Raw genomic sequence first — 144179 nt, forward strand, 5'->3', positions numbered from 1 at the left:
TATAATTAAGACTACGGTAAAATATAATGTCAAGTATAAAGTAGAACATGACAAATTTGTAATGTCAAGTATAAAATAGAGCAATGCAAAATGTAATGTCAAGAGATAAGGGATTACATACGAAGGGGGAAAAATAACTAAAAACGTGGAGATCTGATTCATTGATTTGTGGCTTATGTAACACAAAAGTTAGAAATTATAACTAGATGGCACTGCAACATTAAATGCACAGTATTGTAGAAATTCTTTCAATCACTGTAATCTCTTTTTTTTTTTCTCAATCTATTGAAGACCATATTGACCGTAGATGTGTGATTATCCTTTAGGAGTTCTTAGATTTGTACACTGTTCTTTTCATAACCTATCGCAAATCTCTACGTTACACTCTCAACATTAGCAAGCGCTTTCTTCTAATTACACGTCACTTCCGCATACATATCAAGGGTGGGTCATAACTGCTCAACATTTGTGCGTGTCGTATTTTTAGATGCCATTATTAAAAGTTTATAATCACAACCGTTATATGTGATGGCGATTAACAAATAAGTTTCAACAGAAACATACACGATTGACTTTTACGATTCTGATTAAGTCAAGCTACAGAGAGAGAGTCATTAGGAAAACAACTAATTAAATAAACGAAAAGGTGCGTTTTTAAAGAAATACATCCATAACATGATAATTTAAAATCAAACGCTTTTCTTAGATCGAAAATAAGAATGTACCTGTAAAATCCATATCGCAGTGCATTGGCGTTTCCGATGTCCTTGTCTAGCGTGGCGCGATAATCGCCCCTTGCGAAGCTGGCTATGCTCTGGGGCACAATACACCAAAGGTAGGTGGATCTGGACAGGTTTCCGTTATTACAAGACCCTGTAAAAGTATAATAATCGTTAGATGGCAGAGAGGTATTACCAAATATTCATACGATTCCAACGAGCATTATGCTTTGCCTGGTAACCGCGCCCTTGCAACAAATGTGCCTCTGCTTATAACATTCAAACAATCTTGTACGTAATCTTGACAGTTAAGTCGCCTTAGCCGCTGAATAAATTTTATATTTGGCCCATCAGCTGGTAAAACAATATCAGTAACATTTGGACATTTACTTTTCGACTGCGACTGCAATATCCGCATCTTGCCGGATACTTAACCACGCTACCAGGATAGATGTGCGCCATGTTTGATAACAATCCATGCTACAAATTGAAATGGGGACCACAGTCGACAATGGACGAAGAAGCAAATAAGTAATCAAAGGAATGTAAGCGTGAAAAAAAAAAATTAAAGAAATGACCGAGCATAAATGGCGCAAACTGGACATTATGGTAACCATGTCGCATCTTTTGTCCTATACGTCGCAGACAAGACGCAGATGAAATATGAAGTAGGGATTTTAGTGTCTTAAGCTGTAAACTTCTTCACAGGGTATAGGTACTTAATCTGCGTCTTTTTGCTTTTGTTTATAATTTGATTGTTTTTCTTTTCTTTCTTTTTGCTTCTTATCCAGATTATTGTGTTTGTTGTTGTTGTTGTTGTTGGGTTTAACGCCATTTTTCAGCACACGATAGGCTATACATGGCGGCCAGTATTAATGGTGGAGGAAGAACCCGGGAAAGCCCCGGAAAGAACCACCGACCCACGAGAAGCTACTGGCAAGCTTTCTCACATACCCACATTAGCCGAATCCGAGACTCGAACCCACGCAGACAGGTGAGATGGCAGTGATCCGTAACGGAGAGCGCGTTAGACCACTCGGCCACTGATTATTGTGTTTGTAATTTGTAGTGATTAACATATATGTAAGAACCAGAATGATTCATATTTTGACGCAAACGTCTATTTTTTTTTTAAATTCCTACAACTGCGTGTTCATTTTCAAAGCTAATAAGTTTGGATAATGCAAAATCAGTCAAGCTTCTCATTCAGTGATATGTATGCTTATTTATCTTCATGCTTTTTTAATACGTATGTGTGTACTGACCGTTGGTAAATACGTGCAAAAGTACATGTATTCCTGCGTATGTATTTGTAATGTTACATCACACATCGCACGATATTCAAGATAGGCGCTTTTAACCTTGTCATTAAAAGGAATAGGTCTGTATACGTGCATTTTAGAATCTTGCTTTATTCTCTGTAGAAAGAGACTTCGGTCAGAATACATTTTTTACACCCTCGATTTCTAATACGTTTTGATGCGACAAGAATCTTTCGCAGTGTGCTGCAAAAAAAACATCAAAGAAAACAATAAAAAAGAACTTATTTTAAAACTGAATTATTGTCCAGTAGAACAACATCCACATTTCTGTCATATAGATTATTTATACTGGATACGACAGTTTACAGGCAACTGATGCTTAATATTCGTCCATTCTTAATATATGCTATATATATATATATATATATATATATATATATATATATATATATATATATATATAGATATATATAGATATATATAGATATACGCACGCACAAATTGGTAACGCCGCACGCAATGTCTAAGAACTGTTGCACAACATTAAGAGATAGCCAAGCTCTTCGCCAGATTAAGACGACCGCTAACGTCCACAAGGCAAAAATTAAAAAAAATAACCAGTCTGGAATATTGCCATTCTGGATGTCATGTTGACGGAGATCTACCAGTAAGTTACAAAAATGGAATAAGAAAAGAAAGAAAGAATTAGGGAAAAACGAACTTTAACGAGTAAACTGCATATCTATTTTGTGTTGATGTCGAAGTTAACATAATTTCATTAGGTTCATAACACAGATTAAAGATGGGTTAACAGTGTTTATTATATAGACAATGAAATTGTTTCCATATACTTCCATGTTGGGAAGAAAACACGCTCATTGAGAGAAAAAAGGCATTTTACAGCAGATGCTATAATATGTCTCAAAGATTTAACATCCTGGTAAGGTTATGCGTGGAGGACGTTGCAAAGGGGATGATATGTTTATGGTGTACAATAATAATGATAATAATAATTCGTGTAATGAGTTGGATAATATTTACTGGATAAATTATTATCGCAAAAGCTGCAAACGTGACAAAATGATGCCTAGCTCAAACTTTGATATGACCGCATTTAGGCTACAGTATCCAGTATCATTTTTTATGTGTGCGATCTTCATTGGTCCGCCCGGTTTTGATTCCATCCCTACCATCTCTAGAAAGACGATTGAGTTTCGCGTTGATTTTGTTGCTAATGTGGCACTTGTGATTACTGTTCTTCTTCTGAAATCACTGGATTAGTCAACGTAGTGAGTGACGCAGATTTCGCCTGTCAGGAGATAGATGACATAATTGGTTTGATATCGTAACTTCTGATTGACAGGAAACCTAATTCATGTCGATGAAATTAGAACGATTGAGCACGTGCATGTGCTGGCAATATGCAGCTCTTCTCGGTGATAAAATTACCTTGGCCCATTAAAATGTTAGGTCTGCCATATATTTATATTGAGAAAGACAGAGAGACTCTTTCAACCATATAACACATATTTCAATTGCTCACAACGCAAACTGAAGTCCCCAAACCAGGAGAGAAAAGGAATCTTACTGGATATACCGCCTTAGAACATTGAAACCAAGCGGTATAAACAAGATTTTAAAAAGAAAAAAAAAATAACAAAAAAAACAACCATGTTTAATAAAATTATCTTTTGCAGCCGACACGTTTTCTTTTAAATAATTCTCTAAATTTGCTTAATAGCCTATGACTACTACAACAATGAAATATCCGGGATATAATTTGCGCTTACATGAATTTACATAAAATAGCAGATGTCGTTATGGCTCATCAATTTGTAGGTCAATACACATTTTCCAGTATCAGCAACAAGCTGAAATAAACTAGTTCAAACTTAACACAGTTAAAAAGTTGAATTCCTGTAGAAACAGCCATGTAAAGTTTTGCAAACATAGTCGTTTTTCTGTTTCATTTGTTTGTACTGTCTATGTTTTGTATTTGCCTTGGAAAAAGACTCGTAATTGAGTCGAAAGCGCTCAGGCTAGCTAGATACTAGTTTCGCACTATTCGTTGTCAGTTTATTATATTTATCTTAATCAATCACTGACACACGTGATCCATTGCTGGATCCAGTGCACTTGAAAGGATTGTTATTCGCCATATAATTTCTACTCTTTATATATATATATATATATATATATATATATATATATATATATATATATATATATATATATATATATATCCATCCTATATTAATTATTTACATTATTCCATTACACACACACACACACACACACACACACACACCAAAACCGAGGAAAGCCCTACATCCCATAAATACACTGGATACTCTGTCTGGATACATGATAATATCAAAGAAATGTATATAGGACCACATCAAAATATATAATCAAAGAGGTTGAGTCATAAATGTACCCAAAAGCAGAATCAAAACTTTCCTAAGAATAACCGTATTAAAAACACAATTGGTAACACCGATTTTGTATCAGATACATGAAACTTAAATGATATACTGAGAGAGAAAGGTATACATCACAGGCATAAAGTTAACCGTGACAATTTGGGACAATTAAGCGTTGTCCGGTGATCTATGCAGCTGATCAGCTTGAATCATCAGTGATAATTTTCTTCTGAGTCACATTTTGTTGAATGTTAGCGATTTTAAGGAGTACTATAAAAAGAAATATTTAGCTGCATTAAAATCCACTTATTAGTACAAACTTTAAAAGTAATCAAATCAGCTGAACTTGACGAATATGATTACGCACATGCAATCCACCCAGATCCAAATTTACATTCCGGCAACTTTTTATTCTGAGCGCTATTGCGCGATGTTGTCAGTATCGTAACTTTAGCTAAGTTCATTGATGTGATATTTGCACGAATGCTAATTCTCATAAAAATGCGCACTGCCCGACAATTCGTTTGCATTATGTACTCTTGTAAGCCCAATAAAATGTAATTTTGACATTACCAGATTTATTGCTTACGGACAAGTGAACTGGAAATATATGCATTTAAATTTATGATGATTTATCTGTACTCAGTATTTTCGGCATCTTTGATCATGAACAGTTAATTGTCACGGTAACCTAGTTGTGTATGCATGATGTCAGTATCATAACTTGCGCACGTATATTGCATTAATCTTTGCGGGAAAGCTAATTAAAAACATTTTAGTGTTAGGTCTTTGCGGAAAAGATAATTAAAAACATTTTGGTTTTAGGTATATAGAAAGACATATATAGTAAGACGTTGAAGGGTTAAATGACTCTTGCGTTCTGGAAGCTACATGATGAGGCATCTTATGTGAATATCCAGCTGTGACTGGTGTCTGAAAAGCAAACTTAGGACCTAAACGTACCCAAATCAACACGTTTCCCCAAAAGTAACTTGACTCACACTCGCTTTTAATAATGATATAATTGGTGTGTATTGTGTTTCATATGACAGTGACCGATCTGATGAGCAATGGCAATCGGCAGACGCAATGGAACTATCTTATTTATGATCTAGCTCCAACGCACATTAAGAAATATATCTTTAAGATGTATCGTTCATCAGGCCGGTCAATATATAAAACTTAGATGGTATACGTCAGAACCTCAACGTGTTGGGTCTTTCTTTAATCTGGATACGTCTTGACTTCGGTACATTTCGGCTTGGGTGCGTTTTGATCTGCTTCCTGTAGGGTCGCTTTCTTTTGTAAATATAAGTAAGTTACATAACATATAACATTCTTAACTGTCAAGTTGTTTTGTGTTCAGTGCTTTTAATGAGTTATTGTTTCTTGTATAACTGTTTGCCTTTGACAGCGGGAAGACACCAGGCTAGTAGGAAACTTATGATGCCCTTTTTGAGATTTTCGAAAAGTTTTCTTTCTAACAAATGCGACCTCCAGGGATCGTGTGTAACTAGCAAGACAATTGTATGTTATATTATTTGTATTAAAAACTTGACTCAATACGCCAAGTAGTATGGTCATATGTATTTAAGCGAGCACAGCTACATATATTGTTTTAAACATATTTTATTGTCACAGTATGATACAACGTGATTGGCGACAAGTTCTAACAACTTAAATTAGCCCTCTCCCCTGCACGATGCAAGTATATACAACCTTCTTTACCAATTTGATCAGAGTATATGACCACAGCAAATGTGTACATGCGCTTACCTGTGTAATATATTGGTGTTGTTTCAAAGAATCTTACAAAATCTGTGACTTAGTTTTTGAGTGGAGTGATAAAGATAACTATAGAAGTTAACGTTAATTATATTGTATAATTTTACTCTTTTTTTCTTCTTTTTTTGTGGGGAGGGTTATTGCAGCAAAGTTTGAAGTCAATTGGCCCAAATACATTGTTTAGCGACCATCTTTTTTGTTTACACGACTTCGACCTTTAGCTATGATAAGATAATTGCATCGGGCGTGTTTTCCAAATCCATGGCTTTTCAGAAATGTTTACAATCTTTTATATTTTCTTGTATCACCCACCAATGGTATGTTGTTTTCCATTAAAATATATCAAAATTAATTTTGAGATAAAAAAAATTAATTTACATAGTTGCAGTGGTTTCTCTATATTGATATTATATTTTTGGGGTGGCTCTAAGCAGGTCCCCTTGTTTCCTCCCCATACCAATACTTAATAAAATGTAATGTTTAGTGATCATAGCTGCATGATGAAACGTAATAGTTATCCAGGTATGCAATAAGTATTGTGTAGTCAACTTGACTAATTTTTTCACTTTTATTTTCGTGTTCAATGTGCCGGTTCAGTTGATCAAGTAGTTCTTTTGAGAAAGCACATACATTATAGAGTATTCAATTAATCACAAACATTCTGGCCCCACAAAAAAAGACTGTATCGCTTTTTTCAAACCGCAATTTTTCTATGCATTCAAAAATCAAGAAGTAAAAAATATAAAATAAATTTTTATTTGCGGGGTTTAGTTATCTTCATTTTTTTAATGACTTGTCGATTTTCACACGTAGAGGCAAGCAGATCGTATCAGCATATTAAATTTTTTACAAACATTCATTCTGGTAGAAGAGATACATTTTCCAAAATGATGCGATCACTTTCTTTCATTTTTTTTTGGGGGGGGGGAATCATCTGAATCAATATGGACAGGTAATGATTTTATTGGGGGGGGGACCAAATTTGAACAAAACTGAAATTGCTTAGAATATGTAGGTTTTCATTTCTTGTTTTACTTCAAAGGAACCTCTGAAATTAAATAAGTGTATTATTTAGATGTAAATTGGTAGCTATTACCTTGTGCAATCGCTTATTTAGATGCATACACCTGAATGTAGTTCTGACCTGCTGTCGAATAATGCCTTGTCGAATTTGGCTGTGTTTTTTTGTATGGATTACTCCTAATAAACTGTATAAATCATGCTGGTAGATTTAGGGTTAAATCGGATACGACCCTTAACGAGGATATAAGATTATTCTATTATTTACTTACCTCGTCCAACTCCAATCTTCGTGAAACATTTAGTTTTTGACAGACTGTGTCGGGCAGCATTTTTCCAGTGCTCCCGTGTAGAATTTTTGAAGAATAAAAATCTGCCTTCAATGTATCTGTAAATTTCTGTAATTGGCAGACAAAAATTGGGAGACCTCATCATCGCTAGATACACAAGTTCCGTGTAGGAATAGTTCGGCTTTGTATTCACGTCATTGCAAGTGTCTAAATTTTCGTACAAATTAACAAAATTATCCACGACTCTCCTCAAATCTGCATCTGCATCTGAATGGGATGCTGTATACATGGAGCCGCCACAGAATCTTGGGTTCGTTTGAGAATATGACATTTTAAGAATTTTCTTACAAGAACCAGAATTTAGATCTTCATCCCTTGGTTTCCGTTTCATCGCTTGTCCGCTTGGCATTCGCGTCCAAATTCAGACGGTTTAAAATATTTTTTTTTGACGGGACAAATATTCTACTTCCAATTTGGCCGTTCACTCAGCGTTTCATTAACCCTTTGGTTCAACATCACCTTTAGCTTGTTCCTGCAAACTGCTCAAGATAAGTCAACAATGTCTAATGGTGCCATCCGGGTGCTGACATTACGTATCGGCGTGCTTTACGTCTTGACAGACTGAACTCATTTCATCTGGCGAGTAGGGGAAAAGTAGCACGCGCGAACCGTGAGTATGTGCGCAAATTAAACGGGTGGTTGATTGCGACTAATTAGAACTGCTCAGCAGGTGTCACGGTTCTTTGATTGTTTTATACTGCCAGTTCACTTTGATAAGAGAACCTATTAGATGATTGGTTTTAAATTAAACTAGTATTACCTACTCAACAAATAGTTGTACATTAATTCCAACATTTTTTCTGATAGCGTGTTTTCAGCTTCTCCCGCGACACGATTAACTCTTTAAAATAGCAGTTACTACAGTGGCAGGAATATGTTCACCTAATTCTTGGTAAATTCTTGGTTCTAAGTGAAAGAAAATTAAACGAAATTTTATTTCAATGCGGCTTAATTAGATACGACTACGTACAAATAGTTTTGCTGGACTTCAGAAGGAAATTATAGTAAGGGAAATTATAGTAAGGGAAATTATAGTAAGCGAAATTAAAGTAAGGGAAATTATAGCAAGGCAAAATAGATTTATATTAATAGCATTTAAAATAATCATAGAAAGAGAATTTGAAGATATGGAAACTTACATAATTCAATATCTAAAAGTACTGCTATATGATCATCTCTCTCTCTCTCTCTCTCTCTCTCTCTCTCTCTCTCTCTCTATATATATATATATATATATATATATATATATATATATATATATATATATATATATATATATATATGATCATCTCTCTCTCTCTCTCGGCCTATATATATATATATATATATATATATATATATATATATATATATATATATATATATATATATGATCATCTCTCTCTCTCTCTCTCTCTCTCTATATATATATATATATACACACACACACACACAGAAACAGAAACAGAGACACGGACAGAGAGACGACTCTTGCTAGATTTTTTTTTTTTTTAAATAGACCAGATGATCTAGTCACAATTAATGTACAGTTTGGTTAGATCGTGTGAGTTATATATATATATATATGTCAGTATGGCTTGATCTTGTAAGATATTTTCATCTAGCTTTTATTCTACTTATTGCATTGCTCAAAAGATGTCAGCTAAAACATATTTCAACATCTCATGAAACCATTATCGGATAGTAGTGTCCAGTTATACTTGTACTACTTTACGTTGACTACATACAGTATTTCTGGATAATGCGGAGACTTAGTTTAATCTAAAATTATACATATACGAACAGATATTTAAAAATGATGATTTTCATAAGATAGAAATTACAATGGTATAAATAATATCTTATTGATAATGTAGAAGATACACATAAAATTATATATATATATATATATATATATATATATATATATATATATATATATATATATATATATATATATATATATATATTACGTTTTGTAAAATAATTGAAATGGGCAATTGTTATACCACACAAGTAACCGATCTAGCAATATATTCAAATGTAAAAGCTTACCTGGATTGGGATACACCTGTGAATATTTTGTATTGTAACATTGGTGATCAGGTGATTGAGAACCAGATGTAAAATTTTTAATTATGATTTCCTTTGAGATCACTTTTCCAGCAGTATTATGATTGCAAAAGGAGAGCTCTTAACAGTTTCTGTTAGAATGTTATGTATGTATGTATGTATGTATGTATGTATGTATCTATGTATCTATGTATGTATCTATGTATGTATGTATGTTTGTATGTATGTATGTATGTACAAGACACTAAGTACTTTTACAGTGCCTTGTCAACTTTCAATGTTGACATTATTATTCTCAATTTCATTTGAAAATTAATATAGGTATTTTTGGGCAGTGCAAACCTTCATAACGTTATTACATTACACTAATACATCGATCACAATCACACCTATAGTTTTTTTATTATGTAGCTTATTAAAATTGTTACATGAAATGGTTATGTGTTATGTATATATCTTATAGAGGTATAGATTTTATGCCAAATCAATATATTGTTATTAGTATTTGTTAGTAATAGAGATAATGTGTTTGCAATAGACATTCACCTTTAAATCGAGTTCCCAGATATTGCGATGTTTTTAATTATATGCCAATATGTTTTCTTTAATAAATATTGTTTAACCAAAAGCCATAGACGATTATAAAGAAATCACTTTATTATTTTGTGATATTAGCATTATTGTGTAGTTAAGAAACCTAGAAAAATACCGTCATTTCTGACACACTGTTCAAATGGCTTCAATATTATCTCAACCATTGGACACACAGAGTAATTACAGAATGTCTGATTTTATCAAAACAGAGTCAGAGCTGGTGTTCCCCAAGGATCTATGCTCAGAAAAGCTATTGTTTTAAATTTATATCAGAAATATTAGTTTAAACTATATTTAATTGAGAAACTGTGTCAAATACAATTACAAACAAATGATTTGGGGGATTCGGAAGAAAGCATAAATAAACAATATTATATGAGGTATACGAAACATAATACTGTATAAAACTGTTTTCTGGTGTCATCGCCTAATAAATATATATTGGAAATCCCTGCGTTCGCTGTTGATGTCCTCGGTGAAGATCTGCTAAAAATATATAGTCATTGGATATCCAGTATCTTGTGGATTTCAAGCCCAGTTAAATAATATTTATTATTATTATTATTGTTATTATTATTATTATTATTATTATGCAGCTATAATCTAACTACTCTTCATTAACAACATTTGTATGAAACTCGTCACTTTCCACAAGTATTCGAAATGGAATCTGGTATTCACATATTTAGGAAATAATTCTGAAACAAATGGAATACAAAATTGATGCGGGGGACAAAGAACACTTCGTAGTATAAATACGGGAAAACACTAATTGCGACCAGTTAGTATAAGCATAATTGAAATAACAAAGTAGATTAGCATAAAATATAACATATATGCCAAGATTACGGAAAGGAGTATAATGGGATGACCATGAGTTTATGTATATGAATGTATCATACTGTTATAGCAAATATCACAATTTAGCATTCCTTTCTAAGACAATTATGAAGTAGGAGGATTGCCTCTGTATAAAGACATCATTTTACTTTTTCATTAAGCAACTTTTAAACATAATGAGAGAAAGACAAAGTCTAATTTGGTATGGGAGAAGCTTTCGCCGTCTCAAAGCTGTCTGAATGAAACGTTTGTGGGTACCAATCTGTTCTGCAAGTTCAAACCTGCCATTTACTGCTACTACTTAATTGATTTAACTTAGCTGTTTGGTTTACACAGAAAACAGCACTGATATAAAATAAATTTGAACCTTAGAAAACGTCTTCTCATTTGAATTTAAAATTAAAACGTGGTTACCCATTAATAGCGACAGTACGATTATTGAATTCATTTATTAACTTTATACTTTCTTATATTAGTTTTGGTAACCATTTTCTAAAAGCATTAAAATCATTAATAACGGCTTTATTTGGTTAGAGCATCCGCCTCTGATGCGGGAGGTCGCGGGTTTGAACCCTAGCCGAGTCATACCAAAGATTTATCAAAATGATACTAACATTAGCCACCCTTGGCGCTAAGAATGAAGATAGTGTTAGGACTGGTCGACCTGGTGTCAGCATAATGTGACTGGATAAAACATGATGCTAAATGTCTGCTGCATGATGCCCCAGTGCTTGACATCACTATAATCGGCCGTACTGCAGACATAATAGTGATATGACTGAATTGTTTTAAAAAGCTAAGTTAAAAATCTAAATCACACACACACACACACACACACACACACACACACACAACTTGTAGCCTGATGTAGTGTACGACAGAATTTGGTGAATGTAAATAGTTTCAAAGTTTTCAGCGGTTCGCCATTTATGGTCATCGTTTGATTATGCGCATATAAAAAGTGTGGTAGAAGTGAGTTGTGGGTCTGAGCAACTTGCTTACTATTTCTCTTGTTCGAATTTGAAACTCGATAAGTCCAAATAAAAGTGTCCGTGTTAATTTAACAAAACACATGTTCTGCATGATTTGTGATCCCTCGCATATAAGAAATTTCATCATCGTTTCGGAGTCCGTTTCCTGCCTGTTAGCCTTACGAAAGCATGAACATGACAACCCATTAATATCAGGGAACTCACAGAAATGTAACTTTTTCATTAAATCTTTGTAAATAAATTATATAACGGTCGCTTCTTAGTCATATTAGTATTGAGGATAATGAAAGCGTAGCTATAGCAACCAAAGCTACCACGCAGTTTACCCCTCCTGATAATAATAACTTTATGTATTTAAACAAAAAACGGTATACCCCGTATACAGGTACTTGCAAAAATACCTGTCCCATGCGTACATGCTGAAGGGTGGACATCCACCTTGCTGACACATTATTGTCGTTATTGTTAGAATTCCCAACAGTGTGATATACCGCAAAACGTTATATCCAAATTCGTTTATTTTTCAAAATGTATAGACCTATGTACTTATTCATGTCCATATATACATGTTATAAACAATTTATGCTAGTATCATTACTGTCTTAACTCGTAAGAAATTGTAATACAAGGCCCATAAAACGATATATATTTGTTTACGTAGATGTTATTAAGAAGCAAAAAAGTAATACATCAGTAAATTTTACCATCTAATGAATGTATCAAAATACATTACATGGACATCTATCGGCCGTTGAATGAAGCAAGAGTCAAGTCAATTATTATTATTAAACTTGAAACATCTTGAACAACGCAACAGCAATTAAACAAGACTACATCAAAACAAATGAATTACTTACTCAAGTGTTTCTGCCGAAATCATTTTTTTTATCGGTCTTTACCTTTTATCTCACTTCCACTAAAGTAGTACCGATTTTTAATCAAAGACTCAAAAACCACCGTGGACCAAATCGGATCCCTTTCTTCCTTGTAATACCTCCAAAAACACGCAGCATTTGCCATAACACACCTGCTTACAACAATAAGGTAATCAATTAACAGTTTGTTGTGTACCTGTGATCTATAATCTCTTAACTTAGCCACGCATCATTGCACCGGTTGAACCTTTCTTAGCTTTTTGATGACAAAATATTATACATTGTTAAAAAAAATGCAATTTAGATAATAATGGTTGACCCAATATTTTAAGAAATTTTTTATTGTAATAGTTCTAGAGGCTCTGTATCACCGTGTTCATATGTATGTCTCTTCTTATACGGCCACTCGTTTGACGCAACCGATCCCAGTTTTTCATAAACTGCCACCAAAACTAGCGAATGTTTCAGGTATCATCTGAAGGTGCGCTTTAAAAAAAAAATCACGTTGTTCCCACAACGTTTCTTAGTTATTACCCTTTTTGTTACGTAACAGTGCATGACAAAATCTCTTTGGCGTAACTAGTCCCACATCATTTGGTTAATTCCCCTATAACCTGGAAATATTACTTTTTCCACATGAAGATGCACATAATTGTTAATCACTTTGTTCTCAAATATTTGGTTAAATTTTTTTCTCCCTGCTGGATTATAAGGGAAACAGTCTGGAAATCTTTTATTGATTGCAGTGAAACGTGGTCAATAGAATGTGCATCGCTTGAAGATCGCCTGTCGATAAATCACTTTGATCCTACAATTATTGCTACAGAGTTATTGGCTTTTTTATTCTAGCTTACTGCAGTGATTGATATAATCTCGTTAGCGCAGCTAGTTCCACAGATTTTGATAGTTTGTTATGAAATAATGTAAATAGTATGGGTATCAGTTCTAGTTTCCTCTGATCCTTGACACCCCATTATTGATATTTGGACATTTATTTTGGGGAATATGCTGATACACCCCAACATAAATGTCCAAATATCAAAAATGGGGTGTCAAGGGACAGAGGAAATTATGACTATGTGGGTATGGACAAATCCATTTCCTTCGGCAGTTTTTGTTTCAGTTATTGCCGTTTGTATTTTGTGACTTATTACAATATGTGACACAGTCTCTTCAAAACAACGTGTCTGGCAGTGATTGATGTATTGTGGTGAAATTTTGTAAATATTATCGTTATCACATGGACATGAGCGTATAGACAAATTATTAGTTTGGTTTCGTAACTCTTGTAACCTTTTTCTTCATGGGTTATTGCAGTTTGCGACACAGCAACGTCAGCGCATATATATATATATATATATATATATATATATACATATATATATATATATATATATATATATATATATATATATATATATATATATATATATATATATATATATATATATAAATTTATCCTGCAGTTTTTGATAAACTGCCAGGAAGAGTGACAAATAATGTATTCGTCGCCAAATAATGCATATATCGAAAATTTATTTTGCACAAGCAAATCTTCTCAGAATATTTGCCATTTGTCTGTCTTTTTAAATGCAAGTGCTTGGTAGTCTAGTTAGCTAAACTAGTCTGGCAGTTTTGGATGATTTCCATTATGGTTGCCAGATATTACGATCATCGCCTGAAGATAAACATATCAGTAAATGACTTTTCCTGTAATTTGTACTACCTGTAAACAAACTTCATCTGCACCGTCTTTAGTTAGCATTCTACTTATACTTGCATTTCAATGACAGCAACAAATACCACCCAAAGAGAAATTTGCCTACAATGTATATTGTCTAAAAATGTATATAATCAGCATTTGAATATAAACATATGTACAGTAAGCAATTTTGGTTAATAATAATAATAATAATAATAATAGTAATAATGGTGGCAATAATGGAAATTATCCAGCTGATATATTTGACTTTTTCCAGATGTTATCTTAAACACTGTTACTTGATTACCGAATAGCTTGACTTCAGTGTATTATTTGTGTTTTTGTAAAAGGAAATTCTTGTATTTATTTATTAATTTTAGTTCGTATATTTTATTTTTCATCATCTCATATGTAGTGCCCAAATAACATTACATCAGCTATATACTTCCTTTATATTTATTACATATGTCCTTTGTTGTCAATGGCTGCCTTGACGTACATAGTTATAATAAATGAATAATTTCAGTTTGAAGCAATCATAGGATAGCCCAATCATTAGCCATGGACGTGAAATGATATTGGCGCATTCTACCAATTCTAAACCGTTTGTTTAAAAATACATTAAAACAATAAATAGTGCCTCCTATTTTAATTTGTTAATGACCCTGTTGGCTAATTTGAGAATTATGTGCCCCGCTAATATAAGCATGTAGGGTTGGCTATAAATTTTGCAGTGGTATGCACTATGAAGTTTGCAGCGGTATGGACAAAACCCTTATGCTACAGCTGGGGCAAAAACTTTTTGTCTTGATGGGGAAAACTAATAATACTTGTTGGCCAAATAAACAGTATTGGCATTGTCAAAGAGTGGGTTCACTGGTTAAAAAGAAACTGCAATTACTTCACTCTTGTAATGGTTGCAATATTTAATTGTAACGCTATTTTATTAATTTATGTACACAAAGCATGTTATTTTTAGTTCCATAGTGATTTTGCACACACATTATAACATAGTGCGAGAATATAGATTTCACCCTTGTTCATTCAATTGTCTATACATTCATAAGAATCGACAACAATTGTAAATGTTGTTGTTGTTGTGGGGTTTAACGCCATTTTTTAGCACACGATAGGCTATGGATGGCGGCCAGTATTAATGGTGGAAGAAGAACCCGGGAAAACCCCGTGAAGAACTACTGACCCACGAGAAGCTACTGGCAAGCTTTCTCAAATACCCACATTGGCCGAATCTTAGACTCGAACCCACGCAGACAGAGGTGAGATGGCAGTGATCCGTAACGGAAAGCGCTTTAGACCACTCGGCCAAAGTTGTATATGCTTTTCAAACATGGAGTCAAATGATCTGAAGAAAGAGTTTGGTCAATAATAATATCTTGAAATCCTGATGCTTTTCTCGTTTGGCTGGGGGACTTCACCAGTAGAACTGTTATCCCTAATGATTTTTTTTTAGAAAGTGATACTTCCGATTTTATGTTAGGAGAAAATGCTTTCTATGAACGAGATGATTTTAATATGGAAAGAAATCGAAAGATTTTGTTTGTAATGCATTCGGTATCTCACTGCTGTATGAAAACATACTCTCTACATATCCTAAATGGTAGAATGCATCATGATCGAGAGGGAAATTTTACATTTATCGTTAATGATGAGACTAGCGGTGTGTCACATTTTCTTGATCTACATCTGCCATCGTAATTGATTGAACTATCCGGAAATGAGTTGCACCATGATGCCCTCTGGTGTTTTCAAGTGGAGATACTAACCGTGAAACCCCCTATATGGTTGCTTCAACCGGCATTTCTAAATGCTGTTCAGATTTCGAAAATAGCTCTAACAGTGAATTTATACCCTTCTCTATAATAAGTGAGTTAAAAACGTTTCCACTTGCCAGCGTTAGAAATTCTTTATGCCGTGGGAACGAAGCTGTCCAATATATACAGGTCAGCCCGATGTTTGTTGTTTCATTGTAACAAAGATAAGAAAACACAACCTCTTTAGTGGGATACGCACTGTGATCTCTCCAAAAAAATATCTCCATAGAATTTGATTCCATTCAAAATCTGACAAATTATAAAATTGGTAGAAATATGTCCAAAAATTTTATTCCCATGAAAATAGAGAATTATAAGTATAAAAGGAAAAAGGGAATTAATAAAATCAAGGTCAGATGTCTCCAAATTTTGGAAGCTGATCAAACAAGCACGTGTGCGCAATGCATGCAGTAACGGCACGATCTCGTGTCATCAATGGTATGAGTACTTCAGATCATTAGTGTATCGTAATGACTCAGAAATGAATCAAAGCTTCAATTTTATGACTGAAACTTCAGACGATACTTTTAAAACTACTATTTCTGATGCTAAAGTTCTCAAAGGTTTCATAATCCAAAAATCACGAAAGTCTAGTGGACCGGATGGAACATTAGCCGGAAATATAAAAGAACACAAACCCAAATATATCTCCATATTTAGTCAAATAAAGTAACACAATTGTTGATAACTGGCACTTCCCATGGAGCAAAAAAAAAACTTATCTTCCCATTGCCTAAAAAGGCTCTTTAGATGACCTTAACAATTAGAGGGGTATCTCACTCATTGAAATTTTGAGTAAAATTGTTACCAGTATTTTAAATCAACGCCTCATTCAGTGGTTTGACGTTAATAACAAAATTGATAAAGGGCAGGCGGGAATCCCGCAAAGGCAAACTAACTCTGTGTTTTTAGTAATTTTGCAAATGTGTTAAGTATTGGATTATGTTAATTAGAATGTGTGACAACCTCTACCCTGATTAGAATGTGAAATAATCGATATCCAAGACAATGTTATAATATGTTGACAAAAAATGGAAGGGTCGGGCAAAGTTACATGGGATTCGAAAGTGTGTGTGTGTGTGTGTGTGATTACAAAAATATGCAGTGTTGCAGTGTATAGTGATGTCTGGCACTGGGGCATTATGCCGCAGACATGTAGCACCAGGTCCCACCCGGTCACATTATTCCGACACCAGGTCGACCAGTCTTAACACTAACATTTTAATAATGAGCGCCTAGCGAAGCAGCTGTTCGTAATATTTCTTTAAAATAAGTCTTTGGTATGATTTGGCTGAGGTTTTAAATTGCAACCTCCTACATCTGATGCGAATGCTCTAACCACAAGGCCTCCGAAGCGGTCGGGTTACGAAAGTTAAAGACATACTATTCAGGTATGGATTTGGCTATTGTTGGTTCGCATAGGATTTAGGAGATGAAACAATACTTTTGTTGAATTTCGACAAAGTCTTAAAGGCGGTTTAATTCAGGATTAGAATTCATCCTTACATAAATAATACAAGGCCTATCTTCAGCCTTAAATAAATCACACAAGCAATATCACCATAGTAATTTTATGATACTTTATCCGTTCTGTTTTATACAAAAATTAATAAACTACCCATCCACAAAATGCATTAAGCAGACTCCGCTGTTCCTTCCGTCCATAAGTTAGCTATAGAAGAATGACGTCATAATAGTACCCCTATCCCAGATCAACGTACATTTATGTTGTGTCATGAATGACAAATAGAAGATGAATATCAGTTTGTTTTACAATGTCTTTTATATGCAGATCTTAGAAACAGATTCATATCATACACTTGTAGCAAAATTCGCTCATTTGAAGAAATCTTATATTCTCTGATGAAGTCGAAGACCCATGCCATCGATATCTCAGTTTGCACAATACGTCTTTTCCGCATTCCACAGAAGAGATCAAATGTACATTTGACTATATTATTATTTTCTTTTTTTTATATTGTTTTCGCTACCTATATGGAAGATCACAACTATGTATTTATATTATGCTAGTTCTGTTTGTCACCTTCTACATATTTTTTTTCTTCTTCATTTTATATTTATTTTTTCTTTCCATTTTCACCCACTTTGTTAAATCTATTTGTAATTTGTGTGCTTCATATCATTGCACCATTCTTGTGTAACCGTAGTATTATGGGCCTATGACCTACATTACCAGTATTTTCCATATAATATATGCTATTTAAAAAATAATTAGATGGTTATTGAATATCTGGGTTAAAATTAAACTAATTTGACTAACACTATGTAGATACTGTTCAGTTGACGCATGCCTAGGATGGTAAGGGCCAGAAAAAGCAAATTAGCAAGCAGCCTAAAAACCAAAGTTTATATCATAACAATAATACAATTTTCATTTAAATTCCAAATATTCTAGTTCCTTTGGTCAGGGACCAGTAAAACGCATTAAATTGTCAGCTGTCCATTATGAATGTTACTGCTACTTCAGGTATAGCTGGATGTAAATGAAATGAGTTCAATTTAGATGTCAAACTTGGTCATTTCATAACTTTAGAGCCACTGAGTTGTCACCGGTGGCTGACGCAAGCTAATGTTACAAAAATCATAGTAAGTGACAAAAGTTACTCAGATTACTCGGAGTAACCCCTATGATCCTTTCTAACACTGGATCATGTCTATCATACTATATATACTTTTTATCCCCGATATATCTGTATATTTACCAAGCCGTTGTTGACGTTTCTGAGTATCACCAAACTAAAGTGATAGGCCCTACAACGTAAGAATTGCGCGAATTGTGTCTGCTGTGACCAAGTTACGCTATCCTACAATTTGTCGGTATGTAGAAATGCGAATCTTAAGACTTCTTTCGTTAACTTGAAAAAGGTGGTAGATGTAGAATCTTGTTCCGTGAAAGAATTACACGTTTGCAAACAGCCACTTAATATTTAATATATCAGTACAAAATTCGCTACCTCTTGAGTGAAGAGGGTGAGTGAACGGATAAGGGTCTGTGTTTGTTGAATCTGGATTGGGCTTATAATGAATCAAATACGGTACGACCTAACGCTATGCACGAGTGGTTGATACAGGTGTCTAACTGGAAGAGTATTATGTCCAGTTACCTGGAAGAAAATGTGAAGATGAAAGTTCAGTTTTCTTTACGCGTTTTCTCAACGAAAATTAATTTTTATTTAGTATATTATGTTTTTGGCTGATTTTAGCTTGATATCGATAAGTGCCTAGTCCTCGACGTGCTGATGAATCTAATAATATTTATGTTAATGATATCTAATAACGATATCTGATAATGAGATCTGATAAATAGATCTAATTTGTATGATATATCTGATAAAAATGCCATGGTGATTTTTGGTTGCCATTTACTCATGATATTCGTAATTTAAGATACAGCCGCATTTAATAATAATAATAATAATAATAATAATACTATATTACTATGAGCGCGGGTGTGCCTCTGTGTGTGTGTGAGATATAGTTGTTGTTGTTATAGGGTTTAACGTCATTTTTCAGCACAATATAGGCTATAAAGGGCGGTCAGTATTAATGGTGGGGGAAGAACCCGGGAAAACCCCGGAACGAACCACCGACGCACGAGAAGCTACCGGCAAGCTTTCTCACGTATCCACATTGACCAAGCCCAAGACTCGAACCCACGCAGGCAGAGGTGAGATGGCAGTGATCCGTGAGGGAGAGCGCTTTAGACCACTCGGCCACTCGGGGGCCCCTGTGTGTGTGTGTGTGTGTGTGTGTGTGTGTGTGAGAGAGAGAGAGAGAGAGAGAGAGAGAGAGAGAGATTGGTGGTAGTGAAACTTTGTTCTATCGATGCTTTGTTGAATTAGTATTGTCTCTATCAGTATTATGTTTGGTACCGTAGGGTGAGAATACGTACGCGCATGAATACATGCATTGGTGATGTCGCACTATGTTCTCTATACTGATTAAGATATGCTGCGGAAACTTGATTTAAGGATTGATTTTAATACGTCACAACGGTCTTTAAATGCTCTTACACACCGTGTTTAATAGATTGGTGTGGGACTGGAAAAGAAGGATAGTAAGGGGAAAATGTGGGTGGTACATGCTCAACAGTAATGGCCTTAGCAAACAGGGGCCCGCTTTGGATAATTTTGGCGGGCCCCCCTGCTCCTCACGCGCGGATTCCCCTGTAAAGACGGCATTGAGAGAAAAGCTTTTAACTAAGCGTTGTATGATATTAAAGTGAAAAGTTTCTTCCATGACTATAAAATTACTTTCTCTCTTTAGATATATATTTAAAAACTACTAACGGGGCTCCATTGAACGTGAGGCCGGATTGGTCAAATCGGTCTAAGGCCGGCCCTGATACTGAGAAAGTAGGGGTGGGGTTAGATTAAATGGATGGGGCGGGCAATATGGTGATGCACCACATTTCGAGTCGGTATGGATTGGTGGGGTGGTGGGGTAGGATTAGAGGGATTGGAATAGGATTAGGATATACTGTTACACGCCATGCTGAGTAAGTGGGGTGGGTCGAGAGTAAATGGATTGGAAAGGAGACGTGATGATACACACGATGATGCAAGTGGGTTGGGTCGGAAGCGGATTGATGGAAGGGAATATCAACCAAAAATGGACGTATGTACTAGTTGCATCGTGAAGAAATTATAAACTGAACAAATAAACTACAACAACAATTCAACATAAGCTCAAGTGAGTATTTTACCGACATTACATAAAACAACAAAAAAGCCATCATGACAGGCATGATTTGCAAGATATACAAACACAGCATAACACCATAATACAATTGGACAAAACGAACACCGCAAACTTGAAATACGTGCATGCAAAGCATTTTAATAGGCAGCGATTAAAAGTGAATTTAGTATCAGGATAAACTAAAACAACAATGTATGATAATTTCACCCAAAAATCAATTGGTAAAAACAATCAGTTTCAATTAAAGGAGGAAGCACCAAATTAGGACTACAGAAGCATGCTGCGATGCAGCTTACACCTTACTTAAAATAAAGGAGATAAGAGTAGGGCACTTGATACTTTGTAAGACAAGGACATATAAACAAAAACGTTAACACCACAAAAAGGCTTAGTTTTGTGACTTTGTATATATCCTTGACGCACTTTAATTAAATTTTAAAACATCGGTTTGGGGGATACAAATAAGATAGAGGAAGTTCATGTGCTATTGTGCAATACAAATCAGTCCTCTATAAAATGATCGTAGCTGTAAAATTGAAACAATGTCGATTTAGTTTAAACCATATTTATTTGAAAAACATTCTCAGATGCAATTACAAACGTATGATTTGGGGGATTCAGTAGAAAGCATAAGCTTATTAGCAATGTCTCCCCTACAAGAAAGAAATTATAAGATCAAAGATCTTGATGTCGGTACCAATCGTTTTACAGAAAATATACATGTACTTACAAACAAAGCATAACAATTAATAAAAACTAAGTGCAATTCAAGTTCATCCAATTAATCCAATCTCTTCGTCATCCTAATGGAATTTTGCACAGGTAGAGATACTTTTGTGTTGTTTTCTGCATTTAACATAGGGTTTCCAAAACTTGTTTTAATTGTAAGAGCGAAAGTGAGTGTGGATTCGATCTAAAATAATTGAATATTTGGAACAACCTAGAAAAAATAAATGTTTTGCATTTTCAATTTCACCCCATGAGGATTACTTATTATTCGATACATGATTTGTATATAAATCAGAATTCACATTATTGTCGATTTATGTAGGGTTCTGTGCATATATTTATCATTAAGGACACGTTTCAATTTGACCTTGCCTTTAGCCATTAGTAGGTACAGAAGATATCTTTTGTCTGCAATAGTTCGTGGATGGCTACACAAAACGAGAAGTACCTTGCTATAGATCGGGCTAAAATATAAACTGTCTGATCTTCTATTGTCTTAATTTTTTACAGAAAATACCACATGCCAAAATAAACATTTATGGGTAATGAAATAAAATATACCAAACCTGTAGTAACGGCATTATTATATGATGACGAGAAACTATCCTATTAAGACTGTGTCTACCAGATTACATAACGTGGGTTACTAGGAATGCGGGGGTAAAGTAACATTTTACATATCACGAGTCTGTCCATATATACGTTTTCAAGCAAAAGTATAGTGTTTTTAATCTTGGGAATAGCTGTTATTCATCTATAGTGTTGTAATATTGTAAATACGTATGGAATTACTTCGTAACTTGACGTTCGTTATACACGCTCTGGTATCATTTCTATATATGGTATGGGGAGAGCAATCTCAGACTGGTTTAAGTAAGGTTCTTTAGTATGTGGTTCATATCTAAACAATAGTACACAACCAGTCATAAACAGGAACTGCTATAGTCTAGGTTAGTGAATCACATTTGTAATAGGCGAATTTAGCACACCCTGTGTATTAGATCAATAGAATTTATTTAAAGTCTTTGAAAAGTAAAACTTTACAATTCGCACAAAAGCCAAGAAAATAACTAGTGTTTACAGCTCAAGAGATAGTACAACAATGCAGGTAATGTTCACTATCTCTCATCTTTGGGGTTTATATTGTTTATTACCGTACTGTACAGTAGTCTATAACACGTAGTCTGTCACTGTATAATGGAGAGCTGCGGTATTGCGGGTCTTAAAGCTAGGCATCGGCAAATAAGTCAATAAAGACACAGACCTTCATAATATTTTATAGGTCTATTAGATATTCTTTGCTCTGTATTAACATTATTTTCAGTTTAAAATAAATCGGATGATCGTGGGAAGCGATCGATAAACAGACGTCATATTTTTTTTTAACGATGGCGTATACATGTCCTCATGTTAGGGTCTTGATGTATATGCTGTACATATTATAAATAAAAGTGAAAATTGATACTAATTCAATTGGTCTCATTCTCTCATCTGTATCCTCCAACAACATAAACTTATTATTTTGGCTATTATTTGCTACCTTTAATTCGACCTCTTGTTTGTTGACATTTATGGTAATCGTGTCATCTGACTCTTGCATAAAATAATTAGATATTATCAGACAACAAACTGGTTAACCGGTCTGCTACAGTTATAGATTTTAAGAAGATATAGATTTTATTTGACAACATGGGGTATGGCCATATTTTGAAAAAGCAAATTTCATGGGTGCGTTTTTAAAATAATGTACTATTGGGCAGTTCCAACAGTTACATGTACTTGGAATAAAATTGGTAATGCAGAACTAGTAACTTATCGTCATCCAGTGTAAATGAGATAAGTACACAATAGCTGGAAAATTACAGAAAACCTTGAATACCACGAGACCAGACAACCCAGATATTGTAGGAATCTGCTATGAATACAAATACAAGGTGTTATTATATAGTTTATTTATTATTTATCGGTAAATTGTGAGCAACAGCATAGCCTCTGCACTATCACTGGCCCAAAAATACAAAATGTGTCAAAAACAAAATTATTTGTTGGTCTGCATGTCAATTCCATCTGGTTTGTATTTTAGTAAAAGTCATAATGGTCATGTATATGCATTTACCCATCTTAATTAAATATAAATTATTCTTTTAAAATATAAAATTATTTTTTTGCATAACCAAAGTTTATTAAATTCTGACTATTGGATAATCCGCATTTTAACTATTATCAGGAAACTTCTAGATGAAAATTATTGGACTTTTACAAGGGTGGTCATGTACTCAATTGGGTCAAGAAAAGATCAATGTCTAGTCATCACAACATAGAGTAGTATAAATTTGTTTATTAATATGAGAAGCTTTCATTGTGACATAATGACAAGCAACATTCAACCCCAATCATATTGGTTGATCTCATCCAAAAAGTGACGACATACTTTAACGTTGATTTTGATATACATATTGGTGCATGTAAATAATGACCATTTAAAGGATACGGACGATTAAGGATCAAAATAAAGTGAATATCTGCCATTTAAATGTATATAGATTCAGATTCTAAAATATGACACCCATTACAGAAATAATAAGTGTTGAATGCCTAACACAACCTCTATGACTTTTACTATAGCATGTTCACATAACAAAAATGTCATTTTTCGGAATATAATTATAAAACGTCACCTTCATGTTGTGCGTGTGTTTTTATAGGCCAACACATTTATCTTACCAGCACGAGTTCAGAATTTGTATATGTCATCCATTTTTCAGGATCCTAATGCTGATACAGAATGGAATGACATCTTACGTGCCAAAGGTATCCTTGCTCCGAAGGAGAAAGAAGTCTCTGAGGAAGATGTTATAGATATTCTTGACAGTACCATTCAGGAGAAATCTAGAGGTAAATTTGTGCCATGTATTCTTGACAAACTAAATACACAACTCTACATAAATACCATGTGAACGTATTTATGTAAACAAATGCAAAAAATGAATTAAAATGCTTAAAGAAATAATTTCTCAATACATTCCAATAATGCAAACTGATTTAGTTTTAAGTGTTTATTCAAAAGTTATCTGCATGTTTCTTCAGCTGTAAGTACAGACCATGTTTAATAATGGAGCATTTGCTGAAGTTAAGCCATGCTGTAGAGTAAGGTTCCAGATATGTTTTACATGGTTGAAATGATAATACTTGATAACTATCAGAACACTCAAGTAGAACCAAATAATCAAATATGTTTTGGATTAAAGTATTTTCCAACCCCCAGGCAGTTGTTACTCCCATCTGATTCTAAAAACCTAGTATGTACTGAAGAATATAGTAAATGCACAAAACAAAGTCATTTCAATCATTCATTTATAATTCTAACCCAAATTTGCTGCTATTCATGATTTTGGTTTCCAAAGAATAATTTTACCAAGGTTTGTTTGATTTGAATCAATTTGGGTATGCAGTTTCTTATTTCCAGCCCTCTTTTTTCTCATTTAGAGGAGTTATGTCCCTTGACTGCCTATCTGTAGTCTCAACTTTCATTTCCTCATTTAAATTTTCCTAAGGATTGTTGGATTAAAACCAAACATGACATGCAGCTCTATATTGGAGAGACCTTGAACAACTTTGGATTTCAGCATTTCATGATGTAATTTACAAGAATTGTTTCCCTTAATGGACAATGTATTAAGTTAGGTTTCAACCTTGTAACTTTGCCAAGGCTTATTGGATTTGGTATGCAACTTTACACTGATGATCTGTTGAATAATTTGTTTCCATCATTGTACAAGATCAAATACATGAGTAATGCCTAACTGCAGTGTGTCCCAGATTCAGAAATACTGCATCTGACACAAGATACAAGTTAATGTGCCCCAAAACAAAAGCCTTTGCTTCCATGTGGATATAAATTGACCATTACCCTTTGTCTGAGGTTTAGTGTGTCCTTGATCTTGATGCCTACTATGTTTGACTTTTAGCATTCCTAGAAATTTGCTGAATTTCATGAAATCGTGTACAATGAGTAATAGCATTGACTTTGGTTTCCACAACAAAACGGTCCCAGGGTTTGCCAGATTTCAGTCAAATTTAGTATGGGATGTTATATTAGCCAGTGACTTAGATAAATTTCACCTGCTTAGCAATGAGTTTTATTTTTCTGACTGGTTTTTCTTGTAAATTGTCTTTCCTTGATCTAAGTATGGTTTTACCAAGGTTTGTTTGATTTGAATCAATTTGGGTATGCAGTTTCATATTTCCAGCCCTCTTTGTCCTCGTTTAGAGGAGTTATGTCCCTTGACTGCTTATCTGTACTAGTAACTCAATTATTTTACATGAAAGGGAATAAAATGAACTTTGCGATATTATTTCTGCCATATCATCTATACTATATGTCAATCATAAATTGTCTCCCCTTTAGCTTTTCACATAGACTGGGTGTTTCCTACATACATGTACATCTTCATATGTTTTAAGCAGGGGTCACGCTACCAGTTAAAGTGGGTGACTCAGTCGCCTAAAAAATGTAAACTTTGCCTTCTTCTGTTATGAAAGTGAAAACAACTTTGCCCTGTGATACTTACGTTGACTGGTCATAGTTTTTGCGATTCCCCCTCACCTTAGCCAGGTTAGCTCTAGTGTTGTTGTGTAGCGAAATGTATTCATCAAGTCGTCAGGTAGCTAGTGTTGACATCAGTTACGCTGACAAAAAAAAACAATTGGACAATCACCGGCATGTATTGTGTTAGGTGATTGACCATTAACAGTTTCCCAAATAAGTTAGCCACAGCACTTACTGCCCAATTTCCGCATGTTATCCATTGATGATAAAAACACACAAACCTGTGTTTCGAAACTTTAACAATAGTATGTATATAGCAACTTGTGTTATATGAACAGAAATGGTGATATGGTTATTTTTAAAAACCTCTTTTACACTATTTCATCATAAAATTAGCTTGAAACTTAACCAGTAACAGGGAATTACTGGCAAACATCACTGTCTGGGAAATACCAGTTTATTAGATTGTTTTCAAAACCATTGGGCAAATATATTCAGAAAAATGTACACTACATGGAAAGCAAAACCTAGGTTATTGAAGATTTAGTCTTAAAATGCAATTATGTAGGCCAGAAATGTAAAGGACAATGCTATGTCATGGAATTCATGAGAAGAGCTGTAAGGTCATGGTTGTTTTCTGATTTGACTCATATTTGTGAATATACAGAAAAAAGCAGCAAAGCAAATACTATTTAACCAATGCCTGAAATTAGTACAAGTATGTAGACAAATAATAAAACTATAAATTTGCAATCCTATCAGTGGACTGTTGTATTGAACCTATATACAGTGGTTACATTACGAAAACCCGTCCATCAAAAAATAGATGCATTTACATATCTGTGTTGATTCGGCTGGAAAGAAGGGTTCATATACTGACTATAAAGGAGCAACATCTGTAAGTTTATGCATTTCAGTCTGTTATGTATGAATAGTAATGTAATGTTTTATCTGCAACAAAGAAATTAGGATGAACAGTATGATCGGAAGACACGTGTGCATTTGCCCTCATGTACAGGGTTGTTTCAAAGGTATTTAGAAATCTTTCGTGTGCCATTATTATAAACTTTCTAGAAAGTTTTTTTAAATAAACCACCTTGATTAAGAGTAGTTGATGAAGCATTTTTAATAACTTGCAATTACCATAATATAATCTGGTTACTCAGTTCAAATTAGTTGTAATTTAGTTTGTATTTTTATCTTTTAAAGTGTTATGGACAAAATAGCTCAGAAAATTTTCTACTTGAAAATAAAATATTGTTCAAATCCAATGTTAAATGCAAATATGAATACTGAGAATTAGAGGGCATAATTCAGATAAGAGAAAGCATACTATATATATATACCATATTTTATGTATTTTTTCTTACCCTTCAATTTTTCGTACACAAGCCAGTTATCAAAATAATTATTTAAATATCATAATTTTTCATACATATCACTTTTGTATTTTTTTTTTAAATCCATAAAATTATCGGACATAAAATTTCTAAGAGGAAGATTTACATTTGCAAAAAAAAAATAAAAATATCGCATTGTCATTTTCTTGTTACAAAATTTATTTACTAATTGTTGGTGAGAAAATAACAATGATTGGTGCATTAGCATGGGCGCCAGCAGCATCTGTCAATGTACATATATATATATATATATATATATATATATATATATATATATATATATATATATATATATATATATATATTCCGACAATTTTAAGCTGAAAATATATCACAAGATTCAGTTCAAAATGCTTAATAAATAAGAGCTTTAGTTTCAGACTGCTTACTATGCTAACTCTCCTGGATGTGACTGACTGACCCCAGTGCAAAAAATCCTGACTCCCCCTCCCCCGTAAAAAAATATCCTGCAGGCTCCCATGTGCATAAGTTCTGTTATTGTCATTACAATATCTACTGGTGTTTATTAACAAATGGGTAAAGGACTTCACAGACCATACCTTTAAGTATTATCGCTAATTAGTTCTTCTTATTAAGCCCGTCCCTGTAACAAAATACTGTGCATTTTAAAATGAGTTTGGAAGCCCTTTGATGTTTTCTTATCCAACAAAAATTACATGTTAGTACATGCTAAAGTGAAAAGCACAGACCATTGGTCAACTAGTCTTATTGTTTCATTATAGTGATACAAACATAAAACATAAAAGCCTTGTCATTTTCCATCGTAAATTTGAAAGTCACAGACTCCGTTAAATCGATTCGTATATATACATATGCTATCTTTTAATTGCTTGTTCTGTTTTGACTTTGGATATAATTAACATTTTATTGTAAATCTATTCTACAATATGCCACACTTATCTTTATTGGCGAGTTCGAATAACAAGTAATGCTTATGATTGCTTGTCCTTATAACATCTGCTTTAAGGACAGTGGCTTCAGTAGCACATTGGCAGATTTTCATTTCCCTAAAGAGAGTCTCATTTCAATACTGGCAGCCTCGCTGATTTGACTTCTTATGTCCATTCTTGCCCTGTCTCTGGTATCTACTGGATAACTAAAGCATTAAGCGTTTAATTACCGTGTAACTAACACTGCATAGCCATGTTGATTTAGCGATGTTTATTGATAATGGAATATAATAGGGTCGTAATACTTGAGGATTATCACAATTGTCAGGTAACTGAAAATAGTCTTTTTTTTCCTCTTTATAAAGGCTACAAATAAAAAACACCCAGAACAAATACAGCCTTGTACACCGACAAAATTTTGTTTCATCTCTCTCTCTCTCTCTCTCACACACACACACACACACACAAGCGTGCTCATGTGCATTAACTAAAACATAATTTCAAGTTCTTTATTTTTTATTGCAATTTGATAATGAGATTATTGTTACATTAAAAATACAAATTGCATTTAATATCTTGACAATGTGGACTCGTATCATTGCGTACAATTTGCCAATAAATAATAGCCATAACTAATACATGTTCAAACCATCTTAATCATTTTGCCAACATTACACAACATAACAGCTACAAATGCTCTAAATGCAGATGAGCTTGCGCACTGAGACATAATCCATCCCCCCCCTCGTTCACTAATAACAACAAAATCTTTTTGAGTACTTTTATTTTTATTGTAATTAGATTCTTGAGTTGAGAGTAGAATGAGACAGAAAATATATGTTTACTTTTGTACGTTTGTACCATTAGGTTGTCGACTGGTGTGTTCCGTAAAACTTGTTCAGGTATGATCCCTTTATTTTTTGTACACTGTCAGTACCAACAAATGATCATTCATTTTGCATATAATTTTTCGTACACTGAAATTAATAGCAATTTTTTTATGCATGACAGATTACATGAAATACAGTATATATATTGTGTTTCTTACTTTGCTTCCACTTCTCCCTGTTGAGCTCTCGCTTCTTCCTGTTTTGTCCCTAAGGCGTAGTCGCTTCTCCCTATATTCAAGTCAAATTTGACACCTGTTTAAGAATAAATTTTGCTGAAATTCTGTCCTTAACAGCTTTCAGTGGTTCCAAACTGTTTTGACCACAACCCTCAAATATATTTTTTTTCTGAGCTTCTTGACCTTGTTTCCATAGTTTTGCCACTCTGTAAGAAAAAAATCCTGGTGACTCTCTAGATTGCTCTTCTGACCACGATTTGGGTTCTGACCTGGGGGAACGACTGCTTTGGATCATTTTACAGTTTTCAAACATGACAATGTATAATAAATTTCAAAGAGCAGTTTTGATGAAGAATGTTTTTTTAAAATTATTTTAGAAGAAATATATATCACAGAATAAACTGCTGCTTATATCTTATTTTACTTCAAATTAGTCAATAAAACTCAAATAATTGATGCTTTTAAATTCATTTAATCTTTCTCTTGAAGGAAAGCAGTTAGAAGATTTGACACTAGATGAATTGAATGAAAACGAAGATGAAATTGATGAAGAGGATGAACGAATTTTTGAAGCATACAGGTAATAGTAATTGTTGTTTTCTATTTATTGGTCACTGAATTCACGGCTCAAAACAATCCATTAGCCCAATGCCATGGGCCCTCTCATTTGTTGTAAGACTAGTAAATTATTCATATTTATTCCATATGAAGATTGCCAAGTTATCATATTTCTATGGAAATCTGTAAACTTTGAGTACAGAGTGAACCATGTGATCGCTGAATAGGGAACAGATTGCCTGTATTACTATAACTAGTGTTCACATTGCTTTAATTATATGTTATTCTAAAATACTGTTTTTGATAACCAGTCTAGTGTGTACTCGCAACTATTCCAGCAATTGTTGCAACTGGTGCAATGATGCATGACCACCAGATGGAATTAAAGCTAGCATGTATACACAATGAGCAGTTAATTGGATTACTTTAGTGTTATAGTCTGGAGAGTTGATGCCAAATGCAGGATGTTTTTTTAAAGTATTATAAGTAAAAAGAGATCACAAGTTTGTTATCGCTACTTCTACTAAACTACTTGGAAGATTGCCATTAAACTTTCCACCAGGACACCCAGGATGACTGTCAGACTGGCTGTCTTGGAAGATTGCCATGAAACTCTATGCCAGGACACCCAGGATGACTGCCAGAATGGCTGTCTTGGAATATTGCCATGAAACTCTGTGGCAGGACACCTAGGATGACTGCCAGAATGGCTGTTTTGGAAGATTGCCATTAAACTCTCCACCAGGACACCCAGGATGACTGCCAGACTGGCTGTCTTGGAATATTGCCATTAAACTCTATGCCAGAACACCCAGGATGACTGCCAGAATGGCTGTCTTGGAATATTGCCATGAAACTCTATGCCAGGACACCCAGGATGACTGCCAATCTGGCTGTCTTGGAAGATTGCCATGAAACTCTGTGATGGAACACCCAGGATGACTGCCAATCTGGCTGTCTTGCTATTGGTATTCCTTTTGAATGGATGGTTATATCATGGATTATTACTAAAGCACTTGTTATGGTGTCTGATTGAATCAAACTGTGTCAATCTGACATCAAACATGGCATTGAAGTTGAAAATCTTTTCACTCCTTCTAGATGGATGGTCATATAATATGGGGTTTTCACCAAAAGACTTCATATAATATTTTGTTGGTCTTGAATGAAAATGGTGCCAACCTGCCTTTCAGTATGGTCATCATAGCTTGAACACCTTGATCATGGCCTACTACCAGAAAGTCCGTGTGGTTTCAGAAAGGAGAGAGGCACTATCGACATGATCTTTGCTGCCAGGCAGATGCAAGAAAAGTGTCTCATCGACACCAATGGACAAACTACTCTATGGATAGGTGGTCATATCAACATGGGGTTTCCACATTACGACTTTTGATGATGTGTAGTTGATCCTATGGTGCTGATCTGACATCTGATATTGCCACCATGTCTGCCATCTTGAGAATGTTGTTACTCGTCGTAGAGGGATAGTCATATGAAAATGGGGTTTTCATCAAAAGTCTTCTTTTGATGTTTTTGTTGGTTCTAAATAAAAAATATTGCTGATCTGAGATCCAATATGACCATGTATTATTACTAGTTTCTATACAGAAAGCCATATTGATTGTTTACAAGAAGTAGACAAAGTTCCCTATACCATATGCTGCTAAACCCACAAATTGTGGCCATTTTAAAGGTGTGCTTAACACATGGAGGTTCTATTTGAATGGAACAAGAATATCAGGCCAATCTGCAGTATATGCCTGGTTACAGGTAGATAATATTTAGAAATGTATCTTTGTGCTTGTGAATCGGTTGTTGTTGTGGGTATAAAGTCAGATGGTTTTGCACATGTCCTTTTCCTTGTCATTTAAATTCACATATTATTATAAAGTCCATTTCAACATATTCTAATAGGTACATCCTTCGTTTTCTGAAATAATACTTGACCAAATTAAAAGTGATAACTGAAAATCATGAGAACGTAAAAGCTCCATTATGATGAGTTGGTAAAAGAATGTCATTTTCACTTTGTAGTATAATTTATAGCAGACAATGGTAGACATGGAAATTCCTGTACAAGTCTGGCATTTTTGCACTTCATTGTGAGGAAATTTAAGCAAAGCATTGTGTGTGATCCATGTAATACTGGTTCTATCATCTGGAACAAAACGTTTTTTGCAAAGATGAATCTAATATCAGTCATTTGGCATCAGGCATCTGTTAGCACAAGATTGCTGTCACTGCTTCATTGAAACTGCCAGAAGGCCTGCCATGAAACTTTACAAACATATTCATCTGAAGGTCTTCTTGATTCAGTATGAAAATATTGCCCCTCAGTCATTCAGTATACATATATCAGACAGCAGCCATTTTGAGAACCTTGTTAATGCCACTACTTTTGAATAGACAGTTGTAATAGCATGGAGTTTTCATTGAAATACTTATTATGATGTCAGGTTATTTCAAGATTTAATCTGCAGCAGTTTGACATTCACTGACTGCCATGGTGGCTGTCATGACAATTTTGTTGTTACTAATGCTGAACTGATGATTTCTTTGAATGGTCTTTTTGACATAAGGTTTTCCCTGAAAGACTTATTATGATGTCTGTCTGGGCCTAAATGAAAATGGTTCCACTTAGACATCCAATGTGGCCACCATGGTGGTTTATCCTAAATGAAACAGGCGTCAATCTGACCTCCGGTTTGGCCATTATTTCTTTTGACTTGATATTACATTGACTTGGGATTTTGCTGCAATACTTATTAGAACATGTAGTTGGTCCTAAAGGAAAATGGTGCCGATCTGACAACTAATCTGGCCACCATAGTGAAAAACTGATCTCAGCTCTTGTATGAATGGTGGCAGCACCATCGGATTTTGATTAAAATATTTTTTTCTTTTCCGAACACCAACATATTTGTACTTTTGTGAATGAGGTTTGAAAACGAGACTTAATTAGCATTGGGGTCAAGTCAAAAGTCATTGTTTTCATTGTAGTATTTTATTGACTTGATGAAAATGATGAATTGTAAAAGTCATTGGTATTTATTTGCATTCAAGTGAACAAGTTTGTAGTCAGCACTCTGACATTTATTTTAAGATCAGTAGTAGTGACTTTTAGCTCTCAAGGCTTGTAAGCATAACACAGAAATTTGAATGTGTTTATCATTTAAGAAAGTTTGTGGATATATCTGACTCTTGGTAATTTCAGAAACATTGAAGGGTACACCTTTTAGATAATACTAAAATTGAGTATATAAAAAGCATTGTTGCTTCTTTTTAAATTTATCCTTGGTATAGTCAAAAAGTTTTTTGAAAATTGCCACATCTACTGAAAATGGTAAATTTCATATTAATTTGGTTATAAATTGTAATTCTGCAGGATGCAGAGATTGTCAGAAATGCGGGCAGCTAGTCTGAGAGCAAAGTTTGGAGAAGTCCGTGAAATCACTCGAGAAGATTATGTCAGAGAAGTTAACAAGGCTGGAGATGGAGTATGGATTGTTCTTCATGTATATAAGCAAGGGTAAGTGTCATTTGAAGTTTAATGGACTTGATACTTTGTTATAGTTGTTACATTAAAATTAAATAGGAATATAACAGAAATTACAACAGTTATTTTCAGATTGTATTGTAAATGGTAATTGGTGCTGAATCAGAACATGTATTTCAGTGAACTTTCTTTTTACATGGCTTAGATTATGTTAAACAGTTTTTTTCCCCAAAATTGCAGACATGATTCATTACATACACCCTTGCAAGTGACATTTGTAATGTAAATTTTCGAAACAGGAAGTATGATCAGAAGTTGGTATATCTTGCAACAGTGATAATGTTCTACCGTCATCTGTATTGTTTGCTATAATAATGTTTTTGGTAAAAATAATTAAAAGACCCATTGAGAATAAAGAAAACTTTTTAGAAAACTGAAGAAAACTTTACAGGTTACTGATATAGTCATTGACTAGAAATCAGCTGAGAGGTTGCAGCCCTAGAATGAAAAACCATTTAACATGACAGTATTTGAAACATTATACAGGTCTTGAGAGCCTCTCAGTTAGAGTTTAATGTATGCTGTAAACATTAGTGGCAGAAAGAGAGGCATGAAATTGATAAGGTTTGTGTTAAAGGAAGTATCTTTGTCAACAGAAACAATTAGCATGAATACATAGATGCATAACCAGGTACATGTACCATGCTTTAAAACCTGGAAATTCAGAGTGGAACAGTTTCAGACAGAAAGTTTTGGCTAATAATGGTGTCAGACAGCAAGACCAATATAACAGTTACTGTAAAAAGTGAATATCTATTAAAAACAGGAATGTTATCTCAGATGCCTACAAAATCTGCCTTGAATGCAACATATCACTTTAGGATATTTTCTTACTGGCAAAAGTTCCATAGTATTAATGTTGGGTTCATAATATTTAGGTTAGCTTAGACTTTTCCAAGTACTTGCCATATTTTCCCAAGATTAATCCAGCCAGGTCTGATTATCCTTTGCACTATTCAAGGGATACTCGATCAATTTTGTTTTGTTCTGGATTTAGCTTTTGTTTAATTTTTGTTGTTACCTATTAACTGTTATTTTTTGGGGGATAATTCCCTACTTTCTGTTAAGTTTTTTTTCTCCCTTCAAACTAATACAAGTCTTAATTTATTTCTAAATTATGTACTGCTGTATCTTCCTGTGTTATGAATTTTAGTCCATTCATTTATACGGTATTGAATATGAAATGAAAAGATCTGTAGATGGCTTTACAAACCCATACATTTTGAATTGCTAGTTATGGTATTAGCTCTACTAGTTATGGTATTAGCTCAGCTAGTTATGGTATTAGCTCTACTAGATATGGTATTAGCTCTACTAGTTATGGCATTAGATCTACTAGTTATGGCATTAGCTCTACTAGTTATGGTATTAGCTCTACTAGTTATGGTATTAGCTCTACTAGTTATGGTATTAGCTCAGCTAGTTATGGTATTAGCTCTACTAGTTATGGCATTAAATCTACTGGACATAGAACAGAAAATCTTACGGGTTGGTCTGTTGTTCATCCATCCATTAGCGCAAGTTTGTTATCACTACTCCTCCTAACCTACTTGTGGATTGCCTTGAAACTTGACACAAACATTCATCCTTAGACCTAGTTGGGCCTTAATAAAAACAGTGCCAGTAAGAGATCCAAATGGGCCACTATGGTAGCCATCTTGAAAATCTCATCACTACACCTACTCCACAGAAAGTCTTGATAGAATTTTAACCAGAATAGTTCTTATGGTGCCTGGTTAGTCCTAAATGAGAATGATGCCAAACTGACATCTGATATGCTATGGGTTTGGAAATCTTGTTTCTACTATTTTATGGATCGACATAACAGCATAGAGTTATGATGTCTAGTTGGTCCTAAATAAAATTGATGTCGATGTTACATCCATTATGGCTTACACATTGGTCATCTTGAAAATCTTGTTCTTGCTCAAGAATATCAGATATGGTTTCAACACTCAGCAGTTAATAAAATGAAATGGTTGGTCTTGGATTTCTAGAAATTCATTTTGGCCAGTAGAGCCTTTGGTTTTATTGAAATAAATTGCCATTTGAAAACATTTGATCAACATCTGTGATTTTGACAAACACATTATTGTTATAGGTTTGTATTCTTGTTGTACTAATACCTTTCCACTGCCATAATAAACTTTTGTTGGTACATTTTTTTTACTGTAAACTAATATTTGTTATGGCAATATTCTGGCAGTTTTTCATAAACAAGCTCCTTGATTGAATTTCTTCCTTGTGTCACCTGGAATGAAACATTGAATTGGATCTGTATAATGCAGACTGATTGACACTGCAACATTTCTTTTTATTTCAGAATCCCACTGTGTACATTAATCAATCAACACATGACAAGATTAGCACAAAAATGTCCAGAGACAAAGTTCCTCAAGAGCATATCATCAGTGTGCATTCCTAATTATCCAGACAAAAACCTACCAACAATATTTATCTATTTTGAGGGAGAATTAAAGAAACAGTTTGTTGGGCCACATGAATTTGGAGGAATGAATCTTACATTCAATGGTAAGTGTAACTTTGATTTTAATTTTTCCCAAGCTCTTATTTTCACACTTTTATATATTTATTGTGATAGGACAAGTGTTTATCTTTCTCTCCACCTGTCCATCACATTTTTTCTGGTAGCCTCAGGGCTATCAACACAGTTTCAAGATGATGTGTTCCAGACTCTTTTTGCATGGAATGTGGGAGTTCCCAGTCTGTTTCAGATTATTCTCATTATTAAAGCCTTCAAGTAAATGATGCTCCTTCATTCTAATTAATTTGTTTACTGTTTTATTTTGTGGAACAGTGTTGCTTTGCCATCATAGGTTTTTACACTGATTGCGACTTTACTCATCAGCATACATGAGTTTCTTTAGCACAACAATCCTCAATAACAATGAAATCACCTTGGTAATCATGAGGGCTAAATGCCAATACCTGCAAGCTAATACTACTATTTTGAGAAAAAGGATTTTGCTATCCAGCAGTCATACAGCACACACATATTGCTTTACTTGTACCATCTGATTTCACTTTTGTCAACTATTAGAACTGCTTCTCCCACTGAGATCTCAGTTCTCACATTTGTAATTCTGCTGTCATTGTTGTAAGCATAATTAAATGTAGTGCAGGATCAGCATTAAGTATAAATTTCACATTCTCCTTATTGTCTTTATTTGTACATTCACTTTTTTCAATTTTGTTATTTATTAGCACTTATGTTCTTTTCATCTGTTTCTCCAAACAATAATAAAAAACATTTCTTTACTCTTTTGTACGGTTTAGAGTACTTTTCTGCACTCCTTTAAAATCTGTCTACTGATACTGTAATGCCGCATGTCTACATCACAATTCATTATTGTAACTATAATTTTTATTGTTATTATTATTAGTGATGATGAATTGATGGTATTGCCCAACTAGAACTATGAGAAAACTTTGATTACTTGCATGATTTAGATGTGCAATGTCACCAGTTTAAATTACATTAAACAACAAAACGTTGCAGGTACTTACACATACATTCAGTAGAACTTTGGTTTCTTTCATCACACTAGAGAAGGATTAACTGTTAATTAGTCACATAGGCTTCATGCCTCGTTGCCTTATTCTGGCCATTAGCTATTCCACAGAATGTTCATGGCTGACCACAAATTAAAAAAAGGGGAACCTCATGGGGAAAATTGAGGTGTGTCATGAGGATGCATTACATGGAACTTGGGTCCCTGATAGACAGTGCCTAATTTCATCAACACCTAGTTAGAGAACAGTCATATTTGGTTTAACATTTTAAGAAGAGCAGGTGACCATAATTTTCAAGATCTTGGATGAATATTCCCCTTACCCTTCTTTGGTGGAATTCTTTGGTTGTAGAAATTTGCATTTTTACAGGTGATATGGAGTTGGTAGTGTAAACTCTGTCTACATATATTGAGGGAGGGTGATCAGGTTTGATATGATTTAACATTTTGATGATTTACTAATGTAACCAGGTGTGGGGTTCTCTTCTCCTCAGCTTTAGTATAGACAAGACTTAAGGGTCACCCATTCTGATGGTGTCTATATCAGTGTTGTCAACATTGAGAAGCCTCTGGTTAAAGTTGCTTTCTGCAGTCATTAAGTCCCTAATTCCTTGGGACTTTGGCCATATAATCAGTTTGCATTGGTCATTCAACTTATACCCTGACCCATCCTGCATGTGTCCATGCAGACAAGGTTAGGGTTATTTGGAAAGAATAGGTTTAGGGTTTGGCTAAAGATTTTCTTTTATGTTCACAAGTCTGAAACCATTAGGAGGACTGCTGCCATATTTGGACTGAAGTACAATCAGTAAGGGATCCCAGCCTCTTTCCCTGCAACAGGCATAATGTTATTTGAAAATAATACACCAATCACACCAATCCTCTCTCTGACCCTCATTAGTCCTGATCACTGTAATAGATAGTAATATTACATGAAACTAATCCGTAAGCATTGACCTATCACATTAATGCACTCCTGCCCTCCATTTGTCCATTTGGCAAGGTCAAAGTCAAGATATTTTATAGAGATAACACTCATGTCGCTGAATGGGACCAAGTAAGTTGTACATTACTAGGAAGTCCTTCTTTTTTAAAAAACATCCAGGTTAATGCCTTGATGGTACCATTCATTCACACATATTTCCCCTATTAGCTTCTCTCAGAACAGATATTATTGTAATCATGGCATGGAGGATGACCATTTTAGGTGACCGCTTGTCCTTTAAGATCTTGGTGCACATATCAGTCATGCATAATGAAAGATGACCTGTCTTGAGAGACCATATTTCATTGGCAGAAAGACAGGTCTCTCAACACACTTGACTGTATCATTAAAGAGAATTAAGGCATGTTTGCATTTAATTGTAATTTTATATACAAAACAAGGAAGGAAAAAATATTGTCTCTCAGCATGTAACAAGGTTGTCAGTCAAGTAAAAATGTATTCCACCTGTGAGCATTCAAGTGCAATAGGAAAAGAATACAGATCAACATGAAAATCTCATTTAAGGGCTAATCGATCACTATGAATTTTCCAGCTACTAAAAATGTAATGCATTCTGCTTCCAGAGTTTGAGTGGATGATATCCCAGACTGGAGCGGTCAAGACAGAAATGGAAGAATCACCAAAGAGACAAATCAAGGATGTCATGAACATTGCCATCAGAGAAAGTGCAATAGATAGAAATGATAGTGACGATGATGATTACTAATGTATTTTGTACATTGACATTTTTAAAAATATATTTAATTTTTCTTCTCTATTTATCATTTTATAATTAAAAAAATAAATGACATATACATAAATAGATAAAGTTTGTTTTTTGTGCTCAATCTGCAGAAGATAAGATATTTGTAAGTTTAAATCAAACTGATGCCAAGGTTGTCTTGACAAAAACCATTAATTGGTCTACATTGTTGCACAGCATGGGACCTGTTGTGGAAAAAGAAATGTTAAAAATTCTAGGTATCATGTTGAATGGCTTCTCACCATATGATGTGGCAGTAAATGGAAATGTCAGTTTGAACAAATTTCTTCACTGACTTGTAGTCAGTCTTGAATAAACCCCAAAATATAGGTGACTGTGACCTTATTATGTGAATGGCAACATTCACCAATGCTTCGTGTTTGTGGGCAGTTGGTCACAAGGAATATATCCAATTTTAAATTGGCTGCTCCAGTGGCCTAGTGGTTAGAGCATCCACCTCAGATACGGGAGGTCATGGGTTCGATCCCCGGCCAAGTCATACCAAAGATTTGAAAAAATGGTACTAACAGCTGCCTCGCTAGGCACTCAGCATGAAGAGGTTAGTGTTAGGACTGGTCGGCCTGGTGTCAGGATAATGGGACTGGGTGGGACAGCATGGTACATGTCTCTAGCATGATGCCCCACTACTACACATCACTATAACATAGCTGCCATGTGTCCCGTTTTTTCCGTATTTGTCCCGTATTTTGGACCTGAATATGGGTGTACGTTTTGTTTGCAAAAAATACGTTTTTTATTTTTAAAAAAATATTTAAAAAATTCCTTGCAATTTTCAGTTTAAAACAGGCAATCGGTTCCATTCTGATAGAAATGTATAGCATGTATATAGGAATACTGTTTTACAATATAATTGGTTCATTCAAAATCGAGGCTACAATGCCTGTTTTTATCCGCCATATTGGATTTCGCAAACAGTTACCGCTGTCACTGTATCTCATTTTCGTAATATTCAGCTTCTAATCATGTTGAATAGGAAAGCAGAATATTCAGAATTTTCTCCAGGAAAGACAAGAAAACAGAACTAGAAGGACAATTGTGCCGTCTTGTTTAGATTTGTGAAACCATCTAGTAGAGGAGAAAACTCTACGTTTTGCAAATTGTGTAACGTGATTTCGCTATTGGGGCGCCTATGAAATAAAGAGCACGAAAAAGCTAATAAACATCAGCTTGCTGCTTCATCATACACAACTCAACCTGAACTTACGATGTATATAAATACCAGAGAGAACCTTGATGTAATTCGATAGAAATTCGGTTTATTAAATTTCTTTTGGAAATTAACCTTCCTCTTTCAGTTACTAGTGTTGCTGGCGATTTATTTCGCACACGTTTTCCAGACAGTAAAATCGCAAAGGATTACTCATATGCTAGAACAAAAACAGTTCAATAACAAAATCACGCAAATCTTCATGAAAGTTGATACATTCAAATTGATAATGATTGGAAAAAAATAAGGTGTGGAAAAGGCTACTATAAAAAGTTTGTGTCTGAGTGTGTTGCACTCTTGCACCTTCTGAATGGGCACCCGAATGGAATATGGTACAACATATGCATATTTGACATTAAATAATTATGTAAAGCACTGTCCTACTTTACTGATGGTTGTATATGTTGTAAATAGTTACATATGCATTAAAATTGTAAAAAATCAGTATTTGTTCCTGAAAATCAGTATTTTTGTCACAAGAAGTCAGTATTTTTGTATTTGGGGGTTGGCAGCAATGCTATAAACTACCACACTGCAGATATCTTAGCGATATGACTGATTTTTTTTTTAAAGCTATGTTAAAAATCCAAATCACACACATAATATTTTAAACTCTTTCTTGTTTCTGAACCTAATTCATAATTTCTTTGAGAACATATATGAATAAGTTGGGTGAGTTATACTTATTTCATAATGCAGAACAGATGAAATAAAAAAGTAACGATTCATGTCATTATCAATGGACTGCTCCTGTGGCCAAGTGGTTAGAGTGTTTGCCTGTGATGCAGGATGTTGTGGGTTTGAACCCCAGCCAAGTCATACCAGAGACATACAAAAATGGTACTAACACCTGCCTTGCTAGGTGCTCAGCATTAAAAGATTAGTGTTAGGACTGGTGTCAGGATAATGTGGCTGGGTGGGACATCATGGTACATGTCTGTAGAAAGATGGCCCTGTGCTAGACATCATTATAAACTGCCAGAATGCAGTGATCTGACTGAAATTTTGTTAAAGTTACGTTAAAAATCCAAATCAGACACTCATTATCAATGATGTATAATACTTAATGATGTGTAGCTAGGGTTCAATAAAATCTGTGTGTAATTTATGCACTTTGAAATCAGTGTGCAAGTAGATACTGGAGCAATTGCTAACCAACATGCAACCACATCAGTCTAGAGCAAGAGATGCAAAATCATATTTAATGACTCTTTTGTAAGACTTGTTAAATAAAAAACATGTTTTATCTTGGGAAAAAACTTTTATAAGCTGATAAAAGTTTCTTAGTTAACTTTGATATCAGTTTTGCCATTCCAGTTAGAAAAATCTAAATATGCACATTTGCATTGAAAACTTTATTATAGACATCATTGAATTGAACCTTACACAATTTAAGATTCTGGTCCAAAAATTCAGAGATGTGGTGGAAAGAAATTCTGGTGATTTGATGGCAGCTACATTATTTTATTATGTATATTATGTTAAAAAAGTAGAGTTGAAAATATGCTTCAAAGTGACATATTCAAGACTGAGCAATTGTTTTTTCATGGCTCAACTCTCCCCCAGCATATGGCATCCATTCCCTTTTACTAAGTATAGTTTGTATTACAGTAAAACTTACCTTGAGAGACCAGGATCTCCATGCACATATTTATTGATTATATAGAAGTATTACCTGTTATGAGAGACCGCCTGTCTTGAGAGACCAATATTTTTTTACACAAGAGGTGGACTTTCAAGACAGGTTCTATCATACTGATAATAGTAACCTACTAAAACTAATAATGCATAAATTAAATGACCATTAACCCTTTACCTCATAGAGCATAGTGACAAAGTGCAATGCGCTATAAATAGAACTGTTACCTAGTTGACAGCATACGCATAGGCATGCCTGTGAACTGTTAAGCACTGTAGTGTATGTTAAGTTTAACAGCAGTTTTAACCATTTTACATTTTTGGTGCACATCTATTATATGCGGAAAAATTTAAGAGTAAAGTCCGATTGTTATAGCTGTGTAATTATTTTTCATGGAATAATTTTTTATGTGCTTTAAAATCGAGAGAACTCGTTCATTATCCTGTCAGTGAGGCTGCGTGACCAACCATAGCTGCCATTTCCCATACTCGAAAATTTACGTTTTTCATCTGTGTCTACATCACCAAGTCATCTGAATTTGATAATCAATAAAAACTAACTGCTGCCTACATAAATATTAGAGCCTTTACCTAAGTTAATGAATCTTTCATAGTTGTGATTCTAATCGTGAAAACTGCGTTAAGTACTGAATAAAATGCTGCCTGTGAACTGCTAAGCAATGTAGTGTATGTTACGTTTAACAGCAATTTTAACCATTTTACATTTTTGGCACACATCTATTATATGTGGAAAAATTTAAGAGTAAAGTCCGATTGTTATAACTGTATAATTATTTTTCATGGAAGAATTTTTTATATACTTTAAAATCGAGAGAGAACTCGTTCACTGTCATGTCAGTGAGGCCATGTGACCAATCGTAGCTGCCATTTCCCATACTCAAAATTTACAAGGTTTTCGTCTGCATCTACATCACTAAGTCATCTGAATTTGATAATTTATAAAAATTGCTGCCTACATCTATATCAGAGCCTTTACCTAAGTTATCGAATCTTTCATGGTTGTGATTCTAATTGTGAAAACTTCGTACGTACTGAATGAAATCTGCGACTACCATTTTGGAGAGTGGAGATTACGACCCAGTTACTTTAAATATCAAATATCGACCAGTGCATAAATAGCGACCACGTGATCTGACATAATTGTCACTCGCCGAAATGAATGTAGTATCTAATGGGCGGTTTTCCCCGAAGGTGGTGCTACAAAAACCAACTCAAAATGGCTGATGTTTACAGCAGGCATCAAAAGGCGCTTCCATGCAAATCTTGTAGAGGCATCAAAAGGCGCTTCATGTGAATGGAGTAGAGGTGTCCAAAGACACTTGCGTGAGGTAAAGGGTTAAGATCTGTTTGTGGCAAGATAGACAACTTAACTGTTATACAATCTATTAATCTGCCTTGGATACTGATACTGCTGGAAATGCAACATTAGTGGAATAAACTTTTTAGGCGAGATTATCAATTAATGTTTCAAATGTTAATATGAACTCATTAGTGACTTTCACACAATACAATTTATAATGATATAAAAGTTATATATAACAGACTGCTTATAAAACTATAAGAACCATGAAAAGCAATATTTTTGGAGTACATGTTTCAGTAGATGTGCAGCATTCTTAAAATTGATAAAGGGCCATAACTCTAATTAAAATGCTGCTTACTAAACTCGTTTTGGGATATTAATTGGATATATCCACATACTCCAGCTGGGAATGATATCTGATGAAAAATATGAATGGCAGTTTTAATAGGAAAACAAAGAAACTGATGTTGACAGCAAATGCTTGTCATCAAACTTGTAAGTATAAAATCTGATTTTACTCCAATATGAAATGTGGATTTAGAGCATTAAGAATATTCTGTGCGTTTTACACAAAATGAGTAACAACTGTAAAAAAAAAAAAAACGTTCATGGGAATTGTTTACTGGGCTTGCACAAGATTTTGTTTATGTAGTATGAATTAATTTATTTTTTTGATTATCAATTTTGAATTTTGTGGCTGAATGAAAAACAGACCCATTGATCTTGAGGATTCTAAGGCAGTCGTTATTGTCTCATTTGCCACACCATGAAATGCTGCTATAACCAGATTCTGTCTCTTGCCACCTCTCAGACACTGATAATGACGGGGGTTATAGTCCTGCTTCTGCCAGTGCTCACTCAGAACTGAATATCGACTAGTATTATGTACCTGACTCGTCCTCAGCTGCCACTATTTGCTGTACTACCATGCCCTAATTCTGACCATCTCATGTCAGTGCTCATTCTAGACACTGATAACTTGTGTTATGGATCTGCCTTTGCCTCAGCTGCAACTCTAATGGTGTACTGCTCTACCAAGGTTCTGTCTAAGTCTTGTGCCAATACTCACTTAGAAACTGATAACAACTAGCTTTATGCACCTTCCTCGGCTGCAGCTGTCACCTAATGTTCTACAACCATACACTGGTTCTGACAATCGTGCCAGTTGTCACAGTAAGGCATATATTTTGGTAACTTAGACCAATTTTCCTTGAGGTTTAATTAAATACGCACAACCATGTTGATGTGGACAATGTTTATAAATTTAGAAATGGCATTCATTGTGAAGACAACATTATGTTTAGCCTGAAAGGTTGTCAAGTCCACTTTGACTTCAATGACCTCCAGATCAGTTTCAACCCCCATACAGGTCAATTAATTATTGCTAGATCTCTCAAAATTTTCTTTTCATTTTTGTGGCAATAACAATCATCTCTCCCACCATGTGCAATACTCGAGTCAACATGACATGTCCAATAGCAATCATCTCTCCCACCATTAGTAATAACTGAGAAAATATTACATGTCCAACAGCAATTATCTATCCCGCCATAATCAATATGACATGTCCAATATCCAATAGCAATCTCTCCCACCATGAACAATACTTGAGTCGACATGACATGTCCAACAGCTGTCATCACTTATACAGTGAGCAATATTTGATTCAACATGACTTGTCCAATAAATGAAACTTTCCTATATATTGTTTTTATGCACGGTTAAGTTTTTTCTTCTTCTTGGTGCTGAGTTTTGGAGTTTCATTAAAATCTTTCCACATTGCATCATTTCAAGACCATGATATAATCTAAATTCAAAACCTCCATTGTCATGGCATTTTGCAAGAACATTGATTCAAGTGCCTGTGGTACACTCTCTATAGTTGGCCTTGTTTCTGACTAATTCCACCGAGTCTAACGTGAAAACCCCAATCTAGACCAAACCCAGTCAAGGTGATATCTACAGCTGACTGCAACAATTGTACTTTCATAGTTTGTGCTATTGCACAAGTCCATAACTTAACATCTTTGTCAGCAAGTGTTACAGTGCAATTGAAAGGGTCATTTTTGTGTTGATAAAAGAGTGCTTTTGTTTATATTAATAATAATAATAATAATAATAATAATAATAACAATGAGGACTTTGTATAGCACCTAATCTTTAGAAGCTATAAGTGCTTTACAACATTAGACAACACCTTTAAGATAAAAAACATAATGACATGATTACAAAAACAAACACCATGAAACTAGAAAACATTAAAAAAACATGTCAAGAATATTTGAGGTAGGAAACATAATTAGGTCTTTATGTTTGTTCTTGTAGTCAAAATAAGTGAGTTTTGAGAGCCCTCTTGAATGTGATCACTGTCTTTGTGTCTAAGTTCAGTGGGCAATTCATTCTACGTTGCTGGGCCCTGCTATGCAAAAAGAACGCTGTCCGTATAACTATAAAAGATTAATGCTATGGGTTAATGCCATGTTTTTAGCACAAGATAAGCCACTGGCAGAAGAATTTGTATCCCATGAAATGTAGTGTATGCACACATAAGTCATATGTTACATGGCAGCCAGTATAACTGGTGAAGAAGAACCTGGGAAATCACAGCAAAAACCACCGACACATGGGAAACTACTGGCAATCTTTCTTACATACCAGCATTGACTCAAGTGCAGACAGAGGTGAGATGGCAGTGATCAGTAAAGGTGAAGGCTTTAAGTTATATATAAAAGGCATATTTCTATTATTTTTGTTTGTGGTTTTAAAGGAAACGGAATACATTTTTGGCACTATCATGCTGAATAAATAGGAGTTAAGTGCCTTTCCTGAAGATGCACACAAAGGTAGCCAACCTGGGTTGGCTTTCATATAAACGGTTCATAGTTAAATACATACTTCAATTGTTAATTTGTAGCAACAATGAAATCCCAAACATATTTGTATCCCAAGAAATGGAGGGAACTCGAGTATACAGTCATATGATTTTGAAATTTACTGTCCATCCATCATCAAACCAAAAAGCCAGTTCCAACCTTACTAAAATAACAAAGACAACCAATACTATCTTGTTAATACTGTCTTTATTCTAAAGACTCAAAACAAGCCAATACATGTAAACATAGCACATATCAATTTTCTGATTCAAGATAAAGTTGATGTTGTACAGAATATGACTTGGAAAAGAAACTTAGAACAAGCATAATAGACAAACAAGTTACAACATTCATCAATGTCCTTAACTTTGATTCTACCAATAACTGGAACAAAAAGACAGGTTACTTAAGTTTGCTTCTTCTTCATTGTAACGTATATAGACACTATATACCTTTGGTTTTGGTTCAGTGATAATCAAAACTGGACATAATCCAAAGCTTAAAGAATCTGAAGTCTTGAAAACTAAGATTCACTACTCCTATCACATGAATCAGAAAGCAATTCTTTTATGTAAAGATATTAATTTTTTTAAGAAGCTGCATGTCTGTATGTATGAAAAACTTGTCCATAAGTACACGAGATGAAAAATTGTTCCTAAGTATACATGAAAAACTTCCCTAAGTACACATGAAACAAACACCTGTCCATACATGAAAAATATGCCCCAAAGCATACATGAAATATTATCTTCAAAAACTTGTAGACAGAATATCTAATATATAGAAAATAAGAAAATTAGGTGTATGAAAGTAAATAAAAATCATTCTTTATGAGACACAATACTGTTTACTGTAGTTGTTATAAAAATACTCTAGCAAACGTTTCTTGTCTTGCCTGGAAAAAGAGAAAATACATAGCATTTCTTTTTTGACAACTGCATAATAACCTCCAATTCACAGCTTAAAGTACATATGAAATTATATTTGCAAAGTCCCAAAACACTGGTACTCACAAAAATTTAACAATAGTGTATGAGAAATACAAGAATATTTAAATGTATAACTGCCATCATTCATCATGGAAAAGTTAGAAATAAGAGAGTAAATGGGGATGGGATAGGTGCTCACATGAAAAAATGGGGTGGGGGGCACTTAAGGTTTTTGGACCTTACCCCATTTCAGGCATGTTCTTATACCCCATTACAAACTGATTTAGAATAACTCATGACAGCATTGTCCAAGTCAAGAACACCAAGAACTATTAATACTAATGTTATACCATAAGTTTTATCTCCCTTTATCTTGTATATTCCTGTCTTGCTTAAATCTACCAGTGAAAGGATGCTTAACTTTTAATTTTTACCCGGTATCAGACATATAAAATGAAGCCAATATCCAGAATTTGTGTTGTAAAATGTGACTAATGTCTATGCCCCCTCCCTCACCGATTAAGCATTATCTTAATTAGGAAACTGTAGAGTGTAATAATACTATATAAAGATTTACGTCTATCAAATTATTCTGATGGCTGACCGAGTCTTCTTCCTATGGAAAACTAATAAATGAAAATGAGAACAATCTGAATATAATATCCAAATCATGCTGACAAAACTGGAAAGGTTGGCATGTATGTTGTGAAGTAATAAGGATACAATAAAATAAATGCAGTATAAGCCAAAAAATTCTGGCTGTACTTTCATATACAGCATACATGTATACCACATACATTACATGTACATGAAATACTTATTGCAATCATAAATGTACAATGCAATTATATTATCAAGTTTAGTAATAAACATTTTGACTGATGATTTTTCTTTTTGTGTTAGCAAACATCTTTTCTAAACTTGAAAATGAGTAGACCTCACTTCAATACACTAACAAGAATGTTTAAGAATGTAAATCGGCATTCTGAATTAAAAGAAGAAAAAAAAAACAATAGGCAAAATTGCATCTATTTTTCCCTTAATGATCTGGCCTTATCATTTTACACTTATTTCTGGACCATTCAGAATAAATCCTGTAAACAATACAACTTCTGTTTAAATAAAATCCATCATACATATCAATTATGCATGAAGAACTGGGAACATAAATTAATGTAAAGGTAAGAAAACTATCAAATAACTAAATTAATTTCAAGTCAGTTTATTCAGTCTATGCTTAAACTGTTAAGTGCACACAAAGTATTAAATATATTTTTTGATGCATCATTTACAGAATATAATTCTTGTACCCTTCACCTAGACTGCCTTTCACCCTTCATGGTTAAAAAACTTGTTTTTGAAAGTGGTTGGTTGTACTTGCACAAGTATGGATTCACGTTTGTTGATCAAAACAATGAGGCAGATGCCTATTTCAAGAACTGTTTGCTACCACAGCCAATAAGAAGATGATGCAGCGGAGTAAAACTTCCTTTTATACCCATGTCCTGTCTTTAAATGTGGACTTAAGTCACAAGTCCATATATTTATGTAATGTGACTGACTGAATTCTGTGTTCACGTTGTGTTGAATCATTCAAATGTCCTAAGTCTACAACTTTTACGTACAATATATTGAAAAAGGAAGCCTGGGATGTAAAGAGTAAGGTCACTGAAAAGTCAGATCTTTAAGCATTATAGGTGTAAGGATGCATTTTTTGCCCACTCTATGATGACATATGAAAACAACCACAACATTAACGACATCAGATATTTGCAAAACGAAGCAAAGGTGAAACAAATTATGCTAAAAAAGAAACCAAAGCAGCATCAAAAGTCTCAAATATTTCTTCACTGATGTTACAAGCATTAAGTGTTCTAATATCTGTTGTTAATTTATTTGCTTACAACAAAATAAGAACGTGAACAAAAGCTTTCAATGCAAAATCTGGACACTGAGAAATATCTTAGTCTACATGTACTTTTCACATAATGTGCTCAATATGCATTAAAAAAAGTGAAAATAGTTCAAACAACCCACATATATACAACTTCAAAAAGCATAGCCTAGAATAATACATATATCTATACTTCAAAACAAATTTAAGAGAATATTTCTGTAAAAGACATGCTGGCTCCTACTTCTTAAGGGTAATTTAATATAGAAGAAACCAGCTCTACTTCTTTTAAATTGTGAACAATCTAAAATGTAGTGGAAAATCAAAGGTTAAAGGTTGATTTCAATGTACTGAGACTGAAGAAAATTTCAACTTCAAAGAAATATTCAAGACTTTGTTAGTGCCACAAGACAAGAATGAGATAAAGCATAATATTCCATTAAAAAATGTTGTCTTCACATGTGATCACTTTACAAAAGGGTAAAATTCAACTTCACTTTTCTTTAAAGTCATTAAGTCATATTTTGGAAAAATGTATATCTAGCTTTGTAAGAAAGGATTGTACATGTATGTACTTGTAACAGAGATCTAAATAAGATTTTAATTAATGGAGTATTTCACTTCCTGGTCTGGAAAGGAGTTTTCAGAATAAAAATTGGATATTAAATGTTGTGAATACTGAAGCATACAGTATCAGACTGAGTCTTTGAGCATGTGTATATTTCCTTTAAGAATGCATTAAATGCCACTGAGATTAAGAGCGTATCCATTTACATAGCACCATTTTTATGAATGTTCTCAATGTGATAAATTATTATTCCAAACATGCAAGGAACATCCCAAACATGTCCGGACACATTATTTGTATCAATTTAACATGCTTAAACAAACAAATATTGAATGTGCTATCAAAGTAGAGTAAATGTTTGGAATTAAATTGATTTGCATACTCCGTACACATTTACAAAACTTTGTATGCAGCTTTCATCATCTTATTTGTAAATAATCCATGAACATGTAACTTATTAAGACCTCTGTTTACTTTTAACAATTTTCAAGTTATGTTTTCTTGCAGTCCATATCGATTTATATAATTTGCATTATCTGAATGGAACAGCCACAGCTGGTTCTGTTTTCATTGCTCCCCCTCCAGTTCCCAGCCACTGCAAGAAAACTACAATTGCAGAAGAACCTTTGCAAACAAAACTGCCACCTCTGACCCATATTATTGCATACAGTTGGTGGGTAAAAGATTGGAACATTTTTACAATAGTTCACAATTTCTGGAACACAAATCAAAATTATGAGAATGACTGAAAAAAATCATCAACTTAATGAGGAGAAACAAAAGGCTCGTGTCACAACTACAGCATGTTTAGAAGCCAGAACTGTATCTAGTTTTACAGAAATATTGAATAACCTAAAGCTCAATAAAGGATACAAAACCTGTTCCACGTTTTTTTCTTAAAAGTTTTAAGTTATGTATTCAATTAGTCACTCGAGTTATGACACAACCCCTATGTCCTAATCCCACTTCACAATGACTTTATTATGTACACTTGTATGTATAATAAATCTGATGAAAACAATCACACACAATAATACAGTAATCAAAGTATACATTAAAACTAGATTTACATTTTAATACATGTATGCCCCCATTGCAAACCAATACATCCAAGTCTAACAAGTTCACAAATGTTGAAATATTTTGAGGATTTCCCATAATGAACTGAAATTCTAAATGAGGATATCTTCGAACAAATACAAATATGCATACAAAATCTTATTTGTCCACTCAAGCGGTTTTCGGTTAAGTTGGCTAACAAGGCTTTTGTCACAAAGTTTAAAAAACATGATTTTTTTTAAAAAAGTGTTTAACAGTATCAAAAGTATTTATAAATAACAAATACACCAAACAAATTTATTTGTCTACCTCAGGTGGTTTTGGCTTAAGTACGCAAAAACGTTTATGCTAACAATATTTTATTTGACTAGATTGAGTGACTTTTTGTATAGTTTCACTAATATGGCTCTTGGGAAGGATGAATTGATGCATTACAGTATGATATCTATGTAGACGTTACTAAATCAAGATCACACTGTTACATACAGCACAGATGAAATAACAAGCAGTGGAGGCATGCAAATTTGACTGTACCTATGGTATTGATTTACATACAAGTGTACAAACTATCTGTATAAATTAATGGATAAAGCAAGATGAACATTTCCCTTTTACTCTTCTCAATTTGTCCTTTTCGCTGAGTTAGCCAGCTGGTCTTTCTCTTTCTTTAATTGTGTCCTGAAAATATAGACATACATATCACAAATACATTAAAAATAACATGGCTTTTAAAGTGTTGGCATAAAGCAATTTGATATATTGATATACCAACACAGTCAGGATATCAATTTGTGATCCAAACCTGACATGTTAATATACATGTTGTTTCAAAAGTACGCTTTCTATATTACAGATCAATGATGAATTTCCACTGATTAATCATTAACAATGCAAACAAATATTGTGTTTTCTAATGAATTAAACATGGTACACAATTTAATTGAAATCCTTGCTGCTTTTACCCATCATTCTCATGCATATGGGACAAAATACACAGAAATCTGTGGAGCAAGAAAGAAAATATTGGGCTTGAAAAAACACACACACATCAGTGTAAAAAGTATAATGACATATTATCCATTAATAAAAGAATTTTATACAATGCTAACAACTCTTAAATGAGAATTTTATGAAATATAGATCTATAGACCTAGTGGTTTTCAATGTAGGGGTCACAACCCAGTACTGGGTCAAACAAGGTTAGGTACTGGATCACATTTCTGATTCAAGTGTATTGCAATAGTACAATTTTATGAACAATCGAGTTAAATCATATAACTGCACTTTTAGTTTCTGAGTACTTCATCAACAAGAAAATTGGAAAAATTAATTTTTTTTTTAATAAATGTGTTGCAGTAGACAAATAGTGGATACAGCATAACCTAATAATCTAGGATATATTTTCACTGGCATGTAGAGCTCTTAGTATTCTCTTTCAATGGCTTTTCAAAGAGTTATCACAGACATAAATGTTTTTATGGCACATATTTTCATACAGAAATTGAATTTTCTGCATATAATTCTTTCATTATCCAAAAATAGGTACAAAAGAATAAAAAAAAAACACAAAAAAAACAATGAGAACAAGACAACTAATTACCACACCACTACAGCAAAGGGGTACTATTCCATCTGGTAACTACTGGCTATATGTGTAATTTCCTCAGACAAACTGAAAGAGCTTTTGGAAAAATTCAAGATTTTCAACAAATTCAAGAACTTCTGAAGGCAACTTTTCAAATGTAAGGACATTTCAAAGTTGTAAAGACCATGTATAAACTAAAAAAATCTCTAACCGTAACAGACTGTTTATGCCGCTGCTGCTGTTGATGCCGTAGGAAAAGTTATTGTTATATCTTGCTTTACTATTGGTATTGACAAACATGGGAATACGCCTTAAAATGCTTACCAGAAAACACATAACGAAAACATAACCAATTGCAGACAATGCTGCCATTGTCATCATCAAGGCTGATGCTATGACCCATTTTCCACTAATGTGGGCTCGACAGTAAATGAAGATAATGCTCAGAATTCTGTTTAGACAGACTCCATTTTAACATGATACAATATTAGGTCATTTCGTTATGATATAGAAAGACTGTGGAAATGATATGTAAACAAAAGTCATTGAAAGAGAGAAGGATAAGCTGATTCCAGTTACTTTGGGTACTGTAAGTTCTGACTTCTGGGAAATGTTAATTTTACCTCTGGAATTTCATCAAGGTCAAGTCATCTAGACCTAATTGACTGATTATAAAAAACATGCATGATGCTTTAAGAATTTTTGTATCCCCAAATCAGGACTAAATCTTTGTCCCAGGCTTTCAGAAATATGTGTAAACTACACAAAAATACACTCAAGATGCAATAATGTATTCTGATAGATGCCAACAATGTGAAAGAACTTGGCACATCACAGTTACTCAAAACTGTAAATGCTTATATTAAAAGATAATGGTATCAGATCCAGCTTCCAATCACAATTTGATTAAGATGACATTTACACTGCAATATTTAATATTGTTATACATTCCGTAAATGGAGATCACAACTCTGCCATTTAATACAATCCTCCAAAATGTGCTGACACTAATATATATCTGTAATCCTGTTAGTACTAAATTATTTCAAAATGAAACAAACAATCTTGTGGAATTTTGTTAGACTGATATTTATATTTCATTTTTATCTCTTATGATGAATTTGCCCTTGAAAATTTGCATGGGGGTTCTGTGGTGGTGGTATTCAAGCATGGTTTTTGCACCCCTTGGCACCACTCTTATTTTCAGTTCTAGCTGAAAAATTGCAGTCTGTTCCAAATTTTTATTACTTTAAACTGTATGTAGGAATTGAAACTCTCTCACTTTTCTCTGAAGTCAGTTCCTGAATTAAAAAGTAAAAATAAAATGAACACTGGTGTGGCACATCAGCACAATCATGGTTATAGAGTGCCATTTAAAACATGTTACACCAGTGTAAAGGAAACAAAATGCAAAACAGTTTAGGAAGAAAAACTCTTCAAAATCAGTGTAAATATCATCAAAAGACTATTTAAAAAAATTATAGGAATAACTTATGGTTCTTTTATCACTTTACAAATCCTTTTGCGATATCCTTTGGTATAAATTTGTTTGCCAATGGCATGGGGCATATAAAGATAATAACAGTTTAATACAAAAGAAGACTTTTCAGTTCAGATTTCTTGAGGGTCCATCAATCGGCCATCGCTTGATAATTTACAATAATGATAATGCTTGAGAACATAAATTTTGAAATTTGAAGCCATGCTGTTACTTACAATGCTGTCAAACATTTTTCGGTAATTATTTCATGTTGCAGTAGAACTATATGATATCTGAGACTAAGTAACTCAAGTATTTTATTTTTCCTTTATTTTGTGTGCCTTTTTTTATTGATACTTGGACTTAGATGGGTTTCATAAAGATATTTAATTAGGAACTTCAAACACTTTTCACAGACAGCATATAAACTTTTAATGTTTTGATTTATACGTCAAGTCCATAAAATATTAGAATGAAGTGTTTCATTTTTAAACACGATCTCCAAAATATATAAACTAGGCCATGAGGAAGACATCGTGGGTATATATGGGTATCATTTACATCAGCTGGGGAGTTGGTACTCTTACTTGCCAATATTTATAACTCGTGTACAAGCAAAATGTGTTATAAATTAATTCCTACTGCTGATATTTCATTTTTTTCTGTTTTTCACATGTGCCATGAGATTTCAAAGTTCCTTTACTCAATGACCTAGCTCAATTTTCTTTAGCTTTAAAGTCCCTGCTTAGCTAATAGTGGGGACTTTAAAGATAAAGTCAAATGCACATATGGTATTTAGTCATCAAATAAATTCCAGCGTTTCCCTTTACCATCATTTGCGCTTCTGAGACCTCCAAATTTTTAATTTAACCCCTCGTTTTGATACCAAAGTCTGTTTTTTACTCAGTCTGACACAGAGTTTTGACAACAAGGAGATTTTTTACTGTCTTGCACCCCTAATGGATACGCTAAGTTTCCTACAAGCAAAGTTCTACTGTTTCATGCAGCTGTAGGTGCAACTAGACTGAAAATGTACCATTTTGAGACTTTTTAGGTAAGTCGATGGTAATGGTCTATCTGTATGACACAAAGTGACAGCAGCAACCACTGTTTGAGTGTCTTCTCACAAACATGGCACATGGCTCATTTACTGCATGTATAGTGCTTATGGCAATGCAGTTTACAAATATGGTTCCCAATGCAGTGCACCTGATAAACCTTTTATCAGTCTCAATGGTCCAGTTAACACAGATTCCATCCATTTACTTTAGGCATGTGCAAACTATGACCGTAACCTAGTTTTATTCTCTTTTTACTTACACTGTAAGGTGTGGCTTTATGAAACACTTATCTGGCCGTCTCCCTGAGGGAAGCTGGACATGCCTGATTAACAACATGTGGTACATACCATTTCAAATGAGGCTGAGTGCCAATAAACATATAAGCAACCCATCCAGAAATCTTGTTGTTGTTGTAAGGTTTAACGCCATTTTTCAGCACACGATAGGCTATACATGGCGGCCAGTATTAATGGTGGAGGAAGAACACGGGAAATCCCTGGAAAGAACCACTGACACTCGAGAAGCTACTGGCAAGCTTTCTCACATAACCACAATGGCTGAATCCGAGACTTGAACCTACACAGACAGTGGTGAGATGGCAGTGATCCGTAACGGAGAGCACTTTAGACCACTTGGCCACTTGGGGTCCCCCAGAAATCTTAATGAATACTTAAGTTAAACAACACTGAAATAAAATTTCAAAATTATCTGTTTTTTTATATTTCTTTCTTGAAAAAAACATGATTGTGCTGCTATGCTATTAAATCATATAGACATACACAAAATTTCTTTTGACAAATTTTTCTCTTTCCACTTTTTTTTCCATATGTTAAAATTCATTTTTAACATGGTGTTCTACACTGTTGCAACATTGTTGAGTATCTTTAGTATTATGGGCCTATATTACCAATAAATTATTGTCACTGTCTTAAATAATTTCAAGTACTCTCACATTCATGTACACTTAGTTTCTTTTGACAATGAAAACAGTTTTTCTCTTTCCAACTGTTTTCCATGTCACCTCAATATGATATATTTTTAAAATGTTTTTCTACATTGTTGCAACACTGTTGAGTGTCTGTAGTATTATTGGCCTATATTACCAATAAACTATTGTCACTGTCTTAAACAGTTTCACGTACTCTCACAAAAACTTTACTAGATGTACCAGGTCCACGAATCTCCTATTCTACATATATCCTGAAAATTATCTCCCAAGAACTTACGCATCTCCAGCTGCAGTGACCTTCTCCTCCGACAGAATGATGATCCCTTTCTCTGACAGAGCTTTTAATGCATTGAAGGAAGCTGCTTCCCTTGCCACATCAGGAGTGGGCCCAGAGCCATGCATAACAACTGGTGGATTTGTCAGCATGGAGACTCGACTCAAATACTCCGAGTTACTCTGTGGAGGAGACAACAAAACTGTAAGCAAGTTCTGCTGCAAAACAAGGAAACAATACTTTAATACCTAGCTTTAATGAGAATCAATTGAATTGCAAATTACTGAATAACAGTTGATATGATTTTATGTCTACCTACCTAAACTCTTAATATTACAAAATGATAAAAACATGAACAATTTAGTCAGCTGAACTTTCTAATACATTTAATTCATTGACAAGAGTTTTGTTTGTAACCAATGTTGTTATGTATATCTATATTTATTGTAACTAATGGTACATGATTTTGTCAAATTTTTTGTAATTGCAACTAAACTGTAGTGGTTATCTATAGCTGGATTTCGTGCATGAGCATAGGATCTATTTTCAGATACTAAAGAATGTTAAACTGCATAAATAGAAGCTTGCATATGTCCTGACAGTTACTAATAATAGAATTATTAGTAAATATGTTTACAAGTTTTGGTCAAGTGGTATCAGAGAAGAATTAGGTTAACTCCCACTGGATGTTTTAAATCATGTGAGTTCTTCTACCATGTTGGAAACTTGCAATTTATCCCGCAGGTAGTAGTGACAATATTCCTGTTTTTCAGGATTATTGTGGATTTACAATAGGATTAAATGATCATGGTTGGTTATTTATCGATGTGTAAATTTTACCTAATCACTCACAAAGTAAATAAAGTCCGAAGCTGTGGCTTGTCATTTTTTTATATCAGAAATCACAAAAGTGGGTGGGTGGGAGCTTGTTATTTTTATTAGGGTGATAAGGCGTTGATATAAATACAAATTTGCATGAAATGATCTGGTAACAGGGAACCAAAAAGTAGTCCACATAATGTATCAATGTGTAAAAAATATTATATAACAGTACAGCAAATTAAATTGTAGAAAATGCAGTCAATTGATAAAAATTGGAATTATTTCATAATACTGTAAATTCCTCTCACATCTTCATTTGCAACTTAGACAATTAAATTGTTTGTTAAGTTTTACAAAACTTGTTGGTTTCGCTTCTTTCTGTTACTTAGTATAGGACCACACAGTTGTAACAATATGGACAAATGATAATGTTGGCATTAACTCAATAGCCAATGCAAATTAAAATTGGTATGGGGAATAAAAACTAATTTTATACTTAAATGCTTTGGCGAGTTAAAATTTTTGACACTGTAAAATCTGGCAACAAATATTTCCCCTCTGATGACATTATAGTTTCTCTGATTGGCTTAGTTAAAAAAATTGAATTATAATGCAAAGATGAACCACAGAAAGTATTCCAAACAGAAAGCAGTTCCTCCAGTGAACATCTTTGCATTACAAAGCTTCCAAGCTATAACTGTGCATGACCAGAAGGAAGCAGTGCTTCTGCTTTATAATACTGTCCACAGTAGAAAAGCAACCCCTTCCTATGAGTAAGGGAGCCTTAAAGAGAGGGATGTTCCAATATGGTTATAATAATAATAATAATAATGAGGACTTTGTATAGCGCCTAATCTTTAGAAGCTCTAAGCGCTTTACAACATTAGACAACACCTATAAGATAAAGAACATAATAATATTATTACAAAAACAAACAAGATGAAATTAGAAAAACATTAAAAAATAAAAAACATGCTGAGAATATTTCAGGTAGGAAACATTATTAGGTCTTTAAGTTTGTTCTTGCAGTCGAAATAAGTGAGTTTTGAGAGCCCTCTTGAATGTGATCACTGTGTCTTTGTGTCTAAGTTCAGTGGGCAATTCATTCCATGTTGCTGTGCCCTGGTATGCAAAAGAACGCTGTCCATATGACTTTGTTTTCATAGTGGGAATAATGAGTATATGATTGTCAGAAGAGGAGCGTAAGTATCTTGCTGGTGTGTACACATGGGTGAGGTCAGATAGGCATGTTGGACTAGAGTCCGACAGTGAAATGTAGTACAGAGAACAAATTTTGTGTTTGATTCTGGATCGACTGGATAGCCAGTGTAGGGTACAGAGCAGCGGGGAGGTGTGCTCTGATCATGGTACTCTAAGTATGGTCCAAGCCGCTGTGTTTTGAACTTTTTGAAGTTTCTGGAGTAGATATTGAGATGAACCAGACAGAATTTAGTTACAATAGTCCAGTCTTGAAAGTACTAATGAACACACAATGGAAAAAATGGACTGACCTTTGTTCCAGTGTGAGTGTGGTTTGGACTAGTTCAAACAATGTGTGGTCGAAATTGAATGTTGTGGTGTAGTTAAGACATTTTATCATGGAGTTCTTTGTGATGAAAGCAATTCCACCTCCGCGAGAATTATGGGGGAACGACTTGATGGAGTAACCAGTGGGTGTTAGATCTGCACACTTGGGCTCATCGCTTGATGTTTTTAGCCATGTTTCTGTCAAGACAAATATGTCAACATTTTGGTCGTTGATAAAATTAACTATTTCTGTGCACGTTCCGGTGGTCCTACTAACTGGGCATTGAATAATGCAATGCGCAGAGGTATTTCTTAGATCTTGGATAGTTGACACAAAGGTTGACAAATTAATTGGGATTTGAATTAGGTTATCTAAATTAATGGTCAAAATGTTTTTAAATGGTTGTGCCGAAATAAGGGAGATATCTGGAATTCTTCTTCCTGTTCTACGCCGGCCAGCTTTGAAACAATGTTTCTTTTATCGCTTCTGTTTACATTTAGGTAATGATGAATGTAGTCCCAGTTCGTTTAGTCTAAAGCACAATGTAGTGTGGAGAGCCAAGGAGTGATCATTTAAAGCAATTAATGAGGGTCCATTGTAGCATAAACAGGTTGACTGGCGAGTATCACGTGATGGCGGTTTGTTCAAAAACCGTGGAACAAGACAGCTGAGAAAAAGTCTAATTATTCTCGTTTCCAAAACAAGGAGATGAAGAAACACATAAGAATTTAACAGCCAATACATAATGAACACAATAACGAAGATGAAAACAGGCAACAAGCACAAATATCATGAAAACAGCACTAAAAAATGGAACAGCTGCTTCAAGCCAATTAAGCGATAGCGGCCTTCTTGGGTTATATCCTGATAATGTATTAAAACATTGAAATAAAGAAAATGAAATCATGTTATAAGTGGTTCTCATGAGTAAAGAACTCCAAATTAAAAACGGTCTACTGACAAACAAAATTTAACTAATTTAACAGGCCCCATGCCCATACACATATAAGATAAGCAGTACACTGAGGGTCTTTATAGTGAGGGAACAAAGTACATTCCTGATTTAATGACTAAAAGTAAGACAAGAGCTATTACTGATGGGTGCATTGAAGAAGGTTCCATTCACTGAAATATGCTCCACAGGGTCTTGAACTGAACAATTTTGATGAGAAGATTGTCATTTTAATGCCATGCATTCCCCTTATGTCTTGATATGAAATGCTTGGAAGCCTCTGGGGCCCTGGGTGGCAGAGTAGTCTAATGCTAGTGATGGGAATCAGTCAGAAATTCATAATCGATAATCGGTTCCACTTAATCAACTGATAATCGATTATAATCGGTTACTAAGAGCAAATTATAATTTTTGTTTGTTATTCAGTTATATCTTTGATCAATAGTTCAAGATGTTAGTAAATGTACAGGGGTAATCTCTTTTAATGACATGTATACTTTAACCTGATAATAATATTACATTTTGGTCTATTGTGTTGTGTGTTATTTTTGTTCTACATCTTTGTTAAATGAACGCAACTTTTATGGATGATAAGTCATATGCAACTGAAATACTGCTACAATCCCCCAAAATCCTTTCATTCATATGTGATGTGTCTATAATTTTAAGTGTAGAAGGACATGGTTTCTTGTTTGTCATTGTTTACAAATACTACAAATAATGTTGCATTTAAGACTGAAACAAATCATCAAAATGTGTTTAAATTTATTAACTCAACTATTTAACAACTTGATCATGTAATAATGGCTATAAGTTCCTAATTATGAAATTTTGCACCTATGAAATATCATATGGTTTTGTATTTGTATTGTGAAGGGAGTTAATAAATTTAAGGTCAACTTTAGTGGCTGGGAGTTTTACTAACCTTTATGCTTTGCATACAACTAAAAAGTAGTCTCCCTTTACACATAATCGATTATGGAGTTTCACAATCGATTATCTTATTGGTTCGCTCAACCAAATGATGATCGATTACAATCGATAATCAGAACAACACTAGCTAATGCACCTTCCTTAAGCAATCACTCCAATCTCACCTATGTCCGCATAGGTTTGAATCTTATGCTCAGCAAAGTGGGTACGTGAGAAAGCCTGCCACCAGCTTCCTGCAGGTTCATATTTCTTGAATGGAAGAAATATCTATCAATTAATCACTAAGGAACTTCACAGCAATATTATTACATCGGTGCTATAAACCATGAAGTAGCATTTAGATTTACCTGTCCAGAAAACTCATCAATTTTAAGTTCAAATTTATACTTTGCTGCAATATCTTTCAGCTGCTGTTCTGCATTAGCAATTCCAAATGCTGCAAGAGAAGATTTTCAGGATTATGCATATAAATAGCTTAAGACTGTAGAGTGCAGAAGTGTGAAAACAATTATCTAAATTTGCTTGTAAGTCAGGTACAAGTGCAAACAACACAGACTATGATTTACCTGTATATAATTTGCCAGCAGATCAGGTTCTATGATGTTTGTTCTACTGATTGTTACTAACAAACTGCACAGACCCAGATCTTCCAGAACATTATGCAACTGCAGATCTATGCAGCATGTGGTTGGATCTGACTTATATATAACTACAGATAGAATACTGAGGGTTAATAATGTTAAAATGAACTTGTTCTTCCCTTTAAGTCAACAATTTAACCAAGATGCACTTAAATACTGTTGGTTCACATATGTGCATGGGAATAAATGTTTTTGCAAAATATATTTTTTTTAGTACTTAAATTTGGAATGGGGATGGAGTATTACTGCTTATTAATGAATGCATATTTTTAACTATAATTCCAACATGCAAAGAGAATAGGATAATAGGATGGCCTGTTAGGTACAGCAGCAAAGCAATCCCTCTGCCTGTTTACAGCCCAAGGTTTAATCCCTAAGTTAAGGCACCTATCAGGATAAGTCCTAAATTAACAGAGGTCACCATAGCATTAAACATTTACCAATGACAATTTTTTTTAATGTTTGGAATTATTGCTATGATCAATGATTTTAGAATATTTTAAAGAATACCATATCTCTCAGAAGTGCAAGCTTTTGATTGGATAGAATATATAAAATAAATTAACCACTGAGACACTTCAAAGCAATGTTATCCAACCACATTTTAGCATTTCCATTATTACCAAAACAACCAATGATCATGCAGTTGAGTTTTATTATGTTAGCTGAAACCTTAAGTGAAAAATGTAATGAAACTTTCATATTTTTTTTGCAAGGGCAATAACTCCTCCCAACCAAATCTTCACACCATGTAGATACTAAGAAATGGTTGGAGAATTTAACTGTCGTCATACTTATCTGATTTAGTTTCATCATAAACTTCCAGATCTGCATGATATAGAATTTTATGTGGAGACAATTTCAGATATGAAAAGTTTAATAGGGACAAAATTCACTCTAAATTTGAAAAAAGGTAGGGATCATACAAAGAAAGAAATCGAGTATTTGCACGTGATGCATGATGCACATTGTTTGATTAATTGGCATGATTTCTCTTTTTTAAAACTAGTATGAATCAAAAAAAAAAAATGCTGCCTAGTAAATTTAAAAAAAAAATCAGCATTCAAATAACTATGTAAAAATATCAAATATCAAAAGCATCTTCAGCTAGTATTAACACACCAAAGACTGGTGATCTTCTCAGAATTCTTTTACCTACTGAGTCCCAAAGACCAATGTATACCTATATACACTGAGTAGGTTGTATAAAATATGAGAACACCACTTGTACAATTGATGTAAATTAATACTATATATACTTGCTTACAAGTGCACTCCAACTGCAAACTACATAGACCCAGATCTAATAATGCATAATGAGCTGGCAGATCTGGGTGCATGCAGTTTATTAGGCAGAGTAAAACAAACAACAATGCTAACAAAGATGGGACTGGCATGAGTAGAGAGCATTTTCTCTTGCAAATCAATACTGCCATCCCTCCTCCAAATGTATTGACCTTAAAATCTGTAGATGACATTAACTGATGTTAAAATCTGCAGATGACATAGCAGACTTTTCCTTTGGTCATTCGTAACATTACTCTGATAGCAATCTAAAATGGAATCCAGTGAACCAATGGGTGTCCCTACCATTATGTAATTTTCCCTAAGATTGGGAGTTCAAACTGGTATTTACTATTGACTGTTTTCACCTGGCATTGAACCATGCCCTTGTTAAAACTGAAAAATCCATTTCCTTTGTATCTTTTTATTGTGGCACATTAAGTTTTGGTTTCGTCTTCCTATGTTAATTGGAATTGTGCATACATTTAACCCCCAGGCAAATTCTACCCCACTATCAGCAATTTTCACAAGATTAATTTAGACTTTCATCAACTAGTCCCTTATAATAGTCACTTATAATTGCAACCTGCTGTGACCCAGATTAATCATCACATGTTATGCTGGCAGAGCTGGGTCTATGCAGTTTATTAGGAGTAATCAGAGCTTTTTAATTATAAAGTGGATTTACAGGTACTGGCCCAGCTGACAAATTTTATGTACGTAAACCATGTTATTTTACACATATACCATACAGCCCAAGAGGAAGGAAAAAATGTGTTTTGTATACCTTTAGATTTATATAAAAATACCACTTTTAAGAAACATTTGACTTTAAAAACAACTGCTTACAGTTTAATAAAAAAACATGATTTAATCATTTGCATTATTTTAAAGCTAATCTCAGCTACTGCATGTAGACTGATTCAACATATTTTTGCTTTTAGAAGTTGACCACTGATGTGCAAACTGCTTGATTTGATGTCATTTAAACCTTCAGTTAATCCATATGTCTGAAGCCTTGAAATAAAGCATTTCAGGTGCACTCATGGGCAACTATTTATTATGCCCTTTTCATGGTCTGCAAGAAATTATATCAAATGAAACATTTTCTCTGCCTATAGGGATGGTAAGAGTTTTATTTCTTAATAAAACGTTTTGCAACTGTAGTATGCTTACCTTGCCGAGCTTTACCTCCTTGTTGGTACTGTGCAGCAATTGCTGAAATTCAAATTAAATAAAAAGTAAATTAGATCTGCCAGTTAGTGAATCGTTAGGGAAATCCTCCCTTCAAATTATAAAGTGTAAACACAATTAAAAGCAACAAAAAAAAAAAAACTGTAACAAACAATGGGGAGATAACTTGAAAAGTACAAATCTGACAGCCATATTTTAAATGGGATATAAAAAAACTGTCATAATACAAATGATGTAATAAATCATGATTACATTTCAAACTGTTCTGGTTTTATTAACGGGCCAAAAGTATGATGGCAAAGAAACCAATGGACACACTGTTATAAAAAGGGGAATAACTCTTAAAAATGCACATCAGACATACTCTATTTAACACAAGAAATTACACTAAGCTCCATAATGATACTCAGGATGTAAACAAATGTGACGTACATGCAGACTCAACAGACACCCCACCTAAACTTTGCTTTTAGAGGGTATACCTATTAAATAAATTATTCTGTGTTCTCCTTGCATTTTAATATAGACTTGAAAACACCTTTATAGAGACCTGTGGATATCACTTGAATGAAAAAACCGGATTTCCAACTAAAATCAGAAAATTTCCATCTCTGCAATAATTAATGTTAATATCTGCATGTGAAAAAACACATTTTTTCAAATTAAACTTTTTGGGGGGTTACTGACGACATGAAAAATAAAGAAACTGAACCAAATATAAAATCTACAGGACATACAATACATGCCAATCTGTTGTTAATAACATAAAAATTAGCCAGTACAATTGCAGGCTTGTTTTGGTCATACACTCTGCTACTTTTACTGATAATGCTATTTTGAGTCTTAAGTAATAAATCTTGAAGGAATAATGACAACTCACACCCCTAATTCTGTGTACTACAGACAAATATTTCCAATATGTGTTCAGTTCGATAACAGATGATTATGATGACTGAAGTTACATGCAACTTACATTCCTATAGATGCATCTATGATAGTCTTCAGTATAAACAAGATTTTCAAATTAGCTGCTCTGGCAATCATACTGGATGTTAGATTAGCACCACTTTCATTTAGGACAAAGCAACCATCATTCAAAATCTTTTGGTGAAATTGATAAAGCCATCCATGTGGGTGTAGAGAGCGATAATATTATCAAGATGGCTACTATCAGGATAGTTTGCTTCACTTTCATTTAGAGCCAGCTAAACATCATAATTCTGGAGAAAAAAAACCCTAAGTCAATACGACTTTCATTCAAGAGGTGATAAAGATTTTCAAGATGGCTGCTGTGGTGGTCGTATTAGACCTCAGACTGGCACCATTTTCACACTGGCCCAACAAGATATCATAAATCTTTTATAGAAAATCACATGAAGATAGGACCATCCACTGACAGAATAGCAAATAATATTTTCAAGATTGCCATTGTGCTGGCAATATTATTTATCATTTCATCACAATTTTCATTTGGGACAAAATTAGACATCATAATATGTATTCTGGTTTAAACAGCATGTCAATATGACTTTCTAAAAAAATTTGACAGCAGCATGCAATAAACAGAGTTTGTGTAACCTCTTCTATATATATAAGCACCTTGTAATTGGGAATAGCTACTGGATCCAATATTTCCATCAGGCAGAATCAGTAATCCTGGCATAATTTGCCGCCCTGGCTGTCCATTCCCTGTTGCTGGTTCTGAAACAGATCAATAGGGAGAGAAGGTGACTTTTTAAGCATAAAACTCAATCTTAAACACAAATTCACAAATAACATCAATTCGAATACATGTAATCTGTATGTCAAGAAAATTAAACATGTATGCAAAGCAAGAATAATCATGAGAATTGTCTAAGACGTGATGGCCAATCAGAGATGTCAAATTCATCTGCTGAACACAATGACATGAATATAAATTGTTTTGATAAAAGGTTAGATAAATGGAAGGTGAGGTTAGATAATTGGAGATGAGATGAGATTTGGATTGGATTGGATTGGTTTGGATATTTTTATAAACGTAGCTTTAACAATTTTTCAGTCATATCGCTACGATGTCTGCAGTGTGACAGTTTATAGTGATGTCTAGCACTGGGGCATCATGCCACAGACATGTAACATGATGTCCCACCCAGTCACATTATCCTGACAAACAGCCAACCAGTCCTAACACTAACCTCTTAATGCTGAGCACCAAACAAGGCAGCTGTTAGTACCATTTTTGTAAGTCTTTGGTATGACTCGGCCGTGGATCAAACCCACGACCTCCCGCACCCAAGGGGGATGCTTGAGATAACTATAAGCTTGACATTTTTTTGTACAAACTTTAGGTATATATTAACACTGAACCAAAGTTTTAGCTGCATACAGTAACTGATGCTGGAAGTATGTCTTCATTAGCTGTGGTACTGGTAAAATGTTTCTATGTAACACTGAAACCTTATTACATAACAAGAAAACTAACCTAACTGCACATGTTAATCAAAGTGATGGATCGAAAGACCAATGTTGGGACAAACTGATGGATCATGATAACACTTTTATGCCACACCACTGGGACATACAATAATTGGTGCTGGGTGTAGCCAGGACTGTTGATAATTGTTCTATCAAGACCAGTTCAAATGACCAATTATGGTATATCTTACAAATCATTATGAACATTATTTGGTGTATATATTTATGCCAGTTATTGAAGATGGTCAATTATGGAGGATGTGCATAATATTCATTTGGAATTGTAATCAAATTGTCAAAAATATGAGATCTTCCTTTGATACTGCAATTATAGCTTCTTTGTACAAGACTTGTATCTTTGCACTTGTTGGAGCCAATTTTCATCCAAAGTTATGTACTGTATGACAATTTAACTTGATTAACTGTATTCAAACAATAACCATAGCTCCAAAAACTAACAACAGCAAGAAATGGTTCAATAGACAGGTTTGCAAACAAATGCTAGATTGCATAACAAGACTATAAAATAAACTACACGATTCTCCTCTCTCCCAACTAATAAACCATACACAAGAACTAAAGGAAACTTTTAGAGACAAATGAATCCTAGACAGGTTAAGTGCTGACATTAATATCCCCAACATTTAGTTGCAAGATACTGTGATACCCTCAAGGTGTCTTCAACTCTGTACACAAGTATGCCCATATCACAACAATTCTGACAGGTTTATAATGGTTATAAAAAGGGGAATAACTCTTAACATCAGAAGAGGTTAAATAGTACATTTCACAAAAACTGCATAGATCCTCTGTTATCACCACCACAATAAAAGGTGGTATCCAGATAAAATGGATCAGATTATAGCTTGAGATAGCATAACAAAGATTCAACAGAATGCAGTACCCTACATGCTAACAATTCTATGCTATACTCCAGCTGTATACATGGCTTGCAAAAACTTTAGTGCAGAACATCGGTATACAATCTGAATGTACTGACATTGCAGCCACTGCCGTCACCACTAGCACAAAAAAGAACTTCTGTGCCTAGACTTGCCAATAAAGGTGAGAAAACAGATACATATGTGTCAAGACTTGCCAATGAAGATGCAAAACCTGATATTAATGGCTCAATACTTTTCAATGAAGGTAAGATAACTGACACCTATATGTCAACACCTGCCAACACAGATGAAAAAACTGATAAATCTTTTTCATACTCACTAGGTTCTTCTGTAGGATCTACAAATGTGACTTTCTTCTCAGTGGTGGAAGTCTGCAATATGACAAAACAAGAGTTAAAACAAACCTCCACTCCCCATTAAAAATCTGATTAGAAACTGAACTGTAACATATAAACACAGAGACATAAATAAAGTTACTGATAAGATAATAAGGAATTTTACTACATTTCTATCAATGAACTGTATTCACTCATAATTTTCATAATTTATTGAATGAAGTAAGGAATGATTCCCAATCAGGCATCATGTTACATAAGGTGGTGAACAGGTCGCACTAACCCCAACATTTGAATCCATTATGTGAAATAATTCAAATTAAAATAGATCCTGCATTATGTTCATATAAAGCAAATGGTTGGGGCAGGAAACACTATGGTGGCAAACTGAATCCATTTGTACCATATATCTCTACAAATGTTTGATGTAACTTTTGGTCCCATTATTAAATTGTTTCTTGATCCATTTCTACCAATTGTTAGTTGGAAGATCTAGAGTCTATAGACAGTCACTGCATTTTACACTCATAAAAAACTGCTCCTGGTGCAAGTTATGATCACAAAATAAACCAAAATAATCATCTGAAAAACTAATAAACTTACCAAAAATATTCAACTTGACTTCAATAATTTCACAATATTTATAGTTACATGAATTTGTTCTTCAATACCATTAATGCTGAAGTTATTTCATGTGCATGTCAGTGCTCACTTTGCAATTAAGTCACAATAATTTCTAAATTTTTGCAACAATTATATTACACTTCTTTCTTTTCATAACAAATCTGTTAAATAAACACCCAAGTACATCAACTATATACAAATAATCCCATACATTCACTTGTCTTTTTCTCCACTAAACACAACCTGTTGATATGCCAGTCTAGCTCTTTTTGCAGCTTTGGCAAAGATTTCTCTAGCCCTCCTTTTAGTCACCACTGACTTTTTTGGCTCAATATACAATTGTTTCTTTTCCTTCTCAATGAGAGCCTTTTCTTCCTTTCAAGCTGGTGCTTGTATTGGCAACATGCATTGTGCATATTCTGAGAGAGGGCTACATCTGTTCTCTCATGCAAAAAATATTTCTTCTTATAGTAATTAACTGTACTTTTTCCAGATGCCTTCTGAGCTTCAATCTTTCCGTATGCAGCTTCTCTTGTATGTGCTGTTCCAAACGGTTCCAACCACAATTACTGTAAGTCAGATCTTTATTGCAGAGGTCACAAAATGCCAGTCCTTTAGCATTCAATTTTCTTATAAAATGACCAACTAAATATCCATCAACTTCTTGCTCCAGCCACTCCAATATGTTTTTTAAAACCTTTTTCATGTCATGGTCTCTCTCAACAACTTGGGACACCATGTTTTCCAAACATACTTCTTCTTTCTATTGCCATCAGTTTCCATTACACAAAGATTCACTGGATGAATTTAAACCTTTGACCAATCAGAATACTCTTTATGAGAGTCGTGTGCTAACTATGACATGGAACGAATAATTTACAAGGGTCGTTGCAAAATGGGAGTGGACAGACCATATCTGAAAAAACCCGGATTGGAGAGGATATAAAAAACGGACTATATCAAGAAAAATCTGATTCAAGTCAGGAGAAAAGCGGAATTCCACTTTAAAATGAAGAAAAATCATGTCCGTGGGAATTTTTTATTTTTTTTATTTACATTTGTGGTAGCAGCATGAAAAAACTACTTTTTCATGTACAAAAAAATACATATAAAATTTCAGAAGCCATGCCACGATCATCTTGTATTATTCATACTCAATCTCTTCCCCATAATGATAATAAACCTTTTACGTTTTTTTTGGGTACTTTTAAGAAAGATGTTTTTTTTGGTGTACGAGAAAAATACAAGTATATGAAATTTTGGGAGCCACACCATGATCGTGTTATATTCAAATTCATGTTATAATGGAGCATGCTATAGCTGGGTCAAACTGAACTTAACAGGATAAAATTTATTTTATTCTTGATTTAAGCAAATGAGAAATGGGGATTTCGTGATATTTTGGCATGTGGCATGAAACCGTGAATCACTATAGATAGTGAAATTCATGCCAAAATCAAGAGGGTTGGCTGGTCTGCATTTCTGTATGAGCCGCAACTATCTATTCAGCACAAATGAGGTTTAAAGGGCCACTAATATAATACACTGATGCTTTCTTTTTCCATCATGCTCATGCTCTCTAGGAGTCATGTCTTCTTTCTCCTTGATGATCTTTGTCATCTGTTTAGCATTTCATCCATGGAAGTTTGATTCTAATTCTTCTTTGAAGTCTTTAATTATTTGTTAAATCTAGTGGTTAGGTTGATCTGTACACGTGGCAGGCTCAAAACAAAGGAGCGATTATACTGTCTTTCAATCAAGTAGGCATCTTTTCATTTCAATGGGCTCTGAACAAATAAAAATTTGCCATTGTCTGCTAATCACATTGAGCAAGGATGGCTGGGGGGCCCAGAGTGGCCGAGTGGTCTAAAGTGCTCATCATTATGTATCACTGCCATCTCACCTCTGACTGCGTGGGTTTGAGTCTCGGACTCAGTCAATGTGGGTATGTGAGAAAGCTTGCCAGTAGCTTCTTGTGGGTCAGTGGTTCTTTCTGGGATTTACCTAGGTTCTTCCTCCACCATTTATACTAGCCGCCATGTATAGCCTATCTTGTGCTGAAAAATGGTGTTAAACTCTATAACAACAACAAGGAGTGGCTGGTCATGTGTGTGAATGTAGAATGATACCATTATCCAAGTTATGGAGAATCAAAGTGGAATTTTTAACACTATAGCCACTGTGTCAACACCATGATCATCAGAAACTAATGATGGTACGATTTTATGGATAAAGGTTTATATGCATAACTGATGATACATGCATGCTCTAATAACCAAGTTAGTGTTGATGGCTGCATTGGTGTTTCCATGATGTTAAGCACTTTGATAAAAACACAAGTGACAGATACTGACAGATGTCTGATTTATGTTCATGCATCAGATAGTATTGTTTTAATTAACACCTGGAGATTTTTGTCATTTTTGCCTGAAATTCGAGTAGGAAACACATTTTGAAAGCTATTTTTGAATACATCCTAATAAATCAACTTCCAGGTGATCTTCCAATAACATAATGCCTAGCTGTGTTAAAAACATCGTTTTTCATTGGCTATTTGGCGTGTGCATGAGCAGAATGGTACAAGTTGGAGTTCTTTTTTTTTGCTTAATGGACCCATTATTTTCGTATCGAGACCACTCTTTATTCCAAATGCCCATCTTATCCTACTTTTTGCAAAGGTTCATCTGTCTGTTTACAGTTCATACCAGTCTGCCTTAGATCTGAGACCAAAATGTCCAAAATCGTGACACAAAATCAGATTCTGACCACAGGAAAATTTTGGGTGGAAAAAAGTCAGGTCCAAAAAATGATTTTTTTCCCCACTGTATTTTGTAGTGCAACAAGAAATGCCAGATTATTTTGTATCGTTGTAGAGCTACATCTGTCTACCTTTCTATAATACCACCCACTTTAGTATATAGTACATGACCTTGATGCTACAGAGCTCGGCAGTAGGCTACTACCTACTGCCACGTAAACTCGTCACCAGGGGTTAATGTGTTAAAGTAACTGACATTTGTTATTGGCATAGTGTTATTCCTTTTGTATTCTTTATTTTTGGTACCTGTAGAGGTTAACGCATGAAATTAAATACTTACAAAGATACAAACTTACAAACTTTGACAGGCAAAATCTATGAATTTATGTACCCACAAAAATGTCTTTTTTTGGGGACATAACCCAAGAATATAAATGAAACCAAGTACACAAAATAAGAAGTTAATATTCTTTAATAGTTTAAAACTTAGTATACTGTGAATCTGTTTATTTTCATGGTTTAGCATCTATTGTTGGTTTGATTTTGGTTGGGTAGGTTTAAATGCCTTTTTTCAGCACAACATAGGCTATTCATGGCAACCAGTACATAGGTATATTTGGCAGGAAGACCCAAGCAAGAACGACTCGCACATGGGAAGCTATTGGCACACATACCCATGATGGCTGAGACCAGACTCAAACTTACGCAGATTGCGATGTTTAAGTGATCTGCAAAGGCAAGCACCCAAACCACTTTGGGCCTCTCAATCTCGATGGTTTTACAATTGACAATGTTGGTTACTTTGATCACTGTACATTGGGTACTTAAATTAATTTATTTTTAACAACAAGGAAATAAAGGTAACTGGTTCAACAGAGAAAAAAAATGATTTCACAATAAATATTATTTTTAAAGAACATCTTAAATATCTAAAAAAGAACCAAATTATTTGTACATAGGCAGGAAGCTTCTGAGCTGAATTAAATAATTTAATGGGCATTTATGCATTGGTGTTGCAGTTACACAGGCAAAAATAGGAAATGATTTTAGGTTAGGTTTTTAAAAATGTGTGGTTTACCATACCTCTGATGGACTGCCACTTCTGATTGCGGGTTTGGCAGGCTGAGGTGTCGGTTTGTTGTAGCCCAGCAAGTCCAGCATGGCTTCAGCTGCATGTCTCTTGGCTAGTTTCTTGTTAGGTCCCGTTCCTGTGCATGTCTTGTCATCTACAGTTACCTAAAGTAGTAAGAAATTATAATTGAATTTAAAGCTCAGTGTAGTGTGTCCCTGCTAAAAGGAACTTCATTTCATTCTGTTCCCATACATGAAGCTCCACCCTCCCACTAAACATACTGCAATGATATTTGTTGGAAACCGGCTTTAGGAGTAAAATGCTTCTTTGTCACTATTTACCCAATCATAATGTTTACCATACAGACCAGCCAACCCTAAGAAGATCTCAGTAAGGCAGTCAATATTTGTCTGCCAGTTACACCAAGTTTTAGTAAAGTGAAACAAAATACCAAATATTGCTATTGTCAAGTTGTAAAACACGCATTTAAAAAGTGCAGAAGTGTGATTCAAGACTGATGTAGCAATGGTAAGCATTATGTCCAATTTAAAAGTTTGTAAAGTATACTTGGGCCTTAATTACAACCAGTAGTTCCACAAACTCTAGGTTCCTGCACCAAAATAATTTTAATTTTCCAGAGTTTTCCTGGAGATTCTGAGTCATTTTTAAATTCTGATACATTGACTAAGTTGCAATACTGAAGTTGAAGGCACATTAAAGCTGTACCGATTAATCGACCATACTCATAATCGGGCCAATTATTAGTACAATTGGTATAATTGGTATCGGCAGAAATAATCGGTGCCAATGTAAACAAATTTTCAAAATATAAATTCAATCATAACATTCATCTTGACATGTCTTGAATTTTAAATCAGAATTAAATAGTGGAAATTAAAGAAGAAACATTTGTTTTGGGGGTTAATTGAAAGACAATATATTCTTAATAAATACTTTTTAACACACTTGCTGTAAACTACCGCTTATTGTCTGCGCACAACAAATTGTCAATACTATTCATGCACAAATCCAAATCACAGCACCCTACTTACCAATGAGGCCTTATGTGGCTGTTGAACTTCCAGCATACACATTAGCAGATAGCTAGGCAGATTAGATAGCTAGCAAAATTTCCAACTATGACAAAACTATGAATCACTATAGTTAATCTCTTCTTTAGCCAGTCCTGCAATGCTAATAATCAACGAATAGTGGTCGCAAGCTGAAGCAGCTGAACGCTGACATACAAATATTGTGCAGCACTGATATTGGCATGCTAGCACCAGCTATGTTACCCCTGGATACCCCAGCTGTTGAGCTGCTTCAGCACGACTCTCAACATGTGACTCGCACTGATGTGCGTTTTTCCACCCAGCAGTCGACGAGTCCAAAGCCAATTGCACACTTTGCAAAAGCATGCATTTCCAGAGGTGGAAAGGATTCTAAAAACTATATGACATCAAATCTTGTCCAGCACTTGTGCTGTAAGCACATCTTCGAACATGGCCAGGTTCAGGCAGATAAACAAGTAAAGGATGCTGCACAGTTAACCTCAGCAGCTGCTGCAGCAACTCCTCGTACTCTGGATATTGATGCCATGCTGGACCAGAAGCAGCCAATTGCATTTGACAACCCGAGACCTATTAGTTGGTATAAAGCTACTGCAGAGTTCATGGCAGTAGATGTGCAACCATTTTCTGTTGTTGAAGACATTGGATTTCAATGTCTGATGGCTAAGGCAGAACAGCGCTGTAAATTCCAAGTCAGAAGTACTTTTCCACATCTTTGATAACTGACATGCATAAGGAGATACAAAGCAAGGTGCGTGATTTAGTTTCTGCCAAATCTGACCTTAGTTTGACCTCTGATGCATGGTGAGACCCGGTCATCCACATAGCCTTGTTGGGTCTAATGGCAGACTGGATGATGGAAGACTTGCAGTGGAAACAGGTGATTTTAACAGCAATGCCTCTTGATGAATCACACACAGGAGAATATCTGGCATGCAAACTGGACAAATTATGCGAGGAATACAACATTCCCAAAACTCATATCTATGTTCTTCTGCATGACGGAGGTACAAACATGGTTAAAGCAATATGTCTGGCTGAAATTGACAGCATCAGCTGTTTTGCACACACGCTGCAGCTTGTTGTAAGTGATGACATTCTGTCTCAACGAGCCGTCCAAGATGTTTAGGCAATCTCACAATCCATAGTCAGCAAGTTCCGGCACAACAGCAGTTCGAAGAGCAGCAAGACAAAATTGGCCTTGACCATAAGAAACACGTCCAGGATGTCCAGACACATTGGAATTCAAAATACAATGTGTTGGTTTCGTGATATGAACAAAAACAAGTATTGGGGACTTACGCTCTCTCTATGACCTGCTTAGCCTAACAGCCCAACAGTGGGTCTTGATTAACAATATCGTGGACATGTTAGACCCATTCACGGACATTACCAAAGTAGTAAGTTATTACCAAACATCAGTATCAGTCATTCTTCCTATGCTGAAAATGCCCTAAATGTTGCTGGCTTGAGAGCATGATGTGAGTCAAGGTATTCAGACAATGCGCCATGATATGTTGACGTCACTGAACACACGCTTTCTGACATTGCCAGCAACAAGAAGATTGTATTGCCCACCATCTTGGATCCATGATTCAAACATCACCTATTCAGCAAAGAATTACTTGTGACCAGATCCAAAGAATGGCTTAGAGCAGAATGCATCATAGTTGCATCAGCTGACAAGCAGGAGGAATCCCCAACCAGAAATAAAAAAATTGAAACTGAAACAAACGCCACTGGACCATCAATGTCACGTCTCTGGATTTGTTTTCTGTGGCCTGTGACGAACCTGTCCATACCATCAACGAAACAACCCACGTGGATGACAGCACTGATGCAATGCTTGAATTGTATCTGGCAGCCAGCCCTCTGTTGCCACTAGAAGACATATACAGCTGGTGGACCACTCACAGGTTTCAGTTCCCCTACTTGGCCAAATTAGCTAGATGCTATTTCCCTGCACCAGCTTCAAGCATTCCAAGGGAGCAGCTGTTTAGTGGTGCAGGCAATACTTTTTCAGATTGTCGTGGAGTGTTACTTGGGAGAAATGTTACTGCTGCTACCTCAACTAGGCTTTCAGTATTAGCTGCAGCCAGTGTACATTAATGTCTAACTTTAGTCTTAAAGCATGTGTATTATTAATTTTAATTATTACTGGGCTATCGTTATTAACATTTTTAGTCATTTATTGAAATCTAGTAATGGCGACCTGCATCACTGAACATAAGTTAAAAGACTAGCTTAATACATTTTCATTCATTTATATCTTGAATTGGCAAACCAAGTTTTATCAGTGTCAGTTTTAAAGTTTTTTAAGTTTCATGTTTGTGTGATCATTGTTTTCTATAAATAGCAATGTACTTTTTATGTGGTTTCTGTTTGTTTTTGTACTGAAGTTCAAATGCACTTGCCGCATAAACAACCTTGTTATAACTCATGGCAAAATACCTGCTTGCATTACACTAATAGGTTTATGTTTTTGAACTAGTCATTGTTATAAAACAAATAATGACATAATCGGTCCCATAATCAGTATCGGCAATTTTAATAATCGGCTATAAGCGGTATCAGCATAATCAACAAAAAGTGACATCGGTACAGCTTTAAGGCACATGTGCAAAAATCTCTTAGTTATCAGACTCCACCATGACTACCAATTTAATATGATGATCACTGCAATATTGTTCAATGCTAAATTGTGGTGTAACAATAATGTATTTTCTGAAACAAAATTTTTAGTTTATCTTTTTAATATCAAATTCCAGAACATTTTAGAAGAAAATTTTATTTCAAGGTTTCCACAGGGATGGTCCTGACTTTTAAAAAGTTGTTGCCAAAGCAAATCGCCAATCTCAATATTTTGTTGCCAATTTTCAAAACATTTCGCCAGAATATTTTTCCAAGACTATTAATGTAATAGGCAATGAAAATTGAAAAAGATGGGATAGTTATTACTTTATTGACAACAAGCAATACAGCCATAATATTACAAAATAAATCATTACATGACTGTCTTGCACTGCTTCCATGGTTTATGCATTGCACATCACTATTAGTGCATAGTGACTGTTGTCACCTGAAATAAATGCATTATCAAATGTAATATATCTACTTTCCTGACATCTATAGTCTCTCTTTTTTTAAACAGAAAAATCAGGTATTAAGCAAATCTATATTATGTAGATTATTTTTCAAATAGTAGTTTTGGAAGAAACTTTAGATAATGACACTTTAATACTAAAACCCTATTATCGTACTTTGCTATGTAAGATAACTGACGTATAATGCAACCGTCAATTTTACACATTCAGGAATTAAACCCCCCCCCCCCCTTTATGGCTAGCTTCACAAAGCACATCTCCATCAACCAGGAGTTCAGAAATTTATTTTTGAAACACATTACATGCTTTGCTTGTTAGTGAATTGCTTCCTAAATCCCAACAATGATCACTGAATGCTGTAGATTTTTTCTCGATAAGCCAACTATGATCTCCATTCCCACCAATGAAGCTTACACAAGTCAATATCTGGCATTAATGTACCATATATATAAACATTAATTACCATTATTAAATTAAAAGAAGGAATGAAAAAACATATCACAGAGCATATGTGCCCCCAAGAAAAACTAATTCAGAATAAATATGTTATTTAGTAAAGAGTTTTATTTGTATATGAGTTAACATGTGGGAAATAGTTATCACATGTATGGTAACTTGAGACCACATTTGGACTGTTAACATAAATTCGTACCCATTTTAGGCATTGTTAGTTCTAAAAAAAATAGGGCATGGTTTATCTGTCAATCAATTGCTAGTGCTTTCACTAACTGTAGAACAGGTGGTTTCTTTGAAGTATGTCAAAGAGGCTTAAGTCTAACCTTCAGCTATTGTTTAGTTTGAAATGGGGGCACATGGGTGGGGTGGGGTACATACAACGCACTCCACAGGTAGAAACAGGGCATCTTTTTTGTGATTTTCATGTGTATTGGACTCGCAAAATTGGAGAATATTTAGTGGAAAGGATGCTTAAATATGCCGCCAAGAAAACGGGGTTGGTAAGTCATAATCTGCATGTTTTTTCGCATTTAATCTCTGACTTGGCTTTAGAAAGTTTTTCTGGGGGGCATGACATGCTAGAATAACTGTATGGTATTAATTAAATTTATTAAAAGACTATTTAAATTCTTTGGAAATTAATTTTTTCTGTACATTTGAAACTTCCTCACAGAAGGGGCATCTGTCATTGGAATGTATTCAGATTTCTTGGAACTATTGGAATTGATAGGACTTTTAGGGAATAGGAATTCAATTACCATGCTGCAAGTAAATTTTATTCTTTCACTCCTGTATTTTGAGAAATAAATTATTTTCAATTATGCAAAACTTGTTTATTTTGCTATTTCTTTGACCCGTTGATCATGATGTGGTGTTGCATTTGAAGCATTACATCCATCACTACATATAGATGATGTTGGACTGCTAGGTATAACATCAGGTTCAGTGACTGTGTTGTCTGATGAAAATCCAAATGCTGTTAATTTTGTGAACTTTCTCTTAGGATGAGATGATGAACATGCAACGCCTAGCTTGCATTTACCCATGATAATGTTGCACTGTTGACAGTATTTATTTCTCAGATTTTTTCCATTTGCTTTGTATTTATACACAGCAATCAGTACTTCAGAGGTAATCAGTTTTCTCTGAAGTTTCAGCAAAACTACTTTATTGGTATATTTTTATATAAAAAAACCAACAGAAGGTTTTGCTATCATTCAATTAACTGAAGCTGTTTCTGTTCGCATTTTCAGAGGTCAGTCAAATGTAGGTATAGTTCAGTAGCATGATTGAGTGCATCACAGCATACAATACTCTGGCCAGATGTAAACATAAGCGGATTATGATGTAACAATGCACTGTAAAGATGGGTTTGTCAATACGAACAAAGGATTTGTTATGTAACAGATGGATTCCAATGCATTGTGTATCCAAGTTTGTGGTTTCCTTTTGTGGTCCCTTTGAATTTCTCCACTCCAAATCCACGACTGTATGTACAAATTAAACAGCCACAAAGGATGTTGCCCAAAAAATCACTAGATGGTATTTTTTGTTGCCAATAAGGAAAAAAAAATCACAATTTGCAACATTGGCAAAGCCCAGGACGATCCCTGGTTTCCAGGATATTTTCATTGAATTCAAATTCCAGTTGGATTCCATGCCCTCTTTAAAACTCAGGAGGGTGTGGGAACCCTGCAAACTGCAGTTCCAAATTGTAATGAGCTCAATGGCTTCTTTCTATCTCTCGACTTGGTCTAGTCCTTTTTTGGCATTTTTTCCCCCCATTTCATGCAGCAATGGAAATCATCTCCATGAAACATATTCAAATCAACAATGAAATGCAATAAACATAACTGTTGCTTTTCTGCTTTTCAACCCCCACAAGAATTTGAATATTCTGTTTAATTCTTTTATTGTCCCTTTTGTCTTGAACATGTAACATGTGCTGCATGCCATTTTAGAAAATTCCCTTGAAAAAGTATTGCAGTTTAAAGCATTTGAGGTACTCCTAGTCTGGTTCCCTGACATACTCCATTAAATCTAATAAGAATCCTGGATCCAAATCAAGGACAAGCCAGAACCAAGATTTTAGCACAACAATCATATTTCCATAATTTCTGCTATTATTCCGTAAGTACATTTTTAATGGCAATTTCCACAAGACTTGTGGCCAGATTGTAAAAGTTTGTAGGTCTGCATGGAATGCAATAACTGAAATGATGCATTCGATTGAAACAATTTGAAACTCATCCTTTCCCAAAATCTGCACATACAGGTGACAACTATTTATATAGCAGCCACCTACAATGTGCATGCCACATCATTCTCAACTTGGGATTGTATCATCTTGTACATTATTTCACCACTTATTATTACAGTAAGAAAGTAGATATGGATTTAGTATATTCTGTTTGCATAGATTCATGTGAGTGCCTGCCATAAAAACATGGTTTGTCTGTATATTTAAAGTAGATTCCTATTTAATGTGCACACTGATTTCAAAATATATCTAAACAACACTAGAAAATGAAATAATACCAAGTGAATGTTCATGGTTACCAATTTGGTAAATGATTACAATCACTCAACTAAGATGTTTACACATTGTTCCTGTCCATAATACATTAGAAGTACATCCATTACAATATCTGGCTGTCCCAAGTTAATGAAGATTTTCACCATCTCTTTTGGCCTTTTTTTTTATCAGAAAGTAATAAAGGTCTGCTTGTAGAGATGAAAGCTACATGAGTGGTCTCCCCCTGGATAGTGGGCTCAACTCCAAATCCACTCAGGGGGCGCTCACCAGTTAATATGTACTTTTGAGAGAGCGACGTATGTAAGGTGAAGTAGCTTGGATTTAAAACATGCACAATGGAGAGAATGTTGGCATACCTCTATGCTACATTAATGTAATATGGATGATATTTCTTTGGATATTGTACATGATTTAAGCAATACTGCTAACTAAAATGACTGCTCCCTTGTGTTAAAAAATCAGCCTGAATTAGTCTAAAGTACACTATACATAGCAGCTATTAAAATAGAGAAAATGAATTTTGCCAGACTAGACAATACCAGCTTCTGAAAGTGCAATGATTGAATTACCAAATATATAAAATGTAAAAAAAAGCTATCAGCTCTTTTTTTATACAATTTACCTCTGAAGTTCAGGAAGTGAAAATGACCAAGTAGAACTAGCACTTTTTTGAAAGGTGCACATCTGAAGTAAGGCCAAGCTGTATACTCTATAACCCATAGTACACCCATCAATCATACACCAAAATAAAGGGAATTAAAGGTTCTTTGAATTAAACCTAAGATATACAAGGTCTTTTTCAAATGGCCAGTATAACCAGTGAGGAAAGCTGGGGAAATTCTTTTTCTTTAAAATCCTAACCTAAGCAACTGTAGAGCGCCACCTCAATCATCTCTTACAAGTGGAGTGGATGTACATGCTAGTAAAAGGAGCTAACTGTAGGGAAGGGTCGAGAAAGTGTGCCTGCCTTGTGATTATGGTAAACATTTTTTTAAAAATGTAACTATACAAATTGGTTTCTTCAACTACTTCAAGTACATCCACATCAGTGCAAATCCAGCCCCCATGTTTCCAAGTTAAAGAAGACATTCACATGTCTTTAAGCTTTTTTTATCAGAAACAGTAACAAAAGTTATCTGCTCAAAGAGTTACGAGTTAGATGAGTGGTCTCCCCTTGAATAATGTGATAATGCCAAATCCACTCAATCATCCCCTACTACATCAGTAGATGTGCATGCTCATCCTTGGAGGTAACTGTAGGGAAAGGCTGAAAGGGTGTGCCTGCCTTGTGATTATGGCAAATATTTCCCAAAAAGGTCATATTTACTTGTACAAACTGGTTTCTTCTTCAACAGCATGACCCGATCATAGTATGTCAAAAGAATAAGTAAGCAGTAGAGGAAATCATATACCCTTACACCAAATATGACCTGGTTACAGGCTCTAACTTAGGTGAAACAACCTTGAGTCATGTGTGAGATCTGGATATTGTTAACACGAGACTATGACCTTCTTCCCCGAGCAAAAATACCTATACTGCCTGGACTCAAATTTAAAAACAAATGTTGAGTCCTCATCAAACTGATGTATGAGTTATGGGTGTATCCAAAAATATTCACTCTTTGTACACTCATGGTTGAGTCAGACAAAATAAGCCTTGTTATCTGAATACCATTTGCTTAAATAAGATGCTATCCTTTTTGAAAGATGTCCCCAAGGTAATCTTTCAGCCTCACTTGAAATACCCTCTCTCATACATATTATGTCTCATGTGTAGCAGGTCATTAAGTAAATAAACAAAACTACGTATGGCATAATGATGATTTGAAATATATCTTAGGTTTCTAAAAGTACTTTTAGAAATTAAGCATTTTTCTATTTTAACACACTCAGTGCAACTTCTACTGCTATCCAGTACCTGAAATGATTTACCCATGAAACTATTTTTCTGGTCCTCTGAAAGGCTGTTTCATACACAGTTACTCTTCAAAACGTTTTCATAAAAGTCAGGCTAGTTAATTTTTATGAGGTTACACATAAGAGGGCTCAATATCTGGGCAATGTGTAAACTTTGGGTGCAAGTCAATATCAAGTCCTGTTGTTTTGCCTCTAAGGCTGCACTGCTGTAGTCAGCTATCTTTTCAAACTTAACATGCTTGGGTAGGATTTCCTGGTGTCTTTGTAATATAGGGAGTTAGTGGTTAGTTAGTAGCATAAATTTAGGTTCTTGGCATTTATTAATTGGGTTGTCCAATTGTTCATGACATCCAATTACTGTTTTAGAAGAATAGAGAGAAGGGCTGATGTACTCCGATAAAGGTTCTAAATAGAAGTGTTAATGCACTCCCACAGACACTCTAGTTAGAAGTGCTGATGCACTCTCATAAACTCTAGACAGAAGTGCTGATGCACTCTCATAAACACTCTAGTTAGAAGTGCTGATGCACTCTCATAAACACTCTAGATAGAAGTGCTGATGCACTCTCATAAACACTCTAGTTAGAAGTGCTGATGCACTCTCATAAATACTCTACATAGAAGTGCTGATGCACTCTCATAAACACTCTAGTTAGAAGTGCTGATGCACTCTCATAAATACTCTAGATAGAAGTGCTGATGCACTCTCATAAACACTCTAGATAGAAGTGCTGATGCACTTATAAACACTCCAGATAGAAGTGCGGATGCACAATCATACACACTCTAGATAGAAGTGCTGATGCACTTATAAACACTCCAGATAGAAGTGCGGATGCACAATCATACACACTCTAGGTACAAGTGCTGATGCACTCCATAGAGACTCTAGACAGAAGTGCTAATGCACCCCCATAGACACTCTAGGTACAAGTGCTGATGCACTTCTATAGAGACTCGGGAATGAAATATTCATGCACTCTGACAAAGACCCTTGATAAAAGTGATCATACACTTCCATGGAGACTGTAAATAGAAGTGCTAATGCCCATCAATAGAGGCTTGTCCTGCTCTCTGTAAATTTTGATCATCAGAGACTGGTATACTACAAAAGTACCTTCTCTGATGGTTAAATTAAGAATAAATGAAACAGCTGCCCGAAGGAAGGTAGATGAGTTCTCTATCATCTCCTGGGGTGGTCCAATCACCACTGGTCACTGACCAGTTTCCTTATCCCTCTGATTTCAAAACCCCAAAACCAATGCAGCCAAACTAGCAAGAGTCCAGAAGCAGGAAACAAGATTTTGTCATGGTTACTATCGATTTACCAGTAGCATCACTACCATGCAGATTGACCTTCAGTGGAAAGACTTGAGAAGCCAAAAAGGCATTGATCCCAACAAGCGTAGGTTTGACTGAAGTGCGATGGGTGGAGGACCATTCATTAGAACGGTTGATTCCATCAGGACTGTGAGGCCAATGAACATGCCTGGTATGTGGCAGGCTTTAAAGTGGATCTTTAGAATATACAATGGCAATATCGCAGAAAATCCCAAAACACAAACTGAAGGTCTGGTGACTTGGTAATTAGCAACAGCAGAGATTACAGACATAATGGTAATGTTCTTTTTGGTAAAATGCCATATCAAAATGTCCATTATCTCCATGCAGTTAACATATATCGATCACTTGTGAAGGGACCTAACATGCCAACTTTTTGAAATGATGGTTGGAGATAGGCACCCCCCTACACACACACCCTAGTTATACTGGCATCTGTCAAGGCTGAGATTTCTGGTGCTTGATTCTACAACTGAATATCCACCATAAGCTTGGAGAGGTCATTCCATTTGATGAGATAAGACTTCATGTAGTCCAAGTTCAGATCATTTGAACTAGTGGTCAAAGATTTTGGAAAAGGATGGCATGACCATGATTTATTATGCTGTGAGAAGACCAACAGGGGTACAAGCGGGGTAAAAATTGGTCCTTAACTCCAAATATCATCAGCTCCTCTTTGAAACTAGTCCCCACTGAGGGGCAGGGTTTGGAGAAAAGGATATACTTGCCTGGCATGTATGTGGGTGACTGGTCCTTTCCATTTCTATAGTCTTTCTCAGAAAATAAATACTGGGCTCTAGAACAATATTGATATGGATAAGAATATCCTTTTGCATGCTGGAGATTAATGGATGGCATTTTAGAGTCAAGTGTGGAGCTGCCTTGAGCCAGATGCAAGAATGACTTCTCAGTGTGTCTTGAGTATCTGAGCCATATACAAGAATGACTCCTCAGTGTGGCAGGGTCTCACAGGGTCAAGACTATGCTGAGATTGTTCAAATGGAGCCTTCAAGACCAAGCTGAACATGGAGCAATGCATGTTGAGAAAAGCTTTATGGTACATTTGCACAGAGGCTGGTTTTGACATTCCCAGGCCTCCAATGTATGTGTCAAAAGTATAAAACTGGCATGTTTGCATGTGAGTCATGTGCAAAATTCCATATGAATTACTAATGATAGTCAAATTCCATACAAGATATGATGTACATAAATTGCAAATCTAAACCAAATGCACCTGAATTACAAAATTCCACATCACATATGCCTCAGTGAAAAATTCAACACAAGATAAAATATCCAGGAAGAATGGATTCAAACAAGATGTACCTGAATTACCAATCCATACAAGATGTACCTAATTACAAAATTCCAAATTACATGTAACTGAATGACAAATTCCATACAGATGTACCTGAAGTACAAACTCAAACAAGATTTACCTAAATTACAAATCCACACAAGATGAAACTGAATTACAAAATTCCACATGACATGTACCTGAATTACAAATTCAACATGACATGTACCTGAATGACAAACTCCCTTCTTCTGGGTAGTCCTCTCTCGGCTATCAGTGTATACTCAGGTTCCTTTCTCTTCTGGGCTTGTTGGATCTGGATTAGCCGACTAATGGGGTTGATGCCTACACCATAGTTTGGGTCAGCCTTCTGGATCTAATTATGAATGAATGAATGGATACTGATAAAAGGAGAAAAATAAAAATATAACTACACTTACACTTACAAAAAAGACAATAGTTTCAGCAGCAAGGGTTTGTTTCTTGTAAGAAAGGTTCTGGTATTCTGAATATACCTGAATTGTAAGAAAACCATGACTTTCATGTCAGCACTTTACAATCATGTGTATTTAAGTTGGCATATTAAAACAGCTTAAAGGAAACAATTGCAAATTTCATGTTTTCTTTACCAGCTAGTTTTATTTCAAAATACAAGGTGGGGGGGGGGGCATCCTGCTTGCAGAGTGTATAAGGCAATCGCCTTTACAGCTCATTATCATCTCACTTCTGTCCACGTTAGGTTCTAGTCCTGGGCTTGACCAACACAGGTATGTGAGAAAGCTTGCTAATAGCTTTCCATAGGCTGGTGGTTCTTTCTCCACCAGATATTCTGGCTGCCATGTATAGCCAATCATGTGCTGAATAATTGTGTTAAGTTCACAACAACACAATACAGAGCTTGGGACCTGATCTTGAAATAAGGCTTTAGAAAGTAGAAGCATCCTCTGATATTTGGGCTCAAGTCCAAGACTGCCACTTTTAAAAGGTTTGCTTTATCTATATCCTCTAATCCTCCTCCTGCAAATTGCAATCACCAATATGCCAAACCCAGTTTTAAGAATGCTAGCAAACATTTTTTCAGAACCCAGGTAGTTTGTACAGAAAGGATAATACTATAATTAAGAATCAATAGCTTCTATACAATCGTACAGAGATGCTGCCAGGATTTTATCTAAAGAGGGGGAGCTCCCTCCTTGTCACAAAAATAAGGGGGGAGTAGAACAAAAAGGAGGGTGAAGAGGAAATGGTAATATTTCAATATTTACCTAACACTTTAATATCCATTTCTCTTCCTGATCCACTCCATTAAGACCCCTATTGAAATCAGAATCTTAAAAAGATGTTGCCTTTAGTTATATAAGCATTAATATGTTGATTATTTCTGGGCTTAATCTGTTCATTACCAGAGTATGAAGCCTGAAAGGGTATATAAGAAGCTAGCTTAGCCAGCTGGAATACGTCTGAAAACTGTTATTTATGGTTGTTATGTTCAATTTTCCACAGCTCACAAGTATTATCTTTTTTTTTGGGATACTTCTGCTGCAAAATAAGAATGTTCACTAATGCAAGTTCTGCAAAAGTTTCACTTCTTTGAAGTATTTTTTAACTGACTACTAATCCATATTTACTGTTCCATGATGCTACATTAGGATTTAAATCCATTCATGTCATAGTCTATAGTTCAGACAGAGGTATTTTGATCAAATAAATATATTTACTTCGTAATTTGATTTTTAGATTCTTATTTATCAATGTTATCATAACCCTCATTATAACCATTCACGTCAAGCTGAAGAAACCAAATGTTTAAAGTCACAAAAAAGACAAGTCACAATAAGCACTATTATATCTCTACTGGCATGACTTAAGTTGTGACAAACACTTTAAGGGTGAATGGCTGAATAAAAATTGTAAACTGTGCAAGTAAATTTTCAAACCCACAACTTCAAACTAATTTGCAGGCATTCTCTTGCACCTCTGGTCTCAAGTGTGTGAATTTGTACAAATTTACTGGGATTGATGCAATCACATGCCCTGGCAGCATCTCTGATCATATTATTTTGCTAAGCTTTTACTTCATTCCAACATTTTTATATATAAAAAATAACAAAATTACCCAACTGTAAAAAATACTTCAAGACTTTCACAATGTTCCTTGTCAAATCAACTTGTTCTACAAATAATACAGTATTAATGCTGAAGTCATTATACGTGCATGGCAGTGTTCACAAAATAATTCAGCTACATTAATTTTCGCAACACAATTTACATATAATTCCAATTTTTATAAATAGACTACGTTTTCTATGCTTTGATTGGATGTAAATGGTCACGTGATACTCATCTGGAATGTTTTACACATCGATAAATTCTGTGGACTACTTTTGGTTCCGTATTACCAGATCATTTGATGTGAAGTTTTATCTATAGCAACGCCTTACACCCTAATAATAACAAGCGTCCACCCAACCACTCCTGTGATTTCCGATAAACAATGATAAGCCACAGCTTAAAATCGACCATTAGAAGTTAAAACAATGTAATTGCACAGACCTTCCTGCACTCCAACACTGACCCCTTTTGCCGAAGTTAATTATTCAGAAATTATTGCATTTCACCTCGACAACATGTTACAGCGGCGGTTATTAAAGGTCAGGGTCATATGTCAACCAAGGGATATCACTAAAAATGGACACGATTATGCTTTTGAAAGATCGAAATACGTAGAAAAGTAACGACGTTGCTATAACAACAAGTGCCATACGCAAACGTAATTTTCAAAATTCCTAGTTTAACCGCAACAACCATTTTTTTTATATATTAAAATACTGATCATAACAGTGTATCACTGGCATGACCCGCAATGACATTCTACCCCGTATCACTGTATAAAGAATCGAGGAAACTAGACTAGCGAAGATAGAGCTATGTATTCTAACGCAGTTAAGAGGCTAATGAAAGAAAACATTGATGTATATAAAAGTGAATGTTTTGTTGGTTATATCTGCTGATCTGATGTTAGAAAGGAAGTAAATTGGAATTATAAGGATTAAATGATCATGGTTGGGTATTTATCGATGTGTAAATTTTACCTAATCACTCACAAAGTTTACACTTTCAATGATATAACTTTGTGATTAGGTAAAATTTACACATCGATAAATACCCAACCACGACCATTTAATCCTATAATATATATCAACAAGACAAAATTATACACATAAATTCAGTTGTCTTTTCCCCATTGGACAAAACCTATGATTCTGATGTGCTAGTCTTGCCTGTTTTGCAGCCTTGGCAAAGATTTGTTTGGGGTTCCTTTTTGTATCATTGATTTCGCGGGTCAAAGTTCATTTTTCATTGTAATCAACATTCAGTTTACAAATTCTAACATGGGGTTGCATCTACCCCCTTATGTAAGAAATCTTTCTAAATAGTACTGTATTACATATTTTCTTAAGACCATATTGGATGTTCTGTACAGAGTATAAGGTTTCCAATTCATCCTCCCTGATTTGGAATGAATACTACTCATGACATGGAAGGATGACTAGTGTGCCATAAAAACACCTCTGTACAGACAAGACCATCTTTGACAGACAGGGATACAGTATCTGGCAAAAATATCATCACATATTTTTTACCGGTGTTCTATACACTGTCCCTCCTTAAATTCTGCAAGGAAACCAGTCTGGAACCTTCTAATTTCCAAGTCATACTAGTCCAACTCCATCTCATTTAACAAGTTAGACACTACTGTAGTTGGCAACATCAGTTCAAATCTTCTTGCCAAAGATTGCAAAATTGCAGTCCTTTGGTATTCAGTTTTGTTACAAAATGACCAACTATGTACACACTTACTATGCTCTGAGTTTATCAAACCATACATAGATTGACGTCCCAGACTATTCATTTTCGAGGCTGGAAAAATATTTTTGCTAGGCGCAAATCTGGAATATTATGGCTATTTCATTTCTGAAAACAAGTTGGGCATGCATTAATCCACATGCTTTAATAACTTCATCTACCTGTATCTGGCCATTCATGTCTTCTGTATATAAGGAATGCTTGATTTTACATACCTCCATTTATTCATTCACATCATGTACTGCAGCATCATAAATGTTCATGGGAACAAGTTTTGTGGTTGTTGTTGCCAGCAACCATATATTTAGAGACCCAACAAAAAAATTAGCCATATATGACACTGAGACCTCCACTGCCCATTTTTTTATTTGTTCAAAGAGATTAACAAAGCTAATAATATTTGGTAAATCAAAGTCAGTACTGTAATCTGGTAATAAAATATTAACTTTTATATGTGTTTTTAGTTCTATTTTTCAAGCATAAGTATCATTAAGGCATCCAACAGCTTTGATTTCCTTAAATATAATTGTGAGAAAAAGTACTAGAAATACTGAAAATGAAAGATACAATAACAAAAATTATGAGTATATAAAAATCGAAGTTAGTACCTATTCAAATCAATCATTAGTCTGAGTACAACAATTCTTGAAAAGTTTAAATTCTCCTGAAAGAATGTTTTGTTTTATTCATGCATTATTAATCCAAAAGAATAACAAGCCCGTAAAATACTAGAACTACTGCTTGAAGCAGTGTCATTAATGAATCACTTTGTATATACCCTAAATAGTATTAAAGCCCAAACTGACTTTCAGAGTCACTTTATCAATATCATATCATTCAAGTCTCATGGTATACACAAATGCTTGCCAGGTAAATAATTCCTATATGACAGAATGGTATACACAAATGCTTGCCAGGTAAATAATTCCCATATGGCAGAATGGTATACACAAATGCTTGCCAGGTAAATAATTCCCATATGGCAGAATGGTACACACAAATCTTTGCCAGGTAAATAATTCCCATATGGCAGAATGGTATACACAAATGCTTGCCAGGTAAATAATTCCCATATGGCAGAATGGTATACACAAATGCTTGCCAGGTAAATAATTCCCATATGGCAGAATGGTACACACAAATCTTTGCCAGGTAAATAATTCCCATATGGCAGAATGGTATGCACAAATGCTTGCCAGGTAAATAATTCCCATATGGCAGAATGGTATACACAAATCCTTGCCAGGTAAATAATTCCCATATGGCAGAATGGTATACACAAATCCTTGCCAGGTAAATAATTCCCATATGGCAGAATGGTATGAACAAATGCTTGCCAGGTAAATAATTCCCATATGGCAGAATGGTATACACAAATGCTTGCCAGGTAAATAATTCCCATATGGCAGAATGGTATGCACAAATGCTTGCCAGGTAAATAATTCCCATATGGCAGAATGGTATACACAAATCCTTGCCAGGTAAATAATTCCCATATGGCAGAATGGTACACAGAAATGCTTGCCAGGTAAATAATTCCCATACTGCAAAACGGTACACACAAATACTTTTCAGGTAAATAATTCACATAATGCAGAATTAAACAAGTTTAGCTTTTTATGAAAACAAATGATAATTTGGTCCAGTCTTTCACTTACTGTTGCATCAGCTGCAGTAATCCATTCAGCATGAATTGGTTTAATTAATGAGGTTGCAAGGTTTATTAATACAGTGCACAGACTGTCACCAGTAATTGACCTATTTAGCATACGAGTTGTGGAAGTGTGATTTTAAGCATTCTTGTACTCATTATTTATTTCAAGTGGATGATACGTTGGTCTGTAAATGAAGCAGGCACAAACAAAGAAGAGAGTTCACTATCTTTCATTTTAGTTAGCCTGTACACACTTTCATAGAATTGGTGTCCTTTGATGATGAGCACTGAAACAAAACAGTGCAAGTGATTGATCTTCACAGGTCTTTCATTTGTGCTCATAGAGGTGGTAATATTGTTTAACATTGTAGCCTGTGTAGGCTTCCCAGTGATGTTATTCAGACAAAAACATGGTGAAAGTACTGAACCTGTCAGGTCTTTAATTATGTGCTTATACATGTGGTAGTAATGTTTAAAACATTCAAGTGACAGCTGTTTGCGTTGGCATAGCTTTATTCTTCACTTTGGGTATTTGTAGAGGTTAAACAATTAAATTAAATACATCCTATGTAAATTTTGACAGGCAAACACACTATTTTAGGTATCCATGAAATGGATTTTTTCTTTTTTAATGAAACAATGAAAAATGAGCCCCATAAAAGTAAATTATACTAAAGTAATACACATATAATGGTCAAATGTGCATTCATTCTAAATGGTAAATAATTCATGGCAAGTACTGCACTGCTTAAATGAATATTTGGCAAAGCAACAGAGTTATCAGCAATTCAAAACATTTCAGACAAAACGAATCCAGTAAGATTACTTAGCAGTGTTTTAAATGGCTTTAGCATATTGTGTTTAATCAATCCAGATAGGAATGGATCACCCTTTGATTTTAATCCATTGAGTCAATGCAATTAAGTAATGAAAGGCAATTTACTGACATTGCTACTGGTTTCCTTGATGAACTGATTAAATGAGTAATAATTCTTTCATTTTTAATTGTAATGAGGATCAACTGGAATGGGGGCCCAAAGTGGCTGTGTGGTCTAAAGCACTTATCATTATGGATCACTGCCATCTCACCTCTGTGGGCATGGGTTTGAGTCTCAGATTTGGCCAAAGTGGGTATGTGGGAAAGCTTGCCAGTAGCTTCTTGTGGGTTGGTGGGTCTTTCCGGGTTCTTCCTCCACCATTTATAATGGCCACCATGTATTGCCTATCCTGAGCTGAAAAATGGCATTGAACCCAACCACAACAACCAACTAGAGTGAAGCAATCATGTTAATCAAAGAGATGTCTGTGTTTTTATTTAAATGAAAAAATGTTTTGAGGTGACAAATTTAAATGTAGCTGATGAGCAAGCTGATCTTAAGTCTGGATAAAATGTCTTCATTATTTTTGCAAAGAATGTAATTAGGAAAGTTTGTAGAAGGAACAAAGTGAAAGGATAAAACATAAAGCTGCCACTCCGTCTGAGGTAATTGCTTCTCAAAAAATACATAAGCCAGGCTCTGTTAATACATAATAAAAGAAATTTGACACAAATGAAACAAAGAAATTTTCAGCAACATTATATTAAAAATTATTATTAGCTTGATTCATGGAAGGAAAAACATTTTGCAGTTACTGGCAGTGGTATGAAAACTTAATGGCTTGTCAATGATAAATTCAGGACTGTAGCACTCAAGTCTCATTACAATTATGGACCTAAGGCCTGCACAACAGCACAGTATATGCAAGCCACAAGGCACCATATGCAGAAAGTCCTTTAAGTTCGAGTTGCTGAAAATCCACATGAAAAGGTCATTTTAAAACTAAATGAGAATGAACTGAAGAGAAAAAAAATGACATGACATCTCTCCATATCATTATATATGCCTCTGACTGTTATGAAAAACCGTTTTCTGATATGAAGATGTTATGTGCACTCCAGGAGAAGAATGTATTAAACTCGGGTGTTAATTACAAGAACAGCTTCAGGGCATGAGATTTTGTTCTATCATTTGATCAAATCCTGAGTGAAGAAGTTGGGGAAAATCTGAATTCAGTAAATTTCTTTCCACTCTTTCTGCTGAAAGTATTGATGTCACTGTATGGAGACAAGAAATAGTGTATGTAATATACCTTGACAATCAAAAACTGAAAAATTAAGCCTTTGAGGAAATAAATTTGTACTTTATTTCACCACTGCTAATAAAATCGGACACCATGACACGCAGGGCCCCTCTAATTTCGGATTGGGCCCCTCCCATATTCTAAGTGCCCATCAGGCCTGTGGGGGAAAAAAAATCTAATTTGCCTGAGAAAACTTTGATTGCTTTGATGAATGTAGAATTTAATTTCAAAGTTGTTGAAAGCTAGTAAATTATTACTATTTATCTCCATGTAGGTCTCTTGTGCTCATGAAAATGTCTACTTCCCACACTTCTAATGCGAGCTGTAAACTTTCTGCACAAAGCAAGGCATGTTACTTATGAATGGCTTTAATATGCATGTGATTCTACCAGCGGTAGGACAAAAATATTGTTTGTAAAGACGTCTATTACGCATACCATTTTATAGCTAAAATATTCAGTCTTTGAAACCTGATAGATTTTTTTTTAAAAACTGACTACCTGCGAACTGTATATTTATGTTATCTATTGATGCATCATAGAAACCAGCAAAGTGAAATGAAGCCAGACTATGTAATCAGATTAAGGCTGACAAGTATACACAACTTGCTGTTAATAGATTACCTTACTGTTATAATCTGGAAAGTTTAGCCAAATGTGGAATATTTGTTTATGTGTTATAAGAAATAAAGGGATCAAAGTTGGCCTAAGATGGCTTTTGAGTCTTTCATTAAAAGTGACCAGCCTGTGGTGGAGGTTAAAAGGAGCAATTGACAAAACAAGGTGATTTTGTTTATTTCTTTTCATATCTAAAGTACAATAATTGCAATGTTGTGTGACAAATAATATCCAAAATAAAAAGGACCCTTTTGGGTACATGGAATTGGAATCAGGATTGGTGATTTTTTAAAGGTCACCAGTCCTGGAATGTATTGCTAAAGATTTTGTCAGCACTGATCATACTCTTTTCTGGTGCAAAAGCTATAGGAAAAAGAAGACTCTATTAGTTGAAACAGTGGATTTTTACAGAACTTTTTGGTGTACTGTATATGATAGTTATAGACAACAAACTTAATATTTTTCCACTATGGAAAAAAAAAGAAGAAAAAACGACAGGACCAACACAGACTTATGTTCATCTCTTTAAGAAAATATGTATTTGACTGATGAATTGCATGCAGAAAAACAAAATTTTGATTTTATTATGTAAATAAATTATATTTTAGTCTTCTAGATCTTCAAAATATGTCAGGTTACATAGAACCAAACAGAACCCTGGCACTGCCAGAAAATAAAACTTTAAAGTATATACATCATAACAGTTACAGAACATAATCCATGTATATGACCCAAGTTGTTCTTTACAAGATTAGCACCACTTACAGATGTATACTGAACGTAATTTCAAGAATTTCTTTGACTGTCCGGTGATTTTGTGGGACTAATCTCACGAATGAAACAGAAAAATGCCTCAAGTAAAAACTTGCAGTGTATTCCATAAAAATGAAAGCAGGTAAAATATTTTTTTAAAAGTAACTTAAGGGGTTATGGGGGTGTTGTAGCAATCGGGGTATAGTGGGCAGCAAAAAGTATCCAGTTGCTCTTGGTCAGCAAACGGTACTCAGGGTAAGCCTTGACCTGATGCATCTGCTGGTGTCCATTTTTTCCTTAAAGTTTGGATTCTTTTATTATAAAACAGTAAAGGAATTCTGGGCAGTACAGTCAGTATGAGGTCAGTTCACCTTGGTACTCCCTGGCTCAATAACCAGTTCTGGCACAAACAAGGGGAAGTAAATGTCTATTAATTGCTGGTGGTTTCAAGTTTCAAAGACTAAATCAAGCTAAAATTTGAGCTGTCGAATGTTGCAAAAGTAGTTATAACTTGTTGTACTAGCAGTGAATTAGGGTTCCACTAAACAGATTTCATATGCATAGTGGTATAATGAAAGTTACATGGTGTTTGAGACCTTTATCACACAGTGGAATAATGAAAGTTACATGGTGTTTGAGACCTTTATCACATAGTGGTATAATGAAAGTTACATGACGTTAACTTCATCATACAGTGATACAATGAAAGTCATGCTACATCCAAAAAACATAATCACACACTAGTATAATGAAGGTGACATGATATCCCAGAAATTTACCACAAAGTGGTATAATGAAAACTAGATGATACTTGAGAACTTTACCACAGTTGTAAAATGAAAGCTACATGATATCCAAGAACTTTACCACATGGTGGTATAATGAAAATTACATAATATGTGAGAACCTTGCCACAGTGATATAATGAAAGTTACATGATATCCAAGAACTTTACCACATGGTGGTATAATGAAAATTACATAATATGTGAGAACTTTGCCACAGTGATATACTGAAAGTTACAAGATATCGGAGAACTTTACCACACAGCAGCATAATGAAAGTTACAAGACATGAGAACAACAATGTAACGAACATTACATATGAAAACTTTACCACACAGCAGTATAATGAAAGCTATGTATCTGAGAATTTTACCACACAATGGTGTAATGAACATTACATGACATGAAAACTTTACCACACAGCAGTATAATGAAAGATATATGAGAACTTTACCACAGTAGTAGTATAATGAAAGTTATATCCCATCTGAGAACTTTACCACATGGTAGTATAATGAAAGTTACATATTTGAGAACTTTACCACAGTAATGTTATGAAAGTTACAAGATATGATAACTTTACCAAACAATTGTGTAATGAACATTACATGACGTATGAAAACTTTAACACACAGCAGTATAATGAAATATAAATATCTGAGAACTTTACCACAGAGCAGTATAATGAAAGTTACATCCCATCTGAGAATTTAACACACAGCAGCATAATGAAAAATATATGTTACCTGAGAACTTTACCCATCAGCAGCATAATGAAAGTTACAAGATTTCCAAGAACTTAATCACACAGTAGTATAATGAAAGTCACAAGATTTCCAAGAACTTAATCACACAGTAGTATAAAGAAAGTTACAAGATTTCCAAGAACTTAATCACACAGTAGTATAAAGAAAGTTACAAGATTTCCAAGAACTTAATCACACAGTAGTATAATGAAAGTTATATGATATCTAAGAACTTTATCGCACAGCATAAAAAAAATTTGAAATCCAAAACTCCTGAAGTACTGCTCCTCCCATTAGCACAGTCCATGTTGTATTACAGTGTATTCAATTAATATAAACAATAATAATGGCACGAGTTCTGGATGTCTCATGCACATTTAAAATGATTATCCTTGATAATGGTAAGAACACAAATTTAAACAGAACTATAGAATCAAATACACCCTGAATTAGTCTTGGTGACTAAGGCACTATATGCCTAAAAGACATTATTAATGTCTTGACAATTTAGACTTACTCTTTTATCGTTACTCTGGTCTGTCCCAGCATTGATCCCCTGTGTTTGCAAAATACCCTATTGAATTGAAAAAAAAAAAATATTAGTGCCAAGACTAATTTTTTTTAACAACTCTGTCTTACAATTGTTGACACCATGCTCCTGAAACTGAAAATGTGATATATATATATATCTTGTCATCTGCGAATGAAAGCGAGGACAAAATAAATGCAGTTTGAAAACTGCACATCACTAACCTTGATAAGATTTCGATTTTTCTTCTTGCTGGCTGGGTGCTTGCTCTTGACCCTCATCAGGGTAACTGGAAGGGGTGGCAATTTCTCTAATTCTTTCAGCATCAGTTGTGCTGCCCTCTTCTTAGAAACCTTCTTGCTGTTTCCCTCAGCTTCTGTTGAAAATTCTCCCACAACACAGAGAGTAACAAAGGTTTTCATGTGCGGAGGGCCCGACTCACGAATAACCTAAAAAATATGAATTTCTTTATATCATCATGTTATCTCTTTAAAACTACAAAAATCTGACTGAGAAGATCAGAAATGGTTTAAACTTATTTCAGATCGTATTATGACAACAATTATCTCTGACGAAAAGGAATAATTACAATCTTTGAGCCAACAAACTGCAATCCTCTCTGACCATCTAAGACATATATTATACATGAAAGTAATGAACTTACTTTGCACCTCAGTCAGCAATCCCAGCTTTGATACCCTGGCACCGAAATATGGAACTGAAAAGCAGGAATTCTGCAATCTCAATCTCCGACTTCTAAATTGCTGAAATGTCCACATCACAAAAAAATTCCCACTGTATTCTCCTATGTATTCCTCGTAAGAAACTACATAAGCCAGTCCTTAACTCTTGTCAGTTGTTAAAACTTGATCAAACAGCACATAAATAAAGTTTAAAACAAGATGAGGGCTGCAACTTAAACCCACATTAAAATAACTGCCTCTAGTCAAGTTATTTTGACCCCAGCATCAAAGGAGTGAGTTGCAGTCAACTGTAATTTTTGACTTGTAGAATTTCTCAACTCTGCAGTTTGATTCAATTTATAGGCATGTATATATGGTCTTTAAGTTTCTATAGAGAATGTGTATGTGTGTGATTTAGATTTTGAACATAGCGTTAAAAAATTTTTTGTCATATTGCCATGTCTGCATTCTTGCAGTTTATAGTGACGTCTAGCACTGGGGCATCATGCCACAGACATGCAGCATTGTGCTTACCCATTAACATTATCCTGACACCGGGGTTCGAAAACTACAACCTCCAGCATCTCAGAAGGACCTTCTAACCACTTAGGCCACCAGAGCAGTCAGTTGGGTGTTTCAATTTATGGTTTGTAACAACTATGATTTCAATGACAATGGGGACCTAGCGAAAATTAAGTAAAACCCACAGCACTCATTTTCACATTTAAAATGACTTACATCAAATGTGACAGGGAGGTTATGCCTTAAAGCTAACTCATGAACCAGGCTGATCTCTGATTTACTGTCGTCTCCATGCTCTGAAATAGGAATAAAATTTTTAAAAAATCACTTTGTATAAATAAAGAACCCTACTTAGATACCTTCAATGATATACATACAACCCATAAGTTTGTTTGCAAGGATTTCTCATGTAGTTTTAAATGACTACAAGGAGTTTTCAATAACTCGAGGAGTTCTTAACTGCTTCTAAATATTTAAGAGTATTTTATTCTTGCCGAAACTGAACTTTCTCCATCTGTTACTTTGTTCATCACGGCATATGTGTGTGGGCATGCAAAATAAGTAAGTCAGGTGCCTAAGGCAAGTTGTTTGTAGGTGATTAGGACTGTAACTCATTGGCCACGGTTAGAAGGTTTGGGAAGGAGAAACTTTAATTTGTCATCTTCATCAAGCATCCTCTCAAAATACCATTCTCAAACAGGAATGTGGGTTTGACAAATATTTGTGATATTAAAACCTGAGGAAAATATCCAAGGAATATGGTGTCATTATTTGAGAACAGGTAACATTCTGCAAGGAATTTTTCTTCCACTTCATAGGGAAGAGGAGATGATTAGAAATGGGTCTTGGTCACATCATTCTGGGGGAAAAGTATTTCAATTGGGTAAAAATGTCAAGTATGAATTGCAACAACCTTAGTATGTAGTGTTGGAATAACACTGCCTATTCAATCTCATACTATATTGTGTATCAGGCATGTGCATCCCGCAATTTGGTTTTATGCCCTTATGTACATAATAGGGTGTGGCTTTAGAAATTGCTTATTCGGCTTGTGCACTGGAGGAAGCTGCACAGGCCTAGTGTAGACTTTATCTACATTACTAATAAAAATTCTTTCCAAAGCCACAGATCTTTAAAAGTCAAGTTCATGGATGAAGTACATGAAGTCAGTTTTAATAAAATTAACCGAATCAGGTATTTCATAGTCTTTCTTTTCTTTCTAAATATAAATTTCCAATCATCTGTAAGCTATGGCATCAAAAAAGGAAATTCCCCCAAATAATGCAAATGACACATGATAACAAACAACAAATACTTCTGGCACTTTAAAACAGCAATACTTGCAACTGTCGAACTCTATTTCACCAAATATCAAACTTGCTACAAAATATTTATGAATTTCATTTGTCGCAAAATGTATAAAAATCATTCTCCGCAAAAGAATAATTTTAGATATGGTTGTTACAATTATGTTCTTACTGGAGCAAAAGCAATATTAGAGAAAAGAGTCAATTACTTACAAACAAAAATCCATAATTGGGAAAAGAAATTCTGATCTTTTATTACAAGATTGCACATTGTTTCCGCAATGGCAATTCTACATCTCCAACAATATTTCTCCGCTTCTATACATTTTATTCATATATAAACTATAGACTATTTTATTCCACTCATGTATAATTTAGCTTTTTTACATACAGCATTTTACTGAAGTGCACACATCTAATTTTCTAAAATTAATGTTTTCCTGGTTGCTTTGCTTTAAGTTAATGAGAGAACAAATATTTTAAGATGAAACAAATTGTATAAACTGCATCTGATTTTCCCATATGTACAAATCCTGCTCAATGTAAAATCCAATGTACATTTGGATGATTTAAGTCTACTGACAAAGATTATGCTAAACTGGATAAATAATTCTGTCACCAGAGCACTAACAATTCAGAACATCAGATACAAGATGACCTCAATAACACATGTGGATCTCATTAACAAACTCATGTGAGATATTGATCATACAAGACTAGATACAAGTCTGATGAGAACTAGATTAGAAATATGGCTTCCATAGTGGTAACAAATAGGCCAATCAGGGTGAAGATCACCTCATTAATTAACTATTCAAAATGCCTGATGATATAAGCTGATAATGCATGTTTCACCAAAATCAGGTCAGAAATATAGCTTCCAGAATGCTAACATGCTCAGCCAATCAGATACAAGATCACACCAATAATATGTGCACATCTCACATATTACTGAGCATTTCCAAGATCTTGAAGATGCCAAGTACATGTTCCATATTTGAGCAAAATTAGATTACAACTATGGGCTCCAGACTGGTAACATGGTCAGCCAATCAGATGCAAGAAAACCTCATAATTATTCATGGCTCATTATAAAACTTGTTAAAGCCCTTGATGACAAATATATATGCAAGCCTGATCAAAATGAGATCAGAAATATGAACAACAATTGTGAGATGATCAGATACAAAATCACCCCAATAATATGACAGATATTGCTCATATTCAAGCTTGTGTGAGAGATTGATGATACTCACCTATATTTAATGTCTGATCAAAATCGTATAAAAAACATGACCTCCAAAGTTGTATTAAACAAATGTTGATAGACAACAGACATGTGGCAACCATAAGCACACTAAGTCTTATGGACAGGTGAGCTACAAATCAACACACAACTTTTGCAATACTATCAATCAGAAACACTGACTACCTGTTGTATGCTCTAGGATCTCATAAAACCTTACATACATGCAGAAAACACTATAAATTAAACTGTTTCATAATCATTGATGAAGTCAAACCTTCTTCCTTTTGTTCTTCTTGATGCTCTGCTATCGGTAATTTTTCTTCAGTATCAATATTTGGCATTGGAAGGCTCTTCAGAATCCTGAGGGCTTTTGTAGCTGCACTGTGACGGGCCAATTGTCGCGTTGTTCCTTCACCCAGAAATTCCCGATTTCCAACTTTCAGGGAGGTGTAGAACATCTTTGGCATCCTCATGTATGGATATCTATGAGAACAACAAGTGTATTAAAAATTATACAAGGAAGGGATGAATATAACCTGTAGGATGATGACAATCATGGTAATTTCTAATGCTCATAAGCAAATACCACTATTCCTCTAAATACGTGTCACCTTATTATAAATGTTTTTAAGTCTTTTCTTTTTGTCTTAAATGAGATTTGATTAGAAACTGCATAAGGGCTGTTCCAGTAAAACATATATCCCCCCCCCCCCCCCCCGGGATGGCACTTCAAAAAAACTTCTGTAGGAGGTTGTGTTTTTTGAACTATTTTGATTATGACAGTGGAAGGTTGGTTAGGCAAATCACTTCTGTTGTGGGTTGTGCTAATAAAATGAGAAATCGCTGGTGTGAATAAAACATTGGGTCAGAAAATGATGCCAGTACACGAGAGTGCATGTAATTTGTACGAATTCGCGTACTTTTAAAGCAGTGATACGCGTTAGGCAAATTACGTAAATGCCACGGATATTTAAAAAAATGTGCTTTACGCAGTATGCAGTTTTTATTAAACTTTTATCTTTAACTTTAAAAGTACATTTTGCGATGTAATTTGCACTGCTGCAGCTGTCTCACAGCACTTGATGCGACATCCAGATATCTGGATACTTCGGTTCGACATGAATGGCTGTTAAACTAAATTTGATTCGTTCACTGGCCCTGGAACAGACATTTTATGGAGTTTTAGCCTTACTTTCATCATGGAAGTTTTACAAATGCGTGTTTCCAATAACGGCCACACAGGAAACCAAAATGGTTAAATCACAACACAGTTTGTCTTCAGACGACGTTTTCAGTCGGCAAATACTGGCTGGTGATAGCTATGATGACAATGAATTTCATGCAGATTGGTCTGTTGGACATTGGAAAAATGTCACTAGAAATACCAGTGTGTGATTTTGAGCCCAAAATTAATGTTGAGTGCGAGTCCGATGTACGTGTTGGATGGACAATATGCCGGTTAACGCGGGAAAACGTGTTGATCAGTTAGCTGTGATGATATTTACAATGACAGAATTTAGTGGTTAAAAGCCCCCCCATCCCCCCGGTCACCATTATATAAGTACATCAAAAGAACATGCTGCAATAGCTAAGCGGCGAGATCAAAGGCTTTGACTGGCAGCTGGGTGGGAAAATCTACTGATATTTACAGTGCTTGAATTCAGAGGCAGAAATACCCAGAGATGTACATGTGGTCATTTATAACAGTACATCAAATAAACAACTTTCATTATTGTGTTCATTTCCGAGTGTAACGGAATAAGCAGTGCACATGACTTCGGAATCATGACATGTTGAGACATAGACCTGAATGAGTATTTTGGGGTTCAACGGCAAACTGACGAAGATTGTGAGATTCTGGAGAGGGCTAAAGTTGATGGAACTGAAGGGACATTAGCCAAGTGTAAGAAAGTGTGTGATGCCTAGCTTAGTGCTTTGAATAAGACCTTCCTTGGATCGAAAAAATTCAGACTCACTCGGATGGACAAGCAAGAGCTATGTCAGTGTTATAAAGAATGTAGAAATTAAACTCTATGGCAACCAATAGTTCTTATAATTGGCATAGTTTTCTGAGAGGGGACTGCAACTTTTCCTGATGGGACTCATATTTTTACCAAAATGGGAGCCATGGACTCTTAGTTTTAAAATCCTAACGAGACCTCTGGTTCAGAACTTTTCTTTTTGGGACAGAGATATCCAAGAGAGAATACCCATGGGGCCATACATGTGAGATGTTGAAAATTGCACAACCATAAAGAACAGTAACTTGTTCAAGTTAGTTATGCATATGTGTTTCAGACAGCAGGCAATGAAAGGAGTTCAAAGCACAGAATAATATTCGTACACAGAGGAGGAGGATCATATTGAATTCAGAAACAATTAACAGATTAATGCTCATAGGGAACATCAGAGAATCCCCATTCAACATAATTAAGTGTGTGTAGATCTCAAGTTGGCAAAACCACTGAGCAACAAAAGAATAAAAAGACAAACTTTTGTATCATGCAGATGTATGACCAAATGATGTACATGCTCTCTATGTGCAAAAATTAAATGACATTAAACATAAGAGACTGACTGATCTGTGTAAACTCAAAGCAAGATGGATAAAATTTGTCCTGTTTGTGTTTGGTTCTTCCTATGTATATTTTGATCATGGTGGTATTTTCTGCAGACCTTTTGGCACTTAGTTCCAAGCCATCATTTGGTATTTGTATTGCAAAATGGATAACAAAAAAAGTCTATTATCTAGTACAATACATTTTTAAGCAGTATCATTAACTGATGATGAAAGTGATGAAAAAATACTTGATGTCGTTCTGATATATGCATAGCTGCCAACCCCTGAATACAAAAATACTGACTTCTTGTGACAAAAATACTGATTTTCAGGAACAAATACTCATTTTTCAGTATTTTCCCAGTGGTAGTAATTTTCTAATCTGATGTTCATTTCTTGCGCAATTTTTACACATCAAGAATTCTCACCGTATCATTAAAAACAATGTAATCTGCACCAAATTGAGTTGTTTGAGAAGAAATTAATTTTTTTAAACCCAAAAATCAATGAAGCTATGAGTTCTTGCATTAAAGCCTCAAATTAAATAACATTTGAAGTAGCCACGATAGTAGTTTAGGATGCAACTGTACCGATTTCACCTTTGGTATATCCAAATCTTGAATGTGATGGAGGAACATAGCTCCAAATGAATTGCTACAAATTTTTGAATTCTTTTGACAATATCATAATTAGCTGTCAAATATGGAGTAAGCCTATCGTCTTTATGCCATCCCAACCAAGACCCCACCACAACCACATGACCATGCCCAATGACATCACAGTAATAATCGCTATACAACTAGAGATGAGATCTCTTCGAGAATTTTGATTTCAGTAGAGCTGTAACAGAGTGGAACAGTAAGAAAGAGTGACAGATATTTTATGTGTTAGGGAGATATTTGACAATGGCTATTCCCATCACCACCACTTCCTCATTGGAGATCACACACACACACAAAACTAAAATCCTGGCAGCATACCTGCAGAGGAGATAATTTGACTATTCAATTTTATTGGTCTCTGGTTATCCCATGGTATTTCTGTTACTTGAACATTATCTTACAGTGTGTCCATTCAGCATGGTCGAAAAAGGCTTACAACCATTGAAAGTTGTTCAAGGACTCACATTACTACAGATGTGAACGAATGAGAACCATACTATAAATTAGTGAAGATAAAATAGAGTATATATGTGTTTGACTGTCCCTGAGTGGTTGACAATGAAAGTAAGATTTTAGTATAAAAAAATCTTTTGAGAGCTTGTCCTACTTGTAACTGAAAAAAAATGAGGGACATTGTTTTATTAACATAATTTCCATCCCTTTACAGACCCGAGTTTGGATGACTCATTACTGAAATCAGCAGCTGACTTTTTGGTGCAGTATTGAAAGCACACATTTCAAATTTGTATAGATCCAGAAAATGGTGCGGCTCTTATGTTTTTTTCTTCTTCACAAAAGCTGTCGTCATAGATGTGTCTATACTGACATAAATTTGATCAAAGTGTGTTTGCACAGGTTTACAGTGGGAACTGAATTAGTACAGAGTCCTGAACTCTTGAGTTTTGTGCAGAAATACAGAATCCAAGCAGAATACATCCATAAATGTAGAGGTTTTCAATCTTGGATTTGGTCTCCCCATTGTGTTTCACACTGATATGCATATTCACAGAACATCTGTATAGTAGTAGGAAAAGTAAGTGAGAAATTTAGATACATATCATAAACAAAGACAAACAGTATGTGGGGGGAGAAGATCATAAGAACAGGCTGGAATGGAGAAGTATAATAAAAACAATAATGAGTAGAAGTGTGCCTCTTTTTTTATGTGTGCAACATTATTTTCTTAGCTTCAGTAAGAAATTTCATCAAAAGACAATAAAGGGTGTATAGTTAACTAAATCAATGTGAATTTAGCTACTTAAAAGATGTATCAAACTGATTTTAACCTTCTGGTCTGTTTCTGTCCATTCTGGTGATATGTCCACTGAATCAGTATGGTTGGAAAAAATATATGGCAAATTAAAAAAATTAAAAATCTTTTGACAGATTATGATTATACCCTACTTCTACCTGAGAGATGTGAATAATTTTATTTCTTGGTTTGTTGATTGTGGTTGTTGCTCAATTCAAATGCATCATTGAAAAACTTTGATGCATTCTCATACTTTGTTACAAATATTTATTACAGATCCATACCATCAGATATTGGTGAATATAGCTTGAATAAGTTGTAACAGTTCTAGTTGGAACAATGAACATCGTTAAGAGAAAATTTAAGCGAGCTAAAATGTAAACTTTTCGGCAGTGTGGGATACAGGATTGCTCAAGACTTTTCCATCTCATATGCTCACCATGAAAATTCCATTTGTACCAACTGATGATGACTTTTAGGTAGCTGTCAGAAAGGCATAATTGACAATATTCTAAGGTCTACAAAAATTACTAGAGTCAAAAGTTATAAACTCATACAGCTGTGGCAAAAATGATTGACTAGTAACTTTGCTGCTGTTGCCACAGTTGATTAGTTGGTTGATTCAGTGTGGTTTGATTAGGGGTTTTTTGGTGATTTTTTTTAAACAATATATTAGGTGGAGGAAGACCCCGAAAGACCACCAACCTAAACTGGTTGATCTGTGACACAAACTCACTCTGTAAGATGTTTAAGTGATGTAAAAGCAAGCACCTTAGTACACTTGGGTACATGGAGCCTCTGTTGATTTGACGTTTATCTCCAACAGCTAAAGTCATTTAGACATGAGATCTCAGGGTTTCAGTAGATCATTCTCTCCTTTACACCATTTTCAGATGAAGAGAATCTATATATGGCAGCCAGTTTTACTGCTGAAGAAAATCCAAGTCCTTCTGAGATACCAAACACCACTTATGTAGAACCACTGACCTTCCACAAGTAACTGGCAACATTCTCATTAGCACATTGGAGGCAAGTAATCACATGACAAGCATCTTGTACCACTGCCATGGAAGCCCCTCAGGCCATAGGTATAAGTCTCATATGAAAGACTAGAAGTGGGAGATAGAAGCTGTGACAACTGGATTGAAATTGCAGATTGTTACTGCTAGGCCATCAGTGATGATTATGATGCTGTTGACAATACAGTTAACTGCAATGACATTGATTTTATGAGTGCTCTGGGAAAAATGAATCCTTCACTTTCATCCATTTGTTTAAAAATCTATGATATAAAAATGTTTGACTTGCTATATTTTTTTATAACTTTATATTAGTCTTGCAACAAGGCGCAAAAATAAGACATCGGTAACTGAAAAAGATGTTCTTACAAGAAATGATATAGTGTAAAAGTAGACAAATGATGCAACATCACTTCCACAGGCATCATTGGGTTTTTTTCCTGACAAATCATATAAGTTTACCAAAACATTTATTGGAAAAAATAATAACAATGAATCATAGAATCTGACCACACATTTAAAGCAATACAAGATTTAACTATTATTCTAATCAAAAGCAGCATGCCTGAAAACAGAAAAATAGCAAGACATATTGATCACTTTAGGAAACACGAGTTTAGTAAGGATACAAATTCATGATTTCTGTATTAGAAAAGAAATATCTATTACAAAATCTGTATTCATGGATGTTAAATTAGTAGGTATTTAGGGACTGATCAATGACATCTACAAATAATAAGCCACCATGAAAATCTGTGTTTTCAAAGTATCAGAGACATACTTGGCTGACAGGCAAACAAACGAAAGGACAAAAGACTGATTATAATGAATGAATACAAATAAAAATATGCAGTAGATTATATGATCTATAAGAATTCAGTAGATTACCTCCAGCCAGCTGTCATTTATATCGCTTCTGTCCCCAACCCAATATTAAAATCACTTCTACCGCCCACTAACCCATAGCCAGAAATTATGTTAAAAGAATATACTTCTGCAAAGGGAAGTGTTTTTCGATTAAAACAAATCTGACAGTGGATCATAATTTTTTTAAATTGCTTCTGTTGTGGGTTGGTTGAATTTAAAAGTGCCTTCCCCCGGGGGGTATATGTTTTACTGGAACAGCCCATAAATGTTTCGAGAAATATTTAAGCAACTATCAGATGAAAACTGTATACACAAATGTGGTCAAGGGAGGTAACAACTCAAAGTAATAATTTCTGATCCAGATTGGAATCTGGGCTATGTATGTTTACATATCTTGATTTGCCTCTCATGGCCAAATGGCCACTAGAAAATGCATTATTATTATAAACACGCACTATTCTTAGTAACAGATGGTAGATACCATGCCACTGGCCATAAGGGATGAATTACCTCCAAGCCCCAAAACTACTTTACAGAATCTGATCACAGTTTGACAGAAAGCATTTTGCAGGGTTCATACAGAATTCTGAATAATAAATTCAAAAACTTTGTCCAAACTTTCGAAGACCAAACACAAAATACTACAATATTGTTTAATGACGAAATGAAACTGAACGGGTCATCAAAAGAAATAAACCAGGAAAACTTCACTACATCCAACTCTAACAACCTTGGGGTGGGGGTGGGTGTGTTCTTTCTGGGGTTTTCCCGGGTTCTTCCTCCACCATTAATACTGGCCACCATGTATAGCCTATCATGTGCTGAAAAATGGCGTTAAACCCTACAAGAACAACAACAACCATGTGCAATTTTATTTCTGATTATGATTTTAAAAAATTCAAATGTTTGGGTTTATTTCAATTTTCAAAGACTTTTAAAGACCACAGGGTAATCTGCTCGATTTTTCCAAACTTTCAGGGCCTTGAAAATGCTACCTCATTCTTCCCGAACTGTCAAATACCATATGATCCCTGTTTTGGTACTGTGGGCTTTCAACTTTATACAAATGATGTCAATCCACCACATGAAATGCATGCCATTACTAAAGATAGAAAAACTGTTTTATTGGCAACTCTCCCTCCACACTGATGATTACATCATGGTACTACACATGTGTACCATACGGATCTCTCCTTTTCAAATTTGTATTTACATATGTGACTGTTAGTTACATCAAAGATTCTGCAGTCATAATGTGGTATTCTTATTCCACTGTGATTTGGCAGGTTTCCTCAGCCTTCAAGACTACCTCACAGCAGCAGCTATGCTTCATGGAAAATTACACTATCTGCTAGGATTTGCTGTACATTTGACACCATAAAATATTAATTGTTAATTACAATGAACACAAGCTACATTTGCAGTTGTTGTAGCTAAGAGAAATAGTCAGTTTGCATGACTCACACGGCCCAGAGTGGCTGAGTGGTCTAAAGCGCTCTCCATTATGGATCACTACCATCTCACCTCTGTCTGCATGGGTTCAAGTCTCGGATTCAGCTAATGTGGGTACGTGAGAAAGTTTGCCAGTAATTTCTCTTGGTCAGTGGTTCTTTCCGGGGTTCATCCTCCACCATTAATACTGGCCACGATCTATAGCCTATCGTGTGTTGAAAAAATGATGTTAAACCCTACAACAACAACACAAAAGCATGACTCACAAGTAGTGGGTTGTTGATCTGAATTCTGTCGATACAAGCCCAAGTTAATTGCTGTAATGCATTGCTGAACAAGGCACTTTACTTTCACTGCCATGGCAATATATAGTGTAGCTGGAATGTGTAGATGTGCATTTAAATACCAAACAGTATAAAATAACACATTCTTCCCAATGAATATGAATATTACCCATACCTCTGGTTGTAGTATCCTCGGTAGTCATAATGCTGTTGTTGCTGAGGGAAAGGGGGAAGCCGGTTATCTAGGTTTGTGTAGATAGCCTCCTCCCCTCGCTTCATGGCAATGGCATTAAGCTCTACTGTCGGAGTGATGTTATTCAAAGGGATTCCATTCTGATCTGAAAAGGTCGTCACCAAATTTGTGAAATGACTGCCAGTTATCTAAACATAAAAATTAACTGGATGTATCTACACCTACCTCTACTGAGTCGCTGTTGCTCAGTTAGAACCTACACAGAACATCATTAAGTCAACGAATTGCATACATATTCATATTTCTTCTCTTACTGCACTTATATTTTATTAGAACTGACATCACAAACAAATTATACTTGTCATTTCTCTATAGAGGCCAATGGGACATAAAAGGTGTGTGTGTGTGATTTGGATTTTAACGTAGCTTTAATAATTTTGCAGTTATATTGCTACAATGTCTACAGGGTGGTGGTTTATAATGATGTCTAGCACTGAGGCATCATGCCCCAATTAGTCACATTATCCTGACACCAGGCTGACAGTCCTTACGCTAACTTCTTAATGCTGAGTGCCAAGCTAGGTACATAAAGTTAAGAACATTCAAGAGCCTCATATGAACACAGCTAAGTGCATCAATTTACCTGAATAAAAGATGATGTTGCTGACTCAATGAATGACTTTAATAAAATGGACTGAATGGACTTTTACTAGTAATGTGCTAATTTTAACTTTTCAAAACAAACACAACTATTATTCCCTAATCATGTACATTGTGACATGACATCAATCAAATGGGAAAGAGATTTACTCACAGACTCTCATTCCATATCTGTTCTGTTTGGGTGGGGGATGCTTGTATGCAGTTTTCTCCAGGGCCATCTTTGCTGCAGCATGCTGGGCTTTTTTAATACTGGGTCCAGATGCAGAGTAGTCCTCATTTTCACCCAGCTGGAGTTTGACATAGAAGGTTTTCTTGTGGGCTGGACCCTGTTCATCCACCAGCATGTACTGGTGGTTGATCTGCAAAAACATGAGAGGAAAAATAAAACGTATTGCTCAAGTAAGTGTTCATGTCAATGCAGCAGTAAAGTTAGTGTATCAAAAGCCTACAGACTGTATTCAATACTGCATCAAAAGCTTACTGGCTATATTTATTATTACATCAAAGGCATAAGGCTCTACCTATAATTGCACCAAAGGTCTACCTGTTGTATTTATAACTGCATCAAAGGCCTACAGGCTCTACATTCCAATAATGATAAACCTATACTTGAAGATAATGTCATACCACATAACCCCCTCCATATACAAAACTTAGACGCTAAGCCCAACCACTACCTACTAACAAATTTATTTGGCTGACTGACTCCTGACCCATTCATCAGAAAACTACTGGAATAAATTCTGACCGATCAAGTGTCCGTGTTCAATAATTTAACATTTCCAAGTCTGAAGCAAAATTGTTTTAATCCAGCCATATACAATAAACAAGACCTCATTTGTATTATATAAATGTCGAGTGTGTTTCATACATGAATCAGACAAATTAGAAAAGGGTTATATTGAATGTGGTGATACACCTATGCACCATTCTATGATGTACCCCACCATGTCCAATTTGAAACGAAACATACAAAGCTGTGTTTGTAAGATGCCTGCCCCCACTGCTGAAATATATTTAACAGAGTGCACTTCAGACTTTTCATAAGTTATTTGGGTCCAAGAAAAACCCTAAATTGGCAGGCCAGAATTCCCAAGTCCAACTAGCCCAGACAATCAGAATCCCCATCAAAACTAAATTTTTAAGATCCTTTCACTTGCCAGGTGAGTTGGTCAAAACCGAAAATCGTCATCAACTATATCAATGGTACTAAGTTTCTAACTCACCTTATTGTAACGGGCTAACTCATTGATAAGACACATAGGGGTTTTCTCTTTTGTGTTTGCCAAGTTTTGTTGTTGCTGCAGAGACATCATTGTTTCCTGGGTCTGCTCAGACTCCAGGCATCCATTCATTTGATGTGTCTGCGGTTGCAAAATTTGGATCTGTTGTGGCTGTGGAACGTCAGTCGATGAAGAAGCAATCATTGGACCAGGAACAGTGCTGCCCCCAACGCTTGTAACAGGTCCATTCTGATTGACTAGAGCGACAGGAGCAGTTGGGAATGGAGTGTTTGTTGTGGTTGTGTTACTGACTGCAATCTGTTTCTGCTGCAGCCCCTGGGTCACCATGGATGGGGCACCAGGAAAGTTGCTTGGTGGAATCAGAGGCTGCTGGCCAATTGGAGTGCTGCCTTCGGACTCCATGTTGGCCATACCGCCATTGAAAGTTCCTTTGTTCATCCCTGAAGCAAAAAAGAAAAGTAAAAAAGAAAACATTGAAAATTTTGTTGCTGTTGTTGCTAAATTTATCATCAAAATCACCAATATAATAGAGCCAACTTCATGACATGCTTTTTGTTTTTATTCACATCAACATGAAAAATAATGAGAGTTGGTCAGATCATAGGATTAAAAAAATCATGCAAGTCAAACCTACTTGAAGTTGTGTCCATATGCCACTAATATCACCCCCTGGTGCAATAAATGGGCAAAGTATTAAGCCAAATAGGGGCCACAACTCCATACAATTTGGCCTGAAAACACTACCAAAAATTCATAGAGCTGATTAATGTTCTACTATCTTAAAAAAGATTTCCAGGAATCCAAGATAAAACCATTTATTTCTTTTTAACTGTTGGGTAGTGAAACCATTTCATATGTTCCAGTGTACCAATTATGTAAGACAAATAGAGTTTTGCATGTTTTAATTAAAGCCCAAATGTTGCCAATAATGCAAAAAGTTAAAGGACAAATCACCTGAATAATACAGAATCTTGAAAGACACTGGTCCTAAACATCACTGGGTGCAGGGTTCTCAGATCTAAACTGAAGAGTAAGTTGATCCATGACTACAAAATCTCAAGAGTCCAAATTAAAATCTCAAGAGTCCAAATCGAAATCTCGAGAATCAATTCTTTTGAACAGTCATAAGCCCATAGCAGTGGTTCCTCGTTATTGGTGGAAACAAATATGTTTAAGATGTATGGTCTCACGCTGAATGAGAAATATCTAGTATTTTATGAGACATACAATCTGATTTTTGTGAAAGTGTTTCTCTATGTGTGTACATTTTGTGAATTAAACTGACAGAGGATTATTTTATACTTTATTATATTTTCAACTTCTTAATATATTTCATTATGATGTACTAAAATCATTTTATATGCAAATATACACCAATACAACTACGACGGTTATATATTAACCATATATCAAGGATGTATATCACAGATATGACAGTTCCCTTTTACATTAGTTCTTAAATTTTCTAACAAATTTTGGAGATAGACTCTCCTTCTCCGCCTCCACAGAGCTGACACTATCTTTGTTTCTTAGGTGTCTGAGGGTCAGAAAATTCATCACCGGCAGATTGTTTCCAAGACTGAGACAGAAAATATACTTCTTTGCATCATTACGATTTTAATGTTCAAATGCATGTACTGACCGTTATGTCCGTTCAATTTTTTCTGAATGACCCATTATTAAAATACTCTTTTTGCCAAATGTAAAAAAAAAAAACATCTTAATTATTGGTTTATTCAGTAGGCAGGGAGGAATAGTCACTATAATAGTCCAAATGATGGCCAATTCCTTTTTAAAAATGTACCCAGATAAAATAGTTTGCTGAAATTTCAAAGGAAACAGATTACCTTTGAAGCACCAACTGTTATGAAAATATACTCAGTTAATGGAAGAAATATTAGTCTCAATCATGCAATACAATTATTTAATATTAATAAGAAATGGGCATTTGTTTGGTTCTCCAAAGCTGTCCTTTAGTGGTGACTTCAATAACACATCTACCCTTCATCAAAGAAAGCTGACTACAATCTTCAATAAAAACAAATAACTTTTCTGCAAAGGAAGTCAGTACCAAACTGAAATAAAAGTAATGGAATTTGATGGACTTTTGCATTTTCCAACATGACTGGAACACAACTGTGCTGTGAAAGTTTCCTTTTTGCAGGGAAAAGTTTATGGTTATGAATGCTACTATAGGGGGGCTTAAAACGCAATCTAATTTTTACCAACTTGGGACGTACTGAAAAGTAAATGTGCTTCCTCATTCGTTATGTGATTGTGCTATGTTTTTCCACTGAATTCAGAGCAAAATGACTAGTCTAAAGATTGAATATTTTAAATGTGTGTGTATGTACATTTTCGAGGGAATCACTTGTACTGTGGATTCAATGTATATGATGAGTTTTTTGGGTCAGAACACGGTGTTGATACTCTATTCATGCTATAAATTAGGCATGTATACATCATAGTATTCACGTATATATACCAATTCGTGTTTCTCTAAATAAAGTTAACTATTATTATGCCTTCTGTTTTCACTACAGGTGTATTTCTCATTTAATATGCATCTATTTAAGCTGGTAACTACCGATGAAGCATGTATTTTACCACCCGTAATGATTTCCTCCCCCACCCCCGCAATTTTTTTTGGGTACATGCATCATTTTCTTCAGCTAACTGACCTGGTTGCTTATAACATGGTTCGGTCTATAACACAGTCAGGTTCTATGGCTCCCAACTACCATGTTATATCGGGGTCACACTGTATAACTATTTGTTCAGAAGTAGCAGCTATATAAAGATTGACAGGTCACCACAAATGCAGCCATTATGCAGTTAGATCCGATTTATTTTAATACATAATCATTTTGAAAGAAAGAGTTTAATTATTTTTTCTTTTAAGAAAACTCGTAGGTGTGGAGATACATTCTAAGTAGCTATTAAGATTTGTCAAATATTTGGCAGTCATGTTCTAAGGACCAATCTCCTTTGTAGCAAGCACCCAACATAAACAGCAGAAGTAAACTCTTCAATCATGTAAATATACATGTCACTGACAGACACAAATCAAACTTTAATGCCACAAAACTGACCATAATAATGATATGTAAAGACCCAATTGCCTGAATTATGTTTAATTTAGTAAGTAAGAAATGAACTTGTATGAAAAACCCATTTATCTTCCAATTCCTCTTTTCTCTCAAAAATTTCATCATACAAGGCCCATTCTTTAGCATGACAAAGAAAAATGGGGGTGGGAGCATTATCGGGCAAGCTTCCTAAGATTCAAACCTTGCTGTTTCACAGGCATTCCATATGGATTATTGGCAGGGTTAGCAATCTTTTGTTTCAACGTCTGGAAAAGAAATAAAAAATATCTGCCATTAGTTGTCTGAAATTTCTAATGTTCAGAATACTTGAAATAGACATGGGATAGCATTGAAATAGACATGGGATAGTACTGAAATAGACATGGGATAGTATTGAAATATGGCTTGAAATATCTCTAAAAATCCATTTGAGACCTTGTACACAATTTTTCTTTTTAAAGGTTAAAGTCTTGCCAACATAGTTCTTATATAGACACACAAGGCTCATGCTGGATTAAAGATTTTGGTAAAGTAATTTCTACCTTGTTTAAGTAGGACAAAGAGATAGTGAAAAAAGGAGACGATAACTTGAGGTCATATTTTGTACTGGCAGATTGAGATAATCAACAACATGGCAGACAATTCTAGTTCTGTACTATAAAACTGAAGCCAAACATTTGTCAATACCATTATTATTGACTGTTTTCTTCAACCTGCATCAACAGAATTCCCTTTAGGCATCTTCACCTTTGTGCAATAAATATTTTTCGTTTCACAAGGCTTCCATTAAAGTGTTATTTTTTAAAGTAGATTCACAAATCTATATGAGTGGAATTAAAGAGAAGATACTACAAATGACAAATAAAGCTTCTGACTGATTTTTATTTTTTTATTTTACCAAAACAGCGTAATCCATATACTGGAGAACATAAAACATAACTTATTGAAAAAAGGATGTAATGATCACGACAACTGCATAATGGCTGGCAAGAATGGCGTTTAAACCCCAAAATACTTATCCAAATTTGCAAACGGCATTTTGTCCAAGTCTTGATGTGAAAGCAATAAACGGAAATAATATTTATCATTGGGTTTATCTTCTAATTTAATCTGAAACCTAAGCGCGTCATCCTTTGAGAGCATGTGCACTATGCTTATTCAGCTACATTCAGAAATGAACACAACACATAATTAATGGACATGACCTCAACAGATGAAATAGAAAATCCTCGAGTCCTCTGTTTTGTGAAATCTTGACCTTTTCTGCAAGCTGGAAATCGACTTGGTCAGCAATTTGTAGTGTCCATCAGGACTCTTAGGCTAGGGTTTTAATGCATTATTTGTAACTTTATTGTGTCAGGGACGCACATTTATGCATTATCGGAAGCCCTGTTTCTGTTTAACAGTTCCGTGTACTAAATTTGCTGAGGCAGATGATTTTAAACAACAATCACACAATTTTTTTTGAAAAGTACTTCTAACAGTTTTCTAGAACAGCAGGACTCTGAAAATTCAAAGTGCATCTTTGCTAGCCAAGGATCCGATATGTTAGCCTTGGCAGATCAATATTTCAGGTTTGCACGGGACAGATCTCCTGGATTTCATGTAATGCCAACTAACCAATAGTGTTTAACAGTGGTGCATTGTACATCAGTCAAAAATGACAGAGGTCACTGAATTCTAAAGGAGACTTTGTAAATTCAAAATTGAAAGAATGATGAAAATACAGAAATAGGCTTTGAACTTTCTGTTTGTCTCAGGTTTTGCTAGGATTTTAAAACTAGGAGTCCAGGACTCCCATTTTGGTCAAAATAGGAGTCCCACCAGTAAAAGTTGCAGTCCCCTCCCCAAAAAGTTGCTAATTAAAAGAATTATTAGTTGTTGTCCAATTTAATTTCTAAATTCTTTGTAACACTGACATATACCTCTTGTTTGTCCATCAAAGTGAGACTGAATTTTGACAATCCAAGGAAAGATCTTATTCCAAACACTAAGCCAGACATCAAACACTTTCTTACACTTAGCTACTGTCCCATCTGAAATATCAGCTCCAGCAACTTTAACGCTCTTCTGAATCTCATTACAATCTTCTTCAATTTTGCCGTTTAACCCAAAATATTTATCCAAATTTGCGAATAACATTTTGTCTAAGTCTCAACATGTCTTGATACTGACTTCATGTGCATTGCGTATTCTGCTACATTCGAAAATGAACATATAAAGAAAGCTAAAGCTGTTTATTTGAAGTACTCTTATAAATGACAAAACCTACATCTCTGGGTCTTTCTGCCTCTGAATTCAATCATTATAAATATCAACACATTTTCCCACCCAGCTGCCAAAGTCTTTAAACTTGCCTCCCAGCAAATACATCATGTTCTTTTGATGTACTCTTCTAAAAGCAACATGTACACCAGGGGTTGTTTCAACCACTGAATTCTGCAATTGTAAATAGCACAAATGACTGATCAACACATTTTCCCCGACTAAGCAGGTGGCTGAAGCAGGACTGGCAAGTTTCTGAATCCCCCCCCCCCATCTACTACATGCATACGGAGGATTTCCGCCTGTGATTTTCTGCGTCTCAGATAAAAATTGCGGTCCAAATACATATGATTAAGCAGTCTTGTTGGTAAAACTGAGCTGCTATTGTTTAGAGTTGATGTTAAAGAATAATAAATGAAAATCTGAATGGATTCTGTATGATCTAAGCAGGATCAGTAAAAACAAATTGGTGATCCCACTGTTTAGGGAATTTTTTTCCCCCTAATTTTGAGCACTGAATGCACATTTTAGCAATAATGCCATAAATAAAATTTGACTAAAATTGTTGCAAATGATCAGTACTTAAGTTTGTCTTATTTTTCTTAACAATGCCTGATGGAGTCCTGTAGAAAGACCTTATGACTAATGGTGAAAATAAAGGTTAATTTGCCAGATTAGATTCATGCGATAGTCATCTGAGAGTTATGTGTTGGGATGTAACTGTCGCTACATATGCTCCTCTTCTGACAATCATATACTCATTATTCCAAGTATGAAAACAAAGTCATATGGACAGCGTTCTTTTGCGTACCAGGGCCCAGCAACGTAGAATGAATTGCTCACTGAACTTAGACACAAAAGACAGTAATCACATTCAAGAGGGCTCTCAAAACTCACTTATTTCGACAGCAAGAACAAACTTAAAGACATAATAATGTTTCCTACCTGAAATATTCTCAGCATGATTTTTATTTTATTTTTTTAATGTTTTTCTAATTTCATGTTGTTTGTTTTTGTAATATTATGTTTCTTATCTTATAGGTGTTGTCTAAAGTTGTAAAGCGCTTAGAGCTTCTAAAGATTAGGCGCTATACAAAGACCTCATTATTATTACATGTAGGACTACTGTCGGGCATAACAGTTTAGCAGGACCGTAAATCATGGAGGTGGGTGGGTCGGTTCAGTTGCATGAAGCGTTGAAACCAGCTTTAATCGCGCAGTACAGATTAACATTGAGCACTTAAATTTATTACTCCAAATTCAACCATGCGATCAAATTTAACGAAAATATAAGGTAAATTACTGAACATTTAAGTTGCAGAGGGGGTGGGGTTAGCTAGACACACTGATGGATCTCGATTGCTGCAAAGGCTATCTAAAATGTAAATGCAGTTACCTTGAACATTTGGGGCTTGTTTCCTTGCATAAATGTAATATGACTATGTGAGTTTGTATAAAATTAATGTCAAAAGACTTCGAAAAACATTGGCAAACAGTAAAGAAAATGCCAGACTAACACGCGGCCATGTTGGTCTGCACCCGAGTGAAAATTAGACTGGTCTATACGTTTGTTGTTAATTTGAGAATGCCCAGACAGTATGTGCTTGTTAGAGATAATAATATCAGTCCCTGTTTGGTTTTAAATTGCATAGCGATGAAAACCGAAGCGAGCCGGGTGGCTTAAGCAAGTCATTTCTTATGTGAATTATGTGGATACGACGTTTCGTACGAACAAGAATTTGAATAACTTTATTAAAAGAAAAAAAAAAAAGAAAATGAACAAAAAAAGAAATAAAAAGAAAAGAACAACAAACAAATTCCCACCAAACAACACAAAATCAACCCCGAATGCAGTATAAATTAACAGTAAATTTATGGAGATACACCAGTCTACAACAACATAGTTCAAAATACGGAAGTATTGTATTCCAGTTAATGATAAAAGTAGCAACAGGGGAGGTGAACAGACCATTTTGTAGAAGCGTCCAAATACCGAAATAAGCCTTCCTAAAAAATGGGATTAATAACCTTTAAAATCAAAATAACTAACTACATTGAGGGTTCTTTCCGATAGATCCTCAAAGAGTTTCCCTCTTGGGGGTTAGTCCACGTTATTTCTCCGACCGTAAACTCGTTAATAGCGAGTACATTACAAAAACGAACCAACTTGAGGTGTCACCTTCCCCGCTGCTGTAATTAAATCATTATGTTGTAATAAATAATGGTACATCCGGAACCTCATACTGCTCGGTTAGCGCGAGAACGATTAGAAGCAATAAAAACATTCTTCGTGTTAGAGATTCTTTTAGAGAAAACCTACAAGCGCAACATCAAGCATAAGCTCAATACGAAGAAGACACTAAAAAACTATTTAAACCCGTAACTGCAGCTACTGAAAAAGTTACAACTGTCATCAAGGAAGATCTTCATCGAGTATCAAAACAAACCGCAATACAAACTGAAAAAAAATATCAGCGAGAATTAAAAATACCAAAAAGATTTTACGAGATCTTCCAATTGATATAGCTGCAGCTCAGCCTCCACCTGTCAATGAAGAAATACTTGAAGGTATTAGAAAAATTCGTACTGAAGTCGTCGACGTGAGAAAAGAACTTGCACCTAAACCTAAAACAAGAAAAGAAAATGTTGAACTGATTAAAAATTTTAACGAAGGTGTTGTTGAGGAACTTAAAAAAAAGTTAGAAGGAGGATTTTTCTCGTTTTGTATTTGATAATTTTGCTCGAAGGTCTGACATTTTTAAAGCCGAGTGCGCAGGCGTAGGGTTTGAAAATTATACTAAATGGTTATATCGCGTGTATTATAACAAACCCCAGGCTAGAACTGGTGATAAAGTATACGATGAATATATTAAAGATATAAATAAATTTTATCATTGGGAGTCACAACAACGATCACAACCTTCCCAGGACGAACCTTCATATCAATTTCCTCCACCGCAGCAAAAACCTTCACCCCAGCAGCTATTATACACCCGACAACGTACTACATTGAGGGAACCAATGGAGGAGTTTAAAAGAGAAAGAGAACGGATGTTGGCAGGAAAGGATGATGATCCTTCGAGTGCTGTAGGAAGTGGTTTCCTGACTACATCAGGAGAAAATAATTTTGTTTGTCTTGATAATATCCTCAATGACGTGTCACTGTTAGAAGTTCTTATAGGGGGAAAATGTGCCGGAAATAACTCACCAGAAATAACCAATGAAGCAGCCGATATTTGTCGGCGATTATTCCAAGGTGGTATCATGGATATCAGTGTTTACCGAGAACTTATTGATGAGTTCGTTCATGATTATAGTGACTAGTTGTCACCATGATTAAATAAATGGTAAATAAAATAAGATGATGGTACACAATAATCATCTTAAATCCGTACCGGTCAGAGTAGTAAACTCACGTTTACCAATCTACAGAGCAACTTACGGAGATGGACTTGGTGATGTTGTTCAGGGATTATTTAGAAGGTTGGCTCCAAAAGTAGCGCCTGTTGCAAAACAATTATCGATGAAAGCTATTGATGTTGTTCTTGAAAAAGCTCCTGGTGTAGCTATCAATGTTGCTGGTAAGGCGTTCTCGGCGATCAAAGATAGACTAGCACTATTAATGCGACGAAAATCACAACCACCAGTAAAACTACCAAGTACTGAAATTCTGTCCGCAGACGTCAGTAAAATAATAAATCAAGCTGCAAATCAAAACCTGGCGGCATTAGCAGACCAAGGACTCGGTGAACCAGGGAATAATATTTCAAGTTTAATATCAGGAAGCGGAATTTCCCGAACTGAGTAATCAACGTGTTAGACGAAAATAATTATAATAAGATGTTCAAGCGCATGTTCGACACAGCATTTGACATGGAAGCACCTGTCCTTAAAGATGAGTTTGTACGTGATTATCAGTTTTATTCTTATGACGCACGATTACCAGATCAACGTGGAAGAATTGAACTACAAGTTCATGACACAAGTAGATATTTTCTACCCGCTGAGGCTTTTATTGATGTAGAAGGTACAATTGTAAGAACAAACGATGCTAATTACGCAGATGCAGTACAAGTTGGTTTTGTCAACAATGGTATTATGGCATTATTTGATAGCGCCACATATATGATTGATGGACAAAATATTGAATCAATTCAGAAAGATGTCGACTTTGCTACAACAATAATAGGACTGGCAAGATATTCTGATGATTATATAAGATCAGCAGGTCCCACAATGATATTTGTAAAAGATAATACTGGTCACCCCGATGAGAATCCGCATAATATAAGACGACCAAGAAATTTTGCAGGAAACGCTGACGCTGATGTGGCGCCATGGTTCTAATCCAAATTTCAACTTAGGATTGCAGCGCGTAAAAATATGTTGCTAGGAGGTAATAGAAGTTTTTCATGTACAATTCCACTATCGCATATTTTGGGATTTAGTAGGAATGTTAGAAAAGCTATCTTTGGAGCTAGACACACGGTTGTTTTTGTAAGAAAGGGTGATGATAACGATGCAGTCTGGAGACCTGCTGGTGATGCTGGTAAAGTGGCATTTAATTTTTTTTCCTTGTGGATGCCGCTGATGACTCCAACGATCGCAGAAGAACAAAAATTACTTTCTTTCATGGACACAGGTGGTAAATCTTTGTTGTCATGGTTGACAACAAGCACGGATAGTATACAAAGTGCCACCGAACGTCATTTTGCATGGCATATAGCATCACAACAAGGTGTTTCTGCACCGCGGCATATTTTTATTGCGTTTCAGAACTATGATCGTTTAAATAATCAATAACGTACTCATATGATATTTGATAAACTAGGTATCACATATATTTCATTGCGAATAAACGGACAACAAGAACCAACATAAAATATACAACTTAATTATACTGAAAATATTATAGGATGTTTATATCATCGTTTGATGTCATTCATGAGACGCGATCAAAATGTGGATACCGGTTTGCAAATATCACAACATGATTTCAGAACTTTGTATCCTATCTATTACTTTTCGCTGGAGCATCTTGATCTATCATGTGCAATTCCACTATCGCATATTTTTGGATTTTGTAGAAATGTTAGAAAGGTCATTTTTGGAGCTAGACACACGGTTGTTCTTGTGCGAAAAGGTGATGATAACGATGCTCTGTGGAGACCTGCTGGTGATGCTGGTAAAGTAATATTATCGAAACTTTCACTGTGGATGCCGGTAATGACTCCAACGATCGCAGTAGAACAAAAATTAATTTCTTTCATGGACACAGGTGGTAAATCCTTGTTGTCATGGTTAACAACAAGCGCAGATAGTATGCAAACTAACGTTAACGGTCAGTTCACATGGCATATAGCATCACAACAGCGTGTTTCTGCACCGCGACATATTTTTATTGCGTTTCAGGCCATCAATCGATTAGGTAATCAAGAACGTACTCATATGATATTTGACTAACTAGGTATCACAGATATTTCTTTACGAATAAACGGACAACAAGAACCAACAGAGAACATACAACTAGATTATGAACAGAATCGTATAGGACGTGCATATCATCGTTTAATGTCATTCATGGGACGTGATCAAAATGTTGATACTGGATTGCAAATATCGCAACATGATTTCAGAACTTTGTATCCGATTTTTTATTTTTCATTAGAACATCTTGATCTATCAAAACAATCTGTTGTTGATATACATCTCAAAGCAACATTAAATACAGGTGGTGTTAACTACAGAGTAATCGCAGTTATACTCACGGACAAAGCAATGTTACTTGAAGGTGGTAGCAGTCGAATGAGAGTCGTTGATGCAACAGTAGAAAATTTGTAATCGTGTTATTTAAAAACACAAGTATTTTTCATAAAATGTCATACAGTCTTGTTAACGTAACTCTGACTCCCGGTCAGGTCAAGAAACTGCAATCAAATTCAACAAAAAACTGTGGAACAAATATAACGTTAAAACAAGATCAGATTTCTAGTGGTGGTCCAAATAAACTATCACTAACCAAGAATCAGACTAAACATTTCAATAAAACACTGAAATAAAAAACTGGAGTTCAACTTGTTTTTTCTCCGAGCGCTATTAAAGATATGGTTAAAACAGGTGGTATTTTCCCACTTCTTGCAGCAATACCAGCGTTAACAGCTGCTGCCGCTCCAGCCGTAGCAAAAGCAGCTGCGTTAGGTGCTGTTGGAACAGCTGCTGAAATGGCATTAAAGAAAGCAACTGGAAAAGGATATATAAAAAATGGGAGCTGGTCTAAGATTACCGGGAACTCCGCCCTCATGGTACGGAAAGGGTCTAAGACTTCCAGGAACTCCACCCTCATGGTACCCCAAATGTCGTTGAAAACACAGAGTATTTTGCCGATGTCAAATTTTTAATTTACTCGGTACCGCTAAACAATCCAGAAAATGGAATTATTAATCTCGATAACAGCGATGGTCCAGGGACTCACTGGGTTGCTTTCGCGATACACCCATGTGTAATTGTTCATTTCGATCATATGGGTTAGCACCGCCAGTTGAATTCCTAAAATAGTACAAAGAGTACGAAGTACTCCTCAAATTCCAGTCTGATGCTCAACGCTAACAACACGAACATTAACCGATCCACCAATATGCGGCCCTGAAGTAATTAATATACTTGACGCGTTATCAAAATCAACCAAACCACCCCACAAAGTCGTTTACGAATATACCGCGGATAAATTAAATAATCCCTAAAAAATAATGGTTGATATTTACGGAAGATCTCTCTCAGCACGAGTAAAAGGTAAAAAACGCGACGACGTAGATTTATCAAAATATGCGACCAAAGATAAAATTGATAATATTTTAACTCTCTCCGGAATAGACCCAGATGAGGTTGTTATTTTCAAGACCGATACGGAAAACTAAAGACCAGCGATATCAAATGGCATGAAATAGTTCGTAGGGTTATTGGAGCTACCCCGGGTAACATCCCTGTGTTCACTGACAGCGGAAAAATCAAAGACTCAAGTATATCGTTTACAACCATAAAAATTGCAAAAAGTGCTGCTAATCGCTTAAAAAAATACCGGTGACACAACGACAGGTGAACTCAACATGAACGGAAATAAAATAGTGGTGTTAAGAGATCCAACATCCGACGAAGACGCAGCAACAAAAAAATATGTTGACGTTAACTACAGCATCGTAGATGGTAAACTATCCACGTTGCGGGCCGAGTATGACGTTCACGTACACGCTTTTGTAAATCTCCGTAGAAATTTTAGAAAAATTAGTGAAACCGCAGAGGATTTCTTCGGCACTCCACTCACCGTTGACACAAAACTCTCCGATATCAAGACGATTATTGATACGATCAAACAAATACAGCAAGATATCGTAAGTGGAATTCCCGAGATCGTTAATAAAATTAATTTGATTAAAATTCCACCCGGAATAACTCCCGGGCATATTACCAACATCGTATACACAGTATCATCGGGATTCGCAACATGGTCACAGCAAAATAAAACTATCAAATATACCGCAACAGTTACTGGTGTGTACAGGCTGTCTGTGTTCCATGCTGCAAAATTTGAAATATTTACAAAGTATACATGGCGACATTCCACCGACAAGTTTTCGGGGGTTGTGACTATCATATTAAATAAAGGAACCGAAGAAGAATTTATGATGGAAGCAGCTGATAAGACATTAAACGCAATATCTTACTGGCGGTGTTTGGACTTTGTAGCTGAAACACCTCAATTATTTACTGCGTAAAATATAATGATTACCTCAATCGACGTTCAAAATGATGTTGCATCGCAACATTACAGGTACAATCAAGCACGTGAATGGCAAGCATCATCGAAAAATATCATCGAAAAATACACGATAAAAATAAAGAAATATCGACGACGACTAGTTATCGTTGACGTAATTGCTTATTCAGCATCCGCTGTTGTTGCTGGAACCGGTGTGTTGTTATCAGCAATGACAATGATTGCACCAGTAGCAATAGCTGTGACAATCTGTATTTCAGTCACAACAACAATTGCTGGTGTTTTCAATATTATTGCCAAAAAAATGTGTACTTGCACGAATGAAAAATTATCCGATTACATGATAAAATTACATACGGCGACAACAGCATACTCGAAGTTATCTTCGTTGTTATCAGCAAGTCTCAGTGATGGAATTATATCTGATTTCGAGTTTTCAGAGATGATTAAAATATACAACTACGCTTGTATTAAAGGTACAAATATATCAAATAATTCTTTTTTGACAATGGCATTTCGTAGACTCATACAAAAAGCACTGTTTGCTGTGGTTGATGGTTATTCAAATTAACATAAACCTGCTTTATCTAAACTTTATGCGGTTTTTCTGGTTTCAACGCTAATTAAAAAAACGAGAAATCTTGAAAATTATTATGTCATGAATAATTGAACGGTGACAGTCTTATGCGGCATTATCAAGACCTATCAACATTTTTGTCTCACTATTAGTGATTTTTCAGGAAGACGCTTTGAAGAAAAGGGGGTCCTTTCACAGAAAGTTAATTTTTCGTTAAGAAAGTGGCATTTTTCACGACTACATCATATGTCAAAATGGTTTTTTTTTCTTTCCCATGTCTGCACGGGACCGAACATATATAGTATCAAAGAATTTAATGAGAAACACTTGTTCTGATGATTCTTTCTTAAACATAACATTTCAAATCTCAATGATAATTGCTCCTTTTTCTTTAAAAATTAACATTTTTTTTAAATGAACATTGCACCTTTTTGCATGGGAAACATCACTTTTTCTTGAAAAATCTGCCTCGACGTGTAATTTTCCGTTTACTTAAAAAAACCCACCAAAATTAGACTTGTGAATTTTATATTTTTTAAAAAAATGAAAAATACATTTTAATAATATTGATAATAATAATAATAATAATAATAATAGCAATAATAATAAATTATCTTTAACGAGGATAACACACACACACACACACACACATAAGATCTGGACATATCATTTATGGATATGATGATAAAGTTGTTTATTGAGAGCTTTTAATTTGTCATTCCAGGAAGTCAAGAAAGAATTTCTTTACTGATATTTTAAAATAAGCAAGGTGAAGTTGAATTACGTATCGTCATTGGTAAGGAATTCCATACAGTAGTTGCTGATACAGTAAATGAGCTTTTGTAATGATTGGTTTTCGACCACGGAATCTGGAGATCGTTGTTAATTATCGATCGGAGATTATTTCAGTATTCGATGATCTTAGTTCAATTATGTTAGAGATATACTCTGAAGAAAGGCCGTTTAAAGAATTGTATGTCATGATTCCTTTAAAATAAGGAATACTTTTTTTTTGTATAGGTAGCCATTGCAGACGTGAAAACAAAACATTTGAATGAGTCATAACAGGATGTTTCAGCATTATTCGGGCTGATCTTTTCTGGAGTTTATAAATTCTGGACAGATTATAAATGAAAGTGTGTACCCATATGATACAGCCGTAATCTATCAGTGGTAGTATATCACCAGAAAGATAAAGTTCAAGTGATTGGGGAGGTAGAAATTTTAAAAGCAATTTTAACAGAGTTATTATTTTGACTACCATTGCACATAGCTGACATATATGTGCATTTAAGTTGAGGTGTTGATCAATTTAGATACCAAGAAGCTTTTAATTTTTGACAATAGATACGTCTAAGCCATTTTGAGTTAGAAGTAAATACATTTTAGTGAGATAGACGTGAACCAGGCAATTGAGCTTGGAGAAAACTGTAGGAGGAATGTTTTTTAACGAGTAGCGAATTGTCAACCAAATCAAATGCTTTTTATTTTAAATCAATGCAGATTGCGCCAGTAAGTTAGCATGATTCTACTGCTAGTAGCCATTGGTCTATAAGTTTTGTCAATGCAGTTTTGACATGAATGATTCTGTCCAAAACCTGATTGTGATCTATGGAGGAGTTGGTACTTGTCAAGATATCTAAAAATATGCTTGATGACTTGTTTTTTTAACAATATTTGCATGTACTGATATAACAGATATGGGTCGATAATTGGATCGGTCATTCTTTTCATTTCCCTTATAAATTGCGAATGCTATTGCTAACTTCAATGACTCTGGGAATTTACAGGAAGTGATACTGCAGTTAATTATTTCTTTCAACGACTCTAAGATTGATAAAGCCGACATTTTCAAAGTTTTGGGGGTGAATTCCATCTAGACCAGCTGATTTGTTTGTGTCAAGTTTATTGAGAATATCAAAAGTGTCATTTATTGTTTTTAAGGGAGTTTATTAAGTTTGTCTAAATTAGACTCTGTACAATTAGACCTGTCCATCGTTTGGGAGATATTAGTAAAATAATGTTTCAGTTGGTTTGCAATATCGAGCTCATCAGTATAACCAGTGCCATCAACTGAAATTTCACATGAAGCTAGAGGTGCAGATTTCGTTGAAGTTAGATGTTGTAAGTGATTCCAGATGGATCTGTTATCGGAGTTTGATGTGATGGCTTCTTTCAAAAAGAAGCTTTTGTGTTTTACAATGTTTTACAATGATTGATTAGACATTTTTTCCCGCCACAAAAGATAGTTTGTAAAGTATTTATAATTATGATAGTAGTTTCTTTTGCGTTATGCCTCTGCGATTTCATTAGTATGCCATTCTGGTTGTTTTGATCACTTAATTATTTTGATGCGTATGGGGGCGTGTTTATTTAGGATAGTAAGAAAACAGTGGTTCCAGATAGACAAGTCACAATCTGGGTCTATGTTAGGGGCATTTATTGTTTTAATATTTTGTGATAGTTTGGTGAGAAATTCATTTTCAGTAAAGTTGGTGTGTAAGTTGGTTTTCTTTGCGCTCTGTTCCTCATATAGGATTGTGATCACTAATAGGGAAACATGGTACGTTTATCTTGTAGAGATTGGTAGGATGGGTATTATAGATGTGGTTGATCAGAGAAGAAGTACAGTCTGTTACTCTTGTTGGAGCATATATTACCTGTGTAAGGTCGTGCAGTTGTATCATATGTAGCCATTTAGTATTAGTAGCAGAGAGGAAGTCAATATTAAAGTCTCCTATGATATTTTCCTCATTGTTGGAAGATAAAGCAGGCTCTAACTCGTGTTCAAATTGGCCATTCCATGAGGAGAGAGAGTTTGAGGGTCGTTATGCTGAGCAGATATAGATAGATTGACTATTGAGGAAACTTAACTCGATCTATATTGATTCGATAGTAGAATTTTCAAAATCTGTTCCTCCCTTGTATGTTAAGTTATTTGAAACGTACATGACTATCCCTCCTTCTATACCTTGTGGTCGATCTCGTCTTTCCTAAGAAATGGTGCTAATAGAGATAGCACAATCCGGTACATTACAATCTAGAAACGTTTCGCATAGTCCAATTACTGCAAGGCTGGGTTCATTTTGTATCGTAAGTCTTAGTTCATCGATCTTTGGTAAGATGTGTCTTACATTGATATTGATAAGTTCCAAACCTTTCTTTTTCAGATCAAGTAATGTACAGTTTACATTATTCTCAGTCGTTATAGGAATGAAGACAGATTTATTAGTTATTCCCGAGTCCGATGGAGAGACCTCATAACTTTGGCATGTACAGTTAGAATTAATACATTGGACAGAGAGATAGTCGGAACAAATATCTCCAAAAACATGATAAGTATTATTGATTGAGGTAGATGTATTATAATCACTGTACCTAGATGGACATAAGTAATGGTTATAATTATAGTTAGTATGATCGAAGGGTCACTTTTCGAAGGCCTTGTATAACGTTCGACTCTGCCTCGATAACCATGTCATGTACTCTGTGTATTATGTTGCTGTTTCTGTTCCCAACCATTAAGGGCTTGTATTGCAAGTCTGGGGCTTTTCTGTTGCCTATGTTGGTATCGTGTAGTTTGGTAGTGCTTACCCACGTTGGTAGGTGTTGTTCTGAGTACAGGAGTAACACTAGCTATATTTTTCAATAGATTTGCTGTGCTTGCATCTTTCAGGTGGATCAGGTCAGAGTGTAAGAAATTAGATGCTAGCTGATCCGACGCTAGCCAAACTCTGTCGTGGTTTGAGACGTATTGCAGGTTGAAGGATGTGCAAATATTTATGAGCATGTCATCATATTGCGTCATATCCACGTCACGTCTTGGAATAAGGCCAGATATAACGACATTGTCTACCTGGGCTAGTAACTGGTTGATGAGGGACATGTATTTGACTTCAAACTGGTTTAATTCCAGATCTCTATCGGCCTCATTTTCTCCTACTTGTACAATAGTCGTATAGTAATTATTTTAGGTCAAGTTTGTTCAGTTCTCTTTTGAAACTGTTAGTTGTGGCACTAGGGTATGACTTCACATATACCGCTTGTAAAAGTCCTCTGGTGTTGATACCTTTCAGGAGAAATGATCCTGTGATCAGTGTCTTTGTTGGTTTTGGAAGAGAACGACTAAGTCGATTTTGATTTGTTTGAGAATGTTCGTATCTTTCTTTAGCTCGTGTTGGTTTATAAGTTCTTGGTTGACTCCTGTCGATCGGACTAGTGGCCGTTTCATTACCTGACTTTGGGTATTTTGTATTAGTTTTTATCAATTCGATTCCATTTTGTGTTTTGTTCAATAGTACAGCTGTTTACTTATTTGTTTCAAGTTTGACATTTTAGTGCTTGCTGTTTTATTTCTTAAAGTTGTAGTGAGGTTGATTTTCGTACAAAGCCATGCGTTTTGTTATGCTGAATATTTGATCGTTTATGTTTGCAAATTTGATTCCATACTGAATTTTTATTTGGGTTAAAATGACCGTTGTACAAGCATGCATTTCATTTACCAAAGCCTGAATCGTTCTAAGGTCTGTAGATATTTTTCTACATAGAGTACAGAGCCAGAATAATATTGGGCCTGTTCTGATAATACCAGCACAAGTATCATAATACCAAGACATGCAAATGATACATCTTGTCATATTTTTGTTAAATTTTGTTTCTGACTTGCTTACTGTTTTACAGTTAGAGTTACACTTATACTCATTATCAGCCACATCTTCTGTGTTTGTTTCATCCGGGTTCGTCGAGAGACTGCTTGAGGTTTTATATGTCTGTTTTACATGTGTTATACTGTCGTCCCATTGCTTAGTTCTTTATGTTGTTCGTTCAGGGTATCGCAATATGCAACAATGTTATTTTCATCTGGCTCGTCGTCTTCCTGTTCTGAATTAGGGTCATCACTTTCCTGGAATGTGCAAGATGGATTTTTGGAAGGGATTGATTCGTTTTCTTTCTGGCGTATTGATTTTGTTGATTTTGATGGTTGATTGTTGCCTCCGTTTTCGAGCTTTTAAACGGTGTATTGATGTAATGAGCTGCGCTTTCAAGAGACGTCTTTTTATGATTGGGTAAATTAATACACATGTCGGCACAAATCATATCTCTGTATTGAATTTTGTTGAAGCAGCATAATTCTTCATGAGAGAGATCACTGATCAAGGATGTGTATTTGTCTCGTAATTTCGTGTCAACTTTTGCAAGATCTGGATCCATTTTAACTGGTACAGTGTGAGGGTCGCAGATTCACTATTTAGGGTTTGTAGCTAAGTTGCACTTGAATGCAATTAAAGAAGCTTTGCACGAAATATAAAATATGGACGAGCAGTTAGTAGCGTATATACGGTAATTTGAAAAATGATGAAAAATAGCATCAACTTATACGGACAGGTTAATTGTGAAAAAAGCGGCATTCATTTTTAGAACGTCTTGATTGTTTTTCAATAGTAATTGTTTGGCAAAAATTGGCGTTTACGTGTGAAAAGTACAATAACATCCTAAATGACCAATATACAGTTTTCACACACACACACACACACACACACACACACACACACACACACATTCGTTTTCATGATAAAAAAGGGCAAACTTCATGCAGAATGTCATTTTCTTAACGAAACTGTGTCTTTACACGTAAGTGAAAGCCATTCATGAAAACTGACTTCATTATATTTGTTTCGTAAAAAGGTCATATCTTCTTTAAGAATGTAACTTTCTAAGGACACAAATACCATTACGGATGCAGATTATGGTTCACGAAAACAGTTACTTTGGTTACGAGAAACGTGTAAATATCACGAAGAATGTCGCTTTTTCATATTCAAGCAAGCCTTTCACGAAAACGTGCAGTTGTCGTGAAGAATGTCACTATTTTTTTCGTGAAAAAAATGCAGTTTTCACGAAGAATATCACTTTCTCCACGAAACGTATGCCATTACACGTATGTGCGATTTTGTTTTATGAGTACTTTTATGGGTCACTTTGACTATTTCACGAGGAAAAAATAAACTTCGTGAAGAATGCTAGTCTCTTAAAAAACAAATCGAATTTAAATATCGATGCAATCTTTTACGAAACTAATTCATTTTCATGAAACAAGTAACATTTTTCATGAAGACTTTTTTTGGTCGTGAAATGAGAAATTTAGATAGACTGACTATTGAGGAAACTTATTATTGTTTTCCATTTAAAACAGCTTTGTTGACGTATGCATGTATGCATGCATGCATGCATGTATGTATGTATGTATGTATGTACGTCATCCTAAAATTTGGAGAGAGAAGATTTTCCTGTTTTAGTTTTAGATCAGTTTGAAGTCTACTAAATATTTTCTTGTTTATTCAGTAAGTATGTTTTATATTTTCTGGCCCTCTCAGATGAATATCTTTCCCGGCACTGGTATTGTGCTAAATAAGGAAGTGAAAGAACGCGATAAAGAAGTGAGGAAGCGTATGTTACTCAGATGTGGGTGGTGGGGTGGTGGTATGCAGAAAAGAACCAAAGGAACATCCTTCCCACGCATCTCCAAAGCACTACACTCGTGTTGCTAGGGTGTTCACATCCCTCTCAAAGTTTTCCTTCCTATCATATCAGTAATGTAGCTAATAAATTGCAGACTTCAGCATCAACACTTCCTGTTTAGGTCATCAAGCTCTCTAATGTCAGCCCAATGATTTTCCAACGCCTTCAGCCATAATGTAATCTTAATCACCCCAATTTAGTTCAAGTTTTTAGAATACAACTTAAGCAAAAATTGACATACACAAAGCATATTCATTGACATACACAAAACATATTCTTCGACATACACAAAGCATATTCATTGACATACACAAAACATATTTATCTACTATAAGGTACTGCCCATTTAATTTTCGGGAAAGGGCAGGGGGGGGGGGGCAGCTGTGGTTTTTCGTTTCAACTGAGATATTATACTTTGTTTTATTTTGTCTCTAGATAATTCATGTTTTCTTTCAAATAATATCATGGAAAAAAACATGGCATTATTTTACTATCAATCGGATGAAGATACTTTGTCCAGCTATTGACAGACGTTAAGAAACGTATCAGACTCCTGTCTCCGAGCAAAACATGGACACATACAATTACGGTATTCCGTGGTACGCATCGCAGTATGATTTAAAATACTACAGAATATCACGGTATACAATTATATTTTGGTACCCAGCACTAAATATGTATGTATGTATGTATGTATGTATGTCTGTGTGTGTGTGTGTGTGTGTGTGCATTTTACCAATTAAAAGGCATGTTCTAAAATGTACTGATACAATCTGGAATATAACGAAATTTTAGAAGATAAAGCATCACAGTAAATATAATATACCCTTAGGAGATAAAAGTTAAACATACTCAGAACCTATAAAAATATATAAAATAACAGATTAAGGTAAATAAAAACAACAAATATACAATCATTAGAACATAAGGTAAAAGATTGTTACAGAATCCACATTCCATCAAGATGACGCAGACTGTCTCTGTTCTACTTTATTTAAAATTTTCTTTACTGAGTTCACATTAAAAAACTTCTGTCACAATTGGTAGAAGAACGAATGTTATAGCCTTATGACCTAACACATATTCGTGAATAGAAGAATTTATACAGAAAACGAAAATACTTGTTCATTAAAAAGACACCCACTCCCCATAATTCCTGGGTCCGTCCCTGTTGAACGGCCAATAATACTGTAAGAAAAACCTGTAAATGACATCCCTATTTATGGCGTTATCATGGACTCCTTACGCATTCAAAACGTCGGTACTAAAATAAACATTTTGATTTTTAATGTAGCTTTAACAATTTATATGATATTGCTACGATGATTGCAGTATGGCAGCTGTTAGTACCGGCTTTATGTCTTTGGTATGATACGGCCAGAGTTCGAACACGGAACCTCCAGCATCCGAGACGGACCACTTAGGCCACAGAAGCGGTCCAAAAAAGTGAATTGTCATTTTGTATTATACGTTTTGTTTCGTCTTTGAGAATAATTATATACATTTAATTTGTCAATCCGAAAGTGGAGAATGGTCACTGAGAGGGGGTGGGAGTAGGGATATTACCTAATAATTACCTAATAAATCTGGCTTTCCGCATTTTAGGTGGTATTACGAACTTATGAAGTGTACTCGTTTTGCTTACCTTTTATGGATGATCATAATAAACATACTCACTCAATAATATACACCGGCATAATAATCACTACAATAACCTGTATAATTTGGACTTCTTCGTTGGACAATTCCACCCCCCCCTCCACCCCCCCGCTCATATACACAGAGAGGAACACGTGTAGAACAATAGCTATTTACATTCTGATACAGAAAAGTTCAAGCGTCCCTTCAATGCAGGGTGTAAATTCTTATTCTCATTATGATTTCTCAGGAGTAAATCAGTTCTGGATCAAACTTTAATGGAGGACTATTTCGTTGTTTTGTCTGTCTCCATTGATCTTATAGATAATAGTGGACATTATGTTGGGACCTGTTCACGTTTGTATCATTGAGCAAGTTTTCTTATGTTTACAGTTTAAACGCTGTAAATTGATAGTAGCATAACCGTTTCAACCGCTTTTCTTTGAAAGCTGAAATGTGTTCAACCGCCAATTCAACTTTACAATGACGTTTATAGCGTAAACCTAACTTTCTACCCTCTATCATTGTTCTATCAGCGCTCACCGTTACGGATCACTGCCAACTCAGTTATGTCTACATGGGTTCGAGTCTCGGGTTTGGCCAATGTGGGTACGTGAGAAAGCTTGCCACTAGCTTCTCATGGGTTGGTGGTTCTTTCTGGCGTTTTCCCGGGTTCTTCCTCCACCATTCATACTGGCCGCCATGTATAGGCTATCTTGTGCTGAAAAACGGCGTTAAACCCTACAACAAAAACAATCCTCTATCAATAAGGAGATACATTTTCCTTGGGCGTTTTTCTCGTTGAAAGTTACATCAATAAACACAAGATGCCGTTTTGAATCGACCCTCGCTTTTGTGAGAAAATTAATTGCACATTGTGCTTCAGTATAGGATCGGGTCCGAGTTTTGCAGCAGACACGTGGCTTTACCCAGTGTCTAAGACTAACCTTTGATCCTGAGGGCAAAAGTTTCCTATCCTGGAACGTTACACAGTGTAAAATTTTCTTTACAGTTAGATGGTTTAAATTATTTTCTAAAAACGGATATAACCAGGGTGCTATAGAGGATTCGCTCCCACGGCGTCAGCAAAGGTTATTTTGCTGGCAGAACTGGCTAAACACACGTGCGAGCTCGTACAGTGTTATCGTCTGACCCAGAATCCATGCTAAGTGCTTTTTGTTATGAAATGCGGTACATTATTTCCGTAGGGACCTTGCCGTAATCGTTAAGTACATTAAGTTGATACATGCACCTAAATTGCATAATAGGTGTTGGAATATGCCATTTATTAAACCTCCGGATATTGAGAAGATCAGTAAATGATGCCTGTTCAAATAGACCAACAGCACACCGCATATCTATCTATCTATCTTTCTTTGTTTCTGTGTGATTAGTCCCGATTGTGGTCTAAGGTTGACATTGCCGGGGTGGGAGTGGGAGACAAGCGCCCCACTCCTCCAGAAATGCCCCATACGGCTTGCGTCTCTGATTGCCTCTGTCAACTAAAATCCAGCTCCTGGCCTTCGCTAGTGGCTTAGATTTGAAGTCCGGCAGACCACGTTTTCCACTAACAGGAGAAGGGGTGAAGGCGGGCCACTGGCGCCTTAAAACCAGTTGCTTCGGGTAGATGGGACTCGTAAACCTTGGATGGTAGCTCATCTATTAGAAGGAAAACTCCGATTCCAAACCTCTGCTGCCTTGCGGCTATACCCACTCATGGGAAAGGCCAAGGGAATAAACCCCAAAAGAAAATCCGCAGACGGAGTCCCTAAGGCGGTCTGACATTGACTTCAACGTCATTCCGGCAACTCTGGAAAATCCTTAGCCTTACTAACGATTCTCAGCGTAAATAAATCACAGGGATATATTCCTGCCCCCCCCCCCCATTAAAATACTAGTAAGCATTTTTATCATAAGAGTCTTGCATCTGATAAGAATCGTGTGGCATTTTAGATACAACTTATATAACTCTGGTTAACTGGTTAACACAGAAATAACTCATAATAATATAAAACAACATTAAGCTCGTCTTTCTTTTTTGTAATGACCCCCAGCAAAACTGTATCAAATTACAGGTTGAAAGTCACAGTTTTGAAGATTGCAGCCAAGCTTGGATTAACTTTGGGTGAGCGCCTACCTGAGAATTTTCAAAGTAGTTTTTAACTATTCGTGGTTCACAGTCCACTTTAGTGTGATTTACAAATAGATATGTGCATGTGAAAATAAATTGGTGTTGATTTGCAGTGAGTTGAAAAATGTCGACTATAATTAATTTAAAAATCACTCACTGTTGGACGATGGTTGTGTATGCAAATACATGGATGTTTGTAGGGTGTTGGAAAATGTAGAGTTTTCTTTACTGGATGGCGGGTGGGTGGTTTTGAAAATAAATGGATGAAATAATATGAGGAAATATTTGTCATGCAATTATTTTATTTACCCGGTTTCTCACCACTCGAATGAGCATTTATACATATATGTCGATCATGGCATTGCAATGTAGTATTATTGGTGGAGACTGATGCAACATGGTGCATACACACTGACCTTGCAAGTTGCTGTAATACCGATTGAATTTGCCTCTAAGGTCATACAAAATCAGGTTGCTGATTGGATACTTAAACCGTTGGACCAAACGGTCACAGACGTTAAATGTGTGAGGCATTGGACCGTGATCCGACAGTTTTGGGTTTGATTCACGCCATGAGCTCAGCCCTAATCGGGCACCATGGTGTGTCCTTGGGCAAGGCACCTGACTCTACTTGCCTTGGCACGATATATATATATATATATATATATATATATATATATATATATATATATATATATATATATATATATATATATATATATATATGTATGTGTGTGTGTATGTGTGTGTGTGACCTGGTTTTTAATGTAGCTTTAACAATGTTTCAGTCATTTCGCTACGATATCTGCAGTGTGACAGTTTATAGTGATGTCTAGTACTGGGGCATCATGCCGCAGACATGTAGCATGATGTCCCACCCAGTCACATTATCATGACACCAGGCCGACCAGTCCTAACATTAACCTCTTAATGCTGAGCACCAAGCGAGGCAGCTGTTAGTACCATTTTTTGTAAGTCTTTGGTATGACTTGGCTGGGGATTGAATCCACGACCTACATAATCCGAGGCGGACGCTCTAACCACCACGCCACTGGAGTGATATAACACGATATAACGTACATGATGATGATATGGGGCAAAACAAAAGACACCATACAAACAAGAAGAATAGCAACCAAACAAAGCGCACACAAACCAAAGGACCCCCCCCCCCGCAAGAAACAAACATGAAATCAAAAGATTCAAAGACTGTTATATGGGAGTCATTGCATATATGTCTGTATCTCTAAACATGCTTAGCATGAACAGTAGTTTTTTATTTCTTTCTATCAACAGCACTAATTGTCTTTGTTTGTATTATATAGGAAACAAACATGCTTTTGTGTACATTAAAAGCGTTATTAATATGCAATTTTCATAGATACTTTATTTAAATATTGACAATGATACCTCATTCTTCATATATGTGTGCGTACATTCAGTAAGATTATTTTTACCTATCGAGTTATTAAACTATTTTAGAAACGTTATATGTGCAATATTTAAAAACTTCGCATAAAAATGACTAATGTTGCATATGATAGACCAAGGTAATGGGTTGGGTCTGATGTTTGCAATGCAAAATTTTATTTATTTTAGATACTTGAGCCAGTAAGTTGGAACATGGTTTACTAATATAAGAATACTGGTTTATTAAGAATACAAATTAAAATGTCATATTTTGTCTTTAATTTGATCATGTTTGATGGCATAATATATTCGTTATTTGCAATGTGTCCATAAAAAAGTAAGAAACTGTATATTTCAACAGGTTTGGTTCATTGTAGTTTGCGACCAAGGATGAAACATTTCTTCAAACAATATGATATTAATGAGGAGATACACGGAATAGAACAATGGTGAATGATTTTATTATGGACTGCATATAAAAATGCATTTAGATGTGCAAAATGTTCTTGAAATCTGAATGTGAAGTCTGAAATATATTACAAGGGTATTTACCTGAAGTGACTATTATATTCACTGTCTCCCTATCAGTGGATATGACACCCAGCCATGAAATTGTATACAAGACCTTGTGAGATGTATACACGTGCTTATAATTAAATGTACTAAATGCAGTGTTATGTATTTCCTTTGCCCTCGCCATAAGTGTAGGAAAAGCACCGTATTTGCATGTACAGTTTTATTCAACAAAAAAAAAAAAAAAACAAAGGTTCGGTACATTCAGATATCATTAAAAATGAACAAGTTCTCCCCAGAAGTGCTGATCTTAGGCAATGCACATAACTGCTTCAAAATATGATTTTTTAAAAATAAAATAATGACATATACGATGTTACAGCAATTATTTTTTTAAAAGAGTTTAGTTGGTTACATGTAATTCCAAGAAATCACATAAATTATTTTATGTGCACAGGGTCTGCCAATTCCAGTTTTTAAGAATATATAATATAAATGCAAATACATGATACAAATTTTCGCTTTATTTTATCTCTGGGTCCATTGGCTGTGTAACATTCTGATTGTCTCACGTACCATTTATAATCAGTGTAGCTCAATTTAACTTAGTTTATCTTCCTATTTCAATACAATGACAGCTTTCCTGTTGTATACTGGGCCATTTGAGCGAATTTTGGCGGATGTGCTACGTTTACATTGCTCTATTAATAGTTTCAAAATTCTACATTTGTCAAACACGTAGGTCATATACATCGACAATATCACAGTCACCATAAGTCACAATGAAACTGTCCTTATCCGTGTAGAATCTGATCATGAACGGTTTCTTCCTTTCTGTTTTTGTTAATATAAGGGTCTTAATGAGTTTTCCTTCTGCTGATATCTGCTGGACACATCGTGAGATATATCCACACAGATAAATGTTTCCCTCTCTATCAGTGTCGATACCTGTTGGATTTGTCATGTCCTGATTCATGTAGGTGTAAAGGGCATCCCAATTCATATTGTAGGCTACAAGTTTATGCCCATTGTGATACGGTATATATATGATTGAGTTAGTTCTATCCGGTTTGACATAAAGAGGATTAATACGTTGGTCAGCTTGATATTTGTTCGGTCGGACGGTCCTGATCTCCTTTCCATGCATGTCTAGTATTATAATACTATGTTCATCTTCATATGTAGCTATCATCAACTGGTCCTTCACTACCGCTATACCCCAACACTGGAGCCTAGTTCTGATATCTCTGACCTTCAGCATCTTGTCCGCAATCCCAATGATCTGAATTGTTTTATTATATGGAATCGTCACGGCCACCTCGGTGTCAGATAATGAGCAAACAGACCACGGGCCACCTTGCAATGTCACGTTTTCTTGATACCGATAATCTTGTCCAAACATCTTAATTTTGGAATTCCTGTGGTCAGTCAGTAGTATTCTGTGATCCTTTAAGTGCAAAATGTCTGATATGTGGCACAAACTTGTATCTCCTGATACCTTCACCTTAAACTCTGAGACCTTCATGGCTTTTCCTTCACTTAGTGGAGTTCTGACAGTTCCACTCGCGATACGTCTCCCAAACTGTGTTTCAGAAACGTCTGGACACGGTGAGCAATCAAAGTCTTTGCAAATCAGATTTACCTTCCCAATCTCGTTTATGGTATTCAGGAAGTTTCTAAACATATTATCAACATCCAAAGTCATCCTGACTTCTTTGATGTCCTTTTGATATGCAGATATGGCTTGAAAGTACATACTCTGATTCTGATCCAAATTGTGTAGCATAATGAACTTCTGGACTTCTGACCCGTGGAGCATAACAAATTCAAGCTGGGTTAGATCACTGTGGATAGCTGTAATCAAACTTTGTCCTCTGTTTTCATGGGCTTGAAGGTTTACATTTTCAGATTTGTAATTACTTTCTAGAGAGACAATGATATCATCTTCAAGTTTCTTTAACTTTGTTATCAGCTGGGCCTTTAGTGAGTGTATATGATGCAAAATGTCTGCCTTGTCCTTTTGAATGGTGTCAGCATTTACTTTGGTTTTGTGTATTATTTGCTTTAAATGTTCCTCAAATTTAGATAGGTTACATTCGACTAGTTTTGAAATCATTGCATTATCTAATGACTTATGAATGTCATCGATCATGACAACTCCATCGCATTTTCGATGAAACAGAATAACGCAAGTATTACAGCATACAGTTTTGTGATCATTGCAGAAGAATTTGATACGTTCACCAGAATGTCTGGGACATACGTCTATGCTGGACAGATTAGGTATGAGAAAACAAGACTCATCGCCATCACTGATGTTAATGATACCCTGCGGTCGTAACGCAGGAAATCCATCGTGGTATTGTTTACATGTCATGCACATAGATTGGTCACATTCCTTACAAAAGCATGTTGCCAGTGATTCTTTTCCTAGCTTTACGCATGGTTCACAGTAGTTCCGTGTCTTTTTATCAACATAAACATCTAATAAAGAAGACACAATGCTGTTCAAAGGCAATGATTCAGCCCATTTTTCTATGTTGATATTAGGCTTTGATGCAGGTGTTTCCGCTCTACACACCGGACAAGGAAAACACACCTTAGGAGTTCCTTTGTTGGTCGCCTTGTTGCTTATATGTGACTGTAGACATGTAACGCAATATGTGTGTCCACAAGGGAGAACTTTGGGTCTTTTGAACGTCTCCAAACAGATAGGACACTGTAACAATTGAGAGAATCGCGCCTCTGCTTGTAAAGCGGCCGCCATTTTGCTTCAGTTTAGTCATATATTTATTTTATACATGCACAGGTTTTACCTTATTGCTGGTATCTACTATGTACTTGACGGTATCTCCCTTTATAAATTGCTAATACAAAGTCATGTGCTCCCAGTAAACCGTCCCGGAGCGTAAACTTCTATACCGTCTATTCATTGTTTCCACATTGAGATAGGCTTATGCTGGCGCGAAGACAATAATCCATATATTCTGACAGTATGAATGGAACCATAATTTATAGCTATAAATTAAAACAAAATTGTTAAATTTCTAGGTTAAGAAAATGACAGTCGTATTGAGTTTGTCAATTATGCATAGAAAACATCAATACACAGAGTTCGGAAGTGTAAGCCTATTTCATAGCGAATTAGATTACGTTATATAGCTTTATGGTTATTACATGCCAATTATCTTATCATGTACCTTACCAACACAACACTATCATTTTGTCCTAGAGTTAAATGTCTGTTAACGGTTGGTACAGTCCGCGGGTTGGTATTGGATTTTATAACATTTTGCCAATTGGTTCACTATTTATTATAGATTCAAACCATATCTGAGTTAGTAACTATTGCGTTGGTGATTAACTGTCTTCCCAAACTCTGTACGACTTTTGAGATAAGTATTAGTTTCTGTTCTTTAAAAACATTTCAGAAATGTGTTACGTGTATATAACACGCGTATATAATACGTTATTATCACGACTCTATGTCAAAGTAAAAGAAAAGCGCGAAAACCAACACGTTTTATAAAATTAAACGAAGATCTGATTTTCCTAAGATACAAAGTGACATACAAAGTGATAATATAAAAATAATTTAAGGTAATGTGAATTAAATCCGAAATAATCATAGAATTAAAACACGTCTTAATGAATACAGTTCTGAATTAACTTTAGTATTATTCCAAATAATTTCCAACGCTGAAAGTGTTGATCTGCCTGTGATGGCATGTGTCGTGGCGATGTGCCAGTAGTATGTTGATGAATCAGAATAGCACAATCCATGAAATATCCCTATCTGAATTAACTATTTTTCCAAGCATCTATATCCAAGAATATTATAAAGAATCACTTTGTATTTCCAGTGAAGAATACTTCTGAATTAGATAATTTCTGTCGAAATCAAATCTAACACAACAGTAATAAAACTGATTCTGCCCCTCAGATGTTATCGCACGAGTGAATAATATTCAGATAAACACATTTATCTAGAAAACTAAGACATAGAATGAAAAACCCGATGAATGTCAAAAGTTCATTGTTTCAGAATAATTAGAAGGTCTGTTATAATAAATGACGTGACAGTCACCAATTGCAATAGGTCTGGTTATGCGACAAGTACCAATGTCCTTGACCCAGCTTAAGATAATAATCCAAATAGTTATCCAATGTTGTTTGCAAAACTGTCATTGATCTTGGACAAGGTCAACTATTAGATAAAATTGTACATTACCCAGAGCATATAATGAAATAAAAATTCTAATAAAAATCCTAATAAACAATGCAAATTAAATATATACAATATTTTATATAACCATTGTCGCGCGAATTCAGTATCGGGTAATACTGAACGATTCTGACAATGTAAAGTTAACGGGGAAAACAATGAGCATATAATAATAACCGATACTGAACTCGCGCGATAATACACATATAGCATTCACGTGCATAAAAGAACTACTTTCCATTGTAAACAAACAATGGACGCAGATGCCAGCACTTTTGATTTGTACACAAATCATGTACACTCGCGTAAGAGGCTCTTTACGTTGTGGTTGTTTAGATTTGTTTCTGAATGAATTACATGAGCCATGTCATAGGTTTTCAATCTGGATTACACATTTCGAAATTGTGCTGTAATTTCGATGATAAGTGCAATTGCATCCTCCTTACTGCACTCAAAATGCAATTGCAGTTGAAAGACTTCATATTTTTCCCACATTATGATTTCAAACATTCAATGACAGAAACAGAAACACATTTGCAGATGTCAACACGCTTCTCCCTAGCTTATTAAATCTCATGTATTTCATGTGGAATCGTCACATACAAATCTAGTCCATAATCACGAAATTTCCTAGAATCCAGAAAAAATACAAAAATCTATCCATTCCAGATCAAAAGTTATGTCGAGCGCTCGACTAAGTTCAAATTTATCATGGCGGAGTTATGTGCGCAGTAATAATGTTGATTTGTGTAATGATGAATATGCGCTTGTGTATTTAGTTTGGAATGCGGCATACATTCATTTACGTTGTGTCTTGTAGTGTGTTGTGTTTATATAATTAAACCTTAGGTAGAATAAAAAAATGAGCATATAATAAAAAGGTTACTGCATTTGTATGGGAAAATATGAACTCGTTTTGTCGGAAGGATATACTGCTCTCCCAAGGTCGTGCAGTATTCCATCCCAAAACTCGTTCATATTTTCCCATACAAATGCAGTAACCTATAATTATATTTTCTGGCCCTCTCAGAGAAATATCTTGCCCGGCACTGGTATAGTGCTCAAGAAAGAAGTGAAAGAACGCGATAAAGAAGTGTGGAAACGTATGTTACTCCTATGCGGGTGGTGGTGGTATGAACAAAAGAGCCAAGGGAACATCCTTCCCACGCATCACCAAAGCACTACACCTGTGTTGCTGGGGTGTTGGCATCCCTCTCAAAGTTTTCTTTCCTCTCAAATCAGTAATGTAGCTAACAAATTGCAGACTTCAACGTCAAATTCCCGTTTTAGTCATCAAGCTCTCTAATGTCTATCCATGATTTTCCAACGCCCTCAGCCATAATGTTATCTTAATCACTCCAATTTAGTTCAAGTTTTTAGAATGCAACTTAAACAAAATTGACATACACAAAGCATATTCATCTACTATAAGGTACTGGCAATTTCATTTTTGAGAAAGGGCGGGGTGGGCAGCTGAGGTTTTTCTTTTCAACTGAGATATATTTTTTTTTATTTCATCTCGAGATAATTCACGTTTTCTTTCAAATAATATCATGGTTACAACATGGCGTCATTTTACTATCAATCAGATGAAGGTACTTTGTCTAGCTATTGACGGACGTTAAGAAACGTATCAGACTCCTGTCCCCGAGCAATACATGGACAAATACAATTACGGTATCCCGTGGTATGAATCGCAGTATGTTTTAAAATACTACAGAATATCACGGTATAAAACTGTTTTTTGTACCCAACGCTTGAATGTATTTATGTATCTTGTTGTTGTTGTTGTAGGGTTTTACGCCATTTTTCAGCACAAGATAGGCTATACATGACGGCCAGAATTAATGGTGGAGGAAGAACCCGGAAAACCCCGGAAAGAACCACCGACCCACGAGAAGCTACTGGCAAGCTTTCTCACATACCCACATTAGCCGAATCCGAGACTCGGACCCACGCAGACACAGGTGAGATGACAGTGATCCGTAACGGAGAGCGCTTTAGACAGCTCGGCCACTCGGGGCCTCTTGTATGCATGTATGCATGATGCATGCATGCATGTATGTATGTATGGATGCATGTATGCATGAATGCATGCATGTATGTGTGTATGCATGTATGTATGGATGTATGTATGGATGTATGGACGTACGTACGTACACACGCATGTATGCATGTATTTAATGCTATATTTTACCAGTTAAAAGGTATGTTTTAAAATGTACTGATAAAATCTGGAATATAACAAAACTTGAGAAGATAAAGCCTCACAGTAAACATAACATATAGTCCTAAAAGATAAAAGGCTAAAACCTATAAATGTACATAAAATAACAGATTACGGTAAACAAAACAAACCATGCAATCATTAGAACATAAGGTAAAATATTGTTACAGAAGCCACATTCCATCGAAACGACGCAGACGTTCTCTGTTCTACTTTATTAAAAATTGTCTTTACTGACTTCACATAAAAGAAACTTCTGTCACAAATGGTAGAAGAACGAATGTTATAGCCTTATAACCTAACGAATATTCGTGAATAGAAGAATTTCTTCGGAGAACGAAATACTTGTTCGTTAAAAAGACACCCCCTTCACATAATTCATAGGTCCGTCCCTGTTGAACGGCCATTAATACTGTATGAGAAACGTCCAAATGACATTCCTATTTATGGCGTTATCATGGACTCCTTACGCATTCAAAACGTTGGTACTAAAATATTCATTTTGATTTTGAAAGTAGCTTTAACAATTTATATCATATCGCTACGACAATTGCAGTGTGGCAGCTGTTAATACCATTTTTATGTCTTTGGTATGATACGGCCAGGGTTCGAACACGGAACCGCCAGCATCCGAGACGGACCACTTAGGCCACAGAAGAGGTCCCAAAAAGTATTGTCACTTTCTATTCTACATTTTGGTTCGTCTTTGAGAATAATTGGATACATTTAATTTGTCAATCCGAACGTGGTTAATGGTTACTGAGAGGGGGTGGAAGGAGGGATATTACCTAATAATTACGTAATAAATCTGCTTTCAACATTTTAGGTAGCAATACAAACTTATGAAACCTCTGTCCGTTTACCTTTCATGGGTGATCGTAACGAAAACACTCAAACAATAATATATACCTGCATAATAATCACTACAATAACCTGTATAATTTGGTTTTCCTCATGGGACGATCTCCCGCCCCCCTCCCCCCTCCCAAATACACACAGAGTAACATGTGTAGAATAATAGATATTTACATTCTGATACAGAAAACTGCAAGCGTCCCTTGAATGATGGGTTTAAATTCACATTCTCATTATTATTTCTCAGGAGAAAATCGGTTCTGGTTCAAGATTTAATCCAGGACTAATTGTTTTGTCTGTCTCCATTAATCTTATCGATAATAGTGTACATTATGTTTGGTCCTGTTAACATTTGTATCATTGGGCGATTTTTCTTCTGTATGCAATTCAAACGCTGTGTATTTATATTACCGTTTCAACTGCCATTCTTTGAAAGCTGAAATGTGTCCAAACGCAAACTAAACTTTACAATGACGTTTTAAGTGCAAACCTAAATTTCTACCCTCTATCATAAAATGAGAAATTTTGAATGGGCGTTTTGCTCTTTGAAAATTACATGAATAGAAAGAAGATGCCGTTTTGAATCGACCCTCGTTTTTGTTCAGAAATGTGAGGAAATTAATTCTACATTTTATTTCAGTATAGGATCGGTTTCGAGTTTTGTGGCAGACACGTGGCTTTACCAAGTGTCTAAGACTAACCTTTGATCCTGATGGTAAAATTTTTCTATGCTGGAACGTTACCCAGTGTACATTTTATTTGCAGTTAGATGGTTTAAATTATTCCCTTAAATGGATATAACCAGTGTGCTATAGAGGATTTGCGCCCTGGGTGTCAGTAAGGGTTATTTGACTGGTATAACTGGATAAACAATAGCACTCATACACAGTGTTATCTCCTGACCCATAATCCATGCTATGAGCGTTTGTTCTAAGGGCATATGAAATGCGGTACATTATTTTCGGAGGGATCTTCATGGAATTGTTAAGTACATTAAGTTGAAAAATGAACCTAAAATGCACAATGGGTGTTGGAATATGCCATGTATTAAATCTCCGGATATAGAAAAGGCAGCATGCCTCCCAGTTTGGTCAGCAAAATGCGCCTGTTCAAATAAACCAATAGCACACCGCATATCCGTCTGTCTGTCTATATATCTATCTATCTATCTATCTATCTATCTATCTATCTATCTATCTATCTATCTATCTATCTATCTCTCCATGTGATTAGTCCCGCTTGATCTAGAAAATCCTTAGCCTTGCTTACGATTCTCAGCGTAAATAAATCACAGGAGAAATATCTGTTTCCCTATTAAAATGCTAGTATGCATTTTGGTAATAAGAGTATTACATGACGTTGAGTTATGTCGATAGCAGTCATGTGACATTAAAGATATAATCTACAGATCTCTGGTTAACACAACAAGAAAATATCATAATATATAATTCCATTAAGCTCGTATTTCTTTCTGATAATGACTCATAACAAAACAACATTAAAATACAGGTTGAAAGTCACATTTTATGGTTATCAGTTTACCCCGTATTAACTTTGGGCGAGCACCTACCTAGGAATTCTCAAAGTAATTTTGAACTATTCGCGGCCCACAGTCCAATTTCGTGTGACCTAAAAATAAATCAATATGTGGGTGTGTTATGCATATTTTATTTAATTATATCTGATTTAATGTATTTCAATTTAATTGTTTGTCAGTTTTAAATTTTTTAATTTTTTTCATTACATGCTTTTGTAATGTAAATTTAATCACTAGAGATGATACTTTTTCTAGAAACTAGTTTCACCTTGAATGTTTGTTTTATAAACACCAGGTGTTGATCTAGATCCTGACCTTGATTCAAAATTAGTAGCAACCACGTAAATAAGTTCTATTTTTATTTTAAAATGATTAGTTGTTGTCGAGGTCATGACGGGACTACGTGTTTAAGATGTAAACAATTTCTTTTTTATTTCTTATAGTAAAATGATTGGTTTTCGCCAGGGCCACACTGGGTGCACGTGATCTTAACAGGTACCTAATTTCTACTAGGTTCTGGAAGATGATTACGTGACCCCCTTTTTGCGTTTTAGAATACGATATAACTTTTGTTTTGGAGATATATTCTTAGTAGAAGCTGTTCTTTTCCTTACATTGGAAGATTTATGTTGTTCTGTTTGGAGTTATTTCAAATTACTTGGATTTAAAAGGATTAATGCCTTTTTTCATGGAAAATACCTGTGCTCATGTGAAATTGTTGAACAAGGACAGTTGTTATAAAAATTTATTCAGATGTCCAAAACCGGAGTGATAATTCTTGTTTCTAAAAGGAACTGTAGACTTCATCACTACAGATTACAGCAAACATCATCGTCTTCCATCTTGGGTTCTTCGTCAGGATTCTAACTTGAAATCAGTAGAACATTTTGTTATTAGGACTTTAAAAATGTTATTCGTGGATTATTCTTGGATTATTTTTGGATTTGATTCTTAAAAGCGTAAGTTCATATGTTTTTCATTTTTACGGAATTTTCCAGCTAAATAAATTATTATATTTTTTCAAAGCTTGTTGTTTTCACTCTTTCTTGTGTTACTATTTATTCGAGCCTAAACACGTAACATACGA

The 144179-nt window shown here is 35.1% G+C and overlaps 3 protein-coding genes across 6 annotated transcripts; 1 reads left to right on the forward strand and 2 right to left on the reverse strand.

Moving 5' to 3' along the window:
• The first annotated feature begins 22833 nt into the window (after positions 1-22833).
• Positions 22834-39284, forward strand: LOC149783442 (phosducin-like protein 3). The gene is made up of 6 exons (XM_089931688.1): positions 22834-23005; positions 24663-24792; positions 30313-30403; positions 33767-33910; positions 36261-36469; positions 39040-39284. The coding sequence occupies exons 1-6, from the start codon at positions 23000-23002 to the stop codon at positions 39180-39182; spliced, it is 723 nt and encodes a 240-aa protein (XP_089787814.1). The 5' UTR covers positions 22834-22999; the 3' UTR covers positions 39183-39284.
• A 7187-nt stretch (positions 39285-46471) lies between these two features.
• LOC149783443 (double-stranded RNA-binding protein Staufen homolog) lies at positions 46472-115245 on the reverse strand. 4 transcript variants are annotated; one of them, XM_089931684.1, is made up of 17 exons: positions 115086-115245; positions 111627-111690; positions 108318-108775; positions 107243-107450; positions 106411-106573; positions 98414-98622; positions 95800-95879; positions 94603-94827; positions 94367-94423; positions 83536-83682; positions 71597-71749; positions 67116-67167; positions 65034-65135; positions 63417-63458; positions 60663-60751; positions 56084-56262; positions 46472-51409 (listed from the first exon to the last, which is right to left on the reverse strand). In XM_089931684.1, the coding sequence occupies exons 1-17, from the start codon at positions 115113-115115 to the stop codon at positions 51352-51354; spliced, it is 2316 nt and encodes a 771-aa protein (XP_089787810.1). In that variant the 5' UTR covers positions 115116-115245; the 3' UTR covers positions 46472-51351. The 4 variants fall into 4 exon arrangements, with proteins under 4 accessions (XP_089787810.1, XP_089787809.1, XP_089787811.1 ...); XM_089931683.1 differs by having other exon boundaries at positions 56084-56298; XM_089931685.1 differs by lacking the exon at positions 94367-94423 and having other exon boundaries at positions 56084-56298.
• Positions 115246-134174: 18929 nt separating this feature from the next.
• LOC149783444 (uncharacterized) lies at positions 134175-137085 on the reverse strand. Its single transcript, XM_089931687.1, has one exon. The coding sequence runs from the start codon at positions 137013-137015 to the stop codon at positions 134979-134981; it is 2037 nt and encodes a 678-aa protein (XP_089787813.1). The 5' UTR covers positions 137016-137085; the 3' UTR covers positions 134175-134978.
• Positions 137086-144179: the final 7094 nt, after the last annotated feature.

The sequence above is a fragment of the Sinohyriopsis cumingii genome, chromosome 14 (genome assembly GCF_028554795.1).
Source record: "Sinohyriopsis cumingii isolate HCF-2022 chromosome 14, ASM2855479v2, whole genome shotgun sequence".
Taxonomy (NCBI): domain Eukaryota; kingdom Metazoa; phylum Mollusca; class Bivalvia; order Unionida; family Unionidae; genus Sinohyriopsis; species Sinohyriopsis cumingii.

Bases quoted from the DNA above. Each gene is read 5' to 3' on its own strand.
- LOC149783442 (XM_089931688.1), top strand. The intron at 24,793-30,312 runs GTAAATTTGTGC...TTTCTCTTGAAG, and splicing joins CATTCAGGAGAAATCTAGAG to GAAAGCAGTTAGAAGATTTG. The intron at 30,404-33,766 runs GTAATAGTAATT...GTAATTCTGCAG, and splicing joins CGAATTTTTGAAGCATACAG to GATGCAGAGATTGTCAGAAA.
- LOC149783443 (XM_089931683.1), bottom strand. From the start codon at position 115,115: ATGCAAGGAAACAAGCCCCAAATGTTCAAG. The intron at 94,828-95,799 runs GTAAGTCATTTT...CATATTTTTTAG, and splicing joins ACCTCCCTGTCACATTTGAT to GTTATTCGTGAGTCGGGCCC. The intron at 94,424-94,602 runs GTTAGTGATGTG...TCAATTCAATAG, and splicing joins AAAATCGAAATCTTATCAAG to GGTATTTTGCAAACACAGGG.
- LOC149783444 (XM_089931687.1), bottom strand. From the start codon at position 137,015: ATGGCGGCCGCTTTACAAGCAGAGGCGCGATTCTCTCAATTGTTACAG.